Below are 144,179 nucleotides of genomic sequence, written 5' to 3' on the forward strand. Positions count from 1 at the left end.
TGGAGCATGTACTTACACAATCTGAATCCATTCTTACAATAACATTCTGACCACAAAAACATTGTCGTCCACAGATATGTCAATTCAGCATTCTTTACCAAATTCTCATAGGCAATAAAGAGAGAAACTAACTCTGAGTTTATCAGACAAAGATTTAGCCAAATATTAGTAACTAAAGGCCTGATGCACAAAATTCATGCAAGGGGCTTGGCCCTTGCAGCCCCAGCTTCGTCTCAAAGATTGTCCAGAAGGACGTCTGGAAGGTCATTTGGCTGTCTGGTCTAATTAGCATATTACACTTTTATTAATATAGATAGCTAAGGAAAGCACAGAATTAGGAGTATCATATTAAGACAAAAAATTCTGCAGTCACCATGAGCTAACTTCAATATCTGGCTTTCATATGGATGTGTGTGACTTTAAACAACTTGGCTTCTCTGTGTTCCCTCTCCCTTAGTTGTCACACGGAGTTAATAATCAGACCATGTGAGAATTACATGAGATAAGACATGCAACATACATGTGCTTAGAATTGTGATGGATGGGCTCTAGGCACTAGTCGCACATAGCTATAGCTCACTCTAAATGTGGCCGGTGTGAATCGGGAATAATGCACAGGGTTAAACGCACAAAAGATTTCAAAAAGTTATTACCAAAAAGGACATCAAATATCTCATTACTATTTTATCATGGTAAAATTATAATATTTTGGATATTTAAAACTAATTCCATCTGATTTTTTTTTTAATAGACATACACATTTTAAAATTACATTGCAATTTCTCATTATAATTCAGTTTGACAGTGTCAGCATGGAACAGAGACATGTTAATAGGTAGTACGTAAATAAAAACACAAGCTATAAATTTTGACTTGTATTTTTTCAAAAGTATGGCAAAATTAAGCTCTGTGGAACAGGAGAGGCGTCATTTGTATTTTTTGCTTTAAATTGTTAAGATATAAACAGAGAAAAAGGAATCTAAGTTTGACAGGTGTCTTCATCATGTCCAAGTTCACATAAGTTCAAGACAGAACCTTGTTCTTTTAGGCAAATATTGAAAGCAAAACATTAATTGGCCTGCACAGTTTTGAGAAGCAAATGTTTTCTGTGTAGATCCTAGCTGAACACATTAAGACAAAAAACAAAAAACAGCTAGCTAGCCAGTTTGCTCATTTTTCAGAACAGTTTAACAAGAATAGTGCCTCTTCCCCAGGAAGGGGGCCCACAGAGAAGCAGAGAGATGGAGGAAAGGAATCTCTGTGGAGAGAAAGACTGGAAAGGAGGGTCGCCAGCACCTAAAAAAGACAGAAATAGCAAAACATGCATCCAGGTAAAGAAAAAACAATGACCACACTTTTTTAAGAAAAATAATGAAAGGTCATCAATTTTAAGTTTCTACCTGCAGTGTATGCTAATATTCCACTCCCAATCATCAGAAATCTGTTTAACAGAAGAGCCTGTGTTACTACTGCTCTATAGCAAAAAGTAGCAATGTGGGGGGGAGGGGAGACTTTAGGGGTGAAGAATTTACAGAGATGCCTAGAGATAAGGAGCAAGTGAATATGAAAAGACTGAATTCATCAGAAGCAGGGAGTCACTGTGAGCAATGCCACAGATAAATATATCTCTTGGAGAATATGTGAATCTAAGTGGTCCGCGTTATGGTGGGAATTAACCTCCATCTGTTTAATGAGATATTAAAGAAAAATTGACCTTAGATCAGTGGAAGATGTGGGACTTCTATGAACCATCAAATAAATTCTATTCACTGATGCATTTGGACCAGGAATCACAGGAATAACATTAGCTACCATTTGTATATTGAATAATTTACAGTTTACAAAAGTCTCCCAAAAAGAAGAGTATCCTATTTAATCCTTAGAATAGTTATAGGGTAGGAATTATTACTTTCCTCATTTTAAAGATAATGAGATGGAAGCCTAAATGAGGCAAAGAGACAGAACCAAGATCACTTACCTATTCCGTATCAGAAATAAGCATTCTCATATTCAGAAGGTAAATCACCTCAATGTACATGCGATTTCTTTTATTTGTCCCTGTAATTATGATTCACTATTGTACATGTTCATTTTTAGTCTTCAGTTTAAAACAATAGTAGTCATCTTATTAGATGGTGGTGGTGAAGATGAAATTGTTGATAATGAACACCAGTTTCATCAACATCATCATCACCACCATCACCATAAAAAGCATCAAAAAAAGCTTATTTTAAGTAACTAGCAATTTTGAGGTTCTGATACTGGTGATAAAAATGTATTAATATTCCAAATAGCAGAAATATTAAATTGTAGGTAGATAATAAGGAACCAAAGCAGCTCCAAATACTATCATGAGGTTGTTGATTTTGAAAGCATTCATTTAAGCAACAATTGTTGTGCAAATTTTAAACATTACAATGTCGATGTGCTGAAATAATGTTATGTGCCTCACAGTAAAGAAATAAATATAAATCTGAAAATCTCCAGATACTCACAGAAAGAGGGAAAGAGATATGAAAGTAATTAACAGGCAACTGAAAAATCACTTGAGGATCATGGTCATTACTGTCAAAGAAGATGAATAAAGGCTATTCTGGGTCATCAGCTCTATCAATATTTATCTGAGTGACAATGCCTTTTTTTCACAGGAGATGAGATATAGCAGCTGATATGTTTAAGTTAATACACAAATATTGTCCAAGTGTGGAGGGTGGTCTTCTTTCCTTCCTTCCTTCCTTTCTTTCTTTCTTTCTTTCTTTCTTTCTTTCTTTCTTTCTTTCTTTCTTCCTTCCTTCCTTCCTTCCTTCCTTCCTTCCTTCCTTCCTTCCTTCCTTCCTTCCTCTCTCCCTCCCTCCCTCCCTCTCTCTCTCTCCCTCCCTCCCTCCCTTCTTTTCTTCCTTCCTTCTTTCCTTCCTTCCTTCCTTCTTTCCTTCCTTCCTTCCTTCCTTCCTTCCTTCCTTCCTTCCTTCCTTCCTTCCTTCTTTCCCCCCTTGAAAGATGCAATCACCAACTCATTAGACAACAAGCTGGTAGATTCTGTGTTTACATTTGACATTTTCATTGGTGATGAAATAGTTAACTGCATTTTTTGTGAGCTAGATTTCTTATTTCATTTTTTGAATTAAGTAAAAAGAAATTATAAAGCTGCTTGCAAAAATAAGGAGCCACAGGAGTTCCCAAATTGACAACATAAATATGTTGGTGTATGCTGCTATGGAGAGTATAGAGCAAAGTGAGCAAAGACTTTGAAATCATTCAGACCTAAATTTAAATGTTGGTCCTACTATTGGGCACATGAATGTTTTCAAGTTACTGAACTTCTGGAGGCTCAGTTTCCTTCTCAATAAAAGAGGAGGAAATAATTTTCAACATGCTATGTCGAGGCCTGAAGAAGACCATGTTTATACATACCACCTGGCACACACTACATATCTATAATATGTTACATTAACAATATAACATTAACATCAGTCTTAATTCTCACAGAAGAGATCACCCAAGCAGATATTCTCACTGAAGGTGCTAAGGTAATCAGAATAATATTAAATGTACTTAATTTACAATATAGAAGGATTCTAATACTTGAGATAAGCATTCTAGAAAAGTATTTTTTGTTCCTTCTTAACTACATCATTTTTCTTTATCTGACAGTGAGACATGATCCTATTTCATTGGTTTTTTACTCAATCAGTACTGTGTGTCTCTTCTCCATGTATGGATAAAAACAGCCCTTCAGCAACATGTGTAATTTGTAAGAATGCAATAAATGCCTCCAAAAAACACAATCTGGACCATCACCACAAAATAAAAGCAGTGTAGCTAACTATGCACAGAACCCACTAAACTAAAAGCAGCCCTTGCAAAACAAACCATTCTTTTCTTAAGCAATCAGTGCAAATTGCAAAAGCAACAAACATTTTAGCCGCAGTCGAAGGAGCCACAGACAGTCCGCAAAAGCCTCATGTGAAATTCACCACATACTACAGAAGTGGATGCCATCGGGTGGTGGTGAGAGGTGACTGTCCCAGGAGTTGCTAAGAGATACTTAGGACTTTTCATATGCATGAGCACCTATCAGAATCAACACTTTCTCAGAGGGTGGGGCATGGCAGAATCTTTATATAATGAATAAGAGAAGGCATTGATAAAATAAATGTAACTGATATATCAAGGTATACCTGAAATTTACGGACAGCAAAATAAGGCATTCAGAGAAAGACAGAAACAAAAAGTACTACTGAGGAGCACACGAAGAGTGAGATGGATAAAGCTCTCTATTCAATATATTCTACTCTTCTATTGGAAACAGAAGATAAATGAGCAGCTACTACATTAAAGAGAGACAGGACGCACATGCGCTCTCACATACACATGTGCACACACATACATCTCTTGTAGCCTACTGGCCTTGAAGATGGCATGATGATCAGAATTATCTTTAGTTTGTTTTTCCTCAAATGTGTCCCTTAAAATATAGTCTCAACTATCACTCTAGTTTGTAGTGAAATGTTTTCCAGGTTTGTATTTCTAAGGTGATGAATCATAGCATACAGGGTACCTTCACAGCAATGTAGGGCGTGGCCCATTCTACAGGGTGAATTATTTACTGTTAATATATTATTTTACTCTAGTTACTATTGAGCTGCTGCTTCATAAAAGAATCTAAGCATCAAGAGTTCTGATTGTCCACAATGATCGTACCGAGTTGAATTTTCAGAAAGTCTCGAGGTGTCTGTTGAATGAAAGTAACCCTTACTTGGATGGACCAAGATAGTCTGTTAGGCATTAAATAATGAGAGTTCCAAAGAATGTTTAATTTTTGCCTAGAAGCAGTTTTACCAACTCCCACGGTACATATTTAGGGAAACTATTCTTGTGCACTTGTGTCTGACGTGATGAACAGGAACACTCAAGTAAGTAGACAGCAAAGGGATTCCCAGTTCTAACCCGGTAAGCCAGAAGAATTCTGGGCTAGCTTATTGTACTCCCGTGTCTCGGTCACCTACAACGCGGCCTCTTTCTAGCAGCTGACGCCCTCACAGATGCAGAACTTACTGCCTGGGAGAGAAGTATTTATTGTCATGAGCACAGACCCCTCTTATTTTTGAACACTCTGAACTATAGAGGAGGCAATGGCCACAGTATGAAGCCTCAACTTCCCCATGTTCTCCGTTCTTTGGAAGAACAAAGAAAAGGAGGATTTTGTTGGGTGAGCCAAAGTTCTGTAGCCTTCTTGCAAGATGCGTGCTGTATTTGGTAAGCAGTAAAATGACCAGAAAAGAGCTCAATGTCCCTGCAAGTTTCCAACTTGAACAAAGTTACAAGGTGAGACAAAGAACAATAAACGTACTAACATTTTACTGCAGCGACACCTTTATAACTTGTATATTACCCTGGCATAACTATCTGGGTTGAAATAGCTAGAGGAGGATGGGGGTAGAAAGAGGAGGAGGAGAGGGATGGGGTGAAGGGAAAGCTGGAGGGAGGAAGGGGGAGGGGGGAGACAAAGGGAGGGGGAGAAAGCCAAGATGTCCCAAGTTATTTTTAAAAAATGGGGGAAAAGCCCATCCATTGTGGTTGGGTGGCTGAGCCCAGGAGGTCACAGTTCCATTCCCAGTCAGGGCACATACCCAGTTCAGGGTCAATCTCCAGTGTGGGGTGTGCAGGAGGCAGCCAATCGGTGTTTCTCTCTCATCATTGATGTTTCTACCCCCTCTCTTTCTCTCCCTTCCTCTCTCTGAAATAAAAACATATTTTTTAAAAATGGGAAGAATTGGGCTGGTGAACACATAATACAATATACAGATATAATACAATGTACAGTATTATAGAATTACACACCTGAAACTTATATAATTTTATTAACGAATGTCACCCCAATAAGTCCAATAAAAAGAAAATAAATAGGAATAATGATTCAGATACACCAGATTGGAGCACTGTGATTTCCAGAGCATACTTGGCCAATTGGAGAACAAAGCTCCCACGTCACAAACACCTTTTCCAGGCAGAGCACATTCTTATCTGCAGAGGACAGCCCACTTGGGTTTGATGGAGTGATTGCAATTATTTTAAATAATCCCCATTATTTGCAATTGTCATTAGAAAATAATCATTGTTGGACTTGAGAGTTTTAGGATGACTTTTTTCTTTTGCATACTGCTTAGTGATTATGGACTTATTTTCCTTTAAATAGCTTCCTTTTATTTATTTGTGGTTATAAGTCAGTGTGCTGATTTTATTCATCTGGGCTGTTCCTTATAGAGGCTTCAAAGCTATTCTCCATCCCCACAATATGCAGCACACCATTCTAGAATACATGCACCGAGGTCAAATGAATTTTAGTCAATGTTACGTGAGTGATCTTGCTTTTGTCTGTGTTGACTTGTCTCTCTGCCTCTTTCTCTCTTTCCCATGAGGTTGTGCTCTAAGTCAGGTAACTAAGTGTTAGGTATAAATTTCAGGAGTAAGTCAAAAAATTAACCTAAGACATATCAGTCTGGAAGGGCTTGGCAATACCTCCATTTTTAAATAGCAATGTTCCCTAAAAGCGATGCTAAACCAACTAAAAAGACAGCAAGAGCCTGAAAGAGAGTGTCTGCAATATACCAAAAATAAAGTTGAAATATTCATGTAATATAAAGCAATAAAAAAGAACAAAAAATACAAAAAAGTAGAAAAAAGAGATGGGTATTTCATAGATAATGAACAAAAATATGAATGTGTGGAAATAGGTTCATTTTTGCCCAGATCAAAAAAAGAAAATCAGAAACTAAAGCCTAAATGTTCCTTTTCTTGAATTAAGTCTGTAAAATTAGAATGATGGAGATCTTATACATTATACTGATAGAGATAGAAATAGTACAATAGTTTGGAAGAAAAATTAGCATGACCATTTGATTCAGCACATTTAGTTTAAGAATCTGTCATGCAGGAAAAAAAATCACATGATGGCAAAAGGAAGACTTCTGAAGCTATGTTGCTGCTGCAAGATTGTTTTTAATGGAAATATATTAGAAGTATAGGCATAGCCCTGGCTGGTACGGCTCAGTTGGAGTGCACTCCCATGCACCCAAAGGTCTCTGGTTCAGTTCCTGGTCAGGACACATATCAGCACTGCAGGCTCCATCCCCAGTAGGGGACATTCAGGAGGCAACTGATTGACGTTCCTTTCTTTCTTTCTCTCTCCCTCTCTCTCTCTCTCTCTCTCTCTCCCCTTTCCTTTCTCTCTTAAATCAATAAAAACATAAATACAGGTATAAAAATAACTTACTAAGAAAGTAATATGGAAAATATTTTGTAAGATAAAGGCCAATTTTTATTATAATATTGAATGTACACATTTAAATATATGCATATACAGCTGAAGAATTATATGTCCATAAAAATATTTAAATGACGCAAAACAAATTTTTAGTGGTGTACTTTCTGAAGAGAGATATTTATGCATATAAGTATACTTAAGAATATTTAAAATATGTTCAAAAGTGAGAGTTATAGATATATACATATATTTCCATTGGCCATTAAGCATTGCCTTTTTATTTATGGGCTGTATAAAGAAGTATCTTCTTAAGAACCTTGAATGTAGGGTGTTTTGTATTTTGATGCCATGAAAAATACAATCAGAAAAATACTTGGTCCTCTTCTCAATTATGTTTTACTTTATATTAAGAATATTAATAAAGACGCCGGTTTGGCTCAGTGGATAGAGCATCGGCCTGCGGACTGAAAGGTCCCAGGTTCGATTCCGGTCAAGGGCATGTACCTGGGTTGCGGGCACATCCCCAGTGGGAGATGTGCAGGAGGCAGCTGATCGATGTTTCTCGCTCATCAATGTTTCTAACTCTCTATCTCTCTCCCTTCCTCTCTGTAAAAAATCAATAAAATATATTTTTTTAAAAAGACCAAAAAAAAGAATATTAATAAGAAAGTAACTCAAGAAAAATTCAAAACAAAACAAAAACTATGAAAGAAATTATTTCAAAACTTCTAGTTATTTATGGCCAGATATGGAATCACTGGAAATGAGAAATTATGATACAGTGAACGTGAAATGATGTTACATGGGGGGTAAAGATATGGAAGAATCAGAAAAAGGGCAAGTTTAAAAAATATGAAATGATGGCATGTAAACTTAATATGCTGTGTGTTTCTGTTAAAATTGCATATGCAGAGATTATAAATCTCTGTGACTGATGTATCTTGTTGAAGAAATGGAAAAGAATCTTTGAACAAAAGAAATGTGTTAAAATGTGGATCGGAAATTAAACCAAGTAAAAATAAAAAAACAGGAGGAATTTTGGAAAAGATGTGGAAACCATTTTTAAAAAGCATACTTATGGAAGGAAAAGAAAACACTGGAAATTTCTGATGGTGATGCAAAATGAACCCAGTTAAAATTTCCCTCTGGTCCTGGCCCCTGTGGCCCAGTCGGTGGCAGTGTCATCCCGTGCACCGGAAGATCACAGGTCCGATTCCTGGTCAGGGCTCATGCCCAGTTGTCACTCCCCAGGGAGGCTACTGATGTATCTCTCTCACATTGATGTTCCTCTCTTACAATATTGGCAAATTTTTTGAGACATACATAGCACACACATACTGGAAATGGCTCCATCAGTAGATAAAAATCACATTCATTAAGCTTTTAAAAATGTTTTCTGTCTCTGTTATCTGCTATGCCTTTGCTTTCCTTGAAATGCTCCCTCCAGGGAATATGCACAGGTCCCGCTGGATCAGAGTGTTGGGAAGCAGAGGATGACAGAGGAGAGGGAGGAGAGAGATATAGTGACTGCTTCGTGGCTCTTATAGGCTATTTAGGCTTGAACCCATTGTCCAAATAGCATAGATTTCATGCCTGTCATTTTTCAGATTAAATTATCCAACCAAATATAAAGTTACATATTTTTCAAAACATAATTTTATGATTTGCATAATTTAGAATTGCAGCTTGGGAAAATTAAAAGGAACAGGGTGGTCACTCAGAAAAACCTAATTATCATAAAGTGGTTATTCAAGTGTTTCAATCTGTTTATGGAACTATACCATTTAAAAATAGATAGTGGTTAAGGTTTTTGATTGTTAAGTATGAAAAAATGAAAAGGGGTTTTTTTTTTAATAGAATTAGTAACACTTGTAGTCCATCAGGCTGCTCTCCTAAAGAAATGCAATTTAGCAAAATGAGTGTGGTTGGAAACTCCAGCCAGAATAACTGGTACTTTCTTCAGATCCACCCAAGACTTACACAGTGGCCACTCCAATTAGCATAATAGTTCAATGTTCCTTGGAAAGTGAGGTCTTTTGTTTGGGATATTTCCTAATTAAAGAAGCCTGTTTGAAGTGGGATCTAATTTTAACTTTGTAATGCCAAAACATGGCTTGAAGAGTCTGTTTTTATTTCAGGAAATATTGGCATTGCATTTCCAAGTGGGGATAGCTGTGATCAAATATCCACACAACTCCTATTTAAGACAAGAAAATGGAAGGGCAGGGTACGAAGTGACTGACTTTAAAAGCCAGCTCTCTGCTCGGGTTAATTTTATTGCATTGATCATTTGTTCTATTCACAGTCTTCCTGTTATAAATGAAGGCCATGTACTAATCAGAATCCCCAAAGACACATAAAATGACATGAAACGCACAAAAGGGAAATCGAGAACTGACTGCCAGTAAATTATTATGCAACCTAAAATGTACCATGAACTTCAAGTGCAAGAATGGCTCTTGTTTATAAATTACTGGTATTAAAACCACTTAGATAATTTCAAAGTATTGCTGTAAAGTGCTCTTTCTAAAAAAAAAAAAAAAAGTGGTATTCATAATCCCACTACTTGTAAACTGAAATTGTTGCTCCCTTTTTATAAATAAAACAAAAAACAACTATTTAGCAGCTAGGCCAGGGAGAGTCAAGAGTAAGTATGAGATACCTCCCGGATGAAAGACAACAAGTCTTGTAATTTCCAGTCCACATCCTACATCACAATGTTCAGGACAATCATTAAAATGTTATAATTTTGCCTAAATTTATATAAATGAGGAAGCCTTAGGAAATAATTACAGTAGACATTATAGAAAGTATCTTTAAAATTCCAACAATATGGAAAGAAGCAGCGTTGCATATTTAACCTGTTTCCATGCATGCAGCATGATTAATAAGGCAGTTCTTACTCATGACATGGTGGCCATCCTCTTGGATGACCCCAACCACCCTGGCCTCCTGGAATTTAGGCCTTTCTGGAATCTCCTCACCTCCAGTGAAAGTCAGACTTGGTGACTTGCTTCTAGTGAACAGAAGGTGGGAGAGGTGAAGGACTGTCATTTCTGTCATATCTCTATGGAGACACCCACTGACAAGGGGGAGGCCTCCTGCCAACCTTCCGAAAGCATTTGAGATCCTGAGTGTGACAACTCAGGAGGAACTGAATTCTGACAACAACTTGATGAGTCAGCTTGGAAGTGGACTTGCCTCAGGAACACTTTTGGACAAGACCTCTGATGGGACTGATAACCTGGGGACAGGCTCCTAAGAGACCTTTGGCCTGAGGAACCCAGCTGTCGTGCCCAGACACCTGACCCAGGAAACCATGAGATACTGGATATTTACTGTTTTAAGTTGCTCATTTTGTGCTAATTTGTAACACAGCCATAGGTCACTGACACGATGGATCTTCCCTAGTCTCACTTGGGAGGGAAGGTTAGTCTATGGTTGGCAAACCGCGGCTCGCGAGCCACAAAATACCACATGCAGACGCGCACATACAGTGCGATTGAAACTTTGTGGCCCATGCGCATAAGTCGGTATTTTGTGGAAGAGCCACACTCAAGGGGCCAAAGAGCCACATGTGGCTCACAAGCTGCGGTTTGCCAAGCCGCAGTTTGCTCACCACTGGTCTAGAGGATAAAGAGATGATACATCTTATATAATAAAAGGGTAATATGCAAATCAACCGAACGTTGGAACAACTGGTCACTGTGGTGCTCACTGACCACCAGCAAGCAAACGCTCAATGCAGGAGCTGCCCCCAGCCCACAGGCCCTGATCACTGATCAGGGCCTGCTGGCCAACTTCTTGGTCCCTTCCCCCAGCTGGCAGGCTCCGATCTCCTGATGGGGAAAGCAGAACCAGGGTGTGGGTGGCAGAAGGGGGCAGGGAAGATGGTCCTGACCACTGGCCAGGCCTAGGGACCATACCTGTGCATGAATTTTATGCGCCAGGCCTCTAGTTGAAGATAAAACACAATGTGTCGCCCTGGCAGGCTTGGCTCAGTGGCTAGAGCGTCAGCCTATGGACTGCAGGGTTCCAGGTTCGATTCCGGCCAAGGGCACATGCCTGGGTTGCGGGCTCAATCCCCAGTAGGGGGCATGCAGGAGGCAGCCGATCAATGATTCTCTCTCATCATTGATGTTTCTATCTCTCTCTCCTTCTCCCTTCCTTTCTGAAACCAATAAAGAAATAAATTTAAAAAAAACAAACACAATGTGTCTAGGGGAGTCCATGGTATATCGTAAATAATGGCACAATGAAGTCCAATGAGCAACATCAGACAGTTAAGCCTAGCAAGAGTGAATGGGGACAAAAATGCATTTTACTACTTCTATTGGCCATAACAGCTGAGATATGCAGTTCTGAAAGAAAGGTCCCCATGAAAGTATTATGACATCAATTCTATTTCTAAAAATATTTCATTCTATTTATAAGCCAATCATTTAAAATTAGAAACAAATTAAAATTAGAAAGATGTTAACTAGAAAAGTATTCTATTTTAATACCATTTGAATACAATGCCATATTCTTCTCTTTATAGTAGTGAACCCAGAATTATGTTCTAATATTTTAGTATAATAATAATAAGCATTCGTTTTCACTGCATTAAGTGCTTTTTATTCATTAAGTCAGCCATCAATACTTATAATAATTCTGGGAGACAAATGTTCTTACCATCCTACATTTAAAAAAGGGGAAATTGAAGTTCCCAAATATTAATTGATTTGTGAGAGTCAACAGCTAGAATCTGGTGGTCCTGGTACCTGAACTCGTTTGTTGTTAAAGTGACATGCCATAACCACAACCTTATAGTTCTTTTCTATAGAGTAGAAACTTATAATTAGTGCCACTTGGAAGTCAGCCTTAGTGACATACAGATTAACTGCATGTCACTGCTACAATTGATTGATCGTTGTGAGTTGAATAACTCCTATGCTACATACTCTAGTGAATGCAAGAGAAACATAAACATGTCTTAAAAATTCTTCAGTCTACTTTGGGAAGCATGGGAACAGTAAGAGAAATTAAGCCCTTGTACTAGCAGTTGCTGAATCACAATGACTTAATCCGCCACCAGAATTTCAATACTGAGGGCACTCATGAAGGGAATGGTCCAGTCAGAGAAGGCGTCTTGCATGTTGTAGAATTTGAGCTAGCATTTAATAATGGTTATGAGCCTGTTATGATTCAGAAAAATAAATAAATATCACTTAATGTCATTTTCAGTTCCTTAGTAGAGGCCACCCAGAGATATAGCTTCCATCCATCTAACGATATAAATCAGGCATTAAAGGCAAATTTTTCATAAGTGACATAAACAGATATCGACCAAAAATTACAGAAAAAAAAATAGAAAGTCTGAGACCAATCGTGGGATCAATGTTCTGGAACAAATGTAAAACGAAATTTAAGGCAAGCATGTAAAGATTGTTATTATTTTTTAATTTGGCCTAGCCTAGTAACTCTGAACAGCCCTCTGAAGAACAATGTTCTTTCGTAAGAATTACTCAGCAGGTTTCTAGTAATATCCTCTGAGCCTGAAGACTGTAGTCCAAAGCTAGAAGAGATGCTTGGGATGACTCATTGGACTGAGGGCAGAGAATAAAACTAACTGGTCCTGATGCCAGGACCCTTGCGTTTAGAAGGACATACTTGTTCATGACTTGAGAAGCAGCCTCCTCTATCGTCACTGAAGCTACCAGCACTCCTACCTTAGATTGAGTTCTTGGGAAACAGACTCAGAAAGAATTGTATTTGGAAGGTTTATCAGGGAGTACTGTTGGCAGCTACACTGGTTAGAAAATGAGGAAGGGAGGAAGAAGTTGATCCTCAGTGTGATGGACTCAGCTCATTCTATGAAAACCTGAAATGGCTCTTCAGAATTATCCCAAATGCAGACAGTGGGTCTTTAGTCCATCATCAGCCAGTCAAGGGACATGACCATGGGCAATTCAGTCCTCTGCTTCCCAGGGCAATGCCCAAGGAAGGATGCAGCTGTGAGCCCAGCACATGGTTTACCCAGCATCGGGTGGAGGGCTGAGACAGCCTTGGAGAGGGTATTTGGACAGAGAGTCCTATAGGGCCCTCTACACTCCTGAGGACTGAGGATAGCTTCCTGGTGAAGAGAGGTTTAAAAGCAGGTGAAAGAAGAATCACAATGGAGAAAAGGTAAGGTGTTTCAGCAGCCCAGCTCCTCAGTTCTGCAGCTACCCACACAGCAGTGCCTGTTCGGGCCATGAAGACATGACCACCTACTGTACCTTCTACTCTCTCTCTCTCTCTCTCTCTTTTTTTAGTTGTTTTTTTCATTGAATTGATTGGGATTACATTGGTTAATAAATTGTATGGTTTTCAGGTGTACAGTTCTATAATGCATCATCTGTATATTGTATAGTGTGTTCACCACTCCAAGTCAAGTCTTCTATCACCATTTATCCCCCCTTTACCCTCTTCTACCTCTCCGACCTCCTTTCCCTCTGGTAGTCGCCATACTGTTTTCTTTGCCTAATCCCTTCACCTTTTCACCCAGCCCTGAAACCCCTTCCCCTCTGACAGCTTCTATTCTCTTTTTTTGTTCCCACCACCAGTAATAATAACAACGAATAGCTGCTGTTGCGTCTTTTGCTCCTCTGCCTCTGGCCCACTCTAAAAAATGACTCATGATTTATCCACACTGAATCTGATCTCAGGAGATGCAGAGAACTCCTTCTCTTCGGTGCAGTGGGGGGTCTACTTAGACAAGGCATTAAAGTCCACTTTTAGTCATTGCAGTTCTGACACTGGATTTATCTGGCCCAGTCCACCTTCAGGTCAGACAAAACCCTGCCCTAGACTACAAGCACAAGTGTTGCTAAGAGTTTTAAAGTAAGGGTCTGGTCTGTGCCTATAGTGCACTATGTTCCCTTAAAGATGTAGCAAATAGCAACAAGGAAATTAAGAGGCACTACGTCCCTATCTGCCTCTGTATTTATTGTATCCTGCTATCCTTTGTGGAATGTTTTCATATTGCCTTTATGCCAGTATGACCGGGTAGATAAGTGTATGTCATTCGATAAGTGGCAAGAGGAGGCCCATGACTTCCCATGAAATGGATACATAAAATAATGGAAACATTTCTAAATTGTGTTTGTTTTTTCTTTCTAGAAAAACTCCAGATAAATGTTTCTTAGATTGATTCTTATAGTAACCATAGTAACAGCAAAAGTAAACTGCATTCATTTTAACACGTATGATGTAATTTGAGCTTCAAAACAATTCTGTAAAGCACTTCTAATTCCATTTTATCAAACTGAAGTTTAGGCAAATACATTATTTTTAGAAGGTCAACAACTCGATAATGTACACCCTGGGTTGAATTCCAAGCCCTGGCCTTCATAGGAGCCATACTGCTCCACAAATCGTTTCCTTTCTTTATCTCGAGAGTCACAAATAGTCCATGAAAGTTGTGGAAAATATTTAACAAGTAACTATTAGTGAGTACAGTAAGTATTAAATACAAATAAAATTTATTTTACTTAATTGTTGGATAGTAATGTATATAAAAAGTCATGAATGTGATATCTCACTGGGAAGGTGGGAGTGGGTGGGTGGTGGGTAGGAAGAGATCAATGAAAGACCTTGTATGCATACATGCATAACCCATGGACACAGACAATAGGGTGGTGAAGGCCTGGGCAGGGGGTGGGGGCGGGCTAGAAGGGGTCAATGGAGGGGAAAAGGGGACATATGTAACACTTTCAACAACAAAGATTTTTCTTAAAAAATCACAGTGAAAATTTTACTCACTCCATTCTCTTTTCCTATTCCTAATTCCTCCAAAATAATCATGCTTTTAGACATTTCTCATGTTCTTCTGCTATTTGCCTCTTTTTTAATTTTTAATTACAGTTTACTCTCAGTAGTGCCTTGTATTGGTTTCAGGGTACAGCATAATGGTTAGGCAACCGTATACTTTACATGGTGTTCCTTCCCCTCAGTATTTCCAGTACCCACCTGGCACCATACATAGCTATCACAATATTATTGATTATATTCCCTGTGTTTTACTTTACATCCCCATAGTCATTTTGTAACTACCAATTTGTACTTCTAAATCCCTTCGCCTCTTTCACCCAGTCCCCTCAACCCACTTCCCCTCTGGCAACCATCAGTCTATTCTCTGCTTCAATTTCGTTTGTTCATTTATTTTTGTTCATTAGATTCCACATGTAAGTCAAATTATATGGTATTTGTCTTTCTCTCACTGACTTATTTCACTGAGCATAACAGCCTCATAATAGCCTCTGAGTCCATCCATGCTGTCGCAAATGGCAAGATTTTATTCTATTTTTGTGTTTCTACTACTTTCTTATAAAAATACAAACACATACAAATCTTCACCACATTTGTCACCAGAAAAACACACATAATCCCACTCTTTCATGCCTGGCTCTTTTTTACTTAAGGTATCATGAAGAATTTTCCATAGCAATATATAAGAAGTTTTCCCAGGTTTTTTGAAAATACTATATGTGTATACACACACACACACACACACACACACACACACACACACACACACAGTATTCAATTGAATACCTATGTTGTAAATTAGCCTGCATCTACTCCTCAGCGTGAAGATCCAGAGTCGGGGTAGAATTTGTATAATCCTGTGTCCTGACCAAATACCATCACTAAATACTGCCTTGACAGAAATCTTTTCCTTTTTCATAACAGCAAAGTGAACTTCTGGTTAGAAGATGACGCACTTGTCCACCCTGTGTAACCTTTTGGACCATCTCCAGGTCCACTGGCACTCAGTAATGACTCCAGGAGCACTGATCTAGAAGGATGTGCATTGGAACTTGATAAACTCTCTTCTCATCTACTGACAGTTGGATATTCTTTTTGAAACTATTGAAATTCTTCAATCACAATTCAACCAAAATTGGAGTTTCCACTGTGGTAGGTTCTCCAGTGCATGTTATTACCTAGTTGCCTAGGTAATTAGAACAGGGCGGAGTAAGAGCTCTGTCTCCCAGGAATCTCAGTCCCTTCCTGTCTGAAGGATGTTTAGAGAGCAGGTTAAGCTCATGATGCCGTTTCGCTGGAGGTAGAGTGCTGCTTAACATCCCCGAAGTTAGTATTAAAAAATTCAGAAAGTGCTTGCTCAATCCATCAAATTCATAAGAAATCTCTGTAGTACAAGTGAAAATGGGCCATCAGAAAGTGACACTTCCTAATATTGAGTGGATAACTGTTTACTTTATCCCTGCTCTTTGTCTCAAAGGAAAAATATGACCATTTAATATTTATATTTACACAATTCATAAATGACAGAAGAGAGTCAAGCATAAAACCAAGGTTTTCCCCTTTGGGACCAGTGCTATGAGTGAATTGCCAACTTTCAGCGTGACAGAAGAGTGTTGATCGACCGAGGGATAAGATCCAATCAAAGGAATTCTGTCTTATCTGGATTCAATTTTAGCAAACTTTTGGCGATTTCCCCACAGTAAGCCAGCCAGCCAAATAAACAGATCCACTGCGAAGAGCTCGTATAAAATTTCCCGAAGCGGAGTGAAGTCTCTGCATGGGATCTGCGTGTGGAGAGCTGAGCAGTGTGTCTCCCAGAGCTGTGTGCGTGTTAACGTATAAATCTCTAACCCTAGGGCAGCCTATTAGGCAAGGGCCATCATCTCTTGGTGAGCTCTGGCTGAAGGAAACAGGAAGTAAATAAAAAATGAAACCGACAAATAATGCTAGACACACTTTTGCAGGATTAAAAATGCCCTTTTTACTGTATTTCCTGTCAGAAGGCAGCAGCTGCCCAACCCAAAGACCCCGGGTAGGAGCAGAAACTCCATGAAGAGTGTCAGTGAGACCCTCAGCCCAGTTCCAACTTTAGGAAGTGCAGCTGATGTGCTATGAAAAGAGCAGAATCCTGACTGAAATTTATTCTAGATCTGATGACAGTTAAGATACTGCTAGAGCTGATTGGCAATGATTTTCTTCTCCTGAGCTTAGTTAAATTAAAAAAAAAATAAGGTGATATAAGTTAGTCATATGGTCCTTTGTGAGCAGGATTTTTTTTTTAAGAAAAAAACTGCAGATTTTAAACATGATGGCAATTTACCAGAAGTCAGAGATTAACTAGGAGGTTAAACTGAACCTAAGAAACTAACAGCCTTTCACCAGTGAGGAAGCCAAGGATTAGGGCCTGGAAGTAGACGGCTAAAGCTTCAGGATAATGTCATTTAATTCCTCAACAGAAAGCAAATTAAACTCAGAGAAATCTTGATTGCCAGATTTATATGGACTAAGGGATACAAAGTAAATTCAAAACTCTTAAGGATGCCTATGTGCTGGCAATCAAAAAATGTCATCGGAGCAAATATTGAAATCTCTAAGAATAAGCAATTTCAAAGATTTTAAGGTCACAGATCCAAACTAATGAAAGAATTCCAGAAAAGAGGATCAGGCAATCTTAGGAGCCAGGGAGACGAGCAAAGCTGCAAAGAATACAACACTTAAAGGGACAATATCACATTGAGCTTAATAACATGCACCTTTTATCATTTCTAGTAAATTTTATATACAGATGAAAATGGTTCTCAATCGGCTCTCTCCTTTTGCATCTGAAGTAAAATAGTTTATCTCCTGTTCCGCATTTTTCATCTACACCTTTTATGAGGAAACACAATAGCTTTGTTTACCTTTTATCCTTATTCCTTCCGTAGAAGATGTTGGATATTAAAGAGCTCTACCATCCAAACATTTGTCATAGCTCAGTCCAAGAAGACCCCAAAATATCATAAGTATTGCAAATAGTGGTCATTATTTTAAAGGCATAGAATTATTAGTGACAGAAAACAAGATTTTTTTTGAAAGGATGTCTAGTGTATAGTATCTAATCATCACTCTCTGTCATTTGTGGGGAGGTGATATTTGGTGACCAAAATATTTGACAGAGTTTTTTTAGGTGTGAAATAAAAGCCTGATGTTCACAAGAGCCATGAGGACTGATGGAAATCTGACTGATTTTCTTAGACTGAAGCAAAGGAAGTCTGCAAGGTGTCGCCTTTTCCAGCATTTCAAGGGACACAGGAAAAGCCAGAACACTCTTAGGACAAGATTCAGGACAAGCTAAACATGTCCCCTTCGGTGATCTGAATTTCAGGCAATGCTGCAGGTGCCCTTTAAGGTGGAACATGCCATCGCCATCCTGTGAGGAATGGAGAGAGCACTGGCTACTAGGACAGGGCACTCCTGGCTCTGATGAACTAGTCCACCGTATCGGGGTAGGCACACCCATGATCTAGCATGTACTGAACATATGTAGGAAAGGAGATGAAAACATGCAGGGAGCTGGAGGCTTCTCCTGCCCTGATCAACGAGATTTCATGCAAAAGAAGACATTTGGGGGAGGCTGCAAAGCACAAGGAAGGGGAGGGTCGGTGTTGGCCGGAGGACAGTAATGTGACCTCGTAAACCCTTCTAATTTGGGATTCCTCTGCCACTGGTCATGTAACCCAGGCCACCGGATGCCCGCACTAGAATACACAAATAAGGGAGGTCTTTGGGTGAGAAGAAAGGTGCTTTTTGTGTGTGTGGCACCGAAATTCTAACCTAGAGCTGCTCACCAGGAGCAGGTGTGCTGTGTGCAGTCTGCAATACTCACCAAATGGAGCAAATGTCAGAACATGTGTGTGTGCACAAACTCTCCCTCTCTCTCTCTCTCTCTCTCTCTCTCTCTCTCTCTCTCTCTCTCACACACACACACACACACACACACACACACACACACACAATGCTCAAACATGCATTTGAGATGGGCCCCAAACATGTAAAAACCACCAGTTCCTTTCACCCTGTGAAAGAGAGCCAGAGGGAGAAGAGGAAATATCCAACAACTGGCACCCAACCCAGCCCCTCCCCCCACCCCCAACTCACTAGGAACAGTGCACACTCCTCCTCCTATGAAATCCCTTTCATATTCAGTTTAAACCCAAATCACAGAGTGAGTCAGAGCCCAGGCAAGAGTTAAAGAGTAACTGTAGCTCCTCACCGAGAGAGCTCCAGACCCACAGAAGCCACCAGGGGCCCCACAGGGGATCCTCAAGTCAGAGGCTACAGGTCCAGCTGCAGCAGCGCTAAAGGCCACGCTGCCCGGGTCCTCGTTAGATACTCCCGTCATAAAGGCAGAAACATGTCCGATAAATTAAAACCCACGGCATCTAGAACGCGTGCTGTTTGGTGAAGCATTTACCATGCTGTGTTCTCTGTTTTGCCTTCATTGTGTTCTTTCTGGTGTGCTGTCATTCCTGTGTGTGTCTCCTTGCCCCTGGGCATTTCTGTTGATTGCAGTGACATCTACTGGTAGAAACACAGACCTTCCCAAGCAGGCTTCTCTTGCAAGAATCAAACTGAGAAGTTTGCCTGGACATCAGGAAGGCTGCCGCCCCCTCTTTACTCCTTAGCTAACATAATGCATGGGACCACATTAGGGGAGACTCATAGGTTTCTTTATAAAGACCCCAGAATTGGTTAATTTTGCACCCTTTCTCCCTGTCATTATCATCTTTGCCACAAGAATGGCTACATTCTGAGAGATGTTCTGTCCTCCCAGCAGTCATTGTCATATGAATGAGCTATCATTCAACCCTAATGCCTGAGATGTTTTATTCTGACTCCCATGACATTTGAATTATAGTGACAAAGGCGGAAGCAAGAAAAGGAAATGATACAAATTCCATTCAGGCTTGATCATTTTCAATTCTCGTTTTGTGCTCCTTTCAAATCTAGGGGCTAAAAACTAGTTTTCCTCTTTAAAAAAAAAAAAAAAAACAGAATGAGGGAAAGAAGGAAAAGGGAAAATAACGAGTTTATGAAAGCAAAGTTCTGGTGTGCAGCTCTTTGAATGGTTTACCTTCACATTTAACACGCCAGGAAAAATGTTACTGGAGACATCAAAGCCCAGAAGGTGAGCCAGTCTTTTTCCCTCACAAGTCTGCAGCCAGAACAGCGCTTTGTTAAAGTTATGGCGTGATGCAGGACGGAGGGGGCAGCCTGCAGAACGTATTACTGAATCCTGCATCGCTTGTATTCACCATGATGGGAAAGCCAGGATGCCTCCTACTTTAACCATCTCCCACCCCATTTCTATTTCCTCAATATTCTTCAACATATAAGACAATATTTCAAATCACTGAAAACTCCAGATGTTCAATTATACTATCTTTTTTTTTCCCTCTCCTTCCAAAAGCATTCTTGTAGTTCTAGTAGGTTGGGGATGGGGAGAAGGTAAACTAGAAAAGCCTTTACTTGAAACATGTTTTAAAAGGATGCATTGTTACATAAAATTAAATCTAACTGATCAAATATAGGTTGCATTTGCATCACACAAATGGCATTTGCCAAGTTAGGTGTATAATAAATAGATACTTTTTCTTTAAAGTGAAACATTTTAATAAAAATTTATAAATGTCTTATTTTAGGAATGTATTGTCATTGGTACTCGCACTATCGTCATGTGACTATGGTTTGAAATAAAAGATTTTAGCTTCTGTGAATTTTTCTAAATTTCCCTTTGAATACAGAGAAATACTAAATGAATTCATATGCAAGACAAATTTAGACATCTTTCATAAAAGTAGAAAATCTAACTACAGGGCTGTTATTTAAGAAAATAAATATCTAAGGTAACAGATGTGTGAGAATTAATTTACAAGGGAGAAATAGAGGTGCAGACCTTTGTTAGTCATGAATCCCCATGCTCAGTATTTCTCTTATCAATAACTACTCATGTACAGAAGAGGCTATATTTAAGAATCAAAATATCTTTTGTATAACATTTTAGGAAAAAATGGGCTCTACATTTTGTAGTCAAATGATTAATACTATTTGTAGCTGATTTTTCCAACTTCAATCAGTACATGAACAGTGAGAGAGTACTTCATTTCATTATAAAAGTTCGTTTTTTTTCTTAAAACAATGTTCTCAGAAATTGAGGTGCAAAACTAGATTGAATGCAATAATGCTATTACGACAATAAACCAGGTTAGAGTATATGTTAAAATTAAAAACGAAATTAAACAGATGAATTTTATTGGATTTTTAGTGTTACTACTCAGTGTGAGCTTTGATCACAGTGAATTCCTGCCTGTACATCCCCATAAAGTTGTATATCTCCATCTCAATTTAATTTGAGCTTAACTTGCAGTTTCTTTTGGCCCTGGAAAACATAACATTTAGCAGGCAATTTTGTGGCTTTTTGCAGTACACACATCAAGGGGGAAATTGTCATAGCATCTCAAATGAAACATTCCTATTTCTAATGTTGAATTTTGATGACTTTTCATTCCTTCCCTATCCAAAAGATGGTATGAAATAATTGCTCTTCAATAACTATTCTACTGAATAACTGTCGAAAATTAGTCAGTTAGCCCAATGTAAGGCACGTGTAAAACGAATAATGTTAAGAGACCTTGGTATCTTTAGAGAGATGAAAAAAAATGCGAGTAAGTATCCTACTCTGTTTTCTCAACAAAGAAACTTCTTTCATTTTGTTTTTGTATCATCTATAAAGAGAATTGCATTACTCTCTATTTTCTGGGTGATTGGACAGAAGTCAGCAGTGTGTATAACTGCAGATTTTACTTTGAAAACTAAAAGTTCTCATTTTTTTATATTCAGACGTTATAAAGCTTTAATATCAACAAACTGTCTCTGAAAATAATATCCATTTGCCTAAGAGTATATTTTGATAGAGCAAGCAGTATATTTGTAAGTTTTAAAACTCTGTTGTCTAGGATGCATGCTTTATTTTAGGCATAACTTGCATTCCTTCTTCATAGTCTTCACCCAGTGTGTGTGTGTGTGTGTGTGTGTGTGTGTTTCCTGATGTCAGACAAGCTAGGCTGCTTTCAGTCCCACGAAAGACATGGATAGACAGATAGGTAGATGGATATAGATACAGATAGATATAAACTTTTAAGAATATCCATACATATTTTAAATTCTCATAAAAAAGTCCTAATCGTTTATTTCAATTTTTCACAATTAAAACAAAACAAAAAGGAAGAAGATGAATTAAAAAAAAGATAAAAATATGAACAATAAATGACAATATATACATAGCTATCAACAATTGAATCTAAGAATCAAAATAAATGAACAAGGACTCAACGATAAGCTGATGAATAAAATAGAACCAGAGGCTTGGAAACATAGAACAGACTGAGGAATCTCAGAGGGAAGGAGGGAGGGGTCCAGGAGGAGATTAACCAAGGAACAGGTATGCATATAAGCATAACCTATGGACACAGAAATAGGGTGGGGAAGGCCTGGGGCAGGGTGGGAACCTGGTGGAGGAGTGCAGCGGAAGGGGAACATCTGTAATACTCTCAACAATAAAGTTTTTCTTTTTTTAATTGCAACTAATATTTTCTTTTATTTATCCCTTCTCACCTACATTCGTAACATTCCTCACTTTTAGGCAGAATGAGGAAACCCTTTCTGGTTGTGTATGCCAGCATGTACTTATCCATTCATGGATGCATCTGTTTGTTTATTCCGATACCATGTGTTAACACGACAGCAAGGTACAGAAAAGCAGGATCATTAGAACAGGATGTGGGGCGGAGCTTCCTGGCACCAGGAGCATAAGAAGATGAGACATCTGCCTCCCCAGAGCACAGTAACATTCCAGAGTCAGTGTTTCGGTCACAAGACCACAAAAGCAGTGCCCAGACCTCCCCACCTCTGCAGAGCATCCAGCAGACAGTACTTTCCGTCTTGGTGGCCTCACATATATAACAGTAAACATGCTGCTATGCATTTGGGAAACCTGGCCTGTTAATGAAGGCAGATTCACACGCAGTGCTCTTGTTCCAGGAGCAAAGCTAGCCTGATGCTGCCCTTTGTCCTAAGTAACAGTTTCCTATGGAGAGACTCTCTGACAGGCACAGTGTAGCATCACCTGCTGGAATCAACTTAAATGTTCTTCAAGGAGGGGGACCAGTCATCACCCGCATTCCCGCCCCAGTCCTGAGAAATTCAGCGCTCCCACCAATAAAGCATACAGCGTGCGTGGCTCTGGTATGCATGCACAGAACATGTGGGTTGGGTTACCATCTCTCTGGATCACATATACAGAAGCAGAGAGAAAAAGACACGTAAATCAATTCCATCAAAGACAAACCTGAGTTCAGTTTCTGAACTTTGTCACTAATATCATTTATTTCCTCTAGCTAAGGAGTTAAGCTTCTCAAGGTAGGTAGAGAGACAGGAACAGGATATATAGCAGAGATTATAATTTTAAAACAATTAAATAAACTGTGCATTTCTTTAAAAAAGGAAGAAAAAGAATACTTCTAATGCATCCATTGAAGCTCATCAGATAAAAACAATAAAATGGAAAATGAATACTCTCATGCTATCTTCAGTGAAATGATACTTGAAATTATTTTATTATTGTACTGTCGCTATGACTTACTAACTGGATGATAAGATATATAGGAGAAAAATGAGAAAAAAATGGAATAGGGATGGTAAATGTGGAACACATCAGCGGAATCAGAAAGGGAGCTAACAAGTTTTTTAAAAGATGGAGCTGAGTAGGGATCAAATAGAGTCAGAAAAAAATATATCGGTATATATCCATAACAGAAAATACACATAAGGGGGGATCTAGATCAAAAGGAACAGACGAGGCAGAGGAATAAGAAGAGAAATGAAAATTTAATTCAAGTCAGAAAAGAGCCAAGTGAAGAAAGACAAGAACTGAGAAGCAAAATGTAAAAGCCAAACAGAGTGGGCATAGTAAGCCAACAGCGAGGGGAAAAGAGAGGCAGAGGCGAGTCCAGCGAGGCATGGGCCTGGGGGATGCCTAGAGAGGAAAAGAAACAAGAAAGCCTAATGACAGGGAGAAAACATGGAGAGAGACAAAGACAGGCAGAGAACAGAAGACAGGGAGATGGTGAAGAATAAATGAGAGGCAGAAAGAAGAAAAGGTTAAGCAGAAAAAAAACAACCACTGTATTTATATAGGCTTATTATAGGGAACTCATTTGAATGTTTGTGTGTTTTTGTGCCATGGAAGGAAAAGTCCTGATTTCTCTGAAACTATTTGAACGTCTGTTCTGAGTTCAGATTTGGAATATAAAATTATAAGCCTTCTCAGGTTTTACTACATGGTTTTATACAGGTCAACTGGAAAGTTTTACTCTTATTAAAACAGTAGACTTTGTAATGCTATCTAAAATTGCCAAATGCCATTAAACAATTTATGAAACATAATTTGGACGTAAATGTAGATGACATTTTGATTGTGGTTTTATTTATGTCTATCATCTATATGGAATTCATCCGTTTACATGCTAAAATAAATTCAGAACTATGAATTTTAATGAAGCATCAATAAGTGAGCAAGTTTTATCTTTTGGTTTTCACAAGCCTTCCTAAGGATTAAGCAAACCAAAATTATTCTGTAGAAAACAATTTTCTTTTCAAAGTTTATGTAAAAGTTGAATCATTTTGATATGTATCAAAGGTATGTAATGTGTGTGTGTGTGTGTATATATATATATATATATACCCATACAGATGTTATACATAATTTTTTCATTTAAAAATATTTAAAGGATACTTGTCTACATAATCAATCTAACCTACTTTTTCCAATGGAAACTAAAATTTCATTTTATGAAATTATAAAGAACTCAGTATGTGAACCAGGAACAATTATACAATTCTACTTCATCTTTATAAATAAAATGCAGAAATATGAAAAGAATAATAACTTGAGTCGATTCAATTTCTAGATGTAATGACCTAAAGCAGTGGTTCTCAACCTTCCTAATGCCGTGACCCTGTAATACAGTTCCTCATGTTGTGGTGACCCCCAACCATAAAATTATTTTCATTGCTACTTCATAACTGTAATTTTGCTACTGTTATGAATCATAATGTAAATATCTGATATGCAGGATGTACTTTCATTTTTACAAATTGAACATAATTAAAGCATAGCGATTAATCACAAAAACAATATGTAATTATATATGTGTTTTCCGATGGTCTTAGGCGACCCCTGTTAAAGGGTCGTTCGACCCCCAAAGGGGTTGCGACCCACAGGTTGAGAACCGCTGACCTAAACGTATTGGTAGATAGGCTAGTCAGCCTGGAATGGTGTTTGTTTTCTGGGGGGGGGGGGGGGGGGGAGAGGGTAGGGGAGGGCGGGGGGTGTTATAGTGGCGAAGTAATAGAAACTTTTGATCAATAATTTTGTATATATAATATGAAGAAAAGGTATAATTAAACACAACCAATGCCATATTTCAGGCCATCATCATCTCTTATCTAAATTGTTACTATAGCCTTTTTAAATAATTTCCTAATCACTAATTTCCCCCCACTTTATTCTGCACTCCACACTGTATAACATATTCTGAGCCCAAATAATTTCCTCATAACCTAAATTCTTTTTTAGCTCACTATATCCTACAAGTAAATATAATCTACTTATTTCTTATTTATTTAGTCATTGAAAACCCCCTTACCCTCTGTACCCATCTATCTTCCAATCACACTTCCTCACAATGGGCCCTAAAATACACACATCCTAAACTTCACACCTTTGTTCAGGGCCCATCTCTGAAGAAGATGCCCGACCCTGACCCGCCATGCTTTTCTGCTGACCACCTTTCTAAGGTGACCCTCATGGACATCCAATGGTCAGAATACGATAAGTGATAACATTGTTTACACTGTACATGTCAGGTCACTTCCAGGACACTGTCTTCAGTAACTGACACCACACATTGACATGGACAAACTAAAGTCCCATCAGAGGCAAGATGTCTGTGACTGGTGAGGACACGCTTTGCTCCAGCATATAAGGAAGGTTAGAAGGATTTCGGGAAGTGTAGTCTGAAGAAGAGGAGACTTAAAATATGTGAATAATTTACATATGGATAAAAGAATATCTTTTCTCTGTATGACTCCAGGGAGCAGGACTAGGATAAATGAATAGTCGTGAAAAGTAAAGAGGCAAAGAGAATTTTCATTCAGGGATCAGCCAGGAATTTTCACCTCCTGGATATCACTCAATCTCTAAACGGGCCTGAGAGTAAATTATTATCTCCTTCTGAGAAAAAATGTGGTTTGATGAGATTATCTTAAAAGGGAGTATTCATTTGGTTGTGAAGCTAGAAGCAATGAGGATCTATCAGGAGAACCTAAAAGGCTTTTCTACAGTAAATAGGAAAGAAAAAGATCTGCTCCTTTAAAAAAAAAAGTTGCTAATGTCAGTAGGATTATTCAACAACTATGGCTGTCATGTTTGATATTTATTAAATAAAAATTTAAAAATAGGCAACAATAAATACACAAATCACTAAAACCAAAAATGGAATTTTAAATGTACGATGGTCTCACACAAATGTTGGCGGCTAGACTCTAAGGAGCAGAAATCTGACAGAGAGACAGGAGAGACAGCGGCTCTAGGAGCGGAGAGAGCGGTCTGTTTGCTCACTGCTGTGTACCCAGGACATAGGAGAGTTTTCATGCATCGCAGAAATGTAATCAGCATTTGTCAAACAGATATCGAAAAAGAGACTGGATAACTACTTGTTAAAGGAATAAAAAAGGAAAATCAAGCAACGCTTGGAGCATTGGAAAAAACTGAAAAATTCACTTTAAGGTCCTAAAATTCTTTAGATGTTCAAAACCTTTCCTTTGAAAGAGAATTCATTAAATATGGTAAATGATTAAACCTACAGAACAAAACGTTGCAACATTAGGGAGTGTGTATGTGCATATATTTCAAGCTGGCTGTAAGACAATCCATCAAAACAAAGCTGCAGAAGAAATACCGGAATACATTTCCAAAGGGCACCATTCTTTTCTGGGACCATGTCACAAACACACGGCAGGGGAGAACAAAGGTGCTAATTTTCGGGTAGCATATGTGAATTTAACTATTTGGTTCCTGAGCCACTTTGATTTAGCGTGTATTGTGTTTTCTATTGTACTTTCAATAGTCCCCAAAACAATGAATAAAAAGGAGGACAGCCCTGGCTGGTTTGAGCATTATCCTATACACCAGAGGGTATCAGGTTCGATTCCTGGTCAGGGTACATACCCAGGTTGCGAGTTGGATCCCCATTCGGGGCCCTTGCAGGAGGCACCTGATCAATGTTTCTCTCTCAAATTGATTGCTCTCTCTCTCTTTTTTCTCTCTCTCTCCCTTCATCTCTCTAAAATTAATTAAAAATTAAAAGGCAGACAAATGCAGTGGAAGTGTTTTGAGATTTGTGAAGTTTTTTCATTTGTAATTCTCAAAGCATGGAAATATCAAAGAAAATGGCTTCAATGGCCCTGGCTGGTTTGGCTCAGTGGATAGAGCATTGGCCTGCAGACTGAAGAGTCCCAGGTTCGATTCTGGTCAAGGGCACATGCATGGGTTGTGGGCTCGATCCCCTGTGTGGGGCGTGCAGGAGGCAACCAATCCATGATTCTCTCTCATCATTGATGTTTTTCTCTCTCTCTCTCCCTCTCCCTTCCTCTCTGAAATCAATAAAAACATTTTAAAAAAAGAAAATGGCTTCAATGAAATATAGTATACACACAGTTTCTTCTTTTAAACACATTCTTTTCCGTGTGGAAAAAAAGATTAGTGATCATAATCATAATCATAAAACCATGACAAGTTTTGGCTACCAACTTGATATTATTGTTTAATATATTAAAAATAAATTTGAAAGATTTGTTACTGACACAATTTTGAAACAACACTCATAATAAAATTCTAATTTACTGATGGACCAATACTCCCCCGCCCCTTATTTCAAGATATACATTTTAAAGAAAGAAAAAGGAGGTAAGAAGGAATCAGAAGAAACTCAAAGAACCCCACTGATAGTTTGTTGGCAATATTCTAGGTCATTAGAAATAATAGTGTATATGCAATATTTCCACTGCATAGACTTTCCATTAGAGGCACGTGTATAGGAATGCAAACAGAGGTTACATAAGTTTATGGTGGAGAAAGTCACTATCAGTCTTTTGATTCCTTGTACTATGCAGAAACCTATTCTTTCTCATCTAAGCGCATTGAAATTAACTTTCAAATGTGTTCAGGTACAGAGGTTGCTGCATCACATTGCATATAAACAGACAAAAAAGATTCTACAAGAATAACATAATTCAAGATTCATTTTGGAACTAAACAAGTTTGCCACAATTTGAATCACAGCCTGGAGTCTTTTCTCCTGTCAGGTTAGAATAATCGAACATTAGTATCATCACCAAGTTATTATAAAAGAACAGATATGGTCCACTGGAGGGAACAAGAGTTAATTGAGCATTATAATGGACAGGAAACAGCTCTGATTTCTGAAACTACAGGCACATTCCCCTAAAACTTTCACTATAGTTACCTTTTTACCATAACAAGAAAAGTCTTAAAGAAAAGAACTAAACTTTAATCTTCAGGCCTTCATATCAAGTTTACCAAAACTTCTATCAGTAGTGAGTAGAAAAACTAGAAAATCAAGTTTCTGCTCATTTCTGTGTTGGAGCTCATGTGCGTCTCCTGTGAGTAAAGAAAATTAATTCCACGTGAATTTTTTTTCTTTATTTTATTTTTTCCCATCACCATTTACCCCCCGCCCATACCCTCTTCCACCTCCACTCAAGCCCCATCCTACCCACAATCACCACACTGTTGTCCATGTCCGGGAGTTCTTTCTCTTTTTCTTTCTTTTTGCTCAATTATTTTGACCTAAAATTTTTTAAGCAGAAACAGACTTCGAATGCTTTAAAGTAGAAAGGAATTTAAAATGGCACCTCAAAGATAAGTATTGAAATTTCATGTGTCCTCTGAAATTGTCCCTCCAGGCTGGATCTGCATTACATTAAAATCTAATACACCTTCAGTTTTCTTACCTCTTTGTTTGAATCAAAATTTTTTTATTAAAAATGGTGAGACTAGTTGGAAGTGAACCTTTTGTCCATTTACTAATAAGATACACTACTTTGAAATATCCTGATTAATTATCTGTCCTCTGCTAACACAAGCAGGTTTACAACAGGAGAAATCCAACATTATGGAAGGCCATGAAATTAGAAGATTTTCCGATATTCATGGAAGATAAAAACTGTCTTCAAAGGGCTCTGAAAAATAGGGCCTAACATTAGTACAAATGAGAAATAAGGAATCATTTCTGAGACTAATTACAGGGTGCATCTATTGAGCACTTATCCCTATTCAAAGTCTTTGACAAGACAATGCCCTCTGCTCTATTAGAACCAAAATATCCCCATTCACTGTTCATTGGGAAGTTCGGGCCTATGAATTAGAAACTGGAGTTTGCATGGAGTTGAATAATTAAACTTTCTGCATATTAAAATATCCTGAACAGTTACTCTGTTTTGGAAGGGCTCATTTTTATAACCTAAAAAAAAAAAAAATTGCCTAGAATATTAGACTGATTGAACTAATTCAATTTTAAGGTTAGAAGAGATTTCCAGCACCTGGAATTCTGCTTTTCAAGCTAAACTGCATAAGGGCAAGTGAAGAAGAAACATTTTACATTTTAGTGATTCACTGTTTATGCCCCCAAAATAATTCAATGTGTAATTATTTGTAGTAATGCAAAGGTTTCTTAAGACCAATCTGTGCTTACAAATTGTTTGAGATGCAGCAAAAACTCCATCTTCATAATTCTAACATTAGACAGATCACAAACCAAGGAGGTCATCAAGGAAGCTCCCTCACCTCTGACCAATTGTACCCTCATCTTAGTGCTTTTCCCTGGTTCAAAACTGAATTCAGAAAGTCCTGCTAAACACAACGCATTGGTTACCACTATCCATCACTAACTGTCCCTCCGTATATTCTTCTATTGGAAGTCATCCCAAATCTCCATATTTCCGTTCTCATATAGAGGAACTATTGATCCTCCTTCAATTGATCAGTTTTCTTAATTCCACATGCCCAACTTCTTTATATGTTGCTTGTACTCATTCATGCGACATATGTTTATTGGCTACTTCACAAGGTCCAGGAGATAGAAAAACATACAATCCAGAGTCCCAGCCCAGCAGAGCTTGCTGCCTGGAGTTGTTTAACAGCAGGCACTAGCCACAGGTAGGTATTTAAATTTAAAATTAAATTATTGAAAACTAAACATTAAAAATTCACCACTTCAATCATGGGAGTCGCATTTCGAGTGCTCACTGGCCAGGGGCGGCTACTCATCACTTCAGTCGTTCAGGTTATGGAACTCTTTCATCACTGCAGTGCGTTTTCTTGGCCAGCCTGGTTTAGAGAAGAAAACAGCCATGCAAGCAGATAATAAACGTTTCTTGGGATAAACTTTGTTAGAGATATGTTCGAAGTGTTAGGGAGATAATGCAGTTCCCAGACATTCCACTGCCCGGTCTCTGACTAACCCCGTCTGGGCAGTGCTGAACAGGAGATCCTATATCCTAATGGAGCATAACGTCGTATCATTTTAAGTTCGCATGACTCCTCGGTACTTCTACAACCTTTTGGTCATTCCAGAAATTGAGAGAGGAGAGGATGGTGTCTCTATAACGTTTAGACCACTTCAAGATGAGTACCAGGTGCATGGAAACAGGATCTTGTGACCTTGAAATCATGATAGTATTTGATTACTCAAAAGATCAATATGATGTGGAAATAAAGTGAAGAAATAAGAGGGACTTGATGAGAATTTAGAAAAGGTAGTTTGGTGGTAGTTAGAGTTTGGGTACTAGAACTGACAAGACCTGAATTTCCATGTAAGTCTGGCCATTTATCGCATGTATTTTCATTTGTCTGATGTAACAAGTCTAGACGGTTCATCCTGCTCCTCTTATGTTGATCACATCAGTTCTAAGCCAGTGTTATAAACTCAGATTCCTACACTAGTGAAGCAGATAACAACAGAATGAAGGGTGGCCAGAAGAGAAACAGAAGCAAGGATGGTAAGTAGCAGCTGACACTGAACCTGAGGTTGGGGACAGTGGGCATGGGAGTGAGTGGTGACCACCAGGAGACAGAGGCTCTTTGGGAAGCACAGATATCTTTAACTCCTAGCTGACTGTTGCTTTGTGGGAAAGCGGGTTCTATATTCTGAGAGCTGCTTTTATTTTTTAAGAAGCCAGAAATTTGATTTTCCAGGTAAATCTTCTAATTTTTTATGTCGGCGACTATTTCAATATTTTAAATAATCTTCCCAAGACAGCACTGTGAAGACCAATGAAAACCTGCTTCTGGGATGAGATTGAGGTCTCAACCTTTCCATTTGCAAGATCATTTCTGGGGCTTCAGGTTATTCTTCACCAGGGCAGTGTATTTGGGGATGGAACTAATTTTTGCTAAAAACAAATCAACAGCAAGAGTAATTTAAACATGAAGTTCTTCTGAAACCTTCCCAATTTCCAATTCTAAAAAAAAAAAATAATAATAATTGGTTTCCAGTTCATTACCAGGGGCTCATTATGCATTAATGCTAATATTATTTCCTCTGCTGTAAATAGCCTATACAATAAGTTACATTATGTATAAATAGTTCTTATTTAGACAGATTTCATTCTTTCCTCTTCAAGGGATATTTAATTTTTACATTAGTGTAAGATGTTTGATAAGTACATGAATTGTATTAAGTTGTCATTTAACAAATATGTCCAACCCTTCAAGAAATGTAGAGAATCTCTGTTTTAAAAAAATCTGACACCTATATGATCTTATTAACCAATGTCACCCCCAATACATTTAATTTTAAAAATCAGATTGAAATGTGAAACCAGTTCATGTTTTAAACCTCAAAATGGCACTAAGTAATATCATGGAATTCTCCAGCTTGCTTATCATCTGGAATATTGCAGCATTTAACTTATAAACTAGGAGCATGCTATTTTTAACATGCTATTTAACATTTTAGCCATGATTTACATGTAATTTTGTGTATACCAATAGAGTATTCTATGCTTAATAATTCTATTTCTATATTCCATTGTTGCTCATCTCCTATTGATAAATATATATAGTTGTGATTTCCTTAATTAAAAGGGTCATATTTAGTTGATTCAGCTCTTTCCCCCCTCAAAAAACACAAGAATGAAGAGGTTAAAATGATTTAATTTTCTTGGAATCCCAGGAAAGGTAATCTTACATGTTTTTTTATGTTTATGGCATGGAGGGGTTACAAAGAAGAGATAACAGAAATATTCTTACTAGTAAGTTTATATGCATAATATGCATAAAACTTTATATGCACTCTTCCCCTGGAATTCTAATGAGAAACCTTGGTCACATGCTATAAACATGTTAGAGCAGAAATGGGACTGGAATGCACTTGGCCTAATTTTGAGTATGTGATAGAGTCACAGGTTCAATTTGCTCACTAGTCTAACAAGGACAGGGAGGGAAGATGAGTGTGTGTAAAGAGAGAGGAAAAAAAAAGTGTGCCCTGAGCTAATTTTCTAGCCATCAGTCAGCTTACTATTCCTACTAAAAGAGTCTGAAAGAGCGTGAGAGTGAGTGTTAATAAAATAAATATAAAGTAGCATTAGCCATGGGAAATTCCACAGGGGAGGTCAAGGGTGAGAATAAGGGAGACGGATGATGAGGGGGAAGGGTGAGCAGAACGATGAAGAGTCAGGATTCTGAAGGAAGAAGGAGCACCACCCATGTCAATAGCTGCAATAAATGTGTTTCATGGCACAGCAAACTATGCCATTTTTTAAAGGATAATTTGACTTATATCTTAATTTTGACTTTATATGCCAAATAGATATGTTAAAGTGTGTGTGTGTGTATGTGTGTGTGTGTATGTGTGTGTGTGTGAGCGTGTGTGCGTGCGCACATGTGCATGTTCCTGGGTGTGTGTGTGTGCGTGCCCAGATTTAGTACCAATAGATTAACAGTAACTATGTGCTTTTCCTTTTAAATAAGCCAGACAGAAAAATTCAAGAACCATATGATTTCACTCATACGTGGGATATAAAACTGAAAGCAACATATGAACCAACAAGAAAAACAAATTAACAAAAACTCAGACGCCAACAACAGAATGATGGTAACCAGAGGGAAGATGGCATGAGGTGGTAAAGGATAAAGGGAGTTAAATATATGGTGACAGAAGATTGGACTTTGGGTGGAAAACACACACTGCAATCAATGTATACATCATGTGTCACAGAATTGTACACTTGAAACCTACCTAGTCTTGTTGACCAATGTAACCCCAATAAGTTTAATAAAAAATATTTTCTTTGTATATGTTCTGAATTTATATGGAAGAGCAGAGGATCACTGTTAGCGATCAAGGTCACTGTGTATCTCTACCTGCCATAATTACATGATGTGTCTATTGGGTAGGAACATACACATGAATTGCATTTGCCAAAGTCATTGTTTTTATACATGATATTGATTGTCTACAGAATATACAACATCTTTGAGCAGAAGATGACTCTTCTATTGGTGTACTTGTCTTGTTCATCAGATGTTTAAAACCAGGTCTTAGCAACAAAAATACACTGACAGAATCTGCCCTTAAATTAGTACATTAAAAATCACATAAAATTAAAATATTTTGTGAATAAGTACAAGCTTAGTGATATTGACTGGGGAAGACAGAATATGTAGAGATTCAGAAAGAGCAGCTATCTCCCATGAGGATAAATGTGTAAAAATGTCCCTACACAAAGTAAATAACATGAAAAATAATGACTTGTAGAAAGCCTAAGTCAACTTACCTGACCACCATCTTTCCCTTGCACATTTCTTTAAAATCAATATTTTTTTCTTATTTTGTATAGTGCAATTGCAAAAGCAATCACATCAATAACAATAGTCCCATTCACCAAGTAAAATCACTAGCCAACTTTAAGAAGAGAAGAAAACAGTATAAATTGTATATTTCTCTAAATTTTGTTGGTTGGATTTGTCCACTCTGCTTTTAGATAAACTGGACCAGTTGACCCACCCCTTCCTTGGATGGAGTATGTTACTTACTATGAGTTATTTTCCCACTTTATATTGGAAAAAAATAAATATAATTTCAAATGGCTGCTAAATAATGAACAATTTTCGGAAATTTGCACTGACTCTAACAGATTTAAATTTTATATTTTCCGCCAAAACCGGTTTGGCTCAGTGGATAGAGCGTCGGCCTGCGGACTGAAAGGTCCCAGGTTCGATTCCGGTCAAGGGCATGTACCTGGGTTGCGGGCATATCCCCAGTAGGAGATGTGCAGGAGGCAGCTGATCGATGTTTCTCTCTCATCGATGTTTCTAACTCTCTATCTCTCTCCCTTCCTCTCTGTAAAAAATCAATAAAATATATTTAAAATATATATATATATATATTTTCCAACATGCCTACATGTACATCTATAAATGGATTTGCTTTCCTACCATGCACTATCTTATGAGACTGGTGCAGACTGCATATTCATATTTTCAAATGCCATCCTCTTGTGTCCAAATTCCCAAATCTAATATGTCTACCATCTTTTCAACAGCTGATATTTATATTCATTGTGCATTTAGGAGATGTTTAAATTAAATCACTGTGTCATATTCCAGAAAAATTAGCAGTCCTTCCATTTGAAAAGAAAATAAAATTCACTGATTTGTGCACATAAGTATCAGTTTTGGATATCATATATATTTCTGCAAATATATGTTTTAATAAAAATTTCACTCACCCTAGCTCATTTGGCTCAGTGGATAGAGCATCTGCCTGTGGACTGAAGGGTCTCAGGTTTGAGTCAAGCCGAGGACACATGCCCGAATTGCGGGCTCAATCCCCAATGGGGAGCATGCAGGAAGCAGCCAATCAATGATTCTCTCTCATCATTTGTTTCTATCTCTCTCTCCCTCTCTTTTCCTCTCTGAAATCAATAAAAATATATATGTATATTTTTTAAATGCACTCAATTGAGAAACATGAACCAAATTAGTAACACCAAACAATCAATACCTGAGATAGGAAAATGTATAATGGGCAGGAAACATTTATTTTAGATTGATATATTTGGACTCGTTCAACAAATTTAAAGTATGGATAGATCTACGAGAATCCAAGTAAATTTATTTTTAAAAAACATGTTCTATTGATTTTTACAGAGAGAAAGGAAGAAAGAAACATCTATGTGAGAGCAACACATTGATTGGCTGCCTCCTGCACAGCCCCCATCAGGGATCAAGGCCTGCAACCCAGGGAATCAAACTGGCAACCCCTTGGTGGCCAGGGTGGTGCCCAACCAACTGAGCCGCACAAGCCAGGGCCAAATAAATTTCAATTACACAAGTGTTTAGTGAGCATGAATTATGTTCCAGACACTGTGGTAGGTCCTAATGATATAATGGTCAACAGTATCATTCTCTCTTACAAAAGGATGATCCTATATAACCAGATTGGATTCGAAAATGTACCCTAGTTGGTTTGGCTCCGTAGATAGAGGGTTGGCCAGCAGACTGAAGGGTCCCAGGTTTGATTCTGGTCAAGGGCACATGCAGGAGTTGCAGGCTCCAGGCCCAGTAAGGGGGCTCGATCCCCAGTAGGGGGTGTGCAGGAGGCAGCCAATCAATGATTCTCTCTCATCATTGATGTTTCTCTCTCTCTATCCCTCTCCTTTCCTCTCTGAAATCAATAAAAATATATTTAAAAATGTATTATTACCAATTTATGAATATGTAGGAAGCATTCTATGCTTTCAAAAAATTAAAGCAGTTGACCTTACTCCCTCCATGTTCAACATCAGGAATCCATTCAAATGGGTATATCTAAAAGCACCCCTTAAAATTTCCTTCCCAGGAATTTTCAGAATGACATTATTACTGATCAGATAAATTTCAACTTTCTATCCTAGCCTTTTGTCAAAGGCTTCAACAACAACAACAAAAAACCTACTGTGTTTTTTATGCCTCAGGTTGGAATCACCACTTCCTTAGAAGCTGTGCCTCAGTTCAGCGTTTCTCTTCTCTATTCTCTTTGTCCCCACTCCAGAATCCTTTTATGTCTAACTGCTTTGAATGCTTTGCATGTCATGCTTTTTACGTTAACACCTCACCAGTACTTGGCAGATGGATTCTAGATACTTGCTGAATTAATGGTTTGTATCCTGAAATCATTGTTCATAAATTATGACCCAATAATGGTTGTCTCTTCTATGAATGTCGAGGAATTGCACGTGTACCATATGATATAGTACCTAATTTCTGATTGCTTTAAGATCTTCTGTCCACATTTTGTCTCTCTCCAAAAATTCATCATTTATGTCTCAAGGTTACAATATTTGCTTTCTAGTCTTTCTAATATCATTAGATCTGGGTATAGAGGTAGTGCTCAATAAATACATGTGTATTGGTTTATTGAACTTGGATTCACTAAAAAGTTTAATTGAAAAGTAATAATTTGCCAGAATAGTAAAAGCAGATTTGAGTTCAAATCCTAAATAATCTATTTTCATCAATTTGGAAAATATCTTAACCATTGTAAGCCTCCCTTTTTTATATGTAACACTGGGACAATACCACTTCATTACATTGATAATGTGCATCATATGATCTAATGCATATAAATGTAAAATAATTACCAGGGCGACTAATAGATAACAAGGGCTCAATAAATAGTAGCTGCCTAGTAAGTGCATGCATTTTCCATTCAATATTTATTGAATGCCACCTATATTTCAGGCACTCTGCTGGTCATGTTTCAAATTTATTAAGTGTGGAACACCACCATCACCTCCAAAGTGAAGCTGAAGAAATTGTCATATTGAAAAGGATATCAGAGTTGTAAAGAAAGCAGAGACCAATTATAGTAGGTAGACCATAGTTTGACTATGAGGAGAAATGCTAACAGTGAAATAAAGTTGTTAGTTAAGTTTCATGTCCTGGAAACTGTTAAATACTGAATATGATCTATGGATCTGCAACGGATATAAAGCAAAATCTAATCTGAAGGGAGTAAACTAGAGAAAGTGGCCTCTTGGAAAAAAATTTTAGACACAAAAATCCCATAAGGCCTTTATTCCAATAAATGGGTTTCCTGGTTTTTCATAAACATCACTCCTTCTCTATGAAGTGTGTCATATATGGGTTAATGCACTTGTAATATATATTTGCATAACTCATGGGATTTGTTTTCCCCTCTTGCCCTTTGGACCAAAAGTCTATCTGTGTCACATTCATAACACAGAGAAAAATTAATTAGGTAGGCTAAAAGTTCTTAGTGAAATATTAACAACCTTGAAGTAGGGCACTTATCAAATGTGAGACTTATATCAAACCAACTGAAATAAGCAGTTCCAGACTCGGGTCTTTTTGATGACCTATTCCCTCCAAAGTTTTGTGATGGTGGTAGCCACTAGCTCTGGTCTTCATTACGATTGTCTCAGCTTACTGCCCTGAAGAGATGAGGGATACAAGAGGTGCTAATCCATGCAGCAAAAAATTCCCAATGATTTACACCAGAACTAAAGGAATAGCTTTTTTCCCTTCCCTCCTACTGGATTCTCTGTAAGTAATTTGCTTGATAAAGTACAGCCCATATGTAGACAGGGAAATATGCTAGCAGATACAAGGGCAAGCCTACAAATATTTTCTTAGTATGTTTTGGATAATATCAAATAAGTTTTTTAAAAAAACTCTGCTTCTATTTATGTATTTGTTGTTTGTTCATTTATTTACTCACATAAAGAGATCAATATATTGGATGATGTCATGGGAGAAGAAAGAATAGGTGATATAGTCATAGTTACTGACTCAAGAATAACCATTAGCTAGTGCACTGTGACCCCAGTAGGAAACCCTAGAGTTTAACTTCATGGAATTTTACATTTAAACAATGCCTAGTTGCAAGAGGAAGTAATGAGAAACAGTTTGTAGCTTCTTAGATGGGTCAATAACTGAAACATTTATATATTAATTTGAAAATTGTTGACCAACATTCTTTCCCTGTGACCTCTATTTACACCCTTTCTCTCACTACAAAAACTGAAAATGTTGTGTCTTTTGTCTGTCTTCAAGGGAAATCTACACAAATCCAGGACAGTGGCCCTCGCTTTGAGGGAAAAAACATGTTTAAATGCTAGTCTTTCTGTTTTTATCTTCTTTCTGTAGTTAGTGAAAACAGTGTAACCGTATTTATGAGGGAGCTCAAGGCATCCTGCTATTCCACAGGCCATGCAAACATTTTGTTTTTCTGTACAACAGTGCACCCTAGTGGATGAAGGAAAGAGCCCTGAGGGAGGCACTGAGAGCTCAACAGATTTTGCTCTATGCAAGGCCGTTCCAAACCAGCCTGGTGCATTTCATTTCTCACAGCGGTAGAAAGAGAAAAAACAAATCCCCATATATTTGGTGTTAAAATAGAAATACGGCTGAGCCCATAAACTATTTTTTAATTTTTTTTAAGATTACTAACTGAATACTCAAAAGACTGTTTTGGAGGTATTCTTTCTGAGAGCTTATTTTAAATATACTGAGTAAACTCTCCACAATAAAAATAATAAGCACAATTCATATATCATTTACTCAGCCACCTTTTTGTTAACCACTGCCTGCTCTAGTCTAGTAATAACCGTGTGTGTGTGTGTGTGTGTGTGTGTGTGTGTGTGTGTTCTGTACATGGAGAGACAGAGAGAGAAATAGGTATTACATATATAGGCATATATATCACACACATACAAACAATAATATATTTTGCTCATTAAGTGTCAATTTATAATAGATTAGTGCCTACATATATTAAAATCAATGTCTCTAAATAAAAAGATGGGTCTTTGTGCAGCTTACCACTGAATATTCCATTTCAGGATAATTCCTAAAAGCTAAATACTTAATAGTTCTTTTGTGTTGATTTGCTTGTTTTTATTGCTTCTGTTAAACCATTAAACAAGCTCATTTTATCACTAAGTTTTTTTAAGCCCACTAAGTTTTAAGTGGCTTTTAAATACATATTTGGAATTAAAACATGTAAATGTAAAAATCTGAGCAACATAGAGAGAGGGAAATGACCTTCTGAGAAGTCATGCATAAAAATGCAACAATTTTCCTTTTGGAAAAACATGGTGGAGGAGACATCGTTCAGTGTTCTTGTTTATGGGATGTGCTAGGGCAAGAATTAAATGTAATTTAGGGAGACAATAAAATCTTCTCAACTACTGTGCTGTTGTGTTAGGGATGGAGTTGGGTATGATTAAATGAGTAAATCACACAGATCTGAAACATTTTTTTCTCTTTTCTTTTTTTTTTTTTTTACACCCCCATAGATGGCATCTTGATCGTGCGTGCGCTGTGAACACAAAAGGCCCATAGGTCAGACCTGAAATTATAGCTCAGCCTCAACTCCTGAGGTACACAGGCTGTTTATATCGATGAAAATTTATGATCTCTATACCCTAAATCCCCGGCCTCTCTTTTACATTGACTTCTTTACTATTTGCTGCTTTATTTTATGGTGATCCCTTGCCCTCTATAAATATATCATGGTTACTTAACCCCGGATCCCACCCCCAGCCTCCAGGACTTCAGAAAGGACCTATTTGTTCCTGACTTCGCTACTGGGTGTTTCATAATCCCCCACATTAGCAGCTATTATTTTATAGCAGTTAACATTTTCTAAATTTTCATCATCTCTTGACTCTTAGCCCTCTAACTGCTTAATAATGTCGGTCTTAGAACTGTTTAGTGATGATGCTGAAGAAGACATTTTTAGCTTAAGCTCATGCAATGACACAAGTATTTTCTATTAAATATTTATCTGCAGAAAAATGAATACATTTAACTGTAAAAAAAATACATTTAGGCAAGCATAATTGCCTTGTGTTACTTCATATAACATTTTAAAAACCTGACCTAATCCTAAAAACATGCAACTGAGTAATTAAAGTTTTCCATGGGTTAGATTCTAATAATTATCTTGTTTTGACTGAACTCCTTAATAGAGTCCAAAAACTAAAGCTAGAAAATAATAAGGGATTATAGATTTGCAAAAGCTATTGTCTGATGTTAAAATTGTTAAGAAAATATGAGTCAGTATTATGCAAATTCTGACCTAATCCCAGCAGCAATCTGGTTGGTAATTGTATTTTTTCTTTAAAGGAGGACAGACCCTACAATAATTATGCCTTGTTAGTGTCCACATTGCTACATTTTTGATTTATGTATTTTTGTGGGAGTTGACAGATAAGCAAGAAAAATTGACATATTATAAACTAATAAAAATAAATAATATCAGAATCTGCCTAGCAGCAGTCTACATTGGGAAGTTAAACAATGCATTAATCACACATTTATTTTTGAGCAAAACACAGTTTGTAAAAATATTTTTAATGACATATATTAAAAAACTAAATATTTAAATTGCTATGAGTATGTGTGTGTGTGTGTGTGTGTGTGTGTGTGTGTGTGTGTGTGTGTGTGTGTTTGCTAAGGTAAATCATTATATACAGTATATCAAAGCCATTTTTGTTTTATTTTCTTCTTGATTTTCTTAGAAAGTCCAGACATTTGTAATCCCTCCCTACAGATTGCAATATATAATATTCCTCTGAGATTTAGTATTCCTAGTTTTTCTCCAAAATATGTTCCTTAATGGAAAATTTGATTAGTGCACTCTTTTCAGGGTTTTGTTCAAATTCTCATTACTTAAAATGTTCCTGTTTGAATGCTCTGTATTATTTTCTACTAAATACTAGAAAAAAATGTAGAATTTTCAGACCATGACAGCAGCTAGTGCTAAGAGTCATACTCTACTGTATTACAGGCTAGGCTAGACACAAACACAAAAGAAATAAGTCATCCATGTGCCTAGGGTTTGGTGGAATCTAGCAATTGACACTGTATAGTATGAGTGGTAAATATAAATGAATTGTAAATGTTGTTCTTTCCTTAAAGTTTATGCACTTTATAACCTCATGGTGTTTTTGTTTGTTTGTTAATTTGTTTGTTTGTTGTGGTATGCCCATAGTTTCCTTTAAATATAACCTGAGTTTGCAAACAAATGCTTCAGGAGCAATTGATCTAACAGCATTGATTGATTATTGCTGTTTCTCTGTTATTCTGACTAAAACTAAGCATTTTTTAATGCTAGCTTCAGCTAAATTTTCTAACCAAGCTGATAATCAGTTTTTGGAAATACAGTTAAAGATAGATAAGTTTTTCCACCATTATCATGGCTATGACAAATATAATCCCAGATAACATTACTTCCTTCAGCAGGGCATGGAAAAGGACCATGTGGATATTCAACCTGGAAAGTGAGTCTTCTCAATCACGTATAAATTCTAAAATTTAACAAGCTCAAGCTCTGTTTAACAATTTATAAACAATTAAGTCTAGTTGATCAGAGTTTATTTTTTCATTTCCTCTTAACAAATATGCTTGAGGCAACAGTTCAGTATCTAGACCACAAAACTAGGTCTTCTAAAAATTACCTCGAATTAGACAGGGTGTATGCATATGATCGAAGTCCTCAAAAAGTTAGTTTTCTACACAAGCCTCTTCTAAGAATGTACTAATTTTTTTGAAATATATATGTAAGAAGTAGTCTACAAAATCAACCAGGCAAAGTAAACCATTAAGACCCTAATTATGGTAAAATATTGGTAAAGTCATAACTGAAGTGTGCTGCAAGGGGGAAATATGCACTGGATTTCAAAGAACTCGTTTAAAAAAAGAAATCTAAAGTAGCTCATAAATAAATAGATGTTGAAGTGATAATATATTATGAATATATTATTAAATTTGCCTATTTTCTTTTTTAACTTATAAGAATTAAAAGTATATAAATGTGCTGGACATATAGATCAATGGAACAGAACAGAGAGCTCAGAAATAAACCCACATATATATGGTCAATTAATTTTGACAAAGGAGCCAAGACCATTCAATGGAGAAGGTCAGTCTCTTTAATCAATGGTATTGGGTAAACTAGCCACATGCAAAGAAAAATTAGACCTCTACCTTACCACACACAAAAATTAGCCCAAAATTAATGTAAGATCTGAAGTCATAAAAATTCTAGAAGAAAACAAAGACAGAAAGCTTCATGACATCAGCTTGGTGTTAATTTTTGGATATGTCTCCAAAAGCAAAGGCATCAAAAGAAAAAAATGAGTGGGACTATATCAAACTAAAAACCTTCTGCAAAGCAAAGAAAACCATCAAAAAAAATTAAAAAGCAACCTACTGAACTGGAGAAAATAGTTTCAAACTATGTATCTTAAATGGGGTAAATATTCAGAATATATAAAGAACTCAAACAACTCAATAGCAAAACAATTAAATCAATTAAAGTGGACAGAGGATCTAAATAAACATTTTTCCAAAGAAGATATACAGATGGCTAACAGGCACGTGAAAAGATGTTCAGTGTCATTAATTATCAGGAAAATGCAAATCAAAACCACAAGGAGATAGCAGCTCATATCGCTTAGAACGGCTATTATTAAAAAGATAAGAAATAGCAAATGTTGAAAACGATGTGGAGAGAAGAGAACCTTCATACACTCCGGGTGGAAATGTAAATTGGTGCAGCCACTATGGAAACAGTATGAAACTACCTCAAATAATTAACTAAGGAACCACCATGGGATTCAGCTAATCTAGTTATGAGTATTTTTTAAAGAAAATGAAAACACTAATTCAAAAAAGATACATGCACTCCTCTATTATTGCAATATCACTTGTAATAGTCATTAGATAAAAACAACCTTAGTGTCTCTGGATGAATAAAGAAAATATTCTCTATATAAACATACTTCTATAATTTATATACACACAATGGAATACGACTCAGTCATAAAAAAGTAAGAAATCTTACCATTTGTAAAACATGTATGGAACTTGAGAGCATTATGATAAGTGAAATAAGTCAAACAGATAACATTTGATTTCACTTATATATGGAATCTAAAAATAACCAAAACAAAACAAATACAAAAACAAAACTCATAGATACAGAGAACAGAAGGGAAGGTGGTGGAAGGTGGAAATAATGGGTAAAGGGAGTCAACTGTATGGTGACGGATGGTAACCAGACTTATTGTGATCAATTTGTATTATTTGAAAATATTGAATTATTGTGTTGTACACCTGAAGCTAACAAAATATTATATACCAACTTTATCTTAATAAAAAATAAAAGTAAAGTATATACGTGGATCACATTATAGTTGTAATCAACAACACCAATCTAAATAAATGCAGAGCACATATTAAGTGCCTAAAAATACTTTAATATCAATACTTTTGGCAGTGGTGTCTGATTTTTTTTTCCAGAGTTCTGCAAATTTCTCTGAAGACCAATGAAGACATACTAATGAGAAATGCTGTTCTTTTGAAAAATTTTAGAAACAAAGGAGCTTTGATTGGCAGAATAATCTGCCTCTCAGCAAAAGAACTCTAATTTTGACATTTTTTTGGAAATAAGAAAAAAAATACCAAAGAAAAAAGAAAGAAAGAAGGGTGTCTCCTAAAAGTTAAAGTCAATGACTTATATGAAGTTTTGTATTATATTTACTTTGTAGATTAGAATAATCTGAATTTTAAAACCCTGGTAATTACTGAAATAATTTGAAATATAACAACACTAATAAAGTATAGCCTTATATGTCCTAAAAAAAAAAAAAAAAAAGGTAACAACAACCAAAACACAGCTTCTTAAACATTAAATAAAGTAGGTAATATGGGCTAAAAACATGGGTATACATGGGTAAAAGTGACTCTAAATTCACGTCACAACTACTAGTGGAATGCTACTCAAAGTAATCTATCTTTATTGTAGATATGCCATGTTGTTGTTTTTTATTTATTATTTCCTATGAGGCTGCTGGAGCACCTTATCTAAATGCCTTCAATATCTCTTACTGGTTTTAGCCTGGTGTATAGTAACTTTTATAATTTTACAGCCTCCCTCTTGACTTTAAGTTCTTTCATGAAAGGATTGGTATTCACTGCAGCCTGTTTCTGCTACTGAACTTCATACAGAACCATGGGAATTAGAGATATTCACAAAAATGGGTTAGATGAGGGTATAAATTATTTTACCTAACCTAAAATAATCTTTCCATCATTAAATCTTATTAATAATTTTGAGTGTGATACCTGGGCCTGTAATCTTACAAATACAATATAATTCTAAAACACTCATGATTTATCAATATCAACCAAATATAAAATTCCAAAAGGCTGTATTTCACTTGATGTCAGAATCAAGAACTGGAAGTATAATTATCATTCAAGGTTAAGTTACATTTTGTTTTGTTTCTCTTTTCTACTCCCTCATCTTCCTAAGAAGTTGACCTGTGCATCATTTAGGGTTGTAAGGTCTTTTTCTATTTTAACTCAACTGAGTTTTCCATTTCCAGGATATTGTTATATATGGCCTAATCTTCAAAAGAGATTTCATTAGGTTATATTTTTTGATGGGCATTGTGCAAGCACAGTATTTGTACTGTAGTATTCATTCTAAAATACATATTCACGTGACAGCCCATAATATCCTTGAAACAGCCATTACAGTCTGTCAAATAAATAATGCGCATTTTAACGATGGTCTTTATGTGGGATGACTCTCCTGCATTTTCATGAGACAGATTTTTTCTTTTATTCTTTAAGAAAGAAAAGCACACAAAGGAAATGAACATGCAGAAAAATATGTTAAGGTAAAAGTGACACAAACCAGAAAATTCAAGCATCCTTTCGTTTCCTACTCTTTCTACAGCTTTACCATTTTCCCCATAACATTTTATGGGGGGGCAGAGAGGGGGAGAGACTTTTGGAGCTTACATCACCTTCTATAATCTTTTACTTATGGAAATTTGGAAATAAAAATATCTTCTTTTGTGTATTTTTGTAATGTTAATCATAGTTTGAATCTAAAATGTAACTTTTCTTCAAAATCATAGTTTACTCCACAAATGTGTCTATTAAAAGTACTGACACCTCAGTAGAGTTAGTAAGTGGTATCCTTGTTATGTGTAAATGGCAGATCCTTTTTTTCACTGTTTTTGGCAAGTTTGTATCTATGCCCATTGATTTTGCAAGAAAGTTACCTCAATTTACAAGGGGAAAAGTGTTTAACCCTCTCTCATGCTTTCATCTGTTATTTATAGCTATAGTGGCTTCTGGGAAGATAAGAAAAATGAAAAACACTTACTGCATCCCTACTATGTGCCAGGCACCATGCCACACATTTTTATATATTTTCCAAGACAGATCTGCAAAGTGGGTATAATTGTTGTCAATATGTGGGGATTTAAATAAGCAACCTGAAAAAAATACTGACATATAGTGTTTGCCTCTGTAGCCAAATCTCCATGAAACAAACCAAGAATATAATGTTTACTTCAACCCTGCTGGTTATTAGTTATGTTACTGAATTTTTATATGAGAGGAAATATTACTTCTATACACAGCTAAACTAATAAAAGAGAAATATGCAAATTGACCATACTTTTATGACACCTACCAGCCAATCAGGAGTGAGTATGCAAATTAACCCAACAAAGATGGTGGGTTAATTTGCATATGCAGGCGCCAAGTGGCCAGGGGCGGGGCAGAATGCTTGCATCGTCACCATACGCAAGCGTTCCGCACTGCCCCAGCCGCCCCGGGCCTTTGGCAGCATGGGAAGGCAGAAAGGCGGCTCCTGGCTAGAGCAAAGGTGGTTCAGGCAGCCATGTGAAGGAAGGCCCATTCTTGCACAAATCTTCGTGCATCAGGCCTCTAGTCTATATATATATATGTGTATATATATATATATATAGATATATATATATATAGATATATAGATATATATAGAAGCCTAAGCAACTAGCCCACTGGCTGGTAACTATAACACGCACTGACCACCAGGGGGTAGATGCTCAACACAGGAGCAGAAACCACAGGCATGAAAACATGGTACAGACTGATGAATCTTAGAGGGAAGGGGGGGTGAAGGGCAGGGAGAGAATAACCAAAGATCTGCCTTCGGGGATCGGGCCAAAACCAGCTCTCCAACATCTCCTGAGGGGTCCCAGATTGCGAGAGGGCACAGCCAAGCCGAGGGACCCTGCCAGGGCACGAATCCATGCACCGGGCCTCTAGTACTTTATAACACTGTAGAATGACATTGTTTTCTTGTGAAATGATTTTGCTTTATTTATCCTTTGCTATTCAAACTTTTTCAGTGACTTCGGTAATAGTTCTTATACAAGGAAACCACTGATGAAACCAGGAAAGAATTACTTAGGCTTCTATATAACAGTTACATACCTTTTAGATTTATAAACTAGCTTTCTTCCTATCAATATTTCCCAAATCAATACAAAACAACTAATAAGAATTATCTATTAAGTGGTTAACATTTCAGGTTACTATTTAAAATATGAAGGAACTTTGTTAGGTATCACATCCAACCTTCATGAGGAATGTGCAACCAAGTATACTGTGGGTGTTGGCAGCATAAAAAGCTGAAAGATTTTGACTAAAGTCAAGGTTGTTCACATTCAGAACATTGTGACAAATGAGAGCTTTGTAAGCAGATACTACTTAATTTGTTAGAAATCATTATTGTTTACTATCAGCATGATAATGTTCAAATGGCAGCGGCTGGCTACATACCATGATTTATATTTAAAGCTAATAAAAATAAAATGAAATTTAAAAATCATTTTCTCACTCATAGTAGCCACATTTCATTTCAAGTACTCAAGAGCTACATATGATTAGTGGTTCTTGAATACTTGATTATTGAACATTTCCAACAACACAGAGAGTTCTATTGGGCAATATTGTTCTGGTTAATTAACTTAGCCAATGATAATTCCCTTAGATTTCCATAAGTGAGTCCACTGTTTTAAGAAACTATTGTATTCTCTTTTAAAGCATATATTAAGTTCTTATTATGTGAAAACAACTAACCTACAAACACAAAATTTGACAACTTATTTTTAAATTTGAATTTTGGGATATGTAAGGCAATGGCACTAATAGAAATATTCTATCTCCTTGATATTCATGATCAATGATGCTAAAGAGAAAATTTTAAATAAATTTTTCAACTCCAAATTGGCTTCCTTCTTTGTCATCTGCTTGCCTTTCCATGCAACCATACAGATGAGTGCTTATTCATGCATAAAAGCTGAATAGAAATAAAAGAATCTGATTAAGGAATATCAACCAATAAAAATTCAATAAACTGCCTTTCCTTCTAACATATTTTTCTCTTAATATTTATTAGTGTTTGTAAGATGGGAAAACTCTGATGTTCATTTAGACAGATAATGTTATTGCCTTATTCCAGTTTCAGTGGAAGCAATTGGAGCTAGTAATCATTTTCGGCAGATTGAGATGGTGGCTTTAATAAATACATGTGGTATTCACAATATATTTAGATAATAGTAATTGACAGGCTCATTAGACAGTGAGTTACTTGAGACATGACACTATGTATTAATTCATTTATTGATTTATTCATCCAACCATTTTTTATTAAGTCAAACGAAAATTTAATATCAAAGATGTATCAGCCACAGATATTCTAGGCAATGAAAATAGAGCAGTAAACAACAGGCAATGTCTTTATCTCAGGGATCTCACATTGTAGTGTAAATGGAAGACAATGAGCAAATAATTAAAAATAATGTCAGATATTGATAAGTGTCAGAAAGATAGAGTGTGTGGGGAAGGCAACATTAGAAAAACTAATCAGATCATTACTTGTTGAGGAGGAGAAATCTGAGCAAACACTACATAACCAGAAAGGGTCAGTGGAAGAACCATGATTCTGCAAAGGAAACAAGTACAAAAGCTGTGAGAGAGAAACCTGCTTGACAAATTAAGAAAAAAAAAGGGGGGGGGCGCACTGTTAGTTCTAAAACATGGGAAACAAAGTGTAGAGAGATGAGATTGTTTCTTCTCTTTTTCATTTGTAATCCATAAAATAGTGCAATCTGAACAATCAAAGAGTTCACGTATAATGTTGTGTTGATATAGCAAAAATATCCAAGGCCTCACTAAAAATTGAAAACATTTTTATTCTAAGATAAAGTGTATAATGTAAAAATTATATAAGAATAATGACGCTGTTAAGACTTTGTGATATACAGAGACTATAGCAGACTAAAGAGGAAAGAATGAGTATTCCCAATGTATTTTAAAGAATTTTTGAAGTTAAAGAATTGCAACAATAATATTTCCTATAGGTAAACCTCCCAGATTTACTGAGGATCTATTGTTTCCTCCCCATCCACTGCCATTCTCTGTCTCCGTGTGATTGGAAGGTGCTGAGTAGGGGACACTGAAATATACTAGTCCTGTAAGCAATTGATTCAACACTGCTGAACAAAGGAAAAGTGGCATTCTCCTCCTTTTCCTCCCTTCTAAACAGGATGCAAACAACAACAGGGTGACACTGATGATGGAGGAAATGAATGTTCCCATAAAACCGAAGCATGTATCCTGTTTTATTATGTGTTTGGTTATATTATCCAGGATCATTATTTTAATGACAAAAGTAGATAAAATTAATACACATCCTATTAATGCATTTTGCAAAGACTGAAATACTGTCATTGATGGATTTCCTGTACAAACCTTTCTTTTCCTCATGACAAAATAGAAATATTAGAATTGACTTACTAGAACATATAATGGTTCTAGCTAAGTCTACCAAACACCCATTGTGATCTTGTACAAATCATTGGTTCATAATTCACTTCTAATATCAAAGTCATATGCAACATGCATGAATACCTACCTCTCTATTCCAGTGCAATGGTAAAAGCTTCAATATCAATGCTACGTCCAGATGGACAGGTATCAGGTACAATATTTAGACACACAAGTTCAGTTCTTATCCATCTTGGAATTTACTTTTTAAAATTCTTAAAAAGTTATGCTAAATTGTTTGACAAAAGCTTAGAATTAAAAATGACAGAACGTTTGTTTATGTAAATGTGAAAATTATAACTTGATAGTCAACTAGATAGAAAGTTATCAGATGTTGAGGAAATCATATACACCAATTTTTAGGAAATTTGACCTACAGTTATTTCCTTATCCAATTTTTAATGTGCAAAACTAAAAGGTAGTTGAATTAATAAAGTGCATTGAGAAGTTCTAAAGAGTACTTATTATTTCTAGACATCTGATGATCTAAACAGCCACCAAAATTTAGAATCCATAGATTTATCTTGAGAGGATATGGTCACATATCTACTACATATAAATTATTTCACTAAAAATTTGTTATCATGTAATTATACTAAAATATTTCAGAAAGGAAAGCATCATGACTCAACTGGAATTGAGATTCATGGTCAAAAGCATGCTCTTTTATATAACATTGAAATTCTGGGCATCTGGCTATGTCTTGTGAATATATTTTGCAATTCATAGTCTGGCTCCTGTTACATTTACAGCAGCCCAAGAGGAGTTAACCAATAAATTAATATAATAGAATTATGTCTGGTCAGAGGTTTGTTCTGCATGTGTGTGACTGGCATCATTTTTCTCAGAATAGATTTTAATTCTAAAAAGTGATGCATTGTTTTGGTCTTAGATTCTATTTTCCAGATAGGAAAAAAAGACAATGGTTCTTTATTCAACTACTATGATTGATTTTAAATTAATAGTGACTGTTTCTCAAGCATCTTTAATAGATAAACATGATAAGCAATTAAGCAATAATCAATTTGGTAATAAATAAAAAGTCTTTGGTATTAAATTAACCTATAACAGCATTTAAATAATATAATAAAATAAGCCCTTCAAATTAGTTTATCTATCATACATGACTAATATGTTTCCAATTCTGTAACTAATTTTTACATGTATAATGTATAATATGAGATTTTAATGACCAAATATCATAGTGTCTTACAATCAATACTATTTACTGATGAGTAGATAAACAATGTAATATCTTAGTGGATTAAACATTTACACTTCAACAAATATAATCTCCAATTTTGGATTTTGAAAGACATTTACTTCTAAAATATATCTCCAGGAAATGTTTGTATCTTTAGAAAGAATAGTCTTTTAATTTTTTTACTCTGTCACTAGTAACTCTGTGAGCTTGAAGAATTAAGTTCAATTCAATTCAATATCTCTTCATTAAATATTTATGGAGCAACCTCTTTTGTGCAAGGATGGGGAGACCAAAACATGTTTGAAGGCAGAGGGAAGGAATCCAGTAGAGAACAAAAGATTAAGAATACTAGCAAGGAGAATAACTGATGCAATAGGAGTCTGAGCCAGGTAAGATAAGATAAAGAGCACAAATCTAGGGGTTAGTCTCAGGAAAGAAAAGGAGCAGGTCTTTCTAAGAGATAAGGACTAAAAAGGAAATGTAAACTAAAGATAAAGAGAAATTTTAAGGAAGACAGAAGGCAAGGTAAGAACCTCACATCCAGTTGATTTTTATCTCAGTAAAAAAGGTGTTGAAGTCATCTGCTGGGGTCACAAGCCACTTGGGATATTGAGGGAGTGAAGAAGGTTTGAGATGGTTGTGGTAGCGAATGCAATAAGGAGGGAAATGAGGCATCAAAAATTGCCAAGAAACACTAAGGGGTCAGCATCAATTAAGTAATGTGATTTTGGTCCCAATCAATAGAGTTTCAAAGCCTTCTTCATCAAAGCTAAAGTCAAAGCAATGCATGAGACAGTCAGAAATTACCAGTTCTAGATGTTGAAGACATAAAATGAAAAAAAGTCCAAAGAATGAATGGCAATTTTCAGTTAGATAGTGAATTTTATATATTTTATTTAGCAGCAAAATTACAAATTGTAATGTCTAAACTAAGGAGAGAAATAAAATTGGAACTGGAAAAATGGCCTGAGACAATTAAAATATGACTAAGGAAATATGTTTCATTATAAAAAAAAAAAGTGGGTGAGATTTAATGAACAGGAAAGTTAAATACCTAGGGTTTGGTCACTGTGGGATTTCAAGGTTAAAAGAAGTTTTATGAACTAAGGTATTTGGTTCAGAATAGTACTTCTCAACCTTTATATTCAAACTAGAGGCCCGGTGCATGAAATTCATGCACTGGGGAGGGGGGATGTCCCTAAGCCCAGCCTGCACCCTCTCCAATCTTGGATCCCTCTCACAATCCAGGACTGCTGGCTCCCAAATGCTCACCTGCCTGCCTGCCTGCCTGCCAGACTGCCCCTAACAGCTTCTGCCTGTCAGCCTGATCACTCCCTAACCACTCCCCTGCCAGCCTGATCAATGCCTAACTGTTCCCCTGCCAGCCTGATTGCCCCCAACTGCCCTCCCCTGCTGGCCTGGTCACCCCTAACTGCCCTCCCCTGCAGGACATCTTGGGGTGGCCAGCTTGTGGCCACATGGAGGTGGCCATCTTGTGTGCTGGAGTGATGGTCAATTTGCATACTGGTCGTGGCTAATTAGCACATCAGGGCTAATTAGAATATCCCTCTCTTATTATATAGGATTAGCTCTCCAGCATCAAAACAATATCAATTTCCCAGACCCTACCATAGACCTATCAAATCAGGACTACTGGGGTAGGAACTGAATGCTTCTACGGTTAAAAAAGAACATAAGAAATTCTGACCCATAATCAAGTTGTGTATTGCTGGTCTAGATAAACTCCAGGCTAAGCATTTTTTAAATTTACAATTAGTGAAAACATAATAAAAAGAAGCCCTTCCACAGTATTGCAGTCAATAGGAACAAAAACTGGTAAGGAGCCATTTAGGAGGACTCTCCCAGGCTGAGGTCTGAACTGGGCAGAGCTGGGGAGTCAGACAACTAATATTTTTAGAAAATAATATACAAAAAATATTGGTCCTGGATTTGGCAATGACTTTTTTAGATATAACACCAAAAGCATAATATAAGAAAGAAAGAATTTATAAACTGGACTTCATTAAGTTAAATATTTCTGATTTACAAAAGACACTATTACAAGAATGAAAACACAAGTTGTTGGTCATGATTCGATTCCCCATCAGGGCACATGCTTGAGTTGCAGACTCTATCCCTAGTGGGGGGCATGCAGGAGGCAGCTAATCAATGATTCTCTCTCATCATTGATGTTTCAATCTCTCTCTCCCTCTCCCTTCTTCTCTGAAATCAATAAAAACATATCTTTAAAAAGGCACAGGCTGGGAGAAAATCTTTACAAAACTCTTATCTGATAAAGAACATTGTGCAAAATACTGCTAAAACTCAACAATAAGGAAATAAACAACCCAATTGCAAACTGGGCAAAAGATGCAATCACCTCAATATTTAAAACACTGATGAAACCAAATGCTGAAGAGGATGTAGAGCAAAGGACACCCTCATTCATTTCTGGTGGGAACACAACCTGGTGCAGCCACTTTGAAACAGCTTGGCAATATTTTACAAAGCTAAACATATCTTACTATGCAACCAAGCAATCATAGACCTTGGCATTTACCCAAATGAGTTGAAAACTTAGGTGCACTCAAAAACTGCACATGGACATTAACTGCAGCTTTATCCATAATTGATAAAACATGGAAGCAACCATGATGACTCTCAATAACAGATGAATGGACACACTGTGGTGTATCCATTCAATAATATATTATATAGCAATTAAAAGAAATAAGCTATTAAGCCACAGAAAGACATGAAGAACCTTAAATGCATATTGCTAAGTGAAAGAAGACAATCAGAAAAGGCTACATACTGTATGATTCCAACTATATGGAATTCTGGAAAAGACAGAATGATGGAGACAGTAAAAAGATCAGTGGTTACCAGGAGTTTGGGGAAAGGCAGTGGAGAGGTGAATAGGTAGAGCACAGGGAATTTTTAGGGAAATGAAACTGTTCTGTATGACACTGGAATGCTAGATACATGACATTTGCATTTGGCAAATCCCATACAATTGTACAACACAAAGAGTGAGCCATAATGTGAAATGTAATCTTCAACAACAACAATCTATACTAATAATAGAGGAATATGCAAATTGTCCAGGATGCCATCACAGTAACAATAATGACTGAACAGAACAGTAGGCTGCGTGAGGCAGCAAGGCTGAGTTAGTGAGGGATGACCAAAAATGACTGAACAGCAGGCTGCATGGGGCAACCAGGCCAGCAGGGGGTGGAGGACGACCAAAGGACTGAACAGCAGGCTGCATGGGGCAACCAGGCTGGCGGGGGGAGCAGTTGGGGGTGACCAGGCCAGCAGAGGGGGGCAGTTAGGGGTGACCAGGCCAGCAGTGGGGGCAGTGAGGGACAACCAGGCTGGCGGGGAAGGGGGAGGGGGGAGTTAGGGGCAACCAGGCTGGCAGGGGGAGCAGTAAGGGGCAACCAGGCCGGCAGGAGGGGCAGTTAGGGGTGATCAGGCTGGCAGGGAAGGCAGTTAGAGGTGATCAGGCCGGCAGGCAGGTGAGCAGTTAGGAGCCAGCAGTCCTGGATTGTGAGAGGGATGTCCGACTGCCAGTTTAGGCCCGATCCCGGAAGTCAGACATCCCCCGAGGGGGTCCCGGATTGGAAAGGGTGCAGGCTGGGCTGAGCAGAGCCCACCCCATGCATGAATTTCATGCACTGGGCCTCTAGTATAATAATGATAATGCATCAATACTGGTCCATCAATTATATGTGCCACACCAATACAAGATGTTAATAATAGAGGAACCTTGGGGGAAAGGGGTAATTGAAAATTCTCTGTACTTTCTGCTCAATTTTCCCATAAACCTAAAATTGCTCTAAAAACTCAAGTCCACTATTTTTTTTAAAAAAGGAAAAAGTTGTTTGACACTCTCATTTGTTAAATGCTCATTGTACTGTAGGCTTGGAAATTAACATGACACTCAATAAAGTCTACAACAGGGGATGTTTATAGAAAGTTATATTTAAACTAGTAGCCCAGTACATGAAATTTGTGCACTGGGGTGGGGGGGGCCCTCAGTCTGGCCTGCACCCTCTCCAATCCAGGACCCCTCAGGGAATGTCCGACTGCCTGTTTGTGCCCATACTTTTAACAGATAACAGCTCCATTGTTGTTTCTTTCTTCTCATGCTTAAAACCATTGGAATTAGTAGGTATTCAAAGTGTGTATTCTCTAGTTAGCGGTGAAAGGAACCAACAACAGATTTGGAACCCCCAGACAGGGAACCTCGCTCACTCCCCACATGTCTCCCCAATTCATTTTCTACCTTTGTGGGCAGCGGGAGAATCAATGTTTTCTCTCATTAACTCCGAAAAGCACGTCCTGTCACCCGCTGCCAGGCAGGAGTACGCTAGGCCCCAAGCAAGCGAGGCTCAGTCAGGGCAGCCTTTGCTGGTACCCAAAGTGCACATTCCTCCTCTACAGTTGCCCCAACTATCCCACTGTTTTACTGAGAGGACGGAACTCCCACCTCTGGGTTCTTGATCTTGAACGCTGACTGAAGGCACCTCAACGAGGGCCGCCCATGCCTAGCAGATGTGTCTGTCTGCACCTGCGCCTGCCTCAGCACCTGCATTAACACCACAGAGGTGATCTCATCGCTGTACTGGCCTCCACGGGGAACAGGGCTTCACCACTCCGCCTTCTCACTGTCATCTCACAGGCGCCCACCCTCAGCACCCAGAACACCCAGACACTCTCCAAAGGACGTGAGCTTGTTGGAGGGGACGTGTACACATCCTGGGGGGACTTAGGCATGCTGGGGTTGATGGAAGGGTGGCGCAGGGGTGGGGGTAACTTGTATGCGCCTCGGTCTGGAACTGTTGCAGGTGCGCAAGAGGGTGACAGCGTGCTGGGGGATGTTCACACTCAAGGTGGGGAGGAGAGGATGTGTGCACTAGAGGCCTGTGGTTTCGCAGATCCGCAAACCCCTGTGGTGCGGCCAGGAGGACTTCAATCTGGCCCGCCATGGTGCGATCCGCGCACCTTCTGGACCAGGAGGCGGGACTTGCGCAGCCACTCCCCGGTGCTGATGGGCTGCAGGCAGCTACTATAGTTTGGCCGCAGGCTCCACTTGGCACACTCACAGCTGCTCTGCCGGCCCGCCTCCCTTGCCCAGAGGCTCTCCACGCACTGCCCACAGGCCCGGAGTGGTCTGGGTGGGGCAGGATACCAGTACGCGCTGCTTACCTCCCTGGAGTGACCAGGGCGGGACGGAAGCCAGGCATCCTGCCCCACCCCGGCCACTCCTTGCCTCCACACGCTACACACCGGCCTAGAGCGGCCAGGACTGGGTGGAAGCCAGGCATCCTGCCCTGCCCAACCCCAGCTGCTCTGCTCCTGTTCACACTGCCCACTGGTCTGGATCAGCCGGGGCGTGGCGGTGCGGGACGCCTGCCCCCAGCAGCTCAGTGCCTGTGCACATGTGTGCTGCCCACAGGCCCACCATCTTTGTCGGGTTAATTTGCATATCACTCCGATTGGATGGTGGGCGTAGATGGTGGGTGTGGCTTAAGCATAGCGGAGGGATGGCTAATTTGCATGTTTCTCTTTTATTATATAGGATGTCTTTGATCCTCAAGTTTATATCAGTGAAATGGAATTACTCTGATGCCAAATTCACCATTTTTTGTAAGAATTAAATATATATCTATGAGAACCTACTTTGAAAACTAAGTTATAAAAATGTATATTATTATTATTTAAAGCAGAAATGTTTAAATATATTATTACATGTATATGTTTGCATTGATTATTAACTTATTGTTAAAACTACAAAAGTGGGTAGGCCCTATGATTACTGGCTTTAAACTCAACCTCAATTACATGGGGGGGAGGTGTTGAGGAGGAGAGGCAATTTTGGGGTGCAGGGGTTCATGGGGGTGGGGGAAGGAGACAACTGTAATGCTTTCAACAATAAAGATAAAAATTAGTAACATTCCTGTTTAAAAGCCTATCCAGAAAAAGCAGTTCAAAAATGGAACATCTTACAGCCAAAATAGACATTCACAGACAAAGGAAATTCTTGCTTTTTCATCCTATGACATATGGAAGTTGTACCTTGTGAGCAGATGTCACTATCAAACTCAATAGTCCGGGTGTCCTTACTGAATTGGATGAACTTGGCACTGCATATCCCTCTGCCACAGCACGGGGGCTCGGCACAGATAGGGGCTGCTCACAGGGATGGTACCATGCCATCAAGACGCAGCAGAGGGCAGGGCAGGAGGGATTGCTACACAGGGCCTAGTGCACAGTGTTAATCGTGAATGTCTTTGAGGAATAGAGTAGGAGGATGGTCAGGAATTAGAGATAAGGTGGGTTTGGATGAAAGGATGTTGATGCCCTGGAGGAGACTTGGTTGAACATTTTCATCATTAACTTTTGACCTCAGACTAAAGTCTTCCACAAGAAGTCTCGGATTCCCTCTAGCAGCTCCATCTCCTGATAATAACATGAATTATAAGAGGTTGGGACCTAAGAACAGCTTTTTTCTTTCTCTTTCTTGTTTTCTGTTGTTTTTCTTTCCCTTTCTCTCTTTCTCTTTCTTTCTCTTTCTCTTTTGCTTTCTCTTTCTCTTTCAATGTCTCTCTTATCTCTTTCTCTTTCAACTTCTGTTTTTTCTTCCTTTCCTCCCTCCCTCTCTCCCTCTTTCCTTCTTTCCTTCTTTCTTTTCTTGTTTTTCTTTCATTCTTCTTTCTTTTTTTCCCAAATAATTCATTAATTGAATATCTTCTTTGTGACAGCCCCACTAAATGCTGAATTTCAAGCTGTTAGAGACAAAAGAAATACTGAGTGGTAAGTGGCAAAGATATGCAGGGAATCCAAGAGATTATAACAGCTCATGAGCAGAACATAATCCAGGGAGTAACTGAGTCTTGAAGGACAGAATGAATTGTAAGGGAAGGTGTTAAGGAAGGGGGAATAAAAAGTGGAAGGAAAGATTTCAAGTAGTGAAATAAATGTGTGCAAAGAATCGAAATAAGATTTGGTAAATATCATGCATTTCTAGTATGGCTGGAGCATATCTTTATGAAGTAGTGGGGGATAAAGTCAGAGAAACAGGTCAGTCTTAAACAACAATGTGTCTTGTAACAAGAGTGGAAGATGTCAAATTTAATTACAACCACATATCCTAGTAGAGTTGTAGCGAGAGTCAAAGCACTGTGAGAGTTCAAAAGAAATGATAATAATAGTTGCAGTTCAACTCAGTATGTATTCTGTGCAGTGCACTATACTTACAATAGCATACATCATATCTAATGTAATCCTCAAAATAATATCAAAAATAATAATCACCTTTTTATTATCCCTTTTAAAAATGTGAGAAATTGAAGGATCAGATTGAATTTTCCCACAGTTATAGCGTTAGTGGATTCAAACGCAGGTCTTCCTACCTTTTGAGCCACAGCCATTAACTGCTATATGAGCAACTTTGGAAAATTTACAGCTATATTCATTTCTACTTGAATGAATACAAAATAAACATATTTGTATTCATGTCTAAGTGATTGATAGGTGTGTAAATATCCAACAATTGAAGGTTTAGAAAAAACAAAGTGAAGTCAAACATTTAGAAAGTATGGATACATTGGGATTATAAATTAGCACTACTAATAAAAGATGATTTAAACATCTATAAAACTTGTATGAAATACTTAAAATGGTTACAATTGTTAGTTTCCCACATTCTGGATTACCACGATTTCTTGCGTGTCTTGACTATTTTGTGAATCCTTTGACTATATTATAGTCCTCTATTTACATTTCCTGTAAATCCTCTTACATATTAGGAATAAATTTATCATTTCCTAAATCATTATAACCAACATTTCTTCACATTTCCTACACCTTTGGATCCTGCCTCTTTGTACCTTCCCCCCACTGAGATTTTCCTCATGTCCACTATTTCTCTGTTTCTGCCCACACCTATAGTCAGGATTCCACAGGCCAATGGGGCAGCCAAAATCACACATACAGTGAAAAGAATGCATCTTTCCTTCTTTAGGCTGTATTCTCTGTGCTCTGAGACCCACCTATAGCACACCAATTTGTTTGTTTATTCTCAAAACAGTTATTTTTATAATTATGAAATCAACATATACATCATACAAAAATGCCATATATTACTATAAGATATTTGGAATAAACCCCAATGATCATGGCTAACCTCTCCACAATGTTGATAACAGTATAGGGCATTGATATACAAACACATACATACAAACCCATATTTACAGCATTTTTATTATAATATTCTGCTGCATGAAGATATGCAACAAAGTTATGTAAGAAGCTCATTACTAGCAGATATTTAGACTGAATCCAACTTTTCTCTGCTACAATATTTAGTGAGTGTGTTTGTACATGTACTTGTGTGGACTGCATGATTTTCCTGGTCACTTCAGGCTGCTCTAACAAAGTATGAGAGACTGGGTTGCTTATAAACACAGAACTTGCTTTCTCAGAGTTTTGGAAGCTGAGAGTTGAAGATCAGGGTACCCTCATGATCAGGTTCTGGTGAGGTCTCTCTTTGGTGTTGTGGACTGATGACTTCTCAATGTCCTCCATTGAAGAAAAAGGGTGAGGGAACTCCCTATAATCTCTTTATTAGGGCACTAATCCCATTTATGAGGGCCCCACTCTCATCATCTAATTACTTGCCAAAGGCTCCACCTTTTCATACCACTACATTGGGAGTTAGGATTTCAACCTATTAATTTCAGGGTCACATACTTTTTAGAGATTATTACTATCTATCCTTGGGAAAGGTTAGAAAGAAACTAGAATAAATGAAATATGAGTGGATCTGAGTAACAATGGAATTAAAGGAGAGCACCTGCTTTTGATCATAAAAAAATTCAAAATGTACATCAGAAAAAAAAATGATAATAATATAATTAAAAGGTAAATAACACAATGAGAAAATGGATTTATTATATTTATCTGTGTATACTTCTTAATATAAAGGATTCTTATAAATATATAAGAAGTCAAACATTTTGATAGAAAAAACACAGTATGAACAGAAATTAATGAAAAGAAGAACTTTAAATCTGACAACCATATTCAAAATATAAATAAATAAGGCCAATTACATTAGTAAAAAAGACACTGAAATTAATCAATTAGCAGATACTTTCTTCACCTATTAAATGGAAGTGTTTAAAAATGATAATATCATATGTTGGCAAGTTTATGGAATAATAGTCTCTCTGATTCTCTACTGATAGAATTTTTCAGATGGCAATTTTGCAATGGTCTTAATCCAAAGTCTCAGTGCTTTGATACAGCAATTACTCTTCCAGTAATTTAACCCTCCAAATAAAGATATATTCAAAAATTTACCTAGTGGGGCAAAAGCAGAGATGTACTGTGGTAAATTTGTGATTCATATATTTCTCTGGATATATGAAGATTCCTAGTTATCATTTTGATATAAATAATGGTTGGCAAATCTACCTTAATGGCTGAACCTCACGGACACCATGGCCGAGTTGGACTCAAAAATGTTCAGCGTTATAGTACCTGGAAGAAGACACAACTTGAAGATATAAGGACATCGTGGAGGAATCTGGAAAAGGAAGCTTCTCAGAATGAATGCTGACGATTTCCCTTTTGGGGGACTGTCTTAGGCATTTTGAAATCTAATCACAATCAAAGGTCAATGAGGTCAAATGACCACGCATTACACAGAAAGTTTAAAAAATGACTGGCCAATAGATTTAACTTTATAGAGACTTACAAGGTTTGATTAGTCCTTAAGGTGAGATTTTTCCTTCTAAGAATTAATCATCTATTAAATGTGTGAGGAAGAATATGCAAATTTTCAATTTTATAATTCACACTTAATTTCATGATAAAAAAATCCACATCATATCTAACATCTAAAAACCCACAAACTCAGAAATAGAGTTTGTGTTAGGTTTTAATTATTTTATCTCAAATTAATCCCATGCCTAAGCAAGTAATAAAAAGCTTTTAATGCACAAATGTTTGCCAAACTGTCAAATTCTTTGATATTCTTTGTCTCAATCAACACATAATATTTATTGTGTGTGTGTACACTTCAAAGAAGTTGCAATTAAATTATTATTACGAGAGAAAACAAATTATTTTGACTCACAGTTAATCCTTAAATTATTAAACACTGTTTCTAAACTGTACATATAATTTATATTTATAACTAAATATATTTGAACAAATCAAAGATATCAGCAAAGAGAATACTGTTAATACTTCTAATAGGCTCTTTTCTTTCCTACACATACCCTTTGAAGATAAATGACTGAAGCATCATTTGCATTCTCTGCTTAAACAATTCAAAATCTTGTTTAAATAAACCAAAGTCTTATAGGTAAATGATTTGCTCAAATGTTAATTCCTGATTGATGAGAAAATTTCAATTGGCTTTTAATATTAGATTCTCTTTTTTTAAAAGTTACTGTAGATCTCTGTTTCTGCATATAATATTCCACAGAAAATATTCTTTTTATGCAGAGATGACATGTATGGGTACATGGTTTATGTACCCATACACTGCACAAAGGGATAGGACCAGGTGGGGCTCTTAGGGGCTGCCACTCACAACAACCTCTGCTAGGCTCCACCATGGGAGGGATATTGCGTCTACCCTGGGGTGAGAATTGATCAAATGAGCTCTGTGTGCTCTAGTTAGTCCTCATTTAGTGCATTTCTGTGCTTTACAGAATAATTGCAATACTACATAGAATTTTTTCCCTACACCATTCTGAGAATAAGTTGCAAGCTGGATACACCATCAATCCCTAATGCTTTAGTGTCTATTTTCTAAAAACAGGGACATTCTCATACATTTCCTCTATAAGAGCAGGAAATTAACATTGATACCTCACTACCAGCTCATCCTCAGACTCCACTCAAATTGCACTAACTATTCCCAACGTGTTCAGAAATGGTCACTGTCTTTAGTTGCCAAGTCTCTTTTGTCTCCTTCAGTCTGGAACAGTTCCTCAGTCTTTGCTGATCTTCAATGACCTTGAGCCTCTTGAATATTCCAGCAATTCCATTGTGAAGGGTGTCTCCCAGTTTAGGTTTATCTGATGTGCCTCACATTTAGAGCAAGGTTAACAGTATCAGGACATCACGGGAGTGATGAGGTGTTTATTCCTCTTCTTGCACCCTCACAAGTAGCTCACAATTTATATTTCACTCATTGCTGATGACTTCATGTCATTGATTTAAGTTGATATTTGTGAGGCTTCTCAATGGTAAGGTGACTTTTGCCCTCTCTTTGTAATCTGTATGCATTTTCCAAGGAGATGGAGTTATGGAAATACCCATTCCTCTTCAAGATTTTATTTTATTTAAGTCTTCATTTTTATCGATAGAGAGTCAAGGTTCATACCTCTTGCATTCAATGGCCTACAATCCCTACTACCATTACTCATCTTGGTGCTCAGATTGACCCAGTTTTGACCGGCTGGACTCCCCTCATGCTGGCTCCTGTGCACTTCTATTATGTCTTCATTATGCCATGCTTTCCGACACAATAAAATAGTCCAGGATGATTGCCGGGAGCCGGTCCATCCTTGCTGTTTCAAGGGACCTGGCATATATGGCATACTGTTCTTAATATGTTTGCTCACCTTCTTGGCACTATGTGTTTTAACCAAGGTCTCTGAGAAAGGTTGTTTCCCCAGGTAGGGATTTTCCCCTGAAGTTAGGGAGGGAATAAAACCTCTTAACTAAGTGCCAGGTGGGTAATTAATCACTTTAACTATGAACAATCATGCTTAAGCTACATAATCTTTACTCCCTGGAATGGAGATAAGAAACGCCCTAACCTTTGTAATAGAAATTGACAGGATTAAAATCAACTGGGATAAATACAGATGTAACAAGACAATAAACAGCAGAACTTCGCTGGAGATCCAGACCAGAACTTGGCTGGAGATCCTGGCTAGAGATCCTGGCTAGGCTGCTGATCAACTGAACACTGTCTCCGTGTCATTCCTTCTTTGCCGACTCCGTCCACACCTTTGGGGACCCCTGGACCCGCTGGGGTTGGACCCCGGCATATGGCGCACGAACAGGGACCCCTAGGTAAGCGCCCCACTCTCGGGATGGATAGGACTCCACCGTAGGAGAGGGTGGATAGTCCCCGCCGACTCCGTCCACACCTTTGGGAAGCCTTGGAACAGGATTCCCCTAGGTAAGCCCCCCCCCCATTGAGAACCCCCACACTCGGGACGGATAGGACTCGACCAGGGTACTGCAGACCCCCCTATAGAGGATAAGTAGGGTAAGAAGGTGGATAGTACAGAACTTAGATTGAGAAGATGTGCCATACTGAGTCCAAAGAAAGAAGACTCTGTATTGATTCTTAGATTGAGAAGATGTGCCATACTGAGTCCAAAGAAAGAAGACACTGTATTGATCTTTAGATTAAGAAGATGTGCCATACTGAGTCTAAAGAAAAAAGACTCTGTATTGATCTTTTAACACATATGCTTGCTAGCAGAGGAATTAAGGTTACTCCCAGTCAGACAGAACGTTTTATACAAGAAGTATATCCATGCTTTTCTGAGGAAGGAAAGGTAAATGTAATGGCATGGGAGAAGGTAGGCCCAAGGAGCCTTATCCTTAACCCCACTGCAGCCTTTCCACCCTGGGAAAGTTCAGGATTGGCAAGCTCTCCCTGGGATGATAGATCAGGACTCAGGTAATAGCGGAAAGCGCCAATCCTACTCTTAAAATGGATACAAGAGAGCATTTCAGGTTTTTCTTTTTAATGCCTGCTTTTAAAAAATAAAAAAGGGGGAATTTGCCGGGAGCCGGTCCATCCTTGCTGTTTCAAGGGACCTGGCATATATGGCATACTGTTCTTAATATGTTTGCTCACCTTCTTGGCACTATGTGTTTTAACCAAGGTCTCTGAGAAAGGTTGTTTCCCCAGGTAGGGATTTTCCCCTGAAGTTAGGGAGGGAATAAAACCTCTTAACTAAGTGCCAGGTGGGTAATTAATCACTTCAACTATGAACAATCATGCTTAAGCTACATAATCTTTACTCCCTGGAATGGAGATAAGAAACGCCCTAACCTTTGTAATAGAGATTGATAGGATTGAATCAACTGGTATAAATACAGATGTAACAAGAGACAGAACTTAGAACACAGAACTTAGAATACGGAACCAAGAGAGACAGAACATAGGCACAGAACCTACACAGAATGTTCTCTAGAGACAGAAGAACTTTGCTGGAGAGAACATGGCAAAAGTTCCTGGACAGAAACTGGCCTCAGAACCTAGCGAGAGAACATGGCAAAAGATCCTGGACTGAACCTGACTACAGAAATTGGCAAGAGAACCTGACTAGAACCTGGTAACTGAACCTGGCTGGAGAACCTGGACAGAACCTGGCTGGAGAACCTAGCGAGGGAACTTGGCTACAGAACCTGGCTGGAGAACCTGGAGAACCTAGCAAGAGAACATGGACACAGAACCTAGCTGGAGATCCTAAGCAGAACCTCTCTGGAGATCCACACCAGAACTTGGCTGGAGATCCTGGCTAGAGATCCTGGCTAGGCTGCTGATCAACTGAACGCTGTCTCCATGTCATCTCTTCTTCGCCGACTCCATCCACGCCTTTGGGGACCCCTGGACCTGCTGGGGTTGGACCCCGTCAGATGATCTTATATCTTCCTGCTTCAACCCTGACTGAAGAGATTTGGGTGCTTATTGCTGTGGGAGTATCATTGTTGGAGGGCTCTCTCAGTGCACCTGGTCAGGGAATATTTCTCCATTTATTTGCATTTGCTGAAACATGGACACCACCACCTTCGCATTCAATGCAATTACAAGGCTAATTCTAACTTATTTTTTCTGTTAATTATCTTTGACATCTTTTAACTAACTGGCTGTACTGAACCAATCTCCCATTGCCACCACCATTGCCTCCTTCACCCCCCCTAGTGACTGAGCATCTGCTGGGCCACCACACTCCCAGGAGACACCAGCGTGTTGTGCTCTAGCTCTGACAGCTACACCAGGCCAAGCACCTCCGTGAACACCTGGTGAACACAGCTCAGACTCTGAAAGCCGTGGCCAGGTCAGCTCTCCCATATGACATCTGTTTCACCCCTCCCACCCTTGAGAGGCCAGCCTAGGGTATCTCCTGTAGGGCTACTCCCCCCACTCTAACCAAGCTCTGATGCCCAAGTTTGTTTCTTTTCATGAACATCCTGTTAACATTTATCACATCACTAAAACAAAACTAAGAGATTATTCTCTGTTTGAGAAAATATATTTTAATGATAATAATTGGCATGGAGTTAGTCTCCATAGGAAGAAACTCTTATAAATAAATGAAAAAAAATACAAATATACCAATAAAAGAAAAGAGCAAAGGTGTGACTTGGCAGGTCACACAAGAGCGAAGTTGAAGCTGGCTAAACATAAAACCTCTTGACCTTATTTGGAATCAGCTGAGTAAGGAGCCTCAATTCTGAAAGCAGACTTCCTAAGTTGCAAAAATGTTCAAGTACTTACTCCCTATGTATCTTTGGGCAAGTTATTTCCACTTCTCAGGGTCCTCTTCACCCAAAACAAGAACAATAATACCATCAAACTTATACTTATTGGGAGAACTACATGGTTTAGTACATGCAAAAGACTAGAAAGAACAGCACTTGGCACAAGGAGACAACTCAATAAATGGAGCCAACTATTTCACTGTCAGGGAGGACATTAAGTAGAAACAACAGGAATGAAGTCTTGACAAATATCAAGTGTGTAGTTAACCAAAAGAATGTTGAGTAGAATAATGTATTTTCTCTTTTTTTTGGGGGGGGGGGGCGGGGCGGGGATGGAAAACTAGCTCAAAGGAACAATATTCCGGGGGGGGGGGGGATATTAAACAATACATACAAGAAAACATTCCTTTAAAATTTTTAAATATATAAAGCTCTATGCTGTGTTGGATCATTCATATATAATAAATATGTCAAAGTGTGTTTGTGGAGGATACATACCAACTTCAGGAAAGCAGTGAGCACTGAGAAAGCATGGAGGTGAATGGGTTAGGGAATGAAATTCCATAGTGTATGTAGCATTGCATTTTTCAAATAATAAAAATAAAAGGACCGGTGGTAAATAAGTCAAAATGTCAACATTTGTTACATCCAGATGATGGAAACACAAATGTTTATTATTCATTGAAATATTCTCTCTATGTTTTAAATATTTCATAATTCCAAAAATCTTGTTAATGGGTTCAAGGCAGAGCATTATTTTGATATGCCTGTCAGAAATATTGTTGCTTTATTTCATAGTTATACATGTACATATTTTGACTCTGCTACTAAATATAATCCCTTGACAACACAAGCAATTTCTTTTCTAAATTTTATCCCTTAGCTATGAACACAGTGTTTGATTCATAACAAGGATGCAATAAAAGTTTGATGAATGAATGAGTGAATGTTTTACTGGGCACTCTGGCATTTTAAATTTTCAGTACAGGCGTCTGTAAATAATTCACAGAAACACCTACAAAGGGCCTTGCTTATTTATTCTAAGTGTAGGAAACAACCAAATAAATATTCTTAATTATTAAAATGTTACTTACAATATTGAAAGGAAAATAATTGTGTATCCCAGAGTTCCTGTGCTTTCACTTCATTTGTTTTTTATTTTAAAAGAAAAACTAAAGGGTTTTTTATTTATTCATTAAACTCTGTATTATACTTTGTAAGTTTCTGACTCTTACAAAATCACTCCTCATATTATACATAATTGTTCTGACCTTAATTTAATATCCACGAGCAATCGAAGGGAAATAAATTAGAGGCTGTCAATAATAAAAGGGTTTTTAATTCTTTAGTGAATAATTTAGGTTTTCCTCTGAACAGAAGCAAAGAATATCATATTTTACCACCAGGAGCAGGTAGCTACTTACTTTTGGCTCAAAAATACTTGCTCTTTATTACATTTTACGATATACTCATTGGTGTAATTGAGAGGAGGGGACACTCTCATGGTATAATCATGAAAAACTAACCATAAGAAGAAAGGTTTTCCAAAATGAACCAGAGCAGGAGCAAGAGCTACTCTTAGAAAAGAGGTGTTCCATGTTGGCTAAACACACACATGCATGCACCCATGCACACATATGCGCAAGCACACATATGCATAGTATAACCATCTGACTTGGCCTGAAGATTTTTTCAAGGAATAGGGATCTAAGATAATGCCTTACAATTTGCTTCAGGGTAGATGTTCTCTTTCAAGTCAAAATGTATGAAATAATCATTTTGGCACAAAACATTTTGCATGCAATCTCATTTGATTTTTTACTTTCTTCTGAATGTTTATATGAACTTCTGTTTTCTCTCAACTTCTTCCTTGCTATTTTCCTTTCTTCACTTGTTCTGCCATACTGTATAGAAATCCTGCATATTTCTACACAATTTATGTTAATATTCTCCTTTGCTTACTTTAGCATTGCCTAATTTACAGTATTTCTTACTCCAAAAAAATTCCAGTATCGCTAAAAACAGATTTCATTAATGTACTATTTATTACTGATAACCCCATTTTTTTTGTTGTTGATGAAACAAACAGTAATGTATGGACACTCCCACTGGAAAAAAAGAAACAATGCAAAACTAGATCTGAGTATTTTGAATAAATCTACAGGGAAAAATTCAAAGAAAGGTTAAAAGATTAATCTTACAAAGATTAGACCTTACATAAAATTTTGCCTGTTCTTTAATAATAATTACCAATTGCCAAAGGCAAATCTGAATTCAGAAAAGGTATATGGAAAAATAATCTAATTCATTTTGTTTCTAATGTGATCATAAAATAGGTTCAGCTAGTTAAAATGCTCTGTAGATTTCTTTTACTTATATAATTTCATTTATGCTTTTACTCATTGAATAAGTAATGTATGTATTTAGCATATATGATGCACCCATCACTGTTAGACCAGGAATAGGAAGAGTTCAACTTTGTGGCTACTTTAAAGAAAGGACAGGCAAACAGGATATAAGAGTATAAGCTGGGCCCGGCCGGCATGGCTCAGTGGTTGAGCATTGATCTATGAACCAGGAGATCATGGTTTGATTCCCAGTCAGGGCACATGCTTGGGTTGCAGGCTCAATCCCCAGTGTGGGGCATGCAGAAGGCAGCCGATTAATGATTTCTCTCATCATTGATCTTCTATCTCTCTCTCTCTCCCTCTCCTCTCTCCTCTCCTCTCCTCTCCTCTCCTCTCCTCTCTTCTCCTCTCCTCTCCTCTCCTCTCCTCTCCTCTCCTCTCTGAAATCAATAAAAATACATTTTTTTAAAAAAGAGTATAAGCTGGAAGAGGGCAAGGTCTGTGTGTATCTTCCTCACGACTGTGCATCCAGTACCTACCACAGTACCTGACACATAGTTGGTACAAACAATTGGTGAAGAAATGAATTAAAAGAACAAAACACTTAGTGAGAAGATGCCAAAACACTATGGACAGAGAGAAGAGAGTGAGCATTTCTGTCTATGGTTAGAAAACGGTACATTTTTTATACAGGGAAGCTCATTAAAATAAACCCGAGGTATTTTAGCAGTATTCTCACAGGTGTGAGATGATATTTCTTTGTGGTTTTGGTTAGCATTTTCCTCATGATTAGTGATGGTATTTTTCTATATGCCTATTGCCATTTGTATATTGTCTTTGAAAAAATGTCTATTCAAGTCTGTAGTCCATTTTAACAAGGTTATTAATTTTTTATTGAATTATATCATTCTCTATTTTGATGGCTGACCTTGTATCAGACATATGGTTTGCAAATATTTTCTCTCATTCTGTAGGTTGTCTTTTCACCCGGTTGGTTGTTTCCTTTGCTGTGCAGAAGCTTTTTAGTTTGATACAGTTTTTTAGTTGTTTGCTATGGGCTTAGAGGAAAAGTGTGTTTCATCATTTGTTTGGGTGAAGTAGGGAGGTTATGTTTGTGATCCTCTCAACTCCACTGATTCCAACAGCACTCTCTGCCTCACAGCTTCTCAACCAATAGTGTTGGCAGAGGGTCTCGGATGTCAAGATGCCAGTCCCCTCAGTTCTTGGGGATCCCAAACAGGACCAAAACTCCCAAGCAAGCCTCATACACCCTCTCCTTTGTCCCCATAGTAACACAAATACCATCATTTCCCATATATGTCTGTTGTACAAAGGATAAAAAAGGTGGCCTTCAGGGAAGAACCATTTTGGGGAGAAGAAAGTTGGTGTTTAGCCCTAGTATGATCCTGTTGGTAGTTTCATACTGAGGAACAACTGTCCATATCTACTGAGACAATTAAATTAATATTTTATCAGTTAAAATATTTACTGATATTTGGAACATACAATGTTAAAACTGACAGTGATATGGAGATTTTATCATATTTTTACTAAACATAACCCAAAATCAAGACAACCTTCAGTTTATAAATAGATATATTTGTTATGATCATGAGTGAAAGAAATCAAAGAGCTTTGGCTACTTTAGATGGCTTCCCACAGCATTGCGCAGCAACAGATGAAGTCAAATTAGCATATGTCCCTAAGTTGTTACTTGTAAATAAGAGAGTTATTCTTCTCCGACCCAGCTGTTTCTCCGCCAAACACAGCATCCTCTAACTCGCCTAGTGTGGGACACCATGTTCACCCCAGATAAACCTCTGACACTGGAGATATGTACCAAATAACTCACAAGCTGGGATTAGCTGTCAAAGTTTGATTTCTAGGGCATTATAAAAAGCATTCTATGAGATTCAGGTTAACGAAAAAAAAGTACCCAGTGGTTCTTGGATTCTGAAATAAACATACAATAGGCTAGACAGAAACTGTCAGCCTGTCATTATAATACTGGCTGTTAATAACCACAATTAAGGCAGACTGCATATCAATTATTGTCTGGAACTTCAACTTCTCTAAGCATGAAAGGAAGTGAGGCAGCCTGCATTACTGGCTCCCCTCTTCAGCTAATTAGTCCTGTTTTTAATGGCTTCATCTGCCCAGGATCAATTGTCTAATAGGAACAGTGCTCTGTCAGTTAATAAGGTGAGGAACTATAGAATGTGATTATGTCTGCCTCCAAAATAGCGCTTCAAACAACACTAAAACAATCACGTGACAGAATGAGTAGACTAATGGTCCCAAGCAGTATTTTTTTTTTTATCTAATTCTTGTACATACAGTGTTCCAGGAACACTGATGGAAAAATTAAAAAGGGAAAAATTGAGAAAGACAGTAATAAAGGGAGACTTAAAGACAAACACAAGGCCATACACAGGTAACACACTCACGGTGAAAACTTGCAAGAGAAGGCAGAAATTTTATTAGCGGCACTTAATGAGTGTTACCACGGGAAATGTTGATAGGATGATGGACCCTGTTTTTCAAAAATGCTTTTTGTAAATAAAGTAAGCCATTCAGTGGTTGTGCTGATTATAACCTCAACTATGTTCATTTTCCACTCACAAAATACAATTCAGTGAAGAAATAAGTACTGGTGGTATTTATTTGTATTCAATTTGCTTTTAGCATCTATTATTGGACATATATAACTTTGAGTAAATGTGCCAAACAGTAGACTGACTAATAAAGACATCTGCAAATACTAATTCACAATATGCTTCCTACGCTGTTGCAGGTTGGGCTCATGGAATGAAATAAAAGATGGAGAGCAGTCATTATCCTGAGAGGAAGTGGGTATAGTGGGTAGGAAAGGACATGGGCCCAGGACTCAGGTTACCAACACCCCTACTTTCTGCTAGCTTGCATAACTTGGGCAAGTTACTTTACTTCTGTGTCTCATTTCCTTATCTGTAAAGTGGAAGTGATTAGAAATAGGATATTTACGAAAATTAAATATATAACTCAAGAACTGAGTTCACAATCTGGCAGAGTAAAAGCATCATAGAAAGTGTAGCTATTATTAGTTTATCTTGATTAATTAGTTGAACACAGACATGGACCAAAGTGTTTTCTGAGCCAATAACTTCCATCATGCTCCCTTTCTGCAGCTTATCAACACGCAAGAAGAGTCTAATTGGTGCTAAGTATGCTGTACCTTGAAATATGCCAATTCTCCAAAACTGTGGTTTTCAACATGCTATCCCCTCACCAGAAATATAAGCATTACTTGGGAGTTTTTTACATATGGGAATTATTGAGCCCCACCCAGATCCTACTGAATCAGAAAATACAAGGATGGAGGCCAGCAGCCTCCTTTAAAAAGCCTTCCATATGATTGGGATGTGCATAGAGGTTCTAGAACTACTGAGCTAATAAACTCCCAAACTCCAGATGTGTTCTTCCCTACAGAGAGATTGATGAATTCTAAACCACTGAAAATAAAGGTTTCTTATCAACCAAATAATATGGTATTGTTCAAAATAACTCAGATCTAACTGTGAATCCACATTAATGTCATATGTTTTTAAAAATTTTTAAAAAAAGTTCAAAGTTACTAAGTTAAACCCTTAGCTGTAGCTTGAAAACATTAACAGCATCATGCAGGAAAAAAGCTAGAAAAAGGGAAGAACTAAATTATGAAGAAACTAGAGGCCCGGTGCACAAAATTCGTGCACAGGAGGAGGGTTGTCCCTCAGCCTGGCCTGCACCCTCTCCAATCTGGGACCCCTCGGGCCTAAACCGGCAGTCGAACAACCCTCTCACAATCTGGGACTGCTGGCTCCTAACAGCTCGCCTGCCTCCCTGTCTGATTGCCCCTAACCGCTTCTGCCTGCCAGTCTGATCACCCCCTAACTGCTCCCCTGCCAGCCTGATTGACACCTAACTGCTCCCCTGCCAGCCTGATTGCCCCCAACTGCCCTCCCCTGCCAATCTGATTGTCCCCAACTGCCCTCCCCTGCTGGCCAGTTCACCCCCAAACTGCACTCCCCTGCCAGCCTGATCTCCCACAAGTACCCTCCCCTGCCGGCCATCTTGTGACAATGCCGCAGTGGCCATCTTGTGACGACGTCACAGGAGAGCATCGCACAAGAGCGTCGCGCGACGCCACCTAGACTTTTATTATATAAGACATTGAAGGTTGGAATCAAATACTATTTCTACTTTGAGAGCTTGCATGGGATATGATATGCTTCATACATTGATTTAAATAATGCTTAGTCCCAAGATTTTCCTTGTATTTTATTTAATTATTTATTAAATCCAGAATCTGAGTGTTCTCAGCTTTTATGAAAATATTTAACATGGCTCTTAGAATGGTATGACATAATGTACACATGCCCATGAAACATCATATCTGTTGACCATATCTTCAACTGCTTTATTTAACCTGAACAATGTTTTGAAATAAAAAATTTTGTCAGGAAAATTAGAAATGCTAGCTTCTCTTAAAAAAACTATGAGGTCTATCGATATTGGTACTAAACCCCTCTATGACTTAGTAGCAGCCTCTCTCTTGCGTTTTGAGTTTGATTGTCTCTAGCTCAGCTGACTACACTCATCTCACTTGTATGAGCACAGCAGGGGACAGGTGTTGCCCTTCATCCTAAAACAAGCCTGTCACAAAAATCCTCAGTCAATGCCACATCTCTTCCCAGGCCATCTAGCTCTCCCATTTCCCCACCGGACAAATCATAAAATCTATCACAATAGAATTCCAATGGGTATTTGCGGGAAGGAGAAATAGGTGCAGAGAAATTTTTAAGCTTCTGTACTTTCATTCCTTTTACATATACAGTCAACCAGTGAAGCTATTATATCTCTTTGGATGGCTTTGAGCCTCGCAGAGAAGAGGGAATTGGTGCTCAAAAGAAAGTCTCTTACTGGAGTTAAAGTCAATGTGGGAATTCGTGTTTTCTCAGTGAAGACCTAGATTTGACACTTCAAAGTCCGAATTTTAAAAATGTGGACATTGAAAGAAATAAGTTAAATCTAAATGTGTTAAGTATAATGTACAGAATAGATTTTTATCAAGACTTGTGCTTTTTTTTTTTTTTTTAAAGAAACAGAATTGATTTGCTAGAAACAGCAGTTTAGGAAGCTCTGAAAATTTGGGGTTTAATACTAGTCCAGCTGTGAGTGGCTTTGTGGATTTGAGCTAGTCATTTAACCTCTCGGGCCCTCAGAGTACTCTTCTCTAAAATGAGGAGGTTGGGCTCATGTACCTTCCAGCCCTGAAAGCCTATTCTGTGATTCTAGGATACTGGGGGCAGACAATTCATTTCAGGTTTTTTTGTATAAATGGCATCCAGTGTCATAAAATAATGCATCAAGAGCAGCAGCAGGGCCTTTCTATCCTGAATGTGGTTTGAAGCCAGCAGATAGGGTTGCTTGAATTCATTTTCTGCCTTTGGTAAGGGGATAGGTTTGATGACCTAATAGGCCTTTTCCATCTCTTGTATCTTTGATGAGGCGACCAGGCCTCTGCGTTGGGAACTGCAAAAGAGTTACTGTGGTGAATGCCCCTTTGTACTGATTTTCTCTTTCTCATCATGTTTGACATTTTTGCAATTGTGCTTTGATTCAGATTATATCCACTACACGGCTCAGTGTGCTAGTGAGCCGAGACTTTGCTAAGCTATAGATGCCCAAGAACAGAAATTAAAAATGACAAGCTTGAGCTGCATGCTGTTTAGATATGTTATTTGAAGTAGATGGTTGTGATTCAGTGAAGTTCCATAATGGTCATAACTGCTTCAACAAAAATATAGTTGTATATTTATTATTTTGTAAAGTAGTGTAGTAATAAATTAAAATTCCCCTTTCCCTCTTTTTCTCTTTTTTTCTTTCAGCAGTTCCTGAAATGCATATTCCTTTATAATCCATTCCAGAAAATAAAATGAATAATCCATGAACATGGACTTTAGTTATAAGGATAAGTTTTACTTCAGGCAAAAGGAAAAGAAAAGCATCCTCAATTCAGTTCTTCCAGGAAATAAAAGTTCAGGAAGGAAGCAATCAAATTTATTCTGCACGCTTTACTGTTAAAACTCATCTTCTACAGTATTCTAAACAGTGGAGAATTTGAAAAATCCAACAAAGATGGGAATTATTCAGAAAGTGAAGCCATTAAGCATAATTTCATAGAAAAGTTCTGATACTGTCTATGAATTCTGAAAATTATACATATGTATTGGTACAAAACTCATTATGCAAAGTTGAATTTTACATATTGTAATTTATAAAAATGCTAAATTTCTTCAATATTTCAGAGTCATTTTCAAAAACTTACTGCAATGCATAGAAGCTGGAGTTGAAAAAGTAAGGACACAAAAAGGGAAATCTTCAAAGGAAAGAAGAGAGATTGAAAAGCTTATACCTGGTACATCTACACGATGGAATACTATGCTGCTGTAAAAAGGAAGGAACTCTTACCATTTGCAACAGCATGGATGGAACTGGAGAGCATTATGCTAAGTGAAATAAGCCAGTCAATGAAGGAAAAATAGCACATGATCTCACTCATTCATGGATAATAGAGACCATTATAAACTTTTGAACAATAATAGATACAGAGGCAGAGCTGCCTCAAACAGATTGTCAAACTGCATCGGGAAAGCCGGGGAGGGTTGGGGGGCAGGAGGGAGGGGGGTAAGAGATCAACCAAAGGACTTGTATGCATGCATATAAGCATAACCAATGGACATAAGACACTGGGGGATAGGGGAGGCTAGGGGACTGTCAAGGGCGGGGGGGGAAAAAGGACACATATGTAATACCCTTTGTAATACTTTAAGCAATAAAAAAAAAGAATTTAAATTTAAATAAATAAATAAATAAATAAACAAAATTATAAAGAAATTGAGGAATTAAGCATGTCAAAAGATAAAGCGGTGAAAATTTATCTTGTACTAACATTCTCCTGCAACACTGAAAATAATAAAAACAATAAATTTCCATCAAGTGAGTTTATGTTGTTTAGAAAAGATAAATTTGTTAATAGTGAATAAACTGAACCCAAGTCTCAATGTAATAATTATAGCTACAAAAAGTTGTCAATTTTCTCATCTATAAAAGTTGTTTAAAGTTCTAATAGAAAATCAAAATCTTTCACTTCTCTGTAATTCATTTCAATGTATATTATACTTAAATAAGGTAAAAGAATTTTAGTGTTAGGTCTTTAATTAAAAGTAATCTTAGGTAACACCAAGATGGTGAGGACACAAACACCCTTGCATACTGTACCCATTAACAGACCTTTGAAATCATGGTCTATTTACTATTTTAGATAAAATTTTTACTCTCATTCTCCTTGCTTTAAAGCAAAGGTCCTTTTATTAGAATCAGATTCACTAGAAAGTGAAAGTAGTCTAGATAATGTTAACTTTTAAATTAGGAAAGGAATATATGCTTGACAAAGAAAGTTTCCATTGAGCCCTTTTCCCCCTACACATTTTTCTAAATTCAAATAAATGCTCAATAAGTGGAATTTCCTAATTCAATGGATATTCTAGTTCTCATTGTTAGTTGTTTACCCACTAGTCTCCTTGACAATCATTAACTTTTCCCAATAAATTCTGTGGGGTATTTTTTTACCCAAACATGTGCATTAGAACAAGTCTTCACATTGATAGAAACAGTACATGAGATTTTTATCAGTCATCTTTACTTCACACCAAACAAATAACATTGCTCCAGCCATGAGAAATAAATTTCTTCAAGAGCAACAAGAAACCAAATTATACCTAAATAATTCTAAGTTTCAAATTCAAGCTCTTCTAAAATTTTATGTAAACTGAGTTACATATCATCAAAGAAACATTTGGGAACATACAAAACACCAAATCAGAAATTGAAGAACTAATAACCCAAATAGTTAAGATAAAAAGGATAAAAAGAGTAATGAAATGAGAGATCATTGAAGCTGGGAAAGAAAAAGATGGCAGAAATAAAGATTAAACCCTAAAGTACCCCAAAACCAACAGATTACTAAAGCGCATAGAATAAAAATGGTTAAACAATCAAGAGAATAAAAAAATAAAATAAAGTGGTCAAAGAGAAGACGGTGGAAGTAAAGAGTAACCAAAAAATATTCAATGTTTGCGCAATTGAAGATTTTGAAGAAGAAAAACAAAACCATGGGAGAGAAGTAATATTTTTATACTATGATCCACGACGATTTTCTGTAAATAAAATGAGAAATACATCTAAATAATGAAAGGGTCAAATTAGCTTCTATACGACATAATGAATTAGCACAAATTTAGCAGCGTAAAACAACACACAGTTATTATCTCAGTTTCCGTGGATCAAGATCCCAAGCATGGCCTTAGTGAGTCCTGGAGCAGAGCTCCCAAGCCTGTAACAGAAGCTGAGCTGTGTTCCCTGTAGCTATGACAGTGCCCCAGGTTCTTCACTGCTATCAGCAGGAGGTCACTCTGGGTTTCATAGACCATTCACAGTTCCTGCCACATGCTATTTCCATAGGCATTTCATAACATGGCCATTTTTTTCTTTGAACCCAGCAGGAGAATGAGAAGTCGACTAGTAAGATGAAGCTTTATATACCAGAGCAAAATCGTGAAAGTGACGGGTCATCAAGTTTGCAATATTCAGTTGGTTAGAAGAAAGCCATAGGTCCCATCCACACTCAAGGAGATGGAATCATATGTGAGCATGAAAGGAGATGGAATCATATATGAGCATGACTATCAGAAGGCAGGGGTCATAGGGATGGGGTCACAAAAGCCAAGTGGTCTGAGAGATTCAACCAGTAACAATCTGAACTAAGCTAAAAAATTCCTTTTAACTTTGCCTTTGTAATTCATAGTTTCTCCATAAGACAAATGCCTTTTAAATAACCATAAGTATAAATAAATCAAGAATTCAAAATTCAAACTTAAAATTAATTTAAAAATACAATAAAACTGAAAAAAATAAAAATATATTGGAATTAAAAACAAAATTACATGTCACACGTAATTTGTCTCTGAACATATGGGTAATAATTGTTATCCTATCATTCTTGTTATAAGCAGAATTTTTATTCTTCTTTGCACCACATTTTCTACTTAAAATTTTTTTATTACTTAAATAATACTTAATCAGCAAATATATGTAAATATTTGCTACAAATCACTATGTAACGTGCACTGCACTAGGCATGTCTTCATTGTAAAGTTTTAAAAGTTCAATATCTCGCCGAACCGGTTTGGCTCAGTGGATAGAGCGTCGGCCTGCGGACTCAAGGGTCCCGGGTTCGATTCCGGTCAAGGGCATATACCCTGGTTGCGGGCACATCCCCAGTGGGGGGCGTGCAGGAGGCAGCTGATCGATCTCTCTCATCGATGTTTCTAACTCTCTATCCCTCTCCCTTCTTCTCTGTAAAAAATCAATAAAATATATTTTTTAAAAAATAAAAGTTCAATATCTCTATTGAGCTGGAACCTCATTTTTTTTAAATATGTTTTTATTGATATTAGAAAGAGAATAAGGGAAAGAGAAGCAAGAAAGAAACATCGATGACAGAGAGAAACATCCATCAACTGTCCCCTGTACACCCCCTACTGAGGACCAAGGCTGCAACTTGGACATGTGCCCCAACCAGGAATCCAACCAGTGACATCACCTCTTAGTGCATGGGATGATGCCCAGCCAACTGAGACACAATGACCAGGGCAGAATCTTCAAATTTTAAGATTTGAAGATTTTTGTTCAAAAAAATCTTTGAGATTTTTGTCAACACAACTTTAGAATAGTTGAAAGTTCATTGCACACTCAGATTTCACTAAAAATAGAAAATTTAGGAAAGCATTCTAACACTCACCCTTTGTCTCTGTTACACTCATGTTCTTTGCTTACCTTGGTAACTTTGATACCTATTTCCAATCTGCCTGCCCCACACACCCTCTCCTCATCATTTGATGTTCATTTTTCATTCTAGTACCTCTGTTTCTAACTCAGCTTTTATCTTTGATCTCTACTCTGGATTGGCCATATATCTAGAGCCACAGGGAAGAAACTTTTCCATCCCAGGGGCTATGAAAACTCAATAGATGGGCAAGCCTCCTGGTCTCCTAATATGAAGGAAGGAAGATTGATTTTACTCTAAACTGAAGCCCGCCTAGCTGATCAACAAACATCTCCAGTGTATTCCTTTCTATTTCAATCAAAATCACCTTCATTATCATTTCCCCATTATCCTCACCAATACCATTGAACATTTGTCATGCAACCCCAAATATTCATATCAAATTGAATACTAAGTCCTTTAGTATGTTAAATTATATAGCCAATTCATTCAACTAATTAGATAATTTATCCAACTAATCAGATAACTACCTCTTGAGATTTTTTGTTATCACCACTTTAGAATAGTTGAACAACTTCAGTTACACAGAGGTTAAATGACTTATCCAATGTTTAGTGAGAGTCCAATATGGGTTTCAAATACTAGTCAGAAAGTTAACCACTACACAAACTATCTCCTATAATCAATGTTCATTGAGCATTTACAATGTGTTTCAGCTTAAAAGTTCAATCTTTCCATGATATCATTATAACAATCTTCTGCAATTTAGATGTATTGAAGGTTTGCCATATACATTATTGATTTAAGAACACTCCCTTCATTTTAGAACAGAGCAGATTTCTGAAAAAATTTATTAAAACCATTTCATTCATAAAAGTTAAAGAGTCATAAGGTTGTAGATAACAGAAGAAAATAAAATGTCATTCCAACCTTATTAAAAAAGGTTTAAATCTACCTATAAAAATCTGGAAATCCATGGTGATAAAAACTATTCTACTATTAAAAGTAGCTGCTTTCTCAAAATGAAAGAAGGCTATGAAAATGGGCAAAATAGTTTAAAAATTGATATAATTTGATGTCATAAAAAATCTCTTTGGCCTCTAAAATAACAAAAAACAGACATGAAGAATTTTTTTTTTAGACATGAAGAATTTTTGTAAAGCCCAATTAAATATTTCAACTCAGTGAATAATCAAATGAGAATAGCCACGTGCCATACACATTCAAAGTGAATGAGTCATGCCTTAGTTATAGTATATCTTTGACCTGAGATAACCCATGGACAAAATAATGGGTATTCTAGAACTAACCATGAAATAACTCAGCATCTTGCTTTCAAAGGAAATTTGCTAGTCCTGGAAAAGGAAAAACAAAGAGAACACAGTTGCTGGGCAATGAAAACCGTGCACAAAGTAGCAGAAAATCTACACTAATAAAAGACAAACATACAAATTGACTGTACCTTCACTATGCCTTAAGCCACACCCATCATCCAATCAAAGCAACTATATGCAAATTACCCCAACCAAGATGGAGGCCGGAAGCCAGGGAGCTGGAGCAAGCAGGAGGCTTGGGTTGCCACTGGCAATGGAGGAAGCCAAGCTTCGCTCCCGCCCGTCCTGGCCGGCTCTGAGTTCCTCTCAAGGCTACAAAGTTTCAATTATAGAAGGTAAATAAATCCCAGAAAAAAAAAAGAAAAAAAGGAGAGCCTGGGAGCTTCCATCACCGGGGGGGGCTTGGCCAGCCTGAAAATGGCCCTCAGCCCCTCACCCAGACTGGCCAGGCACCCCAGTGGGGACCCCACACACTAAAGGGGGTATAACCAGCCTGAAAACAGCCATCAGCCCCTCACTCAGGCTGGCCAAACCTCCATGTGGTGAGGGTTCCCACAGGGGGGGGCGGGGGGGGCGTTTACCAGCCTGCAAACAGCCATCAGCCCCTCACCTAGACTGGCCAGGAACCCCAGTGGGGACCCCCACGCTGAAGGGGGGGTGATCAGCTGTAAACACCCATCAGCCCCTCACCCAGGCTGGCCAGGCACCCCAGCGAGACCCCCACCCTGAACCGGGACACCCTTCAGGGCAAATCAGCTGACCTCCACTCACGCACCAGGCCTCTATCCTATATAATAAAAGGGTAATTTGAAAATTGACCCTAATAGCAGAACGACTGGGAATGACTGGTCACTATGACACACACTGACCACCAGGGGGCAGACACTCAATGCAGGAGCTGCCCCTGGTTGTCAGTGCGCTCCCACAGGGGGAGCTCTGCTCAGCCACAAGCCAGGCTGATGGCTGCCATTACAGCAGTGGTGGTGGGAGCCTTTCCCGCCTCCTCAGCAGCACTAAGGATGTCTGACTGCAGCTTAGGCCTGCTCCCTGCTGGCAGGTGGACATCCCCCGAGGGCTCCCAGGCTTCCAGAGGGATGTCTGGTTGCCAGTTTAGGCCCAATCCCCCGGGGAGCGGGCCTAAGCCAGCAGGTGGTCATCCCCGAGGAATCCCAGACTGCAAGAGGGCACAGGCCGGGCTAAGGGACCCCCCCACCGAGTGCACAAATTTTTGTGCACCGGGCCTCTAGTGCATGTATAAAGTTCTGAAATAAACCATTTCAAGAACAAAAAGAAAATGCTAAAATCCCTAATTCAGACAGATGGATTGAATCCCTGGTTATTATACTGACGCAGTATAAGAAAGTGCTATAATGGACAGTGAAAAATAATGAAGAGAAGCTTTTAGAAATCATGTATCTTGGAGAATGCCATATTTTTAACTCAGAAAAATTCACACACATTTCTTTTGAAATCTGAGAAGAATTTTCCCAATGACCTCTACTTGCAAGTTTTTCTCCAGAAATGAGTTATTTAGGAAAATAAATCTTTCAAGTTTGAAAATGGATAATTTACCCCAGCACACTGACCCTTTCTAATAGAACAGAGTAATGCAAGTTCTCATAATACTCCCTCCCTGCCACTCCCCTCACTGAGGTTCAAAGGCACATGGGCTCCCTTCAATTTTCTAATAATCAAAAGCTGGTATGGATGAAAGGGGAGGGGGGGGAAACAGACTTCACTTTTCTGTTGCATTTTTTCCTAATGAGCTTGCCATTTCATAATATGCTGTTCATAAAGGAAGACTGTATTGTTGTTGTTGTTTAGCATAAAAAGGACCTCTTTTCCTGCCGACTGTGTGAAGGAGTTGCTCTGAAGCATCACACCAGAAGGATGCTGTCCTGGCCACCTGAGTGGGCCACCTGAGCTCTGTCACCATCAGACTCTTCTCCTTCCTCAAAGTCTGCGGATCAAAGGGAATCTAAATCCACACTAAATTTATACATTTTTTTAAACTGAGAAATGTGCTTTTCCAACTTGCAAAGCGTCCTGAGAGGCAGGGTAAAACGGGTTGCATCTCTGTGAGACTTCCTTTCCACTCTTCACACCACAATAGAAGAGGGAGAAACAGTAACTGGGGCCATGCTTTGTAGGCAGAAGATGCAAAGATACCCTATTATTTCCTCTCCTACTGAGCTAGGTAACAATCCCAAGGGCTTTGTTAGGTACTGTTACTCAAATAAAAATAATTATGACAATCACCCTGGTGACACTTTCCTTACAAAAATGCAAGCCCCTCCAAGATCACAGGAAGTAGACTAGCTTCTGCTCTTGTACTAGACTGGGAATCAAAGGGATTGTATTCATTCTGGTTCTTTAGATATTCCTATTCCTGGCTTATTTAAGAAACAGTAAATGTCCATTCTTCCATCTAGATCTAGTTTGCCTAATGAATGTGAGTCATTAGAACATCTTATATCTAGAAAGATTTTCTTTGAGAATTTTAAAAACCACATAAGTAACGGCTATAATTGTAAGAAACTTGCTATAATTTAGTGGAGGCACTTGCACAGACGCATCAGCGTCCATTTCGGAGAGAACGATAGCAGGCAGCTTGGATTAGTGAGGTGCTGGTTGTGATGGAGAAAAATGATCACATCGGAGAGTTCGTTACATAGTAAAATCAACAGAACTTGCAAATGGATTAATGAAAGGATGTGAGGGAGAGGGAAGTGTTATAGATGAATTCTTGTTTTTTAACTTTTGCTGCCAAGTGGAGTGTGGGACATTTATCAAGACTGGGGTCAGTAGAAAGAACACCAGTTTGAAAGTAGGAAAAAAAACATCATGATTGTATTCTGAATGTAATGACTTCCCAATGCTTTTGAAATATGTATGGACACTTTCAAAGAGCGATTGTGGAATGCATGACCTGGAGCTCAGAGAAGAGAGCTGAGAAGACAAAGGTAGAAGTCTCTAGCCATGGAACTCCATAGATTTCTGGCTTAGAAGAAGATGCATCTGTAAAGGAGATAGAGAAGAGATACAAAGGGAATGGTCAGATAGGACAAAAAAACTAGAGAGTTTGGTGTCATGGAAGCCAAACAGTCCCTCAAGAAGAAGGGAGTGATCAGCAATGTTGATTTCTGCCGAGTGGTCATAGAAGATAAACCCTGAAAAAATGGCCCAAAGAATGAGTGATCCAAATTTCACTGGGGACCTCAGCAAAGCTATTTTGCTGGAGTAATAGGAAAAGAAACCAGATAGGAGTTAAAGTAAGGAGTGGAAACTGAGGAAAGAGAAATGAAAATCTACAGGGTAGCCAATGTGGTTAATACATTTCAGTAGGAAGAACAAGGTCTGTCTAGGGCAGTGATGGCGAACCGATGACACGCGTGTCAGAGGTGACACGTGAACTCATTTTTTTGGTTGATTTTTCTTTGTTAAATGGTATTTAAATATATAAAATAAATATCAAAAATATAAATCTTTGTTTTACTATGGTTGCAAATATCAAAAAATTTCTATATGTGACACAGCACCAAAGTTAGGGTTTTTCAAAATGCTGACACGCCGAGCTCAAAAGGTTCGCCATCACTGGTCTAGGGAGACAGCTAGGGAGAAAAAGAGGAGGATTTTGGAGGAGGGGGAAGGCATGATGTTTTGAATGAGAAACTCCCAGTGTATAAAAAGCATCCAATTTGCATTTTAAGTAAACTCTATTAACAATTACATTGTAGTGAATTCTCATAGGAATGTTATTTTTAAATATATACTTTATAGATTCCATTTTAAACTGAAGCAGTTCATGTATAAGTAGTATTATAATCAGGGTAGCCAATTTTAGTGTTTCCATCTTAGTGTATTTTTAAGTTTTGTCAGCCTAGATTGTTGACGTTGAGTTCATAATGATGCTATATTTTTTAACAAAGTTTTGCTTTTATTTCTTATTAACTGTTATACCATTTTATTTCTTAACTGTTATTCCATTAACAGTTATATTGAGAAGAGGTTTCCACAGCGGGTGGCAGCTGCATTTAAACACAGAGATTAGCATGGGGTACCAGAAAGAAAATTGTAAAATGAATTTAAAAGAGATAGACTTACTACTTTGTGTTTTTCTTGGTCAAATTGCTATTGTGGAAATGTAAGTTAGAATAAATAATTGCTTTTGAGGCAAAATATAATTCCACCACAGGTCAAAAGCTATCTTCAAATAATGCTAAAAATCTAGAAGGTAATAGATAGTAACAGGAGAATTGATGATGTATTTAATTAAGACCTGAACAAAAAACAAAGACACAATGTTCACTTGCATAACTAACCGGGAAGAAAGGGCTACTAAAATTATAGGCACAGGAAAGGGTGTATCATCACATTTGCATGACCACAGAAATGCTTACTGCTTATCCTAGGTGATGAATGGAGGAACCAACAAATGCAGCTGACCCACCAAGGAGTAGCATTAGTTCAACCAGAGGTCATGGCACATGTGTGCCTTGTGAATACTTTGCCAAAGAGTATCTCAAGTTCTCCTTCAAGTAAACAAATATTTCAACACAAGAAAGAACTGCAAATGCCCCTTATCCCACTGGCTTTGTCCCAGAGAAGTAAACAAGATCAACAGAGGGCTGGAAACACAGGAACAAAGGATTTTGTAACATTCTCAAGCCTTTCAGACCTGTCAGAATCCTATATAATAAAAAGATAATATGCAAATCGACTGAACAGTGGAACGACCCTTCCGCTATGATGAGCTCTGACCACTAAGGGGCAGACGCTCAATGCAGGAGCTGCTCTCTGGTGGTCAGTACGCTCCCACAGGGGGAGCGCCGCTGAGCCAGAGGCCAGGCTCATGGCTGGCGAGCACAGCAGCGGTGGCAGGAGCCTCTTTCGCCTCCACAGCAGCTCTAAGGATGTCCGACTGCTGGCTTAGGCCCACTCCCTGCAGGGAGCATCAGTTGGACATCCCCTGAGGGTTCCTGTACTGAGAGGGTGCAGGCTGGGCTGAGGGACACCCCCACCTCCCCACCCCCAGCCCAGTGCACGATTTTCGTGCACCAGGCCTCTAGTATAAAGATAAAATCGGATCATATGACTAAAGCTCCCCATTGGGCTGCATTTCCTCACTGCTAAACCTCAGGATCAGCCAACAGGACTGTGCAACTTGGAGATTAGAGCAGAAAGCCAGCTGGTCACCTGCTCCTGTGTCAGACCTGCCACAGGTGTGGAGTTACACACACCTGTGGCAGGTCTGACACAGGAGTGTGTAACTCCACATGGAAGTGTGAAAGCTTGAACTCTGCTGTCAGTACTAACAGCTTTCTCATTTTCTAAGTTAATTAACAAACCTAATAGCCAATTTTTACTATGTGTCACAAATTAGGCTCTTTCCTTTCTTATATTTCCTCTTTCATGTTCCTAAACAAATCTGGAGGTTGGTATTACAATTACTATTTTTCCTATGAGGAGGCTGAGCCACAGAATAATGAAGTATATTTAGAAGTTCACACAGGTAGAAATATGATAGAGCAGATATTTAAAACTCAGGCAGTCTACCTCCAGCATTCTGCCTTTAAACTATACCTTTAGAAGGAATTGTTAGGTATAGATAAAATTATAATGTACCTAAAATATATAACTTTTCTCTTGTAACAATATTGTTTTTCTCATACTAGAAAGATACTATTTTTCAAAGTTCTAATACTTAAGATTCAATTCCATTTGTGTTATTATACACTTATTCTTATCCTCCTGACATTTTATTTTGTTGAATTTATATAAATATTTTATTTCTTTGGGTTTCACAAGTAAAATCATATCTTCAGTCTTCGTTTTTTATTTCACCCATTTATATGCCAAGCATTTGGGTTTTATTTTCTACTTTGATTTTTATGTTTAAATGGTGTATTATATATTTTTTATCTCTTTAACACCTAAACTGCTTTGTAAGATGTCAAACTGTAAAAAATAGACAGCCAGATAGTTCTCCAGCAAAATGGGTTTATTTGGGAAAACAAAGAATTGCAGTTTGGGACATGTGGTCTAACAGCCAAACACTGCAAGTCCAGAGAAACAAAAGAGACGGCGGCTCTTTCATGGGCTGTCCAGGAGCTCTTTGATGTAAACAAAGCATAGTGACTCCCCATTGGCTGAGCTGTGACTAGAGAGGAATCTTTCCTTCCTCCAGCTGAAATGCAAAGTAGCACCAATGCTGTCAGAGATGCAGGTACCTCACTGCCTATTGGATCAGTGTGTGTTGAGTGGCAGGTGTGTGAGAGTTGTGTTTTCCAGCCTCCCCACTCCATTTTAAGTGAAGTTTCTTGTTTTTTTAATTTTCAAAATAATTTTGTTTTTTCCAATAGCAAAGTAAATGTGTCCGACGACCTCTTTATAACTATTTTAATGAAATGGAGCAAACGTCCTCTGAAGTGATTATTTTTCTTATGTTACAAATAAAAAAAGATAATAACCTTCCATGTATAATAAAAGTATTTGAGTGACAACTGAAAATAAATGAATAAATAAATAAATAAGCAAATAAATAAAACAGGCATTGTTAAGTGGGTATGAAAATAAGGGCAATCGCTTAGGGATAAAAAAAAAATGAAGAGGGAGTGGAAACAGGATTTCGGAATTGAAATTCTAACCGTGTGTCTCCTGGGAATAGAATTGTTGATTCCTAAAATCAAAGAGATTAGATGCGCAGAAGAGAGTCTTGGACCTGTTCAGTGTGTGCAATCAGATGTGGACTCTCACACAGCCTGAACCCCCCGGGAAACAGGGCGTTAGACTAGGACAACTGCCTTTGCTTTACAAGGAGGCAACCTAACACATGACCAGTGCAGCTTAAGAAACTCCAAACCAACAAATGCGTCTGCATTGGTAAATCTTTACTGGAAGGACACAGACTAGTGTGGATCGCCTCTTATGCCCACAGGTTATGCCCCCTCCCTGCAATGAGTTTATAATCCAAATTGACAAAACATCATGAGAACAAAGCAGTATACGCAAGGGTCAAAAATCTACATACCATGTAATTCTGTTTTATGAACACTATGGGGGCTAAAATCGGATAAGTGGCTCCTAGGCACTGGATTTGGGGAAGTTGATCAGTTTTGCCTGTTTTTGAACTTTATATTTATATAGATGGAGTGACATGGCATATCTCTTTGTAGGCCTGGCTCCTTTTGGTCAGCATGACATTTGTGATCTTCGTATTTTTGTGCAGTGAAAGAGTTTATTCATTCTCATTGCTGTATAGTATTCCATTGAATAATCATGCCCCAATTTGCTTACAAAAAATGACTGCTATGTCACACTTACATTTTAAAATTACTACATAATAGTTGTACTGGGTAAAATTTTTATATAATTCTTATTTAAATTTTAGTCAAGGCTTACAAAATCTAAATGGAATTTTTCATATCTAGTCACCACTTAGACATTTAAATTCAGCATGTGACTATAAAATTTTTCTTTCAAAATTTTAAATTTTCTTTTTTTAAATTTCTAAAAAAATTTCCTTTAACATTTGGTCAGTTTGCGTTCACCCCCAAACATTCTCACACCTTGGTGCCACACCCTTTTTTCCTATGAGATTTCCTTTATCTCAATGCATTTTTCTAATTTATAACTGGAGGTACTCTCACCCTTCTCACCTATGACAATCTAACGGTTCAGATGTTCACCTCCTAGATCAGTGGTCAGCAAACCCCAGCTCACGAGCCACATGTGGCTCTTTGGCCCCTTGAGTGTGGCTCTTCCACAAAATACCACCTGCGGCGCATCCATACAATGCAATTGAAACTTCGTGGCCCATACGCAGAAGTCGGTTTTCGGCTTGGGCGAGTCTATTTTGAAGAAGTGGCGTTCGAAGAAGTGGGGGGGTGTCGGTCCGTCAGTTGGCCTGCGGGATACGCAGCGCGGGGGAGGCAGTGTGCGTGCAATTCATGCACGAGTTGAGGATGGGAGAGGTAGAAGGGGTCAACCTCAGCGCACGTACCTCAATCAGATTGACGTTTTTAGCAAAGGCCAGCTTAGGAGTACCCTAATTAAGTTAATAGCAATGTACCTACCTATATAGTTTAAGTTTAAAAAATTTGGCTCTCAAAAGAAATTTCAATCATTGTACTGTTGATATTTGGCTCTGTTGACTATTGAGTTTGCTGACCACTGTCCTAGATTATGGTAGCCTTGGCATCCTCTCCAAACAACATAAAGATACCCTCTGAAAGAAAAGAGAGGCACTGTTGACTATCAGCTCAAACATAATTTAGAGTATATGGGATTCTGCCCCAAACAAAGACCACAGTAAAGCAAGGTGTCTAGGACATAAGGCAAAACTCTTTCTTTTTAAATAGTACATTTTGTTTGTGGTGTTTTTTTTAAGTATTTTTTTTGTTGATTTCAGAAAGGAAGGGAAAAGGACAGATAGAAATATCAATGATGAGACAATTGGCTGCCTCCTGCATACTCCACCTGACAGGGAATCGAACATTGACCTCATGGTTCATAGGTCGACGCTCAACCACTGAGACAAGCCAGCCAGCCAGGTAAGACCGAACTCTTGAGAGCATCACCTTAACTTATGATAGTGGATAGAGCCATGGGGAGGCGAGTTCACTTGAAATGGAGAGATTCTGGCATGAGTGTGATGAGACACGGTTTAGGACAACTCTACAGTGAATGTTTCTGAGTCTCAGAAACCTGCACATGTCGAGGCGACAGAGTTAGGTTTAAACTTGATTGAGTATTGAGTTTTTGCATTTTACTGCTGCAGTGAAAATCATGTCATGAATACTCATTTGTTCCTCCATATAAGGATGTTCCTAATTAATCTGTTATTCAAAAGCCACCAGTATTATATTAGTAACTGCATTATTTCGTGACATTGACTAAAGCCCAGAAGCAGGTTCCTGTGGCCTAATTAATTTTTCTAAAGCCTTTTACTCAGCAGGATGCTGCCTACCTGGATCTTTGAATGAAAGGATATTAATGAAGCTGCAATGCAAATGATTATATTGAAAGTGATGAAGAATTTATTAGGAAGACAGCCATCATGGACTGTGCAGTATATGAGGCATAAAACTGCTATAAGTAATGACAGAGTGTAGTTTAGGCAAGTAATGGGCAGCGGAGCTCCAAAAGGAGAGCGTGGAGATATATTATTTAGTAATAAAGTTCCCATAAAAATTGAAATACGAGGTGGAAAGATTAACATGGTCATACGAGTCATCTTTAATGTTCATAGCCGAGTTCTGCCTTTTAGAAAAAGTAAACCGAATTTATGCCTGCAACCACATGCAAGCCAAAAGCCTTATTTATACATTTCATGCAAATGACGGCACCTTTGGTTTGCAGTTACCCAAGTAATCTCTAATAGCATTAAAATTTATGACGTTAACATTGGATCGCGAGCTGTATTTCTACCTGTCAAAGGGCTAATGTTTGTAGGTCATGCCATCAATAAGTAGACTGTGGTTTATACCCTGCACTGCTAGTCCCAAATCTACAAACAAAAGATTTTTGCATTCTTTAACTTAAACAGAATATATATATATATATATATATATATATATATATATATATTCCCGTTTGTTCCATAATAATATTATACACCATAATTAATGGTCTCATTGCATGTTTGCTCCCACAGAGGGGATGCATAGTGCTCTAATTATAAGTAGGACTTTTGCTGGCAGTAACCTAAATAAAAATCCTAACAGCCAATTACCAGCCGGATGACCTTGGAAAATGACTTAACTACTCTGGTCTCAGTTTTTACATCTATAAGACAGACATAGTAATACCAATTGGTAGGGTTGTTATAACAGTTAAAGTATATAAAATGTTTCCAGTCTATAGTAACCAAATCAATTCCTGCCATTATAATTATCATTATCAATGCATTCTGGGTACATCCATATGGATAGTGGCATCAAAAATCTTTAAGAAGAGACAAAGCAACTCAGATAGTCCTCAAATATTCTCATTTCAGCTTTATTTCTAAAGTTAAAGGTCCTGAAGAATCACATGATCTCACTCATATATGGAATCTAATTAACAAAAGAACTGATGAACAGAGTGGATCCAGAGACATGGAAGCATGGAACAGAGTGTGGAATCTCAGAAGGAAGGCAGGGGAGGGTGGGTGGGTGGAAGGCAATCAACCAAAGACCTTGTATACATATAGGCATAACCCACGGACACAGACAATAGGGTGGTGAGGGGCCGGGGGGATGGGGACTAGAGGGGGTTGATGGGGTAAAAGGGGGACATATGTAGTACTTTCAACAATAAAGATTTTTTTAAATAAAGTTAAAGGAATGACAGTTACCTTGTATCTACTGATGGATGCAATTAAACTGGTAGCCATTTATATTTAACACAAATGTATGAAAAATATTGTCTTTTATGATTTCTCAGAAGTGGATATAAAATTGGGCTATAGTATAAAATTATGAATCTTAAGAGGAAAAACAAATATTTACAACACATTTTATTCTGGATTTTAAATCCTTTCTATTCAATCACACAGAGAGCGGAAGTGAGATTGGCATTTTAAGAACAGGAGGCACAGAGGCCTCAAGGACAAAGTGACACCTGAGTAAACCCCTGAAAGAAGCGAGGATGCAGGCCACCTGAGACTCAGAGGAAAGCCCCGTATAGACCACGGGAACAGTCAGGGAAGAGTGCACACTCCCCAGGATGGAGACACAGCAGGGGAGGGGTGGTCAGTGGGAGTAGCTCACCATGGATGCAGGCAATGAGACATGCACTGTCTCCAGAAAATGTCAAAACAATCATAAAACTGATTATAATTTTTATCACCCTGCAGTGACAAGTGTAAACAAAATCAGTGATAAAATATTCCTCCCTGAAAAATTATCTATCGATCTAAGTTCTAAACAATTGCTATGGTTTCTATTGAGCCAGATGGACAGCTGCCCCCAGCCCACCTTCGGTAGGCCACTCTGTGGGAGCGTACAGGAGGGAACAGCAGGGGGCAAGTGGGTCTGGACCAGGTTCAATCAGAACAAGAATAATACTAGTAGGTGAGGCGTCAGTGAACAATAGCAAGGCTAAAACATTAGGGCTTTGTAAGCTCTGCTTGGACCTGGGCTTTGACTCTGCATGCGATGAGAGGCCATTGCATGGATGATAGCATAGGACTTTCAATGTATTTATTGTTTGAATGCACTGACAGAGTGTCGAAAACAGATTAGGGTGAGCGAGAGGAAGGTTGTCACCGAGAAAACATACATAGATGGTGATTTTTCCGACTGTTGAAGGATGAATCGGTATTCTCCATCAATAGTATGAGATGGCTAACACACAACACTGGACAGATGAGAGTGACATCAGTTATTAGTCTCACAAACACACAGCCCAGGAGAGGAGGATGCCGCACACCAGGCAGGGCCACACGAGGGTTGCACTTGGGACCAGAGTGAGCCAGCAGAGGCTGTCGGAGGCAGGCTTTATAGCAACAAGAGAGTATTGAGCCCTCTGGTTCACATCTTAAGGATGTGAAGGGTTCATTTTAGTAATTTTGCAAGCTGACAGGAAAGTAAAACACGCCAAGTTGAGATCCATCCAGCAGCTGGTCTGGCTGTGTGTTGGAGGGCTCTCAGGTGATTCATTAAATTAAGAATATGCAGATTATGATCTGCTGAAGGCGGAGGCACATGCCAACTTCATGGGGTCCAAGGTCCCACTTTGGGGAAGTGAAAATCCTGGGATCATATTGATTGAAGGAGTAGTTTTCAGAATTGTCAGTTACAGACCTCAACACAAGAATCGTCAACAGAAAAGAATCACCAATCCCAGGCCTTAATAGGAAAAGGTATACATTGCATCTCCTACAAGAAATCAACTACCCCAGCAACTCAGTCAATGATAAACCATCATCTCCATGAATTGTCACTTTTCTTCAATGATCTTTCACTCAAAACAACTTCCCTTAACTTTTTTTTTTTTTTTTCTACATGAAATGGCATTCCTCTCCTCTGTTTTTGGGTCTTGTCTATGGCTTGTGCTATAGCTATAGGAAGAGGGACACATCTCGTTTACTCTCCCATTTGTCAAGAGTTGTGGAGGATCTGAAATTTAACCCTATCTGCTATGGAACAGGCTAGTCTGCTATAGTTTCATGGAAGTTGGCAGAAGACCAGGATTCCTGGTTCAAAGACACTGGACTCTTACTCACTGCACAGAAGAAAGAATAAGCTCATGTTCACATCAACACTCCCCCTCCCCGCACCACTTAAATCCAATGGGAATGATGCAACATGGCCCAGGTAGTGCTGTGCACAGAATAAGTTTGCAGTTTAAAATCTCCAAGGTGAGGAACCTCAAGATTAAGAATTTAAAGCTTTACATTGGGCTGCAAGAAAGCTGCCCTTTGCCCTGAAGAGAAGCATTACATTTGTTATACAACAAACCTTCCCTTTGTTCCAGAGGGAGGTGCTATCTATCTTCCAAGGCCATTTGCCATGCAAACATTGATGAAAAGATAATTTGAAACAAAATCTGTCAGTACATCTGCTTGTAAGATATCCAGAAACAAGAAATCCTGGAAAAACTATCGCCCAACATTATCCCAGGCCTAAAACTGTATCTGGCACATTGTAGTCATGCAATACATCTTTTTTGAATAAAACCTCCAAGAATTTCTGTTTTCATCAATATAGTCTATTTCCACAAATAAAATATTTTTTAAAATCTTGATATGAGGGAATTCTTGAATAATGCCTTAGTTTGGGCTGCTATAGAACAGTACCATAGACTCTGGAGGCTGGAGGTCCAGGGTCACAGTGCCAGTGGGGTACATTCCTGATGATTCCTCTTCTGGGGTGCAGATTGTGGCCTTCTCTGTGTCCTCACATGGTAAAAGAGATATAGCTATCTCTCTGGCCTCCTCTTCTAAAGGCACTAACTCTATTTGTTAGGGTTCCCTCCCCATGACCTAACTACCAGTATCTCCCAAAGTCCCCACCTCTAAATACATTGGGGATTAAATTTTGACATAAAAATTTGTTGGTGGGGTGGGGGGGGGACAAACATTCAAACCATAACAAGAACCGAAGAACAAAAACTTGTCAAATGATTTGTGTAGAGTGGCAAATGGAAATCATCAAACTCTATTGGCTTTCTCATTTATAAACAGAAATGATAAATCTACCTCTTGACCTCTTGAAGAAACTCAGTCCTCTCTCCTATTCCTTTCTAGTCTCATTATTAAAAGAAAGAAGTAATGTGTTTGATCAAGACAAGAATATTTAGTTAAACCACATAACTAAGGTCTTAGTATCCCTGTTTTTTGCAATTTCCAACTTCTAGAAAAGCAGAGAAACAAGGAGGCCTATTTATGCCTTTGTGGGCAAATAGGTAAATATCCAGCTTACATGGTTCTCTTTCTCTCTCACAGGTATACCCTCTTATCCCTACCCCACACACACAAACATGAAGACACACATAAATATATACAAACATACTGTTTTTCCGTTGAGCTTTTCTCATATCTGAGAACATGCTGACAGTCCCTCAACTTTTAAAATAGTAATATTTGAAATTAAGTTTTATCCTTTGAGTTAGAAGCAGGCAGGGTGAACCTTTTGGCTAGCCTTTTTCTAAGCCCTTTATATCAAAACCAGGGGCCTAATGCACAAAATTCATGCAAGGGTAGGCCTTCGCAGCCCTGGCTGCCTCGGCCCTCGCAGCCCCGGCTTCGTCCGGATGGTCGTCCGGATGTTCGTTCCGCTGTTCGGCCATTCAGTCAATTTGCATATTACGCTCTTATTATTATAGAGTCTCTAGACAAAAAAGCCCCCTATCCCAGGCCTACCATGGTCAATGTCATTCTTCTCTAGGACTTTGAGCAGTGGGGGAAGGAAAGTGATTTTCCCTCTACCCTTCTGGGTTCTAGGCTGAGATGCCCCTGTAATGAAAGACCAGATTGGCAGGAGACAAACAAACAGAAGTTTAGAAACATGTATGCATACAGGACAGACACCCAGGAAAACTGAGCAACTCCCCAAAATGGCCCAAACTACCTCCAGCTAAAGACAAAAGATGCTGGAGTTGGGAGGAGGAACCCAGTTATGGGCCGTTACCAGGAAGACCGCAGCAAATGGGATAAGGTGGTTACAAAGATTTAAGGCATTGTTTCTGCATTGACATGAGTTTCTAGACTCAGAGACATCCTTCTCTCCAGTACAGAGAGGGAAACAGCCTTACAAATGGATACTTCCCCTGCACATGTAAATGGTTTTAATAAAAGGGTAACTCCCACTCCATTTTCAGAGCTTCACCTGTGTCTGCTGTTTCTTAAAAGTAACCAGCTTAGCTCTGGTTGATGTGGCTAGTTTTTGAGCATCCGCCTCAGAGGAGCGTTGTCCACTGAAAGGAATATACTCAGGTTGGGGGTTCAATCCCCAGTCAAGTTGTGTACAGGAGGCAACCAATTGATGTTTCTCTCATAACGATGTTTTTTTTCTCTCTCTCTCCCTCTCCCTTCCTCTCTCTAAAAATCAATAAAAACATATTTTTAAAAAAACAGTAATCAGTATAAAATAATGAAAGAGGCATATGCTGGAGTACTACACTGTATTTTACTCCCCTACAGAGCCATACTCCTACATGAATGTAAAATCGCCTTTTGCCTCGCTTTGTTTTTGAAAGGGGTGGATAGTTAAGCACAGAACATGAGTTTAAGGAACCCCAATACTGTGAAAGACCCACCACATAACATATTTTTTAAAGGAGAACAAACATCAATCTGCAATCAGTCATTTTATATTCTACCTCATGAACTTTTAAACAAATAGAACATGCTATGCAAGTTATTTGCATAATCTAGTTGCACACCAAACATATCACTGTCCTTTTTTATATCTACATAGTTTTATCTTCAAAAATATTATGCCATTTTCAGTTACACATTGCTCTATAGTATATAAACAGTGCCTTTCCTTGTTATGTTTAAAATTCATATAATTTCAGTTGTTTGTTTTTGTCATTGAAACCAATCTATTATGTGTTAGTATGTGTTAACTTGTATATCATGCATGTATATGATTCCAGAATAGCTAGCTACTTTAATATTTAAAGTCTGACTCATTTAGTAATTGTGGTTTTTTTTAATCATAAGTGTTTAAATTATTTAAACTCTTATTGGGACTTCTTATTTTCCTTTGGGAATAATTTTCCCAGTTCAGTAATATTCTTTGGGCCAATTCTATCCTCAGGAAAACTAGAAGTAAATGCAACTTCTTTAAAATTGAACACAGTTTTCATATTTCACACAAACCAATTATTAATCACATATATTCACGTTTATAACTAATTTTATTTTTATTTATTCATTTTAATCTTTATTGTTGAAAGTACTACATATGTCCCCTATTTCCCCCATTGACCCCCTTCAGCCCACCCCTGGCCCCGCCCCAGGCCTATTTTAAATTAGCTGCTTCTTGCCTTAAAAGATATAATGATTTCTTTCAGTGCTCAAAATATCAATATAATCATTGTAATATATCACAATATTAATTATATTTCATAGTTTTATTCCTCCTCCCTTTGACTTTTCTGCAATCAAGCTCCTTAACCAAATCTTGAACTATAATAATGCATTAATGATAATTAAAAATAGAAAAAGATAAATAACTAAAAATAGAAAAATAGATAATTAAAAATAGAAAAATTACTCTTCTTTTATAGTAATTTTTGTCTTGTTCTTTCAGAGAAAATCAAAATATTCTAACAAGTGCTTACTTGCCTCTACTTAGAAAAACATTTTTGCATGTATAGAGGGTTCCAGGTTCGATTCCAGTAATTCCAAATTTAATTTCTGATTTTAATAACTCAATATCACTGTTCCCAGATAATAATAACCTTCAAAAATATTAAGGAAACTATTGCTTGCCCTGCCGGGTAGCTCAGTTGGTTGAAGTGTCAACCCAATTGATACACCAAGGTTGCGATACCCAGTCAGGGCACATATAAGAAGTAATTAATGAGTGTGCATAAGTAAGTGGAACAACAAATTGGTTTCTCTCTCTCTTTCTTTCTCTCTCTCAAAACAAACAAAAAAAACCTATTGCTTTATTAGCCAGATGAGATAGTGTGCTACAGGTACTGTATATCATTTTCTGTAATTTTCACATGAGTTCTATATTATAATAGAGGTCTGATGTATAAAATTTCTGCAAGTGTAGGCCTTCCTTCCCCCAGCTGCCGGCACCAGCTTCCCTCTGGCACCCGGGACCCGGGCTTCCCTCCCGGGCTATGACACCCCGGCTTCCCTTGCAGAGGGAGGCCCCACCCAACCACGCAGCACACCGGCCAGTGGCCTGGGCCTCCCTCTGCAGGGTGATCATGGGGCAATGGCTGAGCCCCTGACCAATTGCATCGCATCCACCTGGGCTGGGCTGGCCTGGCACCAGTGGGTGTCATAGCATGGTCGTCCAGAAGGTCATCTGGAAGGTCGTCTGGAAGGTCATTCGGTCTAATTAGCATATTATGCTTTTATTATTATAGATTTATCCCCATTTTTCAGATGAAGAAATTGAGATTCAGAATATAACACTGTGATAGCTAAATCTGAAATTAAGCCCAAGTCTTTCCATTTCTAAAACTCTTTCATGATACCACACCACAGACTTCTATGTATCGCAATCTGGACCAAAGTCAAAAGGGCACTTGAACAATTGTTTTTGATGCTGAAGACTTATTTTGTTTTGATTTTCAAAATATGTAGATAATTTTTCTATTCAGGTCAACTTCAGTTGTATTTTTCACTTGTAAAAGTTACTAAAAACATCAGAGGTGGAAAACACTGAAAAAAGGATATTACTTTTAAAGTTTCCTCAAATAAAAGCATCACTTGCAGCTTGCAATGAATTATGTTGGCAGCAGGTATCCTGCCTCCTTATTATGCTTTTTCCTTGCCTCACATTCGTTTGCATTTCATCCAGAGGCCAATTCACAAGGCAATTGTGGTGGGGCCCATTCCCATGACTCCTCCTACCTTCGCTCAAACCAGTCATTTCTTTTCAAAATATGTTATTAGGTGAGAGCTCCAGTGTGACTTTCAGATCAAAAGACACGCTGAAAAGAGAGGCCACCTCCGGGGTGTTTCACGGAGCATTCAAACTCTTGCAGCTTTTCCGTCACTTGCTTTGTGTCTTTCTACACATTTCATTGTATTTCAAATTTTCTTCCTGGCATTTTTATAGTTTGTAATCTGTCCCAGGAGCAGCTTTAAATGACAGGCTTCATGGATATTTTCTTAAGATCTAAAGAGGGAAAGAAGGAATATTTTCCAAAGGAGAATAGTATTTACTTGGAAAGAGAAAGTCTCTGAAGGACAAAGCTACCGCAAGTATGCCACTTTTTACGACGCCTCCAGCTCCACTGTGGAGACCTAGCAGGCCCCATTCAGTGGTGAGAGGAGGCTGCAGGGGAGAGCAAAGCAGCAGAGCAGGGTGATCTTAAATGGAAGAAAAAGAAGAAACAACTTGAAAGCAGTATGACACCCCTGTTAAGTATGAAAAGACACCCCAAACCCAGCAGACAGAACACAGATGTTAACAATGAGGACCTTCTGTGGTTCGGCCCTCAGGCACCAAACCCTCTAGTAGGAAAAATACTCAAAGAAAAAAGAAAACCCTTTCTTTTGAGAAAAGAAGGCTGCTTTAAGAAAATGCACTTTCCCCAGAATAAAATATGATTGAAAATGTGATGATCCGATTAGGCTGCCAAGTATGGTATAAAGTTTCCCAAAAATGTCGAGTTGAATCTAATGATCATCCTGGTGAATCTAACATGGGAAAATGGGTGCTAGTTATTCAGTCACTTTGTGAATAATATTAGAAATGTGAGAAACCAAAGTCCATCTGTAACCCTGAGAGTCTTTCCTGGTGAAATAAATTGAAGTGAAATAGAAACACGGTTTTTACAAAGTCAAGGGAGTAGAGGGAAGGGTCCAGGACACAGCTTAGGAAGACCCTGCATTCCTGCCTCCCATGGACCCACCCAAACTACAGCTACATATGAACCAGTCCCCTCTGAAAAAGATCTGAAACCCAGATGAGCTGCTCCCCCACAGCACGGGTATGCCCTAGCCCGTATGGCTCAGTGGATAGAGTGTCCACCTGTGGGTCAAGGGTCCCAGGTTCGATTCCAGTCAAAGACATACACCTTGGTTGCAGGCTCCTCTCCAGCCCGGGTCCTGGTCAAGGCATGTGCAGAGGCAACCAATTGATGTGTTTCTCTCACATCGATGTTTCTCTCTTTATCTCTCTCTCTCTTCCACTCTCTCTAAAAGATCAGCGGGAAAATATCCTCAGGTGAGGATTTTTTAAAAAAAGAAGAAGACTGGAGCAACAGAGGCATGCTGTCACCAAACACCACCCCCCCCCCAAAAAAAGAAAGAAAAAACAACCCTGCATGGCAACACACAATAGAGAGGAATCTCACCAGAGGTTCTTTTCCCAGGGGAGTGAGGGGTTTGTGCCTCACATCAAGCACCCCAGCTCTTGGGAGCTGCCCTGGAGAGACAAGCCCCTAAGACATCTGGCTTAGAAAACCCATGGGGCTGCCGCCTGAGGGGGCCAAAGGCTCTAGGCAACTAAGATTGTTCCTTTTAAAAGACTTGGGTGGTTTCACCTGCCCTGGAACCCAGGGAAAAAGTGGAAGTTTAACAAGCACCTGGCCTATCTATGAAGGAGACCCAGTTGATCTGCAAGCATCTGCTGGTGGCGCAGAAGACAGCCAAAACTCTCTGCAGACAGCGAGGCGCTGGGAGGCGGCATTTTTTGCACTCCCTGACTGCTCTGCTAGAACAGGTGGCGAGCTCAAAGGTGTCCCCCTCCTGCTACCTTGTGGCACTGTCCCACTGCGATGCTGAAACTGGGGAGCATGGGTCGGTGCAGCATTGCCCTGCTCCCTGGTGGGGCAGGCAAGTGCAAATGCTCACGCACTCTCCAGCTCGCTCTCTAAAGCCAGCACCTGCACATGCAGAGCCCAGACCCTCTCCTGCCACATCTCTGAAGCCTGCAGAGGGGCACAGTGAAGGCACTCTCCTGCTTCCTTGCTGCAGATGGCTACAGTGCCCTGCCCCTCCACACTCCAACTGCCTCAAGAAACCAGCGGGCATACACCACCCACACGGGGGATGCCCCTGGACCAGTTGGTCCTGGTGCCAAGGAGGTTGGCACACCTGGGCTCCATTCTAACAACTGCAAAGACAGGTATCAGGTATCACTAGAATACCACCTTCGTGGCACTGCACAAAGAGCAAGCTGAAACACAAGCCCACTTTTCCTATTAAAAAGCTACTGTTTACTTATCCTGGAGCTTCAGCCTGAGGGACAGGCTTCAGGTTTCCCACACTTCTAGAAACTATGGAGGTGCTCTCAGGGAAGGGAAGCCGGGAGACACCACCCTTCCGCACGGCCTTGGCCTCGCTACAGCTTAAGGAAACCTCCCAGAAAGATGCTGATGCATGCATCTGGAGCCCTCATTTTTACAACTGTTACCCCTGGGTCACTTCCGCATTTCCTTGTCTAGAGGCCAGCAGGGTTTTACCTTGCGGCCACCCAGGACTGTAGACATTTGCATTTGTCAAAGTTGCTGCCTGAGAGTCTGGCTACCAATCAGCCTAAAGGTAGGTGCTAAATGAGATTCCTTTCCTTGGAACACTGACAGGTCTTGGCACACCCTCAATAATGGGGTCTAGAGATCAACCAAAGGACTTGTATGCATGCAGATAAGCATAACCAATGGACACAGACAGTAGCAGAGTGAGGGTACATGCTGGGGGTTGGGAGCAGCTGGGGAGAGGTCAATGGGGGGGAAAGGAGACATATGTTATACTTTCAACAATAAAGAATTTAAATTAAAAAATAAAAGAATAAATCAGGTTGTTTAAACAATCACAAAATTACAGAGACAACCAAGAGCTAGGGCAAGTTTGAATGACTCTCCTACATAAGACCACTCCTTCATGACTGATGCATAGAAACAAACACAGCAAATCAATCAAAATGAGGAAACAAGAAAATACGTTCCAAATGAAAGAATAAAGCAACATTGTAGAAAAATATCTTAATGACTTGGAGATAAGTAATCTACTGATATAGAATTCAAAATAATGGTCATAAATATGTTCACCAAACTTGGGAGAAAAATGGATGAACACAATAATAACTTCAACAAATAGACAGAAAACACACATACATACACACATACACAGACACACACACAAAAAAACAAATACCAAACAAGTCACAGAGTTCAATAATACAGTAATTGAATTTAAAAATACACTAACAGGGTTCAACAGCAGACTCAATGAAACAGCAAGCACTGAACTCACACAAACAGAGCAGCAACAAGAAAAGGGATTTTTTTTAAATGAAGATGATTTAAGGGAACTATGAGAAAATATCAAGTAGAATAAAATTTGCATTAAAGGGGTCCCAGAAGGAGAGAGCGAAAGACATAGAAAAAATATTTGAAGAAATAATGGTTGAAAACTTCCCTAACATGCAGAAGGAAACAGACATCCAGGTCTAGGAAATCCTGAGGGTTCCAAATAAGATGAATCCTAAGAGATCCACACCAAGACACATTATAATTACAGTAGTAAAAGACAGAGAGAAAATCTTAAATGCAACAAAAGAAAAGCAACTTGTTACATATAAGAAACCACATAAGGCTACAGCAGATTTTTCAGTCAAAACTTTGCTCAGAACATGAATCAACCTTTTGTCCAGCATATCTACACTGTACAGAGTACTATAAGATATTTTGAGAGAGAGAGAGACCACATTCACTAACTTTTATTAAAGAACTAGAGGCCTGATGCACGAAATTCATGCAAGGGGCTTGGCCCCCGCCACAGTGGCTTTCCAGCCTAATTAGCATATTATGCTTTTATTATTATAGATAGTTAAAACTGTTCTATTTTATTATTAGGAGCCCAGTGCACGAAATCGTGTGGCGCCGCCCACCCACCTGCAGCCCTGCCTTGACACCTGGACCTGTCCACACAGAGCTCCAGCACATCTGGCCCAGCCCCCAAACCCTCTGGCCTTCTCTGGCCACTTCAAGCCCTGCCCTCAGTCCCTCAAGTCGCCTCGGGCTGGTCCCACCTTCTCGGAGCGCCTCCCCGCTTCCGCCCTGTCTCCAGAGCAACATGGGGGCTCCGCCCTGTCATGATGACAGAGGAGAGCATGGAAGCCTACTGCCTGCTGCGTTATGCTCCTTCCCCTGGCAAGTGGGCCACAGGGTGCTCTGAGTGTGAGCAGTGGGTAGCAAAGAACTGGTGAGGGAGGCACTATGGGCTCTCACCCCTGCCCTCCCCAGCACAGGATGGTCCCACCTCCTCCGGGCACCTCCCCACTTCTGCCCCATCTCCGGAGCAACAAGCCAGTTAATATGCTAATAGTCCAGTTGTTATGCGTTACTGCGTCCCAACCATTAGCATATTAGCTCTTTATTAGCATAGATTACTAGAGACCAGGTGCATGGATTTGTGCACTGGTGGGGTCCCTCAGCCTGGCCTGTGGGGATCGGGCCGAAACTGGCTCTCCAACATCCCCAAGGGGTCTCGGATTGCAAGAGGGCGCAGGCCAAGCCAAGGAACCCCACCGGTGCACAATTGGGGCCAGGGAGGGACCACAAGAGGGCTCCAGGGCATGCCCAGCCCATCTCACCCAGTCCCCATCAGCTGGACCCCAGCAGCAAGCTAATCTACAGGTTGGAGCATCTGGCCCCTGGTGGTCAGTGCGCGTCATAGCGACTGGTCGAACAGTTGAACAAACGGTCTGACACTTAGCATATTAGGCTTTTATTATATGAGATTTTTAATTTCTCACTGTACCTAACTGTAAACCAAACTTTATCATAGGTATGTATGTATAGAAAAAATGCAAGTACATATAAGATGTAGTACCATCTGCAGTTCCAGGCATTCACTGGGAATCTTAGAATGTGTCCTCCAGGGATAAGGAGGACTACTGTATTTTGAAACTTAAATAATGAGAACGCACTAGGCAAGAGTTGAATAGTTAAAGAATGATCCAAATTGATGGCATAGTGTGGAGAAAGTTACAGGGGTAGGGAAGGACATTCAAAAAACGGAAGGCTATCGAGTATTTCTGAAAGGTTATGGAAGAAAGAGAAGGTAAAAAAAAAAAAAAAAAAGATAGAGGTACCAAATGAAGATGGAGTAGTAGACAAGAACACAGTACTTGAGGGTTTTTTCCCAAAATTAAACATAAACTATCAAAGAGCTCTAAGTAGAAGAGTGAGATTCAGGTTGCAATGCAGAGAATGAATAAGCGAGAAAACATTCTGGAGTCAGGGAGAAAGTAAATGGGGCTGTTACATCTGAAAAAAGTGTAGAGGGTATGACAACAGACATAAAGACTAATATATATATATATATATATATATATATATATATATATATATAACTTTCAGGTTCTTATTTGGTCAATTGGGGTTAAAGTGATGCCATTTACTAAAATAGAAATACTGGGAAAATAACTAGTTTGAGCGGAAACATGATGAGTTTGATTTATGCTTTATGTTGTTTTTGAGGTACCTGGGAGAATCCAAGAGGACGTATTCATTAGGCAACTATATATTTGGATCTAGACTGCAGAAGAAAAAAGTTGGACATAGATTTGGTAATAATATGTAGCTAATAATTCAGGCTTTGAGAGAAAATAAGATCTTCTGAAAGACTGTAAATGAACCTTATCTGTTTTTGTGCTTACTAGAGATTTCTACTGCTTATCTCTATATAGCACTTAGCTCACTCAATTATTATTCTCTTCTATCCTCTCACTTATATATGATGTCAGCTCTAATGGCAGGGATAATGCCTTATTCATTTCTGTGTGCCGTCACAATTGAGTACTATGTCTGAAACATATTAGACTTTCCAGAAATATTAAATAGCTAAGTGAATAATTCATTGAGTGAATGAATGGGTAAATGAAAATAACCTTAATTGGAACTCTGAAATCTCTTTGTACTCCAAAAAGTTTTATCCACTTATAGGATCTGAATTACCAGGAATCTTTTCCCATTCCCCATCCATGGGATCCATGGTCCCTCTGCATTCCTGGCAGAATACAGAACTATGCCTTCTGCCTCTGGCGGCTTATCAGAATCACTGGAATGTCCTATTTAATATACATATTCCTGGGTATCTCCTCATTCCTGCTGAATCTGCATCTGTGAGGATTAAGTTTTAAAAATCACTTAGGTTATCCTTATACAATGAACCTAAAGTTGGTTCATCCTGAGAGAGCAATCATTCTAGATCTCAAAATTAGACAGGACTTTCTGGTTAACTCCATTATGTCGGAGAAAGAACACAAGCAGGTACTTCAAGCATCCAAAGTTTATAACGATTAGATTTTGCATTTTAAATAGAAAAAGAGTTAAGGCAAAAATGTTGAGGATAAAATGGATCACACATTTGCACCAGATGGCTTTACTTAGGGGGGAAAAAAATAAAGAATTGTAAAGTGTCTAAACCAGAAAAAAAATACAGAAAATGTCACAGTCAGCCATGTGCTCAATACAACTCGGATTTTGTGTTCTCCAGCCTTACACAATGGTCTCTATTTTAAAACATTTACTGGTAAGCCATTTTGTAAGAAAACACCTATATTTCTTCATAGGAAATATAAGACACTCTATATTTTTATTTCAACCTACCTTTTACACTTTACTTTCCACCATTTGGCAACTTATACCCGATGCTCCAGTCAAAATGTATATATATTTTACAATCCCTTACACATGACCTCTTTGTCTCACACACATCCAGGGTGTTTGTTCCTTCCGCCTTGTGTGCCCCTGACGTTTCCCCACCTGGAAAATTCCTAACATTTCAAAGCCCAATTCAGAGACCCCTCATTGTTGACAACCTTTTCAATATTCCTAAGCAGGGTTAGTCACTCCTAGTTCTGTTGTGCAAAGCTACATTTTCATGATTATTTAGTAGTATACCCTGCTTGATTACAAAGAGTTCCCTACGTATCTCTCACTACCTTTTGAATTCCTCTGGGCCTCCATTTTCCTTTTATTTCTAGCCCATAAACATGTCTGCTACGTAGTAGGTGCTCGACAAATGCCAGCTACATGACAAAGATACCTTCTAAAACCGTTATTTTGTGAAGCTCTCATTTAAAATGACTTCAGATTACTCTTTCTTTCCTAACTTAATTTCTAGTACGCTAGAGGGTGCACTCCAAACATGATCTGTGGCCGAAACCAGTTTGGCTCAGTGGATAGAGCGTCGGCCTGCGGACTGAAAGGTCCCAGGTTCGATTCCAGTCAAGGGCATGTACCTGGGTTGTGGGCATATCCCCAGTAGGAGATGTGCAGGAGGCAGCTGATCGATGTTTCTCTCTCATCAATGTTTCTAACTCTCTATCTCTCTCCCTTCCTCTCTGTAAAAAATCAATAAAATATATTAAAAAAAAAAAAACATGATCTGTGGTCCACAAAGTTAGTGTTCTCGGTGGACCTCATGCATACAGTCACTCCCTTATAGTTATACAACTGTTGGATATGTACTTTAAAAAAGAAATCAAACTCTCACTTATTGGAAAATTCCCCAAAGCTCTCCACTCCTATTATACTAAGTTGAATCTTTTCCATCTGATTTTTTTTTCAAATACTCACTACCTCACTGTATCTCTTCAGAACTGCTTTTTCCACTTTTTGGGGCTTCATCTTCAATTGTATTCGTATCGTTGTCTGAACTTACCCATCAAACCCACGCATATTCCAGTATCTTATGTTAGTTTCCTCACTAGAAGTCAAAGAGCAAGGACTATCATGGGACTATCAATATTAAAGTAACGGAAAGATGACAGGACTTGGTCCCATGGGACTGAGACAATTACTACTTGGGACAAAATAATTCTGGGAAGTGAAGGGATCAGCTCCATCAGCTTTGTTTACTGCAGACTCAAATTCATGTCTTGTTTTTACCTGAGCTCTGTTTACATTTAGAAAAAAATAAAATAAAGTATATAAATACAGTGAATGAGCAGGGCTCCTCCCTGGCATGTGTCTGGGTCCCTAGCACCACACCTGGGGGAGGGGTAAGCTTGGGTCAACGTTTGCTGAGCGGTGGCTCCCTAGACCTGGTTAAGTCTCACCATCAGAAGTCCAGGTTTTTTTAACAAGCTTCTCAAAGCTTTCATTCCCCAAGAAGAAACTAAAGAAAACCAGATGACAAGAATTTCAAGTTGTCGAATGTTCTGGTTGTCAGAGTTAAACAGGGATCTCCTGTGCAGTGGAGAGGCTGGCGGTGCCAATTTCACATTTTGTTCTTTGGTGTCTGCACAAAGCCTGCTGTGCCCGTGAGCTGACAGGCTGAAAGCATTCCAGGTCCCACAGGCACACACACATACACACACGCTCTACTTTTCAGTGTCCCCGCATGGCATAGAGGAAGGACTAGATTCACAAGGGGGAAAAGTTATAATTCATCAACAGTAGAGGGACTCTTCCATTTCCTGGGTGCCCACGTTCGACTTTGGCACCATCAAGACCCCCTCTAACATGCATCGTGTATTGAAATGAGAAATCCATCACCTAATCTGGCCAGAGAGATTAGAGGAGTTGGCCCAGCTGACCACCTTTAATTCAAAACCTAAACCACGGGCACAGTGTTTGTAATCAAGATGCTTTGCAGCACATACGGGATTCAAAAGGCATATGAATCCACCTCCAGCAACACTGACCGTTTCAAAGACTGAGGAACTTTCCTCCGACTTGATTCAACCTGGCACGTGTACTCTGCCGCTCTAAACGCTAGCAGACTCTACGCTTATGGCTTCCATTAGGTAGCATTTAGCATCCATGAAAACGCTCTTCGAGGAGTAATTACTTTTGAGCCCATAAACATTTCAGATGGAAAAAGAGGAAAAGGAAGGAGGCACACGTGAAAAATACTAGAAAAAATATAAGAAAATATCCCCAAAATAGAAGCCTGTTGGTTCACCAAAGATTAAGGGTGATTTAAACAATACCAGATGAGCATTTGTTCTGCTCCTGTTTTAAATAAGGCACTTTGTTCTAGTTTTCAGGTGCTGTACTTGGTTGTTATCTAATGTGTGTTAAAAGCCACTTGAAAGAGAGAGAGATTCTTTCTGGCATCTCAGGACCTCACTGGATGAGCAGCTCAGGCAAGGGGAGGTCCTGGGTACAGTGGACCCTGCGAAGACTGGGGAACCCATCTCTATGCATGGTCTTCGAGCATCGGTTTCCTCCTGTATGTGGTGTTCATAAACAAAACATAGATAGAACATGGCAGACACAGCAGGTACTCGAGATTGCAGATTCTTAAAAAGTAGGCATTCGCCCTAGCCAGTTTTTCTCAGTGGACAGAGCGTCAGCCCCAGACTGAAGGGTCCCAGGTTGATTCCGGTCAAGGGCACATAGCTTGGTTACTGGTTCCCCGGCCCTGGTTGAGGTGTATGCCGGAGGCAACCAATCAATGGGTCTCTCTCATGTTGATGTTTCGCTCTGTCTCTCCCTCTCCCTTCTACTCTCTCTAAAAATCAATAGAAAAATATCCTCAAGTGAAGATTAACAACAACAAAAAGTAGGTATTCAGTGCTCCTTTACAAATATCTTCCTTCAGGAAAATAAATGCATTTAACTGCAATGAGGCTTTCTTGTAAAGCCTACACTTCTATAGAAGGACATACTTAGTGCCAGTTTACTCGTCTGCCTCCCTGTCTCACGCCGCTGGCCATATCCAGGTAGTTTTCTCTCGAGCAGTCACCTCCATGGAATTTGCACTCAGACCTTCCTAGATGCATGCGTTCCTGGCTCTTCCCTTCCACCTGTCCCCTCTCTACCCCAAATATCACGATCCTCTGTGAGAGAAATAGTTGTAGTGGTCTTATGGCTGAGGGGTGACAGAATGACACTTTTTCACCTGCCTCTATTGTGGGAAAAGGGGCACACTTTGGGCTGATCATTCATGCCGTGGCAGGGGAAAAAATCCTCATTAACACTGTACTTTAACCAGCTCAGGTAATGGGCTTCGGGCATTCAAAATTGCAGCAATTAAAAACCAACTCAAAATTTCATACGTTTCTCCCAGTAAGATACGTGAGCCTTCATTTTATGGTTTGGGCAGATAGATTAATCTCTGTCAAGGCAGAAATCAACCTCTTACAGGGAATAAATGCTAATTAAGAAAAACAGAGGAAGCATAATATAGTAAGTATGTTTCCTTCCTGCACACTTGGGCTGCACAAGCTCTCACCAGTTTTTGGGGTGACCAACAATGCTCCCTAAGAATGTCAATGCGGTGCCCTGTACAATTAGTGGGTGCAGGTCACAGTGATGTGTTCCCCCAAGGAGGTGGGTGGACAGGCAAATGCTACTAGAGAATGTTATCTCTTTGTTGGCGGCTTTACAAAAGAGTACCTTCCCTTCACTGCCTTACAATGCTGAATATAAGTTTTCCCAGCCTCTAATAAGAGAAAACTTAAAATGTTGAGGAAAAAGGTAACAGAAGTGTTCTCTGTTCCAGGTGACAGGGAGCTAAAATTACCAGGGAATATCCAACTCCTGAAATACCTAAATGAAACAGATGCTTCCAAAATTTGCTCAAGTTCTCACTGACCTGGCTAGAAGATACTTTAATTATTATTCTTTAAGATTGTAGTAGAGCCTGGCTTAGTGGTTGAGCGTTGACCCAGGAACCAAGAGGTCACAGTTTGATTCCCATTCAGGACACATACCAAATTTCAGGCCCGATCCCCAGTGGGGTGCATGCAGGATGCTGCTGATCAATGATGTTTCTCTCTCATCGATGTTTCTATCTTTCTATCCCCCTCCCTTCCTCTCTCTCTCTCTCTCAAAATCAACAAAAACATTTTTTCGAAAAAAGATTATAGAGAAAAAGTCTCAGTTGTATGCTAAAAATCTTTAACACATGTATGCCTCTTAGGTTTATTACCTTCCTTTTCCCAGGTTCCAGCCAACAGTAGTAGCAGCAACTGGATAACCAGCAGATAACCGGACCTTAAGAACCATTGGAATATGAAAAGGAAGAACCAGTAATAGTTTCTGTATGTTCATAAAAGTGATTCAGCGACAAGCAAAGGAATAAGCTTTCCCAAGAGTGAGCTGGCAGCCAACAGTTGCTCCTGTTAATGAAGTCAAGAAACAACTCTGAAGTTATCAGTGGCCACTGCTTCTCAGGCAACCAGAAGTTTGGCGACTATTCGTTTACTTATAGTAGGCAAATTTATATTAGAGTAACCTTCAACAGACCTTATTTAATGCAATCCTTCACAAATTTTAAGCAGTTTTGTAGTATTCACCATCTGTCTTTAAATAAAATGCTTTTCCAAGCTCCATGTCAGTGTTTTTATATTGTGTAAACACTGAAATTACTGTGGAATATCTGGAAAACTTGATAGGAGCCCCCAGATGTCAGCAATTTGCTGTGTCGAATTAAAAGTGGCCATTAACCTTCATGAGGAGCAATGTTGGTGGCTGAGCCATGGGTGCTCCCACCCGTCCCATTCACCCGGGGCAAGGTGAGTGAAGGTCAAAGGCAAGCAGACACAGACCTCTATGCTCAGAATACATGGGCAAGAAATGGCCTAAGTCACTCTTGTTCTGGAAGAGAATAACCTCTTAGGAATCAGCTGGAATCCTACTTTAAGTTTTAGAGGAAGAGAAATGTTTGAATTTTGATGATTTGTGATTCTTAATACCTCTTGGTTATGGAAGTGTATTTATTCTCCAGCCTTGTCTGCTGTGTCTGTGAGGTCATGAAAAGGTATGAGCAGACCTAAGAATTGTTGATGCCAGGATTGGAGATGGGTTCTTTGCAGCTTGCTGCCTCCCTACTCCACACACACTCAGTTACCTGTGCTCTCAGCCCCATCTATTTATTTAACCCCTCTGATTTTTCTATGTGTCACTCCTTCCCAACTAGTCCACAAGCTCCTTTAAGAGCAGTGAGCAGAGCTGTCAGCATTGAATTTACTTTTGGTCTCTCCATCCCCAACAAAAGTGCTTTCAAAATTTGTGTTGCTTAGTGTGTGCTTGACCATAAGAAATTATAGAAACAACTCTAACAGACAGACAGACAGATGTGACAGAGACACATTGATTGGCTGCCTCACACACCCACCCTGACCAGAGGTCGGATGGGACTGGCAACCAAGGTACAGCTCTTGATTGGGAATTGAACCTGCAATCCATCAGTGAGCATGCTGCTGCTCCAACCACTGAGCCATGCTGACCAGGGCTGGCCAGGGCTGGAATACACCTTTTTATACCTCAATAGTTTTGAAATATATGCACTTCTAGAATGCAAAAAGGAGAAATCGACAATTTCACAATTAAAATGGGAGACCAACACACCTCTCTGAAATGGACAGATTAAGGAATCAGAAAGAGTAAGAAAATAAAGGAGCTGGTAACATGATTAATAACTGTGATCTCATTGAGATACAGCCAACTGCACACTCAAAAGGAAACACATATATTTTTTTTTTAAATATATTTTGTTGGTTTTTTGCAGAGAGGAAGGGAGAGAGATGGAGAGTTGGAAGCATCGATGAGAGGGAGACATCGATCGGCTGCCTCCTGCGCATCTCCCGCCGGGGATGCGCCCGCAACCCAGGTGCATGCCCCCGGCCGGAATCGAGCCTGGGACCTCTCAGTCCGCAGGCCGACGCTCCGTCCACTGAGCCAAACCGGTTTCAGCAACACATATTTTTTTTTTAACACTCATGGATGCTTTAAAAAATTGATGATTTGTTTGGAAAACTTTTTAAAGTCACAAATTCTAAAGAACAGAAATCAACTATGCAGGCCACAGCTTTAGTAATAACTGAAAAGGTAATCAATGATCTACTCTAAAAAAGATACTAGACCAGTGATGGCGAACCTTTTGAGCTCGGCGTGTCAGCATTTTGAAAAACCCTAACTTAACTCTGGTGCCATGTCACATATAGAAATTTTTTTATATTTGCAACCATAGTAAAACAAAGACTTCTATTTTTGATATTTATTTTACATATTTAAATGCCACTTAACAAAGAAAAATCAACCAAAAAAATGAGTTCGCGTGTCATAGGTTCCCCATCACTGTACTAGTCTCAAGAGTCTTTATGGATGAGTTCTCTACGAGGAAATACCTATGTAAAATAAACCCTTTCATATGATAAAAAATGGTGGAAAGCTTTCCAACTGTTTCTACCCAAGCAGGATAATAAACCTTGACATCAAACCAGATTGGTCCCATGTATCAAAAGGTTGCCCAGGTTGTGGGCTCAATCCCCAGTGGAGGGTATGCAGGACGCAGCTGATCAATGTTTCTCTCCCATCATTGATGTTTCTATCTCTCTCTCTCCCTTCTCCTTCCCCTCTCTCTAGAATCAATAAAAACATATTACAAAAAAAAAAAGAAAGAAACAACTCTATTCTAACTAAATAATAATGGTGCTATGATTACTATTCCTGAGAATAAAATGTGACGTAGAAAATAAATAAGAGAATGGAGATAGAACTGGAAATCCCAGATTATAAAATGAGTTATCCTCAAAGCCATTGGCCAATCCACTGGTTGTAAACAGGTCCTTGTAAACTGGTCACTATTTAAATTCACAATTGAGGGAAGGGTTAAAACAAATTTTATGACTACAAAAAAAAGAGTATTTCATAACTAAATTTTTAGCTCACCTAACCTATAGTTTTAATAGAAACAGATGAGATACAAAGTATTCATTCGGATTCCTAAATGACCCACTCCCTGCCTTTCCTTATGAAACAACTAGGATTATTATAATTTGTCAAGAATTCACCAATTTCTCCTTCCTTATTTTCCAAGGTTTGTTATCATTACAAAGTCAAATGCTTTTGCACAATTTTAACAATTTCAAAATCCCTCATCAATGTTATTTCACCAGGACAAAATAAGGTTCAAATTAGAAAAACACTGGCTACACCTGAGCAATGACGCTTCCGTGATTCGCTCCAGGGGGACTGGGCTTCAGCCTGCACCAGGGCTGGGATTTAAACTCCAAAGTGGACCACAAAACCACAGCCTCCCTTCTCTCATCAAAGCCATGGAAATTGAACCTACCACCTGACCTTTGAGATTCTGCAAGGAGACCCTAGTTAGATCCTTTGTCTTGTTCACCTTCCCAAGCCCCCTCCCTTCTCTAGTTTCAGGAATGGTGATTCCCAGCTAAGCATAATGAGTGCCAACAGTGAGTTTAAAAGAAGATTTTAGCCTACTCATGCGGCCGAGTTACTCACGGGATAAACACGCCAGCACACACTGTGGTTAGTTCCTTCAAGGGCTTTGCTCAGAGGGGCCTCAGCTGAAGCAAGCAGCCCTGTCAGCAGTTTGAGTAACTCTGTGGACAGTGAATTGCATGTATAATGTGAAATGTGTCTACAGAACCTTTTCTTCAAACTTACAAGCACAAGTTTACTACTTTTTTAGGCTTGGAGAAATGCATTCAGGTAACACAAGGACAAAGATAAAATTTGTATAATTCACGCCCTCTTCACCTCTTAGCACCTTATTTCCCCCACTATTTCATTAAAAAAATGACATATTCTATAAGAAAGATTTATTAAAGTATTAAACCAAATATGTAAATGTACAAAATATTTACATTTATTAAAGTTCCTCAAATATAGTTACTTTTCCATCACTTTCTGAAAGAAAGCAAAAGGTAATTTTTTTTCTTAAGACTCAAGGTCTTTGAATATTAATTATTACACAACATTGAAATCCAGGCTTGTTTTTAGGAGGCTTTTGGGATATTTTGAGCTATTTATTCCCAAACGAAATGGAACTTCTTTCTCCTCTGCTTCTGCTTGTATTTTTTCTGCTACAATTACATCCTACGGAGGCTGCTAGATGTCACAGTTTGATTTGAGGTTCTGAAGGTGAGGTTGTATATCCTCCCTTCCACAGAATAATAAAACTGGGTTTGCCTTCAGAGGCCCCCTTTCCCACTCATTCCCACTTTATGTCCATGGTGTGATGCCTAAAACAGGTGGGTACACTTGTCCTATCCACATATGAATCAATTCCCTGATTTATCTGATAGATATTCAAAGCAGCTACTCACAAGATATAGCCATTCTGACTGTGGGGAGAAACGTAATCTACAGCCGGCATCTACTCTACCACCAGACATTTTTCTCCATGGTAATAACAGCCAGATCTCGTCTGTTGTTTCTTAGCCTCTTGTAGGAACTGACCCAGTTCTGTTATAGTTCCACCAATGGATGGGTGGATGAATAAAGAAATGTAATATATATACATAACAGAATATTATTAAACTATAAGAAAAGGAAATCCTGCTATTTGTGACAACAGAAGTGGATCTTGAGGGCATTATGCTCAATGAAATAAGTCAGACAGAGAAAGACAAATTACTGTGTAATCTCACTTATATATGTGGAATCTCCTGTAAGCTAGACTCAAAGAAACAGAGAGTAGAATGGCGGATACCAGCGGCTGGAGGGTGGAGGAAATGAGGAGATGTTGGTCAAAATGTATAAACTTCCCATTATAGGTAGAGTGAGTTCTGGGAGCTAATGCACAGCATGGTGTCCTTAGTTAACAACACCTACACATCGTCTAATTGTGTAAGTACTAGGAGCGTGGATTTTAAATGCCCTCACTGCACACACGGAAAAGGTAACGATGTGAGGTGGTAGGTGTGTTGACTGCATTTGGGTAATCATTTGGCAGTATATACATGCATCAAGTCCTCACAATGTACACCAAAAATTACACGATGTCATACATCAATTATGTGTCTGTAAAGCTGGACAAAGCAGTCAAGTGGAGCAGGTGAAGTTGGTGGAGGAAAACCACGCCCTAAGGGGGACCCAGGTGCAGGTGGGCAGAGAACGTGGGCTGTGCCAACACTGCTGGCCCGCTCTGTGCCCCCCTCCCTCCGTGGGGATGGGATGGGATGGGATGGGGCGGGGCGGGGTGGCACAGCTGGGAGTCCTGTGGCAGATTCTGGGCAGCCTCAGGCAGCTCTTCCAAGTTAGACTGTAAAAACCAATACAATGTAAGAAAGAATAGCACAAGTGCTTTTATTCAGCTTCTCCTCTTGTCAACATTTCCCATCTACTCTCTGCAGTCCTCCAAGCAGAAAAATGAACCTGGACCAGGAGTGTCTGGACCTTTCATCATCAACACCTACACCAAAGAAAAGTGGAAATTTCTAAATGAAGCATCTTGGAGACTTTGAATATTTATCAAGAGGACAATGAGCAGTTAGTTACCTACGTGCCAGGAGAGAATGAAAATAAGACACAGACTTCAAGCATAGACTTTGTTCCAGTATTATTCTTCCTTTTGACTTCAGTGTAAGGGCTATTGGGTGTCTGTAAAGGGATAGGCAGACCATGCAGAACTCAGGGTACTCTTCCCACATTTTATATCAATAAGGGTTGTCCTAGAATTGCTCAAAAGCTTATACTTTGATTTGGAGGGAAATTAAAAGCCCCGCCAGTCTCAAAGTATCTCTGTCAATGTGGGGGCTGGAGGTGTCCTACAACTGACTCAAAATACTGTGTTTGTTTAAACAGTAAGAGTGATTTCTACAGGGTGGGCCAAAGGTAGATTTAGAGTTGTGAGTATAGGAAACATAGTTTATTCTTCTATTATTTATTAATTACTAGAGGCTGGTACATGAAATTCATGCGGGGGGGGGGGGGCGGGGGGGGGGGGAAGGGTGGAGGGGGAGTGTCCCTCAGTCCAGCCTGCACCCTCTCCAATCTGGAACCCCTTGAGGGATGTCCGACTGCCCGTTTAGGCCCAATCCCAGGATCGGGCCTAAACAGGCAGTCGGACATCCCTCTCACAATCCAGGACTGCTGGCTCCCAACCCCTCGCCTGCCTGCCTGCCTGCCTGATTGCCCCTAACCACTCCCCTGCCAGCCTGATCAACGCCTAACTGCTCCCCTGCTGGCCCGATTGCCCTTAACTGCCCTCCCCTGCTGGCCTGGTCACCCCCAACTGCCCTCCCCTGCTGACCCAGTCACCACTAACTGTCCTCCCTTGCCAGCCTGGTCGCCCCCAACTGCCCTCCCCTGCAGGCCTGGTCACCCCCAACTGCCCTCCCCTGTAGGCCTGGTTCCCCCCAACTGCCCTCCCCTGCAGGCCTGGTTCCCCCAACTGCCCTCCCCTGCAGGCCTGGTTCCCCCCAACTGCCCTCCCCTGCAGGCCTGGTCACCCCCAACTGCCCTCCCCTGCAGGCCTGGTCCCCCCCCAACTGCCCTCCCCTGCCGGTCTGGTCCTCCCCAACTATCCTCCCCTGAAGGCCTGGTTCCCCCCAACTGCCCTCCCCTGCTGGCCTGATCACCTACAACTGCCCTCCCCTGCAGCCATCTTTGACCACATGGGGGCGGCCATCTCGTGTATTGGAGTGATGGTCAATTTGCATATTACTCTTTTATTAGATAGGATTGTATTATTTTCCATATGAACAACTGTAAACCTGCTTTTGCTCCACTCTACATTTAACAAATGAATACAGATTATCACAAAAGCATCTTCCCCACCACGTGGCTCAGAGAAAAACTCTGAAAGAAAAGAAAACGGGCAAAATTGCAAGGCTGCATCCCCTACACATGGGATAGTGATGGGCTTATAAGTCAGAGGGACCTGGGGACACTAGACATTTAGTAAATATATGAGCGCAGGATGGTAGAAAATAAGACAACCCCAGGCTAAGGGGTAAATTAAGTAGGTGGGGTTTGTCTTTTATGCTCTTTCCACTCTTCTATCCCTCTGCTCTTTCCTGCCCATGGTCTCTTGTGTATCCTTGGTGTGCCTGCACACACATGTATGCACACACATGTGCACACACATGCATGCATACACACAAACATAGAGTCCCCAGTCTGCTCTGTTGAAATTCAGGTTATACTAGCTAAGAAAGAGATATATGCCCCATCTTTTACAGACTTTAAAAATGCTGGTAGTAGAAGATTTTTAATGTCTTAAAACCCTTTCAGACAAAGGACACTGTTCCTAATACTGGAGGCTGACAGCTGACAGAGAAAACTGGGGGCACAGAGACCAGCCTGGCCTTTCTCCACTCACCATCTTCCACACCCCTAGGAAAATCCATCAACACTCTGGGGCAATACCTTCTGCTCAGTTACGATCAAGCTTCTCCAGTGCCCCAGTTTCACACAGAGCTCCCTAAGGGTATTAGACCCTCGGTGTGTACTCTGTGGTGAAGGGAGGAAGAGCATAGGAATTAGGAAAGCACCTGAACTACAGTATACTGTACAACATTTAAGTCAATAGAGATACAGCTACTTTATTTAAGGCAAAATTAAATCAAAATTTGAAATTATTTGTGTAGTTTTATTTTTAAAGGGATCTTTGGGAAGTCCAACCACTAACTTATATTTTCACAGAATGTATTTGGTCCCAGTAAAGAAAATTTTCAATTATTGTACTTTTATTTCAAAGCAAATAAGGATTTATATCCTCTTTTCATGAAATATGATTGTTTGACCAAAAAGAGAAAAAAAACTATAAATATTTTACATCCTTCAAAACGCTAAGAGTCAAATTATTGACCTCCCTAGTCATTTCAAGAAATCTCAGTGTTTTCCATCATCTACTTTTTAGTTTGAACCTGAGAAGTTGAATATCTACTTAACTCCCGGAAAATATGCCATCATAGACCTCTAAATATGCAGTTCAAAGAACCCACCAGCAGAGGGAAATAAAGATGCTAAATCATGAAGCTGTAAGTATAGTGAAATCAGTGGGAGTTTCAATAAAAGGAACAATGTTATATACAATAATAATAGCTTATATGTACTAGGACTTTGAAAAGTCATCAACAAACATCACTGATCAATTTCTATGGCAAGGGCAGTGGAGTTTGAGTGTAGAAAACAGTATACTTACATCTTAAAATTCTACCTCTGCAGAATCTACATGCTATTGAAAAATTGTAGGAATAATAGCTTTCTGTGACTCAATGACGAGGCTACCATTATCAAGAGTAGAATCTATCTTCCAACGATGCTCGAATGCATAGGAAAATGCGTATCTTGGAGAATGGATAAACTCTTGAGTGACATGAAAATAAGTAATTGTTCAAATAGAAAATGTACGATATGAAGAAGGAACAGTTCACCCTATATTAGTGTGGATATAAACAGAAAGGTCTCTAAGAAACATAAAAATCACCTCTAGGAGCTAATTGTAAGTAGAAGAGAATTAACATGGGTGAAGGAGAAAGGAGTTGCTTCTTAAACATACTTTCATTTGTTTGTTTGTTTTGCTTTTATGTATATTTGCAATATAAGGAAATAGTAGCTTTCAGACCCAGTATCCCAATGTAAGAAGTGACCTGAGGATTCAGAAAACTACTTCTCTGATTCCTCCTTCTATCTTTTCTGTGCTGTCCTTCTGGAACTCATAGTATTCAGATATTAACGTCTCTTGAATGGCTTTCCCATTTTCTTCCTACCTTACTCACCTATGTGCCTTTTTTGGTTCTACTTTTTTTAAATATTTTTTATTGATTTCAGACAGGAAGGAAGAGAGAGAGAAAAAGGGAAACATCAATGATGAGAGAGAATCATTGATTGGCTGCCTCTTGCATGCCCCACACTGGGGGTCAAGCCTGCAACCCGGCCATGTGCCTGACCTGGGGATCGAACCCTGACCTCCTGGTTCATAGGTTGATGCTCAACCACTGAGCCATACCGGCCAGGCTGTTCTACTCTTTATAAATTTTCCAAATTAATCTCCCAGGCCTTACTTTCCTTTCTGTTTCTTCTCTAGCGAATTTATAATGTTTTAGTGAAGAAGGTGACAGGTTGACACAGGGATGCCCAGAAGCTCTAGTGTATTGGGCAAGGAGCTGAGCCCTAGAGCAGACATTCATCTTTGTTCTTTAGATTCCATGAAAAGTGCTTAGTTCATAGCAAAGGCTCAATATGTGAATGGTTGTAGAATAAATAGATAAATAAATAATAAAGCTTAGGTTCGGGTCCAACTTATATTTTTTTCCCATATCATCATGACATGGTATGCCCTCTCTTGGTCCCAGTTTCTAACTTGTAACTTGCAATTTCAGACATTTTCTCTCGGCCACAGACAGCTCTAACATAGTTTGATTCTAGCAAGATAATTAATCTGTATTTTTTTGTAATGCTCACTCTTTTAATCCCTGTGACTGTCCCTTAATCCTATATAATAAAAGGCTAATATGCAAATTGTCCCCTCCACTGGGAGTTCAGCCAGGGGACGAAGCTGGCTGGCCAGCCTCCCACGTCCCCTCCCCGCTGCCAGCCAGGCAATTGTGGTGGGCCACCTAGACCCACCCATGCACGATTTCATGCACCTGGCCTCTAGTCACAAATATAATTTATAAACACACACACACACACAATCAATTCTAACTAACTAAAAATTTTAAATTATCTTATATATAGAATCGCTGATACAGGTAGAGAGTGATTTAAAATAGGTTTAAAAAATCAGCTCTGTAGTACTTCAAACCCACTAAAAATCCATCCCAATGTATTATGGTTTCGCTGAACTTTATTTACTTTTAGTAAATAAACCAGAAAAATTATCAGTATGGCAATTTGGCAAATTGAGTTTTTTGAATAAATTTCAGTGATTTCTTCTATCATGTATAAGAAATCTAACTATCCACCTTACTTCATTAAAATGTGAAGTTTTATACAATTTTCTGATTATGCAGGGTCCTCATCAAGAATTTTCTTGTGGCCTTAACCAGTTTGGCTCAGTGGATAGAGTGTCTGCCTGCAGACTGAAAGGTCCCAGGTTCAATTCTGATCAAGGGCATGTACCTTGGTTGTGGGCACATCCCCAGTAGGAGGTGTGTAGGAGGCAGCTGATCAATGTTTCTCTCTCATAGATGTTTCTGACTCTCTGTCCCTCTCCCTTCCTCTCTGTGAAAAATCAATAAAATATATTTTTTTAAAGAATTTTCTTGTGGAACAGTACAAAGCATTTTTGTATCTTTTTAAAATCTTATCTGTATTATTGGAAGTATTACAGACATCCCCTTTCTACCCCATTGACCCTCTCCACCCTGCTCATGCCTCCTCCTCCCAGGCCTTCACCTCACTACTGTCTGTGTCCATGGGTTATGCACATATGCAGATAAGTTCTTTGGTTAATCTCTCCCCTGCCCCTCCCCTCTGAGAAGGTTTCTGTATCTTGATACTGATTAAAGGGAAGCTATCAAGCCTTATCCTACAATCATTTTATATTTTTAAAAAAATAGTTTAAAAGTCAGTCTCCCAAGTTTTAGACATCTCTACCTCTAAGTCAGTCAGGCCACAGTCAGAGCTTTTAAACCTTGACTTCATTTGCCAATCACTGGTTTAAAAAGCATGCTTTCCATTCCTCTTTTTAAATAAAAGCAGCCTTGTCTGCACTGATTTCATCATCTCCATTGAAAATGTTTATCGGCCAAATGAAAAAAAGAGTCCAAATTAGAAACACTGATACATCTTCTGACATTGTTCATTTAGAAGCGACTTCTCAGGCTGTCATTACATTTACCACATAAAAATTAGAAATGATTTGTTTGGAGACCTACAGCTATTTCTAGACCCAAGCGATTTGGCCAACTGTAGATAAAGTTTCATTATCAGCCTGAACTAAATAAGCTGTAATTATATATAAATCAGGGTGATTTTTGCTCTGTGAACTGAAGTTATTAATCTACTTGGGCCCAGCCTCCAGGATACCCTCATTTTCTAAAATTATACAAGTGTGTTTCCCAGCCAAGAATGTACAAAGTGATGTTTGAACATTCAGATCAAGGATTGGTTGGACAATGCGTATGCTTCTATCATCTGATTGCTTCCATCTTTCCTCTGGGTCGAGGGAGCCAGGCTAGGCTTGTACTTCCACAAAACGTTCTCCATTCATTCTCACTCAGCATCCTTGAGCTTATTAGTCAGACGTCATTTCCTCCAATAAACAAAAGGTTCATTAGGTCGGGGGCCTCTGCCGTCTTATTTCCTTGTGTGTGTTTACTACTGCCAATCTAGGGGCCAATATTTGCTGTCTGGATGAATTGAATAAAGGAGAGAACACCAGACGTATCGGTCTGATAACTGAATTAGGGAATGGAAGCTGAAAAGTTTGAATTGACCCTGAAATTTCCAAAAATTTTACCTTGCGGTAGTTTGTTTAAAATTTGGTATGCAAAATGTTATAGGAATGAAGTAAGCAATAGTAAACAATGATAGCATGGGTAGCTCAAGAAGTAGGTTTCAAGTTACCTGAGTCTAAAGTAAAATGTTCTCCGTATCTATGGGTGGAGATTTTACTAGTAAATTCAAATTAAATAAACTAAAAGTGATATTCAGTACTTAAGTATTTAAGAAACAGGATTTAAAAATTCAGTAGTTTACTGAATTTTATTATTTCTACGTTAATTAGCATCATAATTCATTCAAATGGCAAATGAGATGCAGACCTCCCAGAATATGTACCATGTTAATCAAATGAAGTATGGCACTAAAATTCGAGTTTGCTTTTCAGGTATATCAAAATTTTGTACTAAGGTAACAATGAGATTGACATTTTTTGAGAACCTTATTCTTTCAGAATAAAAAAAAATGCCTTTGTTCTCTTTTTAAAGCAATTTCTGTTTTCTTTTCATATGTTATAAAAATGTAATGCTTCCCTGTGGGCATGCAAACATGACGAGACTGCTACAGAGCAGGGCTTCAGATATAATCTAAGACACTTCCCCACATGTGACAGCAGAGACCAATGAGTCATGAAATTGCTCAGTGCTGGGTGTGTTCCTTCTCATAGAACTCATAGTTCACGCAAGACATTTTTCTTCAAACCTTTGAAATCAAAATATAAACTCTACTCAGTGTGTCAGCATCTACATTAAAATAAAATTCCTACTCTGGGAAAAGCTTTAATTAGTGTACTTAGAAGTTTGGAAATCATCAGTACATCATGGTAAACAATTTAAATGTTTCTCTCCCTATCTGGGGAGGAATAAAAAAGGAAACACAGGAGGAAAAGAAGGAAGAGGTCTTTATTTTGCTTATGAACAAAACTATTAATTTATCTGCATCTGTACTGGTCGACTCAGCTTCCATCCGACCAGTGGTCGGCAAACTCATTAGTCAACAGAGCCAAATATCAACAGTACAACGATTGAAATTTCTTTTGAGAGCCAAATTTTTTAAACTTAAACTATATAGGTAGGTACATTGTTATTAACTTAATTAGGGTACTCCTAAGCTGGCCTTTGCTAAAAACGTCCTCAAACTGATTGAGGTACATTCGCTGAGGTCGGCCCCTTCCAACTCTCCCATCTACACTCATCTTGTATACTTGTTTTGTTATCTCCTTTCATTCATCCTCTCTATATGTCCACCCCCCACTTCTTCTAATGCCACTTCTTCAAAATAGACTCGCCCAGGCCGAAAACCAACTTCTGCGCATGGGCCATGAAGTTTCAATCGCACTGTACGTGCACGCCCACATGTGGTATTTTGTGGAAGGGCCACACTCAAGGGGCCAAAGAGCTGCATGTGGCTTGCGAGCCACGGTTTGCCGACCACTGCTCTAGACTGAAAGGAATGTCCATTTCCCCCCCAAGTGCTCAGGATTCTATCCCAGTCCACTACTCAAGATTGCCCTTGAAATTATCCTCTCGGCCTGCATCATCAAATTCTTCCTTTATACTCCAAAATACAACTTAGTACTCTTATTTTATTTTTTTAATATGCACTATTAGTGACTCTCATTTTAAAAAATAATAAAATTTCCCATCCATAAACTTTCCAGGTCTCCTCTAACAATCAGTGTTTTCATATTTCTTCAGATAAGGTTTTTCTTGAGTATCAGGTTAAGAACACTTCATTATTGGTTATTCCAACTTTTTGTTTATTTCTACGTTTAGGTTTGTTAATATTTGCTGTATATATTTAAGTGTTCCTGTTTGCGGTGCATAAATATTTATAAACATTATAACTTACTGTTAAATCTTTATCATTATGTAATGCCCTTCTTTTGCTCTTTTAACAGTATGTTTTAGAGTCTATTTGCTCTGATGTAAGTTTAGCTACTCCACCTTTCTTTGGTTTTCATTTGTATGCGGCAACTTTTTCTATTCCTTCACTTTCAAGCTGTGTGTATTTACATGTAAAATGAGTCTATCATAGGCAGCATATAGATGGGACCTGTTTTTGTAATCCAGTCCGACATTCTGTGTCTTTTGACTGGAGGATATAGTCCATTTACATTTAAAGCAATTACTGATAGGTATGGCCTTATTGCCATTTTGCTCATTGTTTCCTGGATATTTTTGTAGTTCCCCTCTGTCTCTTCTTCTCTTGCTCTCTTGCTTTGTGGCTTTATGACTTTCTTTAGTGATATGCTTAAACTTCTTTTTCTTTATCTTTGTTGTGTTTACTATAAGCTTTGGCTTTGTGGTTACCATGAGGCTTACATAATACATGAGGATTACATAATAATCAGTTAATTTTGACAATACATTTACTATAAGTAGTTACAAATCATAAAAATCTTGGCACAATAGATAAATACATACTTTTATATTATCTAAATGTCCTCTATCTTGGCAGTACAAGTTTAGCTATTGTAACTGGTATGGTGCATGGAACACATTCCATAAATATTTAGGCTCTGAAAAAATGTGTAACTGAGAAGAGCCCAACCCAGATGATGAACACTGGCCCTAAATACACTGGAGAAGACATAAAGGTAAACATAGCAGTTCTTCTATTGCATGATACTTTATTTACTACTAGAGGCCTGGTGCACGAATTCGTGCATGGGTGGGGTCCCTCAGCCTGGCCGGTGATCGGGCCAATCAGGGCACATGGGGGCCAGCCGGCCAGGGAGGGACCACTGGAGGGCTCCAGGGCATGTCCAGACCTCTCACCCAGTCCCGATCGGCTGAACCCCAACAGCCAGCTAACCTACTGGTCAGAGCATCTGACCCCTGGTAGTCAGTGCATGTCATAGCGACTGGTTGAGCGGTCAACTGAACAGTCAACTGATCGGTCAGACACTTAGCATATTATGCTTTTATTATATAAGATTAGACACTATGTACCAACAAAGCCACAGGTGTTCAGTCTTCCACTAGCCTGTCTGTCACTAGTGGGTTTATCTTTTTGGAGTTTTCAGATTCTACAATAACACTCTTGAAAAGATCAACCAATTTCATTTTTACTAACTAGGAAGTACTTTAATATAGATAATTTAAGCAACTTTCTGAAATTATACATTTCATAAAATCTATTCCTAGAGTTTCAGGGTCTGATAAATGATAATCTAAACATTTATTACTCGTTGCTAAGTGGTCAAAGACAAGGTCTAGTTTTATCAAGATGAAACCTTCCTTGCATTGAATAATTCTCCCATTAAAAAACAAGCATAATTATGTCAACTCCAGAGGCAGAACATAAACACAGAGAAATCCATTTAAAATAGTATTCCTGCTGAGAAAACATAAGAAGACAAGAAAAAAAATCTCTAATGGAAGGAAAAGGCAAATAGCAAAAATAATGAGCTTTAAAGTTAGAGACAGACAGCTATTTACTAAAGATGAGCATTGATGGAATGTAATTCAGAATGAAACATTGATGAAAAGTTGTAATTGTTGGCTTCAATAATAATAAAAAAGCTTAATTATTGAAGTTTTAAAAAAGAAACACTATATTTACTGGTATACATGTTATGTGCTTCACTAGTCTTTTTATTGTTATAAGTGTCATTAATGTGGTCAAAAAACTCAGAGCAAACACTACCGGAAATACAGTAGGTCAAATGTGAGGTGTGCTGGAAAGCCACCTTCACTGAGTGACAATGGCGTTTCCATGTCACCACGTCTGTGGCCCAGGTTGATTCTGTCAAGCAGGTGCCTTTTCTCTCACAGCTCCACATGTGCACAATTCCACACAGTCCACATGAGGCCACATACATGAGGCCACAGGTCAGGTGTGTCACATCACCACCATCACCAAGATTACTTTTCTTCTGCCGCTTGTATACTCGAGTGTAAGCCTCCTGAGGGCAGAAACAGGACTATTTGTTTATGTTCACTGTTCCATGCCCATTGCTCAGTACAGTGCCTGGTACAGGGGAGGTGTGGCAGAAAGGTTTGTTGAAAGAACACATAAATATACAAATACTCTTACAACTGGTAGCATCTATTCCTTCCACTACTTATAATCTTGCTTCAATAAAATAATAAAAATAATAAAAATTCTAATCTTCCACTTACATGACAATCTTCTGAACAACAGCAACAGCAACCCAGTATGTATCGGTACTATGCTAAATGCTATGCCTACAGTGGAACTGGTAATACCAACATGGAGTATATATGATTATTTTCCTTTTACAGTTGGGAAAATGAGGCTTAGAAAGTTCAAGACACATGTGAATGGCGCACAGCCAGCAAGTGATAAAGCCGACATTCTAACTCGTCTTGGAAAAGTTCAGATATCAAGCCAAATTAAGTTTGGCTAAGAGTAACAGAAACTTCCTAAGGATGGTGGCTTGAACCCCAGGCTGGCGTGGCAGCTGTGCTCTATACAGTTTTTAGGAACCCACGCTCCGTACAGGTCCCTGCTCGCACATACCTGGACTGTGGCCTTCATCCTCTGACTAAGGCAGTATTTCTCTTCCAAGGAGCATGGCGGAAGAATAATCTAAGAAGAGTAGTGAATACATGAAACTGTCTTAAGGAAAGCTCTGTGAGCTGACAGATTTGCTGACTTCTCATTGACCAGAATGTGCAACGGAGTGAAATGCTTGCTCTCTCTGAATTCTAGCCTGCATTTCTCCCAGGGCCTTCTGCTACCTCAGAAATACTACTTAACTGGAGGAATTCTGCTTGAGGCTTGAACAACCCCCAGTTGGAGGGAATCTTGCCCAAAGAGGTGGGGAAATATGCACAAAGTAATGACAGTTCGTCAGAGACTCACAGGAGTCTGCAGAACTGAACTCAGATCAGCGGGGGTCAACAGATTGAACCAGGAAAAGGGATTTAGAATTTTCTAGCTCATCCTTGGATCTCTTTCATGCCCAGCTGTCTAGCTATCTATGCCCACCCCCACCTCTTGCCTCTCCCCTCCTCCCTTCCCTTGGCCACAAAAGACGCCTGAATTCTGGCCTCTCTTAAGATGGATTTGCAGATATCATAAGGTACCCCATCTTCTCAAGCTTGGTCTTCCCAATCAACAAACCTTTCCTTACTGTATATTGAATATTTGCCTTTTTCTTTCATTTTTTTAAGCCCCGGGCCCACGAACCTTGTGCCTCAAAATTATGGGTTAGATTGTGTCCCTCAAAATTCATATGTTGACATTCTAATCCTCCATGCCTTGAAGGAAATAGTGCCCTTGAAGCTGTAATTAGTTAAGATGAAGTCACACTGGAATAGGGTGGGCCCCCTGATTCAATATGGGGAACTCCTTATGAATGCCATGCAAAGAGACAGGTGTGAACACTGGGAGAACAGGCCAGTGAAAATTCAGTCGCCATAAGCCAAGGAACTCCCGGATGCCAGGAGAGAGGCCTGGAACAGATGTGTCTCTGGCACTTTCAGGGGAAGCATGGCACACCTGACGCTTTCATCCCGGACCTCTAGCTGCTGGAACTATGAAACCATAAAGTTCCATTGTCCAGCCTGCTCAGTTTGTAGTATTTCCTTAAGGCAATCCTAGCAAACCAATAAATATTTATTCTAATCTGGAAAAGGTGGTCTGGCAAAAGTTAGCTTTTTGTCTCTACGTCTAGCCAAAATTTTGGAAAAGAGGGAAAATGGTTATTGCAGGACCAGAGGCAGTCTCTGCCAAAGCATTGTACCCTCTGAGCGGTGGTCTCAATATTCCATGTTATGTTGAATCTGTCACTATTAATTGTGAAAGCTGTATTAGCACTGAGGAGAACCAAAGCTTTGCCACCCCAAAATGCACCTTTTGGGATATTGACTTTCAGCTGGTTATTAAGAAACAAGAGACTCTGAAAGAACCATCACGTTCCCCTACCCCACCCCACCCCCACCTGCCTAAAGAAATTCAGTTGCAAAACCTGCTTAAAGGAAGGGAGCATCACCTTCGTATCATCATATGAACTGACTGTGGCCGAAGGAGAGAAATCTAACAGATCCTGTTGGTTGAACTTCCTTCTGGGTCCCATTGCTTCTGGGTGGCCCAGTGAAAATTTAATATGTGTTTGGTCTTTCTTGTCTACTTGTGAATTGCCTAGTTTTCCTTAGAACTCCCAGACCCTTGCCCACTTCTCCTTTGTCCAAAATGGCATATAAGCCTCAACTACCCCATGCGTGCATCTTTGGGTCCCATCTTCTTATGGCACCCTTCATGGACATCTGTCATCAACTTTGGACATTTTCTCCTGATAATCTTTCTCCTGTGAACTTGACTATTAGCCCAGCAAGAAGAATTTAGAAGGTGGGAGGAAAGTAATTTGATCCTCACAGTACATTATATTTTGAACCACCTAGAATGAAAAAAAAAAAAATGCTAACAATTTAATTATGATAAGTCACCTACTATAAGCTGCATTCTTATTTCAAAGATGTTAAATGTATAAAAAGAGAAATGGGCATCTTAGAACCAATGATATAGAACCAATGGACTCTAGACAATGGGATTATAACAGTAAGCACAGAAAGGAAATAGTTTACATGGGCTATAAAAAAATATTATGCTCTGGCTTATAAAAAACAAAATGTCTTTCTACATGATTAGAAAAAGTATACATGTCATAATCAGATACAAGGGATATAAAAATGTCAATATGGATATTGATATATATAAATATATAAGAATAAACCTCTTCTTTGATTAACCTTGTTCAAAATGCTTCCATCATAGTAGGGACATGTAGTATCAGTCAAAATAATATATGATATCAGTCATGTTTATTCTACAAAAGAAGAATAATTTAGGGGGGAGGGTTCATGAAAGAATGTTAATGCACCTTTCCCTACCAAATATAATAATAATAATAATGTTTTAATTAGGAATAAAAAGATGATCTAATAAATGAGACTATAAATGCTGTGAAAGCATTAAATACAGTAGCAACTAAGTTCCTTGTTAAAAATGTATTTGCCTTTCTTTTTCTTTTTTTTTCTGTGAAACTCAGTCCCATTTACTTGAATTATTCTTCTCATTATGTATAGGTTCGACTTCTTTAGAAGCAACTGGGATTTTTATCTTTAGTCCCAAAGGAAAGTTTTAATTGTGTGTTGCCATGACAGTTTGAATTATTAAGACACATATTACTAAGGAATTCTACAACTTTCTAATTTTAGAGGCTCTTATCAAGAACGCCACTTTCTTTACATGTAGCTGAGATCTGAAAAAAATGCAAAGCATCCATTTCAGGATTAGAAAGAAACAATATGAGGATCAGTCAACTTACTCAACCAGGGCCAGAGAAAGGAAGCCAGGACCTCCCGCTGTGCAAGCTTTGATCATTTTACATTTATGAACACAATACTTAGCTTAAGTCATTAACCGACCTGGGAAGCAGCACCAGATATTAATAGCAATAATTATTATAGTATTTAGAGTATTTCCCCATAGTATTACAGAACCTAATAAAAACAATTTGAAATTCAATTACCTCAATGAGTAGTTAAAACATTAGTAAAGATATGAGCTAACAAAAAGAAGAAAATGTTGAGAGTCTAAGAGAACCATTGGACATTGTGGCTTTAAGCAGGGCAGTCTCTGGGAAGCCCTTTTTTCTATGGCGAGAGAGTTAAGTAGTGATAGTAATTTCAGTCAAGGGAGGGGAGAGGGGAACAGTCAAAATGCAATCAGTAAAATGGAGGTGATAAGTAACTCACTCTAATAATTTGAATTAATTTACATGTCCATAAAGCAAGGGAAAAGAGGGCACAAAAGACATTGGGCCCTAACCAGTTTGGCTCAGTGGATAGAGCGTCGGCCTGCGGACTCAAGGTTCCCAGGTTCGATTCGGGTCAAGGGCATGTACCTTGGTTGCGGGCACATACCCAGTGGGGAGTGTGCAGGAGGCAGTTGATCAATGTTTCTCTCTCTCTGATGTTTCTAACTCTCTATCCCTCTCCCTTCCTCTCTGTAAAAAACCAACAAAACATTTTTTTTAAAAAAAAAGACATTGGAAGCGCCCAGCAATTTAAGAACTTAGGCAACAAGAGATTCATTTTCAGCAGAAATCCATTTTATGAGAAGAAATTTTAAATCATAAAGTTATTATGAACATTTTTATCCACAAGACTTTAAGGAACCAAGAAAAGTTGAAAAGGAATTCTCTTCTCCAATTTTTCTAAGTAAATTCAGTATTAGAAATACCTAACAAGAAGAGAGGAGGGGTCAGCACTGAGAAGCAAGGACAGAAGAGAGGAGAGAAAGTTCTCAGGGCAGAACACAGCCATCCATCAGCATTTTAAAAACCAGTAAATGAATGTAAGTGAGAATCCCTGGCTAAAGAAACAAGGTAAACAGAGAAGACCAAGCCTTGGAAACAAAAGTGGAGGAGGAGTGTGAAGGGCAGTGTGGAACCCTTTCAAATACAGCGACAGTGATTTTTACTGTAAAAATTGAAGTGAGCTCAGTCCTGTGATGGATAAAGAGGCCAGTGGTGGCTCAGTAAGGAAGGTTTGGTGAAATGGAAGAGGGAGGAGTAAGAAGAGAGAAAACAGAATAAGAAGTGTGATCTGTTCTTTTCAGGGACTTGACTTTGTAGGAAAGAATAAAGATGGGCAGTACCTTGGGAAGGAAGTTTGGTCAGAAGGGTTGCTGTAAAGGAGAATTTGGGTTGTACACGTGTTTATTTTAAGGTCCTTCATTCATTTCTCACCACAGCAGTTTCAATACCTTACCTTCTCCTCACACTCATATTCCTTCTCCCTTCCCTTTCAGAGGCAGCAAAGAAACTCACCTACTTATTAGTAATACAGTAGGTAGGAACCATCGGGTAAAAATTTTTTCAACTTCTCAATAGAACCTCCCTCCCACATCTCAACAGCACAAAATGTCTTACCTTCTGCCTGGCTATCACAGAAGTAATAAACCTGCCCCAAATAAACAAGTGGGACTACATCAAACTAAATAGCTTCATAGCAAGAGAAACCATCAACAAAGCAGACAGATAACCTATGACCTGGGAAAAAAATACAAACCATATATCTGATAAAGGATTAAAATCCAACATATATAAAGAACTCATACACCTGGACAGCAAAAAATAAAATAACCCAATTACAAATGGGCAAAGGACCTGAATAGCCATTACTCCGAAGAAGATATACAGAAGGACAGCAGTACATGAAAAGTTCTCAACATCACAAGTCATTAGGGAAACATAACTTTAAACTAAAATGAGATATTATCTCATACCTACAGAATGACCATCATCAAAAAGACAAGAGATAACAAATGCTGGTGAAGACATGGAGAAAAGGAAACCCTTGTGCACTTTTGGTGAAATTATAAATTAATGCAGCCACTATGAAAACTAGTATGGAGGCTCCTCAAAAAAAATTAAAAATATAACTACATATGATCCAACAATTCCATTTCTGGGACTATATCCAAAGGAAACAAAAACAATAACTTGAAAAATTATCTACACTACCATGTTCATGGCAGCATTATTTATAACAGCCAAGACATGCAAACAACTTAAGTATCCATCAGTGGATGAGCGGTTAAAGAAGTTGGGTAAAGGAATATTAATCAGCCATAAAAAATAAAAAATAAAAACCAAGAAAATGGTACCATTTGTGACAACATAGATGGCCCTTGAAAACATGCTAAGTAAAATAAGTCAGATAGAGAAGGACAAATACTAAATGATCTACATGGAATCTTTAAAAAAAAATTCATAGAAAAAGAGATCAAAATTGTATTTATCAGAGGTGCAGGGCCTGTGTGTTTGGGTGGAGTTGGGGATGGGAGAGGAGAAAAATAAAGGAAGGTTAAAGACATAAACTTCCAGTTAATTTACTTAATTTATCTTATTATTCATTTATACATAATAATATATGATCATTAATTTATCATCTAACTTTCAGGTTATGACTTATCTTTTCTGCTAAATCTTATATTTAACCCATTGCATGAAGTTTTTGATTTAAATAATTACACTTTTCTGTCGTAGAAATGTGGAGAAGAAAAATATTCTGTATTCCCATACATTTTTCAGCCCACATGATGTGAGTCACTTCCAAGAAGAATCTCAGATGGGCTTGTTTGCTAGCCTTCAACTGTCCCTTAGCCTTAGCCAAGAAGAGGGCCTCATGTTGAGATAGCAGAGCGTAGCATTCAATCAGCCTGGATGTCTAAGTTGCTGCACTGAACACAGTTACCACAGAGAGTCAACTGATTCTTGGCTGACTTTAAGGGAGTAAAAGGAACATTTGTTGTCAGGGTTGCATTTTGCCAGGGCTCAGCTTAGTCTAATACAAATTATTAGTCTCCTGACTAACACAAATGTCCAATTACTTCTTTTTTAACTCTCTTTGGTTATTTTATCTATCTTCTATTCTTTGGTCACTTTTTTAAGAATATATATTTTATATATATATTTTACATCCTATAAGCAATGTTTTCATTACCTGATGTCCTCAGGGTTTACATTTGTTTGTTGTTGTTTTCTACCGAATGTGTTTGAATTTTTTTGTTGTATGTTTATATTTGATTGAATTTAGTCTGTGGATGAATAGGAGGGACCAGATTAAGGATGAATCCCTTAGAGAGGAATTTCAGAGGCTACTGCTGCAGACAAGACATCTCAACAAGCTGGGACCACTGTGATTTAACCTCTCAGCTTCCAGATTCCCTGACCACCCAGGTAATACAAAGTAGAAGCCAAGACTGAGGGGGGTGTGAGGCAAGCCTATGGCACACACCCAAGGATCCACTTCATTCCCCCATCTGTTGCTCTGGCCAAAACAGACAGATTTTCATGTCTCTTTCCATATCTGGCCAGCAGATTTTTCCATTCTGCACTTTCACTGAGTGTATATCCCTTTGGTAAAGCAAGATTTTATGAAAATTCTCTTCACATCCCCCAATTGCACAGGCCCAAGACCTAATATCCTGATCCATGCTTTAACCATTATTCCACAAAATTTCTGGTTGGGACATGATTGGGTCTTCCCTTCCTGTGCCCAAAGGAATGCACCAGATTTCATAGTGGTTTCCCATTTTTTAAAATAAATTTTTATTGTTGAAAATATTCTATATGTCCCCTTTTCCTCCTATTGCTCTCTCCCACTCCCCTCCCTGACCCCCAAGCCTTCACCACCCTATTGTCTGTGTCTAGTGGCTTGCCATTTTGACTTCACTTTTTAATTCACTGTTGTTAGAGAAAGAGGCAGAACTTGAAGATGTCCTTTATTCTCTTGATAACTCAAGCTATAAATTTAAAAATATATTTATTTTAATTTGATTGACGTCATTGGTTTTTTTCAGAGGAAAAGCTTAAAGGAAACAAATTTATCTGTACTTTTACAACTGGCTATCTTCCCACCACTTTGTGTACTATGCAAACACAAAGGTATTTATTTAATAAATGTTACAGGACTGTTCATATTTTTAAAAAACCAATACCACAAAAATAAGTCATAAGAACTATTTTCTAATTTCTAAATATTTAAACATAAGGAGGATAATATAAAAGAAAGTAAAAAGTGAATATCAAGTTCTAACGATCCAGATATTAGAAAGCTTGATAGTCCTCTAAATGTGTTTCCATCTTCTTTCAGAGCCATACAAAGCTAACAAAACAAATAACTTCCAGGAGTAGAGGATTTATTTATCCATCCTTTTAATTGTCATGCATTGATTCAAAGTTAAATATTATGAACAATGCTTAGCACTGGAGATCTAAACCACTTATGTTTTAGGTCAATGCTGGAACTATGCCTTTCAAACTAAAATTTTACTAGGACTCTGTTATTGATGATTCAATCTTGTTACAAAAACATCTACTGAGCACCTAGGGAAGATCTAGCAGTGAAAATAAAGGGGAAGAAAATGTTCTAATTATGAGAAATCTTCTTTCTTACTTACTGAAACTGTATATCTAAAAACAAAAATGGACTCATCAGTGCATGTTATCCTCTGCCTTTCACCTCTATTTATATTATTAATCCTTGACAAAAAGATCAATATATTGTGAATTCATTTCTATATACTCAATATCAGTAAGATAAAATATAATTATGAAAGTACTATTACATAAAGAAGTACCAGATAGAACTATTATAGATACTTAGAGATGAGCTATGCATCTCTCATTTCCTGTACTTTACTGTACAAGTAGATATAATAGTATTTCTTCCATTATGAATTGAAATATTCTTAAATTTGTTGAAGAATTTCAATAAGCCAATGAAAAGAATTATTAATCCCCTTGGATAGTAGTGGGAAATGCACTGTAATTGGTAGGCTTCATATCAGAGTTCTTGGCATTTCTCCAACTGCATTAGCAATTGGTCATCTTAATTACATGGTCCATTAGTTGAAATCTGCATCCCAAAACCACCAGGCACAATTCTTGCCAACTCAGATCCATTCATTGTAAGGTCAAAGTTTCCTTGCTCATTGCAAAATGAAACTAGATATATTAAGTTAAAATATTCTGAGCTCATTAAGTATGCAATCTCAAATTAGTCACCATATCACATACAGAAGAGAACTGCAATTCCAGAGACAGTGCCTCTAATACTTTCAGCTTTTTGTGATGTACGGTAGTTCTGCAAGAGATCTGCACACTCAAAATATTTTAAGACTATAACAAGCATTGAGTGTCTACTTTCTGTGCCTTACTGATATAATCACCTACAATGTTGACACAGATGTTTCAGTCTAACTGATAATAATCATTAGTGTGTTTCAAAACAAAAAGTAGATTTGAAGGCAACCTTATCACTGCCAGCAAGTACTTAATCCAGAAGTATCTTTGGACCCTTAACGGACGCCACCATGCAAGGCTTCTTTTAGCACAATCCCTACTCAAAAACACTCAGAAAACCAACTAATAATGAATGGGTCTATTCCATATTTATCCCTCCACTCTGATAGATATTACCATTTTGGGGGCATATACTATGTGCTCCATGCTGGTGTATTGAGGTAAATAAAAGATACTCCCTGTCCTGAGGTACTTGTGATCCAGCCCACTGTATAAATTTCTCAAAATCATACAAATTTATCATGTTATTTTCCTATCACGAGCCCTCATTTCTCTACTTTCTCCCTAAGGGTATAGTGGAAAAACTTACTCAAATCCCTTGTTAACATCCAAAGACTATGCTATACATTTCTTGAATCTCATCTATCTAATTAATCAAAATATTGAGGCTAATCTGGAATATAGCACATGATGAATTCAGACAAGTATTGTTCTAATCTTAATACCCTTAATCTTACTACCTATATGACAAGCCACCCTAGAATTTTGCCCAGCACTGAAGCCATGCTTACTGATTTATATGTCGCAGACTCCAGCTACCCCTCAATGAAAAGGGGGACAGCAGGTGCCTGTCTCCTCTCTTTGTATATTTCTTTTTAGTTCCTCTGAGATCACTGAGAAAATTTCAAGTGCATATGCCAGTCCTTAAAGTATCTGAGCTTCAATAGTATAGTCTCTTAGTCAATAGACCTGCTAAGTACTAGTCTCTTAAAATATATGTTTTTATTGATTTTCTTAGAGAGAGAGAGAGAGAGAGAGAGAGAGAGAGAGAGAGAGAGAGAGAGAGAGAGAGAGAGAGAAACATTGATGAGAAACACTGATTGGCTGCCTTCTGCATGGCCCTCACCGGGGATTGGGTTTGTAACCCAGGCATGTGCTCTGAGCAGGAATTGAACCAGCAACCTCATGTTGCATGGGTCATCACTCAACCATAGAGCCACACTGGCCAGGCAGTACCAGTCTCTTAATAGTCTTTTCACGCAACCAAGATTTCATATTTCTTCATCTAAAACTTATCCCCTTTGACATGAAAAACAAATGGAAATGGGTGAGCATATCTACTTTCTTCAACTCCACATTACAGCTTTGGCTTCACTGCATAGTCATGCCTTGAACAAAATAACAAAAACAAAAAATAAAACAGCCTTTTTGGTGCCTCTACACTTGTTCTATGCTTTTTTGTTGTCTATATATTTTTCTTATTGCAGCTCTCATGGTGCATCTTATATTGTTCTGTGTTACTGTAACGTACATCCTAATGTTACTCTAATGTACCTCCCTAGGTCACTGTCATCCGACCCATCTTCCTACCAATCTCTTTAATATTATGTCTTAGTAAATTGCTCTCTGTGCAGCTGTAACTCTTTCTATAGATTATCTTCCCTTTTTCGTTTTCATTTGGATCAGTTGCAACTGTAGAGTTTGAAATTCTTTTTGGGAGGCTCCCAGCCTTCTTAACTCATCTTCCATTTTAGTGGGTCAAGCAGTGGGATCAAATCTGTTAGGCTAGAAGCTTAGAAATGATATGACTTAAGTCAAATCATCTCATGCAACTCTGGCTGTCTGGAAACAGGAATAAAGCAGTTTCCTGGAAGGAGCTGCATAGATAGGATGAGCTCTGTGGTGTTCAGTCTAGTTTCTAATCCTATTAGTCCCAGGGGGAGATAGATAAAAGGACCATTAAAGTGATACAGACATGTTCTGGCCTTTTGATTGCACCTCGATCTCTGACAGTGACTACCTCTTTGTGGTCAGCAAAGAGGCTACCAGGGATGTAAGGAAGTTCTGCAAAAGATCCGCACACTAGGCTAGGTCATCTTCAGTGGTGGCAAAGATGAAGGGAACAAAACTGTACTTAGTGCATTTATTAAACTGGAGCCATTGTATGACACAGTGTAATTAAAAGAATGTGGACAGACTTGGAACAACCTTCTACCATCCCAGAAGCCAAGAGACAAGTCAGAATTAGAAGAGGTGATCATTTTAAAGGCACTGCCAAAGAGCAATGGGTGGTGGTCGTGGTGTGATGGTGATGATGATGATGGTGGTGGTGGTGGTGGTGATGGTGATGACGATCTAATATTATGACCATATCCTCAGGCTTATGTTGGCTGGGAACTACCTTGCTTTGAAGAATCTGTACCTTCCTTTTGCAATACTTCAGGCACATGTCTAATTATAACCAGCATTTCCATTCACTAACAACTGGGAACTTTAAGATGATACAAGCCTTCTCACGTATTAAAACAAAATTTCCCCTGTTTCAGAAAGTTAGGTTGACTGTAGGTCCCATCACTCTCTTTACCTTTTTACTGTTTAGACATGAGTAGAAATTTCAGCAACCATCTGAAGAGATAAAGTTCCAGGAAAAGAAATAATATTTGAGCCTATGCTATGTGCTATGTATTTTCCCATATGTTAACATAGTTAATATTTTAGTACCTCAAATTCACATGTTGGGTACACTGATGCTCACAGGGTTCGAATGGCGACCCAGAGCCCAGTGGCGTTCTCCACTGCATCACTGATCCTTGTCCCTGCTCAGGCCTGCACAGGAGGTGGTCTATCCTCCTTATCTGGCTACACTGGTATTTGGCGACAGTGACAAACCCCCGCTTTCCTCCCTGCAATTTCGCCTTTCTTTCTTCTCTTCTCACATTCCTTTCCAACGCAAAGGCATTTGCACCCTTCAGGAAGCTTCTGTTGTTGCCTCCATGACCAGGAGTCAGGCCCTCCTCCCAGTCCCCACCTTCCCAGCACATCTCTACTAGAGACCTCTGAGGAATGAGTACTTTATTAAATATTTATTAAAAAATAATAGAAGGCCTTTCCATAACTCAGGGCATAAAAATTTACTTCAAAACTCCTGTTTTCCTCCCAAGTTGAACCCACAGCATCCACCTCCTCTCTCTTTCAAAGTCTCCCCCCAAAGCTTCTCTTCCCTTCCCCCAATAGGCTGTACTTTCACCGTGGCCCACTTATGTCTTCTTTTTTTCAAATGTGGATTAATGTATCTCTTCTAGCATATCAAGGCCCACAGTCATCATTTATACTGTCTTCAAGTTGACAAAAAGGCAGCAAATAAAAGACCCTCCCATTTGTTATGTGAATCCATCCTCCTTACAAAATGACTATAAAATTATTATATCACATTTTTCTACTATATATTCAATCGTTTTCAAATGCGTTGTATGTGCATGACTCCATGTGAAGTGTTAGGAAAATAGAAAGAAATGATACACAGTCACTAAGTAATTTCCCTCCACCCATAAAAGGAACTGACATTTAAATATGCAATCAGGTGAAGAGGCTGTAAGGAGATATACATAATATATTCAGGTGATACAAAAGGGTAATTAGGAGTGAAAAGGTGGGAAATGAGAAAAGTTGAGTAAGAGTCCAACCAACTATGGAACTGAACATTTGATCAGTGACATGGCCCCACTTCTAGGTTGAAATAATTCTTATAGTCTTAAGCTCAGAGAACAGGCCTAATGGAAGGAGACAAAGCTGAGCCTTGCATCATCAAACCAATGCAGATTCCTATAAGGTGTTCCTTGTGTTCTGCCATAGGGCTCAATACAATCTCACTTGGCTTCTTATGGACACTTTGCATTCCCACACTCCCCAGTCCCACTGTCCAGGCCCCATTTCTAAATATGTCATCCTTGCTACTTCCTCCATTTTTATCCTCTTATCATTGCCATTCCCAGTGTTTTCCATCAGAATATTTTTTAAAGTTTTCCCCTCTCTGGCCAGTGAATCTTTATGTTGAAGGGGTTTTGATAAAATGAATAATCTCTTTATAAATATTTAAGATGCAGTTTATCCTCAAGACAAGATCCCATCTTGCAACATTTTCAGCCATGACCCAAAAAGAAAAATTTTATTCCTCACCACAATATTTGTAGCTAGTCATCTTTCCCTGTGCTTTCCCTTATTTTCCTAAATCCATGCTTTATGGAAAAAAATAGATAAGCATACCTATTTCCTAGTTATTCCAATTCTTTCCTTTTCTTTCTTAGGTAGCAGATATGACATAGATTTTACTCTCTATTATCTCCTGATGCCCATTCAACAAATATCTAAACAAACCTCTGTTAGCTTCTGGAGATACTGAATGTATAAGAGAACCTCCACAAGCCGGAGTCAAGTGGGAAAGACCACACAGTACGATGGCCAGCATGGAGAATGCGGTAACAACTCAGAGAATAAGCATCTACTTCTCACCTTCGTGGTGAAAGATACATGTGGAAGAGCAGGCACTGGAAGGTCCTTTTGGAGTACATAACACTTGAGATGCCAATGTTGCTCCATATCCAATAACACGGCCACTCTAACTTATCCCCCCAAACACTTCCTTCAACAAGTTCTGTCGATGCAGCCTGTTGCCTCCTTCATGTCACTTACAATTTTCTCATTTTCTCCATCCCTCTGCCACGGTCTTAGTGGCACTGCCATCTTTCTCTGGAATACAACCAGCCCCCTGGACATTCCTCCTGGTTGCATAATCATTCCCCTCCAATCTTTCATTTACTCTTCTTTTTCCCCTTGTTAAAATTCAAGACTTACCCCAAACTCCTCCATGGTTGCCAAACGTTCCGTAGGTCAAGCACAAACCTTTCAACATGTCTCAACTTGTGCCTTTGAAGCCACACAGTCCCTAAGAAAATGTATCCTCGAGACTCGGTTTGAATTCAGCCACCTAATAGCTGGAGGTGTGAGGCCAGTGATTTCTCTAAGCCACCGAGTTCTCATTTTCAAAACAGCGAATCTCTTCATCCGATTATGTTCAAGACAAAATGAGGTAAATTCTCCAGTGTTTTCAGGGTGCTCTCTGGCACATAGTAGTACATGCATATCAGCTGTAACTATCCTCTCTCCAACCTCCTCTTCTCCTGGGATCTCCCGCTCAATGCGAGTGAATGACAAACCTCTTCCTCTGAGTCACCATATTGTCCCATCTTTGTGTCTTTCACATGCTTCTCCTGTCCATGCTTTCTCCAAACTTCCTAACACCAACTTATCTTTCAGGTCCGATTATGGATGTCATTTTCTGCCTAAGATTCCCCAGCGCTAAGGTGGATGGTTTTCTTATGGTTTCCATCAGTCCCTCGCACAATTTATCCTACTACAAACCACTCCATTCTCCTTCACTGGATTAGTAATTCCTTAAGGGCTTATTCCTCATTGTCTCCCCAGTACCCACCACTGCCACCGGCTTACATACGCACAGCATTAGCTTTGGGGAACAAATAATCTAATTTTCAATTGCTTATACAATTTGAGTTTGTCTGAGCAGGAGCCATAGCATTATTATGAGCTCTAGAAAAGCCATGCTTTATGAGTTGTGCTCTTTTGAAATATGTATTTCTTTATGTCCAGGTCTGTATCTCATCCCCTTTTATCTTCACTGCTCATAATCAGCAACTAGAGGAGTAGCTTCTACAGCAGTGGTTCTCAACCTTCTGGCCCTTTAAATACAGTTCCTCATGTTGTGACCCAACCATAACATTATTTTCGTTGCTACTTCATAACTGTAATGTTGCTACAGTTATGAATCGTAATGTAAATATCTGATATGCAGGATGGTCTTAGGCGACCCCTGTGAAAGGGTCGTTCAACCGCCAAAGGGGTCTCGACCCACAGGTTGAGAACCGCTGTTCTACAGAATAGTCAATATATAGTAATTGGTGTAAATGAAATGAAATCTCTTTTAATTGCACAGTCCTAAGATTCTTCCTGTGTGAATGAAGCCTGAAAAAGTAAGTTTGGGATACAATTTATTTTTGCTATAAATAAATGCCACTGGGTTTTATGTCTTTAATCCTGATGGTTTATATTATTTTTAGAGTGAACTTTAAAAAAAAAAAAAAACTAATGGACACAGCATTATTCAAAGAGAAATTTTGAAAGAAAGGAAATCTTGAGGATTAATGTCCTTAATATTCATTTCTGACAGCCTATGTTCAAGTTTAGGTTGTCTGGTCAACATTTGGGTCTGACTCGTAGTTTCCAAATCACGGTGTGTCGTGTTCTAAATCAATTCCCCAGGAGAGATTTAGGGATAGCTTTTCCACAGGTTTTCTCAATTAAAGATGCATCAAGTTTTTGCCCACATCACCCACATCTGCTCATAAAAAATGAATAATGGAACACACATGTGCAGACTTGCGATTCATTTCAGCCTCGTGCAGGTGCAAATGCAAGTTTTAAGGTGCAAAGTGGAGCCACAAACGTTGTGGGCTTGTCCAGCTGAAACTCTAGCCTTTAATCACATCTAAATAACTCCTCAGGTGATGCAATCACAGGACTTTGCTCACAAAAAGTGTGTAATAAATATCATAGATTGAACTGGTGCATATTAGCAGATGAAGCTACATTATTTAGAGAAAATGAAATCCAGCTCATTTTCACCAACCTGGCATTTGCTAATGCATTCTCTTTATATATATATATTAACCCCAAATTCACCTTGAGTATGTTTCAAAGCAATCTGACCACATAAAACAGGAAATAAAATGCTTTTATTTGTGTATACATAATTGATTCGGGGGTTACATTGACAGATAACCTAAATCTATTGTAATTACTACATATCCTTGCAGCTGGGGTAGGCTTCTCACAGACAAACTAAGTCAACACTCGGTTACAAGAAGTAATAGAGGCGCTCACTGGTGCAGATAATCCTGAGCAGCAGAAAATCCCCAAATCTTCTCTCTTCAGCTTGGATGTGCAGTTAGGAGATTTTTTTCCCCCATCAGACATCCACTCCTAATTTCATTCCCCTTAGGTTAAAGTTCTGTGAATTAAACACCTTACTAATGATTAAATTGTTCCGTAACTTTCATTAGCCAACACATACAAGAGTCTGTCTCTTGCCAGTTAAGGTCATATGGGTAACAGAGCTGACTGAGGATGGAGAGCCGAGCTTTGCTTTCTGAGGAGACAGATGCCTCCATAGCCACCCCTTGTGGCTAGATTTTCATGAAGTTTATGAAACATGGTATGCTCTGTGTCGTCTGATGCTTACCTGTACCTTGATAGTTATTTTGCTTGAATAGGGACAATATATTTCTCCCTTCTTTGACATAAAAAAGTCCCCCAGTTTCTTTATTTCTTTCTGAATTAGAATAGCCCAGGTTATAGAGAACAGTACACATACACACCCACACACACACACATACACACACACACTTGTTTTCATTTTGATATTGTAAATACAAAATGGTATCATCAATATATTAAGTTGTAAGCAACAGATATGAATATATCATTATGCAAGGGAACATAATAGAAAGGAGAATTTTCCAGGGAACCTTGTTTTGACATATTCTGTGATCATGAGAGAGTTCAAAGGTCAGAGAGAGAAAGGAGATTTCCCTCTGGCTTCATGCTTACGTGTATTCATCTCCTCTTATCAAACCCCAGCAGAGAAAGCTGAAAATCCGGTTCCGCTTTTACCTTTCCCTCCTGTTATAACACCGCCTAGCGCGACCCTCCTTGCTCTGTCTATCCGACCGCACACGCTCTTCCAAGCGCAGCTCGGACCCTGCTCTGGTGCAGCGCCCCCTCCACTTCATCTGGAAGCAATCGCTCCTTCGGAACTTCCACAAGCCCTATTCTCCATCCCGCTCATTTCGCACTTATTTACTGACCGGGAGACACACAATGTTTTCAGAAATGTTGCAGCCATGGTGGGGACTTTTTTTATCCTCTTGTATAGAAAATAAGTGGATGTTTTTTAAAGCAAAGTAGGCCTATGTGTTTTTATTGTTCTTTGTGGGCCTTAAATCTACTTTGTTAGATTACTGACTGCATTGCAAAAAGGAAGTATGTATGCAGCACTTGCAATGTGCTAGGTATTTCTTTGAGAGCCTTGGAAATATTAAAAGTTCTAAATACACATATCAGGCTGCTAATACATGTGTATTTTTGTGTGCACCTTATATCATATATGCATGCACACACATGTGTGACTACATTTGTGTACATATCTGTATATATGTATGCATATATACTTGTTTTGCTCTTATAAATATCATGTTGGAGAATGGAAGTAAAACAATATTTATTCTGGAACTTATTAAAAACTAGGGGCCCAATGCATGAATTCGTGCATCTTGAAAGGAACCATGGGCTGCAAGGCTGAAGTGGGCACAGGGTGGGTCCCCACCCAGCCCCTCCTGCCATTCCCCCCAGTCTCCTGTCTGCCGGCAGCCCCACTTCCACCGCCATTCCCATGTGCTGATGGGGCCGACCCCACTTGCACCCACTGACAGTGTGGAGTGATTGGGGTTGGCGCCAGCAGCAGGTGTGAGCAGTGGCTGCTGCCCCAAAGGCCCCTCAGGAGCAGGGGTAGGTGGAGAAGCCCTGAGGGGTGATCAGGGCTGGCAGCCACCGCTCACACCCACTGATGATGCCGAGCGATCAGGACCGGCACCAGCAACAGGTGCAAGTGATGGCTCCAGTGCCAGCTGTGGACCCTGATCGCCCCTCAGGAGCAGGGGGAGGTGGAGAAGCCCTGTTTTAGCAAATCGAGTTTAATCTTGTTAATACAGAAAACAACGCTCTTCCAGATAGGCCCTTATCAGCTTCACCCCCCACAGTTCCCCCTTCACATTTTTAAAAAATATATTTTTATTGATTTCAGAGAGAAAGGGAGGGGGAGAAAGATAGAAACATCAAGCTAAATCCACTAAGGATTTATTTTAAAGAGAATACTAATAATCTTAATAAATATGGTAATTTAGACACTAAGAGCTAATCCACACAAAAAACCTCCCAAAGAAAGGTATCCAGACTATTGAGGAACAATGTCCATTAGCTATCCCAGCACAGTGCCCAATAGAGAAGGAACTTTTCATAAAAGGAAAAGTCAGTTAAGAAACCAAGTGGATCCAAGACAGCGACTCAAGCCCTGCTTCTCAGATGCCCAAACTCAAGGATCGCAGGGATCTTAGGCAGAGAGAAAATATAAGTTTTCAAACACAAGATCTGATACAAAAGCTGGAGAAGAGAACTATTTTATCTTACACCAAAGTCAGCAATGTGTGTTTTGTCTGCTGCAGTGATTTTGGAAGGAGTGATACTCACTACATAAAAGCAAAGAAAACTATCTGAGCAATGGGGGGGTGAAGGCGGGGAAGCAGAAAGGTACTTCTCACCAAAGGTGGTTGCAGGGAAAAGAGAGGTGCTGTGATGGGAGGCGGAAGATACCAGCACTCACTACGCACAACAGCCCATGAGGGCCCCGAGTCCCATAAAGACTGGAAAGAAAAGACTAGAAAGCATTATTGTTATAATGCTTTGTGCCACCCCAAAAGATTATCAGGAAGCATAGAAAACGTTAAAATCTTTTTGACTGAGGAAGTCAATTTCAGGTTATAAAGGCTGTGTAAGCAAACACTATTTACTCATCTTAAAAATGTGTTCTCGTTTTACATTTGAGGGAGAAATCCATTACATAGAATTTTAAGTTTTTTTCTTAATCAAAAGCCAGTTTGTACTATTTTTATCTCTTCAAGGCCTTCCGATTGTTATCAACTGTTACTATTAGTTATTTTTAGATATACCCCCGTTTTCTTGCTGGAGCTGGGTTTTCTCCCTGGAGAAGGGAAAAGGAGCAGGTCGTACATTTATTTCATTCTCTCTCAACGTGGAACAGAAGCCCAGAGCTCGGGTTTGATATATGGAGGCGCGCACACATTAACTGTGTCCCACCCCCAACGAGAGAGAGACGACCACAGCCAAGATTGCCGCCATTCATCGTAAGTAAGATTTATTATGGTGTCAAATTAGATTCTAAATTTTGATTCTCTAAGAAATTAGAAAATGAGTGACATAAGACCCCCAAAGGGCATTTTCTTATATTTTTTGATGCATATTTCCTTTCATGTTCATCTCCTTATTGGCTGACTCCTAATTCTGTGTCTTTCAAAGTTGTTCAGACACAAGTTTATAATTAGATCCAGCAACTCTTTTTTTTTTTTCATCAGCACCTTTTCTTTGCTGCACCAGAAGAGATAAATTGGGAGAAGAGACAAACTAATTTGAGAAAAAGGAGAAAGTGTCTAGGAGGGAACTGTAACCATTTATACCAAAGGGGACACACCCAAAACTGTGCCAACCCCTCCAACCTTTTTTATAGGAAAGGCTTAGAAATCTTGGCTGTCCTTTGCTCGTTTATTTTTTATTTTTTATTACAATTCAAAGTGAAGGGGAATTCAAAATATAATTTCCTGCCCTTTGGTGCCATCATGAGGCCAGAATAACAAAGTGCCCGGAAAAGCAGATCTTCAGGGTAACCAAGGGTTTTAATATTTTCTTTTCATTCCGAATGCAATTATCCAGAGAATGAAAGTTTGTTTCAGAATGAAATACAATTACCTTTACTATAATTGAAACCCTCCAACCAACAAATCATAGCTCATATATCTACATAGGTAGCTTATTGAGTGGAATAACATGAACCTTAAATCTTTAAGCAACTGTGAAATTACAGTTCAGTGAATTTGAAGTCAGTAAAATATTCCAAGTTTTGAAGTTACAGAGCCATGACCTAAAGCTTTTAGAGTATTTTAAACCAATCATAGCAGCATCTTAGCTTTATGTATTTACTTTTTTACTCCATGGTGTCATAGGGTGGCAGGTAAGAAACGATGACAAAGTCCCTCAGAGGTCCCAACACACAATGTTATATCCCAAGAAGAGAATGTGCTATTTTATTTTTTAGTATATTTGTATTGATTTCAGAGAGGAAAGGGAGAGAGAGATAGAAACATCAATGATGAAGAGAGAATCATGGATCGGCTGCCTCCTGCACGCCCCCTACTGGGGATGGAGCCCACACCCCAGGCATGCGCCCTGACCGGGAATCAAACCCGGACCCGTCAGCCTGCAGGCCAAGGCTCTATCCACTGAGCCAAACCAGCCAGGGTGAGAATGTGCTATTTGAGGACTGGGATGCGGGACAGTAGAAATCATACGGAAAAGCAATGCACTAGACGGATGGCTAATGAACATATGACTTCACACCCAGATGAAATCCTAGTACAAGCCAGTCTCAGACGATTCAGTACCTGAAATCATCATGACAAAGTACATCTTTTTAAAAATCACAAAAAAAAAATGTTTTATTAAAAGTCTCAACCAAATTGACCCTGTTCTTCCACAGCGTTTGGACGGAACAGACCCAGGGACGCCCCTTCCTCAGCCTCCGCCGCCCTCCCAGGCTCCTCCAGTCGCCGCCTCTGAACCCCTCCGCCTCCTCGGCCTCCGGACCGGCCAACGCCATTCTGTCTGTTTGACCTTAACTCCTTGTTGCCGAACAACCGTGAGCTCCCAGTTCCTCAGAATCATCCCACCCGGCGGAGGCTGCCTGCCCCCCCCCCCACCCCCCCCATCTGCGGCCTCACCTACCTCTCTCGGGGCCTCTGTCCCCGGGACCCTGTGGCTCTGGGGGGCGCGGCTGCTGCCTCGGAGCAGGAGCAGGAGCAGGAGCAGGAGCAGGAGCAGGAGCAGGAGGAGCAGGAGCGGGAGCGGGAGCAGGAGCAGGAGGAGCAGGAGGAGCAGGAGCAGGAGCAGGAGCAGGAGGAGCAGGAGCAGGAGCAGGAGCAGGAGCAGGAGGAGCAGGAGCAGGAGCAGGAGCAGGAGGAGCAGGAGCAGGAGCAGGAGCAGGAGGAGCAGCAGGAGCAGGAGCAGGAGCAGGAGCAGGAGGAGCAGGAGCAGGAGCAGGAGCAGGAGCAGGAGCAGGAGGAGCAGGAGCAGGAGCAGGAGCAGGAGGAGCAGCAGGAGCGGGAGCGGGAGCAGGAGCAGGAGGAGCAGGAGCAGGAGCAGGAGCAGGAGGAGCAGGAGCAGGAGCAGGAGCAGGAGGAGCAGGAGCAGAGCAGGAGCAGGAGGAGCAGGAGCAGGAGCAGGAGCAGGAGGAGCAGGAGCAGGAGCAGGAGCAGGAGGAGCAGGAGCAGGAGCAGGAGGAGCAGGAGGAGCAGGAGCAGGAGCAGGAGCAGGAGGAGCAGGAGCAGGAGCAGGAGCAGAGGAGCAGGAGCAGGAGCAGGAGCAGGAGGAGCAGGAGCAGGAGCAGGAGCAGGAGGAGCAGGAGCAGGAGGAGCAGGAGCAGGAGCAGGAGGAGCAGAGCAGGAGCAGGAGCAGGAGCAGGAGCAGGAGCAGGAGGAGCAGGGAGAGGAGCAGGAGCAGGAGAGCAGAGCAGGAGCAGGAGGAGCAGGAGCCGAGCAGGAGCAGGAGCAGGAGGAGCAGGAGCATGAGGAGCAGAGCAGAGCAGAGCAGGAACGGAGCAGGAGGAGCAGGAGCAGGAGCAGGAGCAGGAGCAGGAGGAGCAGAGGAGCAGGAGCAGAGCAGGAGGCAGGAGGAGCAGGAGCAGGAGAGCAGGAGCAGGAGCAGGAGCAGGAGCAGAGAGCGAGAGCAGGAGCAGATGAGGAGCAGGAGGAGCAGGAGCCGGAGCAGGAGGAGCAGGAGCAGGAGCAGAGCATGAGCAGGAGGAGCAGGAGCAGGAGCAGGAGCAGGAGGAGCAGGAGCAGGAGGAGCAGCAGGAGCAGGAGGAGCAGGAGCAGGAGGAGCAGGAGCAGGAGCAGGAGCAGGAGCAGGAGGAGCAGGAGCAGGAGCAGGAGCAGGAGGAGCAGCAGGAGGAGCAGGAGCAGGAGCAGGAGGAGCAGGAGCAGGAGCAGGAGCAGGAGGAGCAGGAGCAGGAGGAGCAGGAGCAGGAGCAGGAGCGGGAGGAGCAGGAGCAGGAGGAGCAGGAGGAGCAGGAGCAGGAGCAGGAGCAGGAGCAGGAGCAGGAGCAGGAGCAGGAGGAGCAGGAGCAGGAGGAGCAGCAGCAGGAGGAGCAGGAGCAGGAGGAGCAGGAGCAGGAGGAGCAGGAGCAGGAGGAGCAGCAGCAGGAGCAGGAGGAGCAGGAGCAGGAGGAGCAGGAGCAGGAGCAGGAGCAGGAGCAGGAGGAGGAGGAGGAGGAGGAGGAGCAGGAGCAGGAGCAGGAGGAGCAGGAGCAGGAGGGCTCCGAGCGGCTCTCAAAGAGCAACCAGCACGGAGCCGCGCTCTCCAGGACGGGCTGAGGCCTCCCCAGGGCGAGTGGGTGACACTCAGGGCGCCATGGAGGCCGCCCTGGTCCTGGAGAACCTGACCCTGGAGCGCAGGCCCGGTTCCGTCCGCAGCCCTCCGCTCGGTGACTTCCTGCAGAGCCACTTCCGGGCGAGCAGGTGGAGCTCACCCAGAAGATGGCCGGCACCTGCCTCCCTCCGCAGGCTGCGGCCCAGGCCGGGCCGGGCGAGGAGCTCTTCCGCAGGCTCCCCCTCCAGCCCGACCAGCAGCCTGTGGAGCCCAGAGGCCTCTAAGGGCCCCTCTGCATCCCATGGTGTCTGGCTCTTGCCTGAGCCTCTCCCGGAAACCCCTAGCCATCCTTTTAACCACCCTGGAGCCCTCTCCCATGCATGGGACCAAATAAAACTTCTTGCAGAAAAAACAAAACACATAACAACAAAAACTATGGAAAACAGTATTGAGTGTCCTCAAAAAAACAAATATGGACTGCCATTTGACCCAGTGATCCCACTTCTTCTCTATTATCCTCTATTCTCTGTTATCTTTTGATGGATTAATACTGCACAAAATGCATTATAAAATGTATCTGCAGACATACAAGCATATAACCTAAATATAGTCAATTCTAATTTCCCATTCTTATTTTTTTCAGGACCTTTTACACAATACTTATAAAGTTTAAACTTAATCTAAAGATTCTATGACTTTGGTGGTAATCTATTAGAAAATATAAATTAAAAAGTAGCAAGCCAAATCTCTATGCTACAAATTCATTACAGAGAAACCATAACCAAAGTGCTTGCTGCCATTTTCAAAGGACT

This window comes from Myotis myotis, unplaced genomic scaffold, assembly GCF_014108235.1.
Source record: "Myotis myotis isolate mMyoMyo1 unplaced genomic scaffold, mMyoMyo1.p scaffold_m19_p_16, whole genome shotgun sequence".
NCBI classification, from domain to species: domain Eukaryota; kingdom Metazoa; phylum Chordata; class Mammalia; order Chiroptera; family Vespertilionidae; genus Myotis; species Myotis myotis.